Source organism: Agelaius tricolor, unplaced genomic scaffold (genome assembly GCF_023055355.1).
Source record: "Agelaius tricolor isolate 1412-34295 unplaced genomic scaffold, bAgeTri1.0.p SCAF_13, whole genome shotgun sequence".
Classification (NCBI taxonomy): Eukaryota; Metazoa; Chordata; class Aves; order Passeriformes; family Icteridae; genus Agelaius; species Agelaius tricolor.
The window spans coordinates 16,448,086-16,554,620 of record NW_027269273.1 but is presented as its reverse complement, the minus strand read 5'-3'; the positions used below and the strand labels follow the sequence as shown (position 1 = coordinate 16,554,620).

General features: G+C 39.5%; 1 protein-coding gene and 1 long non-coding RNA gene across 2 annotated transcripts; one reads left to right on the top strand and one right to left on the bottom strand.

Moving 5' to 3' along the window:
• Positions 1–13,762: 13,762 nt before the first annotated feature.
• LOC139595308 (uncharacterized) lies at positions 13,763–82,798 on the bottom strand. The gene is made up of 4 exons (XR_011681001.1): positions 82,682–82,798; positions 65,907–66,021; positions 58,388–58,507; positions 13,763–13,917 (listed from the first exon to the last, which is right to left on the bottom strand). It is a non-coding gene; the product is annotated as an uncharacterized lncRNA (long non-coding RNA).
• PLAU (plasminogen activator, urokinase) lies at positions 67,232–75,701 on the top strand. The gene is made up of 11 exons (XM_071438866.1): positions 67,232–67,332; positions 68,873–68,985; positions 69,572–69,623; positions 69,793–69,897; positions 70,443–70,608; positions 70,864–70,949; positions 71,069–71,258; positions 71,886–72,040; positions 72,958–73,098; positions 73,651–73,799; positions 74,608–75,701. The coding sequence occupies exons 2-11, from the start codon at positions 68,926–68,928 to the stop codon at positions 74,800–74,802; spliced, it is 1,299 nt and encodes a 432-aa protein (XP_071294967.1). The 5' UTR covers positions 67,232–67,332; positions 68,873–68,925; the 3' UTR covers positions 74,803–75,701.
• Positions 82,799–106,535: the final 23,737 nt, after the last annotated feature.

Sequence of the window (106,535 nt, the reverse complement as noted above, 5' to 3'; positions counted from 1 at the left end):
GAAAGGGAGCAGAGGAGCAAGTGCGTAAAGAAAAGCTAACCATGTGTTCTGCATAGCAAGTGCTACAGAAACAGATTGCTAACTGAGAAATTTGTGTTATGTGAGAAGTGGGATATAAATTGAGTGACAGACTTGATTAAACCAAGTACTGAGTGGGAGACTAAATTATGGGAGTAGAGTTTTTAAAAGGAATGTAGACAAAATGAAGCAGGAGGAGGGGTGGCAATATGGATAAGAGAGTATTGTGTCAACAGAAAGAAATATTGATGTTCTGGCTGACATTCCAGTCTACTTGTACTGAGAGCAAAACTGCAAACAGAGGTGAATCTGGATGGTGCCTGGTCAGAATAATGTTGCAGGGACCAGAAAATATCTGAACAGTAAGAAATGGTTTTGAGAGCCTGTGCACTAGCAATGGGAAATTGAGCTAATGAACAGTGAGCTCCTTGACCTGAGTTATATGCAGGATTGAAATCAAAGTAAAGCTTTGCTTTAGTACTAGCCAGCTGCAGATTTCACATTAGCAGAGTGGCAGTTTTGGTCTCTATCTTTGAAGTAGCACAGTTTGGCTTATATAGTACTCTAAACTGTCAGGAATCTGTGAGCTAATAATCTGATTTTAATAACTGGAGCTGAGTAAGAGGCACTAAAGAAAGTAAGTAAAATGCAAAGGATTTAATGCAAAGCCCATGGGCGTAAATGGACATTTCCTCTGATGTTAATGGACTTCGGATCAGGCCCCATCTGTCCATGGAGCCTAAGGTCAGCTTTGGTATGTTGAAGAATGTCTGTGGGAAGGCAATTACACAAAAACGTTGGTCTTTAGGGAAGCAGAGTGAAGGACTAAAAAAATATTTCACAGAAACTAACTAGAATTCAGACCACTGTGGAAAATGGGAAGGATGCTGGAGAAGATGCATGATAGCATCTTTCCAGCAAGGTTGAACAAGCCCATGGGCAGCATGTATCCATGTGCTGAGTCCAGCAGTGCTGGCTAGTACCAGATAGGAAGAAAGAGTGTGAGCAAAAGTAAAGGACTTGGGAAGGGTAAGAATGGGTGGAGTTAGAAATCAGTTGAGGAGGTTGAAAGCAAGTACCAAAAAAGAAACATGCAGTAAACAAAATGAGTAGGCATATTTTTAAACAGATATTTTCTGGATTTCTGCTGTTAACTTGGGGTCCCACAAAGAATCAGCCAATTTTTCTTTCTATGTCTCTGCTCTCCAGCGTGTCTCTTTAAAGTGAGTAGGTCCAGGTAGGTCTTATCTCTCACAGAGATATTACAGGGCATAAAATTCAACCTGCCCTGCTATTGTGTGGGACTTCCTGACACTACTTCAGTATAATAACAAATGAAAATGCAAAAGAAAACATCCAAACATCTAAAATTGTGTGAAATATTCCATAATCTTAAAATGAGAGATTTTTTGGCAGGTGAGGAAAAGTTTTGAAGTCCTTAACTATTATCTTGCTTCTGAATCTAAAAAAAAAAAAAAAAAAAAAAGCAGAGTTACCTAAATGAAGCACTGTTTTATCATTACTGTTCATGGACTCACATTCATGCTCACAGAAGAAAGCCCCCTTATTTTCAAAGGTGATCATTCATGTTGGCTATTAAAAAAATCTTTTTTTTTCTTTTATTTACGCCATTGTTGAGTATCTACCAAGAAAATAAATTTTCTTTAATATGTCTGCTTGTTTTCTTCCTTATCCCAAACTGACATTCATTTGCTACCTCTGAGGATTTATAAGTGAGGCTGATAAAAATAAAAAGTAGCATGCATAGAAAGAAGATTGGAAAGAGAGGAACTTTTTAGTGAATGAATATAAAATTTATATTTGAAATAAACGATAGAGTTCTGGAGAGAAGCAAATATTAAATTACCCTATTAGTAGGGACTATTCAGCCATCCATCTAGTTTAGTGTCTTGTCTTCAGTAGTGACCTATTCCAGATGATAAATGTGAGAGAGGGGGAAGAGAAGGGTATGAAAGGAAGACAGAGAAGAAAAAGGGAAAGGAATCAAAGCAGGCCAATAAAGAAATCCATGTAACTATGACCCATGTGCATATTGCATGCTTCTTGATTAGAGGCTGGCTTTCCTCCTGACCCCAAGCTGATGACCAAAATATGCCCTGAAGCACCAGGATTGGTAGTCCCTGTAATTTTGATCCTAGCTTGTGTCAGTGCACATGCTATTCTGTTTCATGTCAACGCCTAATCCTTTTTGATAGTTACTAAGCTATTTAAGTCAATAATATCCCACGGCTCTGAGTGTCGCATGTTAATTATATGGCTCATAAAACATATAACCTGATCTCATTGCAAATTTGTTCTATTTTAATGTCTCTGAGTGCTTTCTACTGTTATGAGACGGGGTCAGTATAGGTAGTGTGACCAAGTGGCCAGCCCTGTTCTGTACATCTCTGCTCTTCAGTGCTGTGGGTCACTGCCCCAGGAACTCAGACCAAGGAGGGGGCAGCTGTGTCTGGCAGGGTCTCAGAGCCTGGGTGCTTCTGGACAGGCTCTGTGTACCTGCTGGCAGCCTGCCTGCTTCCCCAGCCCCCCTAGTGAGCCATGGGGGCACATGCCTTTCCCTGGGATTTTTCCAAGTCACCTAGACACCAGGTATTTTCCTCTCAGCTTGAAGAGCTTGCAGCTTTGGATTTCAGAAGCATGGGCTGGGTCCCCAGCTAGGAAGGGGAAGCATTTAGTCCACATTTTGTGTATTTAACTGGAAAAAGCTCACTCCACACTATCTTTTCTCTAGAGCCCTATCCTACCTTAATAAGGGATCAATATCAGGTTTATTGACTGATTTCACAAGCTGTTCTGGATTCCTGCGCAACTACATCTAATATAGGCAAAGCCTAGTGGAAGACAACACGTGGATAGTCTGGAAGAGCTGAGTACTTCACCCACAAAGCAATACAGAATGGGCTACAACAGCCTGATTTTACGTTTTTCATCTCATGAAAATCCAAGTCCCTTCAATAATAGCATGAGCTCTGGGTTAGAAACTGAGTGAGCTCCAGAAGACTCACCTTTACGGATTCTTCTTAGGAACTTTCTTTGCTAGAGAGACATCACTAAACAATTTTTGAATGCTGAACTACACTGTCTGCTGGCTGCTCTCTTAACTGATGAGTTTTACAACATATTATGCTTTTATCACATCTAAATTATCCTTTGAAATTTATCCATAGGACCCTATAGAAAACAGTAAGGATTATGAAAGCTGGACAAATAATGTGAGCAGTAAAAACTTCCTCTAGTTCTGTATCTGTAAGAATAATAATAATAATGCATTAAAAAACCCCAGGTTTTCACTTCTATCTTCTTGAAACTGGCCAGTGTCAATTGTTAATCGGGTGGAGAGCAGGGTTTCCCACCAGTTATATGGCAACAAGGTCATGTTCCACAAACTCCTTTAATAACTGTCCAGTAACAGTAACTGGAATGCTAAAATCACTATCAGATGAGCTTAGCCTCAAAACATTTAATTTCTGTTGCCTCCTTTGGTGGATGGATGACAGAGAAACAGATTTTCCAGCTTCACCAGAGAAAGTGGACAGATCCATATGATCAGTGCCCAGTTTAGCTTAATAGTGACTCCAGGCAGCTCTGCTGTCACTGAAGGGTTACTCTGTGGGTATACGATAGTGGGGAAACATCTTGAACATTCATTTGAATATGGCCATCGCAGTGGAATGTTCAGGGCTATTTTAAGATTCACACTGTTTGTTTAAACAAGATGGCATGACTCAATGACTGTTACGTAAAGGATGAACACAGTTTTCTCCCTATATCCCAAATATCTCTACCAACTTAAAATATTGTATGGAATTATACATATACCATGCTGAATGGTATTGATTACTGAATGAATACTGAAAACTAATGCCACATTCTGGAATGGAGACTCCCTCTTTTTAAGGTAAGGTCCCTGTCAAAGGAAAGGCTAATATTGCAAAAAAAAAATGATGCAGGGACAGACTACAAGATCTGAATGCTGCCTTTCAGGGGGTTAAGAAGAATATGAACAAGTAACTCCCTCATTACTGGGGTTCACCCATAACCAAAAGGAATGAGAAATGAGCATTTGGTTTCCAGTGATCGGTCAATGCGATCTATTGCTACTGCTGAAAGAAAAGACTTCCATTTAGTGCCAGCTGCAACAAATTTTGTTTCTTTGCTGTTTAAAATGGAGCAGAGATCACTGAGAAAACCTCCAGTTTCACTCTCAACCAAAATCATCAAAACATTTGGCTATTACTAGTTCTATTTGAATTAAATTCAAATTAAGATAAACTAATGTATCTCACACTGTCCATTTTGTCATCTTGTCATCTTAGTTGAATTTATGGCACAGTCCTTGGGGAGATACTAAACTTCCATTGAGTTTTCTGTTAGTTCTTGATTTAAATGGTTGTGGATTATTGCCCCAGAATAAAAGTGCTTAACACCAAAGATACCCAGGAGTGTGTGCAGACTCTTGAGATTACAAAGAGACCAAATCATTCCCTTGGGAAATTTGCTGTCATATAATATATTGATGGATCAATCTCAAACTGCAGGCTGTTCAGAACAAGACATCTGTCTGGTCTTGTTTGGTAAAATACTGTGCATATCTGGTAGCATGTCATTGAGAGATCAGTTTTAAACTCTGAAATCATAGCACCCTACCAATTAAACATCAAACCATGAGTGGAGTTATTTAATGTTAGCACAAAATAATAGAAAGCTATTTAAAAAATACAGGGCTTTATTCTTAATTTTGTTAAGCTTGCATTTGAAAGTTTTTGGTTTTCACTAAGAACACCCTGTGCTCCTTGCCCTCATGGGAGTACTGAATATGTAACATGACAGAATCATCCAGCACTGGGATTCTCAAACATTTTTATCCTAAGAAATTACTCTGAATCTGGGAGACATTACAAGCAACATTTAATCATCAAAGCTCCTGGTCCATTATAAGCCATGAAGTAGTGTACTTCCACAGCACAAACGTCACTGCCAAAATTGGCATGAACTGGCCTCTCCTGGCAGTCTCAGGAAATCAACATTTACAGAGCCTGTGCTTCCCTGTCATCACCAGGCAGAAGTCCTTTCAAATTTAGGACTAAGGCAGGAAGGGTGTATTTTCACTAACAAGGTCCACAGTACAAATACAAAGGAGTAGATGAAGAAGCAATATCTCCAGAGTATTTCACCATCACTTTCACCAGCACAAAACTCTCAAATAACACCTGTTAGCAGAAAACACTGGTTTTCATTTTTTTCATCTTTGAATTGTCTTGGTCCAGTGTTTCACCTCCTCAGTTTAAATAGTAACTGTTTAAAGATGACCTTGATATTTTTAAAAGAGCCTGTAAAACCTCTCCACTGTAAACAAGCCAGTTTAACATTTATGCATAATTTTAAAAAAATAAACATTTTAACCAAAATTGCCTGAATGTTTACACGACGGGAGAGATGGCTCACGGGACTCTTCAAAGAGCATTGGCTGTAATTTTCTACCTTGAGTAAAATAAATTAATTAACACACACATCCTGTTTCACATCAAAAGAAAATCTTGCTCCAAGGAACAATCCAAAGGAGAGGGCCTGTGAATGTTTACAAAAACAGCCTGAGCCAACAAGAGCAGCAAGAGGGTATTTGGGAACCACAGTAAAACCTCCACCCAGCAGCTGGACTCTCTGGCTTCTCCAGGTTTCTGTTCTGCCTGTGTGTAACGAACAGGGAACACACAGTGAGAAAGACAGGCCTGATTTCCCAGCCAGAGCAATAGTAAAATAATGATTTAAACTCTCCATTACAAACGGGGCCACAAAACCTGTGGGAATAAGTGAAGTAAATCATCTTTTACAATGAGAGAAATGAGCCAGACAGTGGGACAGTGACTCTCTCATGACCTCATGGGAGTGCATCTGTCATGGAAGGCAGAATTCAGGTTGCTCCTCCAACATGAACAGATACAGACGCTTTTCTGTGGATCTTGATTTTGGGTGAAGGTAATGCAGTAGTGCCACTCTGAATTAAACGTGCAGCTCTCATCAGCTTTCTCCCCAAAATTATGCATGGAGTGCCACCCGCAATTAAAAACTCACTAAACCTTTCTTATGTTCCTGCATCTTTTTTCTATGGAATAGCTGTGATTGCCACTGCATTCTACGCCTCCTTCTGAATGCACTTTGTTCCTTTTATCTTGTTAATAAAAATAAAATGAAAAGGAAAAAAAGATGATTCTTGACAGGTTAAAAAAATTACACCCAACATCTGTCAGTTTGGGTTGGGATCCCCATTAAGAATCCACCACTGTGAGTCTGCAGTGACACAGACTTCCTGCCTTTGAAGGGCAGTAGGCAAACACACCTGACTGTGCAGAAACACAAATATTTGCACATTCAGAAGCCCTCAAGTATCTAATTTCTATACTGCAGAGAAGGGTGTTATTTCCATGTTTAATGACCTTATGTTACATTTGAGAAGTACCAGTGGAAAAAATATACCCCAGCAAGAAAATAAGATGCTAGCTTGTGGCTCCTTGTTTCTTGAATACTTGCAAATCACAGAAGTGTGTGCAAGTGCATGGAGCAGAACCGTGCTTCTGGTCACATAGATGTGGATAAGGCGACTCATGCTGAGGCGTGCACGTGTACGTGTCACTGGATGGTGCAGAGGCCAGGTAGATGTAGGCACTGCAAATGGGAACAACAGCAGAGACACCATAAACTGCAAGGAAAGATGAAAGGTGTTTTTAAATATATATTCCAAGACACACAATACGTGCAAAGGCCAGGGACCCAGAAATAATAGGGAGGAACTGACTTAGAGTGAGCTCCGTGCAGCAAACAAGAATAGGCTAGGGTGTGTCAGAGAGAGAGTGACAAAGCATTTTATGTTTATATGAGAAAATAAATGCTGTCAATACAATTAAGAGCCAAACTCCATTTAGCTTTTGCTTCTGAGTGAGTATCAAAGAGGATGTGCACTCTGTGATCCCATGCAGCTGAAACATTTGGCTGTCATTCTTACAGGAAAAGCAAGCTCCCTGTGGAAATCACACCTGCTGGCTATAACTAAAATTCACAGAACTAACATCTGCCTCAGCTTTGGCATCTGTCTCTATTCCTAGGTATGCACAGGAGTAGCTGAAAGGACAATCTGGACTGTCCCTGACTCCACTGGATGGTCCTCAAGTCCAGGAGCTGGGGGGTAATTCATTTGAGGAATGAATGATGCCAGTTAAGGATTTGAAAGTCCTATTCCTAGCTCACACTTCCCTTTGGCAAGAGAGCATGGGGGAGTTAAAAACTTAGTTGTACTGTATGTCACTAGAAATACCATTTCAGAGTGAAACTCAAGAGTTTTACAGGCACACACAAAATGTTTGGAACTCTCATGTGATTCCATTTCTCTTGCTTTAGAAGAGCTTAATATCATATTCATATTTTTCTGTCAACAACTTAGATGCTTTCTAAAGCTAAATATTGCCAATTTATTTAAATCTATACCTTCATCCTTTTGTCTCAAGGGTCTAATCCTCTTGTTTCCTTGGGATAGTATGCATTTCTTGGTAACTAAAACTTTCTTTATTATTTTCTAAAGCATTTTTACCAACACTGATATCACGAAGGTGACTGCCTAGATCAGCAGTTCTTTTCTGTATGTGAAACATTGTGATGGACAGTTTTGAGCTATGATTACCACCCAGCTGATTTAGAGATGAGGTCTTCTTATGGACACCATGCACACTTTGAGCATTAAATTTATTATTTATTTGTCTCTGTCCACCTGCTAACAGGCCGAACCTTACAGAAATCAACTCAATGCTGGAGATTAGAATCTAGCCTGCTGTATTTCCAACACCTTTCTCAAACTAGGACTTTGTTAGTTATAAAGTGTATAGCCAGAAGAATAGCAATTGTTGTATTAAGTGAAAAGGATATATATTATGAGTGGTTTTTGGTTGCCTCAAGTCTACCTTCACAGCACATTAGCATAAAGATTCGCTCAAACACACACCATGTGGTTGTTCTGGCCTTAGGCTGGTACAAAGACAAGGCCCAGCAACAGGGACATTCACAATTCAAGTTTGCAACATAACTTCTCCAAATGCCAGCACAGTCAGTAACATGCTGCACATGCTGGGCTTGTGTGCCACCCTGTCAATGTGTGTTGCTTCTGGGACTATTTTTACTTCTGAAATTGTTTTCGGAACAGGAGCACAGGACAAGTGACATTCAGGACTCACCTGCAGCTTTCAGCTCCACCTTGGAAGCAGGCATGCCCTTTGGGAATAGTGCTTTTGGGGACCCATCCTCACCTAAGTCCACCAGCACAACTGAGAGGGAAGGGAAGCACTGCTAAGTACTTACTCCATATGTGTTGTATAGGGATATTTCCTAGCAGTAAATATTTAAGAAGCAGCAGGGGAAAAGATGCAAGCTGCATACAGCCAAAACAGATGTGGGACATCTGAGTGAAGGGTAAGGAAGAAGAAAAGTATCAGTGACTATTGGAACAGTCCTGCTACTACTGAGTCATAAGCAAAAGAGGCCACTGTGGGAAAACCTGCAATCCATTGCCAATGCAATTTAGCATTTATAGAACATGCATAAGCATGGCAAGATCTCAAGACCTACAGACAGTGAAAGTCATCAGGAGATCACAGTACCTAATTCCATGAAGGACAGTCCAAATAGCTTCAAATTTCTTCCTTAACAGTTAAAAAGATTAGCAGAAAAGGAGCGCGTCGGCGGAGCTGCGTGCTGCGCTGGAAGAGTTCTGATCGCTGGGCAGAACTCGGGATGCTCGGGCGCCCTCAGGAAACACCGTCGGGAGGCGCCGCGCGGAGCGGCTGCCGAGCCTGGCCGCGAGTGCGGCAACGGGACCCGGCCTGCGCCCCGGGCGGGCTGCGGCCCCCACGCACGGACCCGCCCAGGGGCAAAGACCCCAGCTGTCCATATCCCTACCCTGCCCAGGATTAAACCCGCGCCTACAACAGCCACTGTAATCCCGAGGTTTAATTAGCTAAGAAAACACTTCCAGTTTAAGGAGCTATGAATTACCCACATGGCAAAACTACATTCCTTTCAATCAGCTACAGCCGTGTGCGTGTCCAGCTTTCGACACCACAACCTCTGCTTTTGCTGTCCTCTGCTCCTGTAAAACTCTTTGTGCTCATTTGCCAGTGTTCCCTTGTTAAAATCAAACCTTACCAATAGGATCTTGAAGCAGATGATCCTGCCTTCTTTTCATAAACAATTTCCTCTACTGAACAGATTTTGTGCCTTCTTGGTAGCAAACAGAGCTCTTTGGAGATGGGCTTCTTATTTGCACAGGTCAGTAAGTATTTACACAGAGATGTACAATAATACAATGAGATAATTAGAGAGTTATATTAATAAGTCATGACTGGACATCATTACAGAGGCAGAACTCCTAATCAAGGCAAAAAAGTGTTTAGAGAAGGGACTCAGAAGAAAATTGTCTCTTCCTTTCCTATGTCATTTACATCAATGGTGAAATCAGAAACCATTATTTAGACTCCATTTACCAGATTAAAAAGATTTTTGGCACTTAGGAAATTATCTTTATCACTTGGTATTTTTAACTATTTAGAGGAGAAATTACAAATATTCACTAATATATTTGAGGAGAATACCTGATTTATACAAGATAGCCAAGCACGCATATTCAAATTTAATTTTCTAAGAAAACCTATTTTAAACAGCCCTTTAACACTACATATAAAAAGGAGTGGAAAAAGCACAAGAACAAATGCAGAAGCATACCCCACGATGCCATCACAATTCACTTAAGTAATTTTCCCTAAAAATTACTGCAAATTTAACATCAGTCTGGGCCTATGAGGTACTCCTTCCTTTTGTATTTATCTCAGACAGCACCTTCTGAAAGACATTTCTAAGTATTGTACTACAACAATCAAACCTATGTCAATTAGCAATTTCTTGTGCTTTTCAGAAATTAATGATGCAATATATTGTATATATACAGTAACAGGAGATATCAAAGACCCCAAAGGCTACATTTCAGCACCCAGTTTAATGTGAATTAAAGTTTTCCAGGCTGAAGATGCCACTTGCTTCTGCCACACAACAGGCAGGAAAACCTCTGATCACTGGATTTGGCAGCTTGCTGAGACAATCTTTACTGAAAGTCTGGCCTCCACACAGGGTATCCGAGCAGAACCCCTTAAATAGCCCTCTACTAGGAGTAAGTAATGGCCCCATCGTGAATGGGTGGGGCCCACCTCTTTACAGGAGGTGTAAAGAGCCGGGCTAGAGCCTATGGGGAGGTAGTTCCAGCATAAGAGGAATTCTTGAAACAACCGCCGTGAGTTTGCTCATGAGAAATCATCACAGTTCCTGTAATTACACAAGCGCACACTGCCCCCAGAAGGCAGCATCCTACACTTTCCCATTCATGTTGCCTTTTTCTGCTCCCTCTCACTTGCCTGCACCAAGGATAGTTAAATACATGGAACACCACTCTTACAGAGAACATTAAGTAAACTAGGACTCTTCAAATTAGAAAGGTAACAAATTAAAGTGATGTGAAACGATTCAGAGAAAAGGAAGGAAGGAAGGAAGGAAGGAAGGAAGGAAGGAAGGAAGGAAGGAAGGAAGGAAGGAAGGAAGGAAGGAAGGAAGGAAGGAAGGAAGGAAGGAAGGAGAGAGAAGCAGATAAGTGTCATAAACATATCCTGTCCATTAAGTAGCTAGTCCTGGTATTGTCCCCTGGAATTCAGCAAGCCTGGTAGCCTTAGGCTTGCAAGGTGAGTATCAGGCTAGCAGGCCTCTGAACAACAGGGTGACATGGTCCTCCAGAGTTCCTCACATTGCTGCTGCCACCCTGGGCTCCCCAAAAGTACATCAGGGCCAGACAGAAAGACCCTCCTACCCCACAGCCTGAGCTTTGAATGGACTGGACAGAACTGAGCTGGTACTTTCTGAAGGAATCGGGTAAGATTCTCAATCCCAAGCAAGGTTCTGAATGCTCCCTCCAGCTGTCATCTGGACCTGCACAAATAGATCACAACCCTGAGCAGAGGTATGCAGACCTTTAGAAAGCCACAGATATTTAAGTGGCTGCCACCTTCAGAGAAATTTTTTGCATGGTCTTCTCACTTTGTTTATATTTATTGAGATACTCTTTTCCTCCAATGCCTGGAAGAGCTTTAAAGCGTTTTCCAAACTTCCCCTTTGCAGAACAACACACACGCACAACTACAGTAATATAATTCCCTCTATCATTTCCTAACAGGTTAAAATATTACATTCTGATCCCACAAGACACTTTGCCGTAAACAAAGTGAAATTTATGCTTTCATAAATCAACCCTTCAGTGACAGCATAAGCAGCACACCTGGAACTGCAGAGGGGAGCGATCCAGAGGGATGCCTGGCACAGGCGAGCCAGGTGAGATGAAGACTAAAGCAATCGGAGGATATTGCAACTTAGGACAGCGAGAGCATTTCACGTACCTGGGAAGAGTGATGGAAACCCTCGCTTGAGAATGCGGAGCCCGCCTGACACCGGGGAGGACAACGCGGCGGGGCCGGCGGGGACGGGCGGCTGCGGACGCCAGGGGGCGCCCCCGGACAGCGCCGCGGCCCCTCTCTGGGCCCGGGCTGTCCCGGGACATCCGGGGTGTCCCAGAGTACCCCGGGCTGTGCCAGAGTATCCCGGGACATCCCGGGATGTCCCACTGTATCCCGAGGCATCCCGGTGTACCCTGGTTCCGGAGGGGCACGGCCGGGCAGCCGCCACCGGGCCTGTGTGGCCGGGTGCGGGCACTGGCCTGCACTGGCTGCAGACACGGACGGACGAGATTTTTTTTTTTTTTTTTTTTTTTTTTTTTTTTTTTTTTTTTTGAGCCGTAGTTTGTGTCCTTAGTAGTCTCTTAAATTTGACTTAAAGATTTCAAATAAATCAATGGGTTTATGCAGGCTGTAGGAAGTGCCTTTGTCTGGATTTTTGGCTATCTGAACAGCAACTCATGATTGCTGTAGATGTACAATTGAAGCTGTGCTCAGCTCAGCCCCAAGCACAGGCTGTAGTGCAGGTGATGAAATTCAGCACTTACCCCACTGTAAGGGCTGCTGTGGCTCTGAGGTGTGTGAGGGAATGGCTGGGTGTAGTGCTCGCCCTCCTTGAACAAATCACCCTCCTGCAGTCTAATTCCTGCAAGGCCCCAACAAGTAATCAGCAAACCCAATCAAAATGGGGACTCTCCTGCAAGACACTTAATTGTAAACACAACAAGAAGAAGGAATTTATCAAAGAGCAAAAGGATAATACACCATGAAACATGACACATTTCTGTGGCAACATCTAGCTTAAAATTAACACAGACTCTGAGAGCTCATTATTCTTGAAAAATTATTTTCAAATATAGACTCTGTTAGTGGCCTAAGGCAGTTCATAGAGTTGAGACCAGTAAGAAAAGGTCAATGCCACCAGACACTTTACATTTGTAAATATAGACCTGGAGCTGTCATATTTTAAGTCACTGGCTCCACAGTAGCCTCAGCAAGCCCTATGCTTTTTCCTTTTATCTCTTTATTTGCAAGATGTGATAGCAGTTATCTCTCCCATAAATCACAAACAGGGCTCTGACTGACAACTGGTATATAAAGAATGAAGGCTTGTTAACAGTCACTGAAGTTATGCCAACTAACAGCCCTGCAAATTCATGCTGTTTGGCTGTGGGTGTATTCATTTAGCCAATGAATATCAGTGTGTGGGATTAACCAGATAAACCTGTAGCCAGTGAGAAATGAATACTATGTAGGGTGTGCATCCCTCTCAGCAATCCATGATTAATAGATTCTACTACAGTCTATGCTTTTCATAAATTCCAGAATAATGAGCCCCAGTTTGCTCAGGGAACTTAATTTTTCTAAATGTAATACTCTGGAGGCTATGGCTCCCCAGGTGACTTAAAAAGGACAAACAAAAATTCAGGAGAGAAACAGTTTTTGCAGTTGAACCTAAATGTGGATCCCCATTGCAAACAGGAGGAGGGGCTGTTGTTTGCAGTTTAGGTTCCCAGGGCTGTTTGCCATGGCCAAGAGAAATGTTTACTACAGCTGTAATCTGTTATGTGCTGTTGATTTTAATTGCTTTTCAAAATGTGAAGACAACTGTGATATTTGGAAGAGACTGGCAAGCTGCAGTAATAAGCTCTGTTGTGCAGCAGATTAGTTCACAATGTGCTCTGCAGGTTTCTCTGCAAAATCTTGACAGTATCCTGGGAAGTGAGGAAGGAAAGGAAGGATCTTAGACATGCCCTACACAGCCAAAGAAGTGAGCCTGATTCACTGCTTCTCTTGGGTCTGTATCCACAGAAGCCTAAACTCTTCCTTAGAAGACCCTACAGAAAGCAGCCAGCTATAGCCACAGAGCTACGGTGATACTAATTAATTGATTCTTATTGTAAAAGCAACACTGACCATCAGATTTACACAAGTTTATTTGGTCCAGCAAGAACTGTCTTGGAAATTAGTAACATAGTACTTGGGTTAGAAATGGGTAGCCAGCAAGGCACCTTGGTTGAGGGCTCAGAGGGGTTCCTCAAATATTTGGGAACACTCCAGTTCCAGGCTAATGACCATCTGGAGGCTGTTCCCAAAAGGTTTCAGGCCCAGGTCTCAGCTGGTGGTGTATAAAGGAAATTCTTTTCTTCACTCCACTAGGCAATTGGTATTCTGTGACATTGACTCACCTAGAAGTGTGTTGGAGGTGCAGTGTGGGTGCTGGTTACAGCTGGGTGCTCTTGTGATGGGAAATGGTGCAGTTTGCTTCATCCAGCCCCTTGGAGTCCAAGAGTGTGGCTTCTTCCTGAGGCTTGTGTGGTCTCAGCCCCAAATGCAGAGTGGGTTTTCACTAGCAAGAGATGAACCAAATGAGAATGACATGTCAGAGGGTTAAGACTTATTTCAGCAAAGCTGTATTGTACAGACTCCACAGACAGCTTTTCTTTTGCAGCTGTGAGCTGGAAAAATCAGAAAATGAGGAAAAAAACATCAGCCAGGCAACTAGTATAAACTGGCAGATTCAAACACAGTAATGGAGCAAAGCTATTGCTCTCATCCTGTCACACCCAGATACCCAGAAACTTCAATATAAACCTGATTGTAAACATGATTTTCAGTCATGGACCCCAGTTTCTAATCCTCCAGAAGAGCTAGGTGTCAATTCTCTGTATGCAGGTTGCTTCGTTCGAACTGCAGCACCAGAGGTTACCATGTCTATTTAGAAGTGGGTAACAAATATGAACTGATTTTCAGAAATGCTTGAGGTCCTGGTAATTTCAAAGCAAGCTGTAGATGTTCAGTATCTCTGGGGAAAAATAAAATTAAGAGACCCTCAGTTGTTTTCATGTGCCAAATATTAATTCTTGGAAGACTGACCACACACATGCTGGCTCACTTGTTTGACCTCACTGAGACCTGTTTTCTTCTTCTGGATTATACACATAATAATGATATCTCTCTTTATAATTTGTCTGAATAATGCTATGCAAATAGTAGATATGATTAATTACTGTCCACCTCACACATAAGGAATAGGCAAATTGGTAATTTAACCTTTTCTAAAGATTTTGGCTTTTGAACTGTTAATTTGACAAGTAAGTGAAAACCCCAAACACTTGCACTTACGTACCTTGTTAAAATCAAAGCCAAAGCCATACCTTACTGATATAAACAATATCTGCAAATAAACAGGCACTTCAGATTTTCTTGCATAAACAACTGGAAACAGGTCTGAGCAAATGGAGGCAAGTCCATACCTTCACCACCCAGTCCCTGGAGCCAGGGCAACACGGGACTGAGCAAGTTCTACCTGCCAGAGCCCTGCCTGCACCTCCCTTGCCTCAGGGTTTCTGTGTCTGTGCTCCAGGTCTGTCCTGATAGCGTTTGACTGTCATGTGGATTCAGATTAGGAAACAGGGACCTGCCCTTTTATTCCAGGCAACAGCTGAGGAGCGGTGCTGAAGCGAAGCCCCTCAGCCCCATCCTTGCCCAGGCTGTGTCCAGGCTGTGGCCATGCCTGCTCTCTCCCTCCCTGCCCGCTGTCCTCCTGGCCCGAGCACCCACCCCTGCTGCTCCCTGGCACCCCTCTCCCCTTCTCACAAAAGGATCAAAGGTGCAAAAAAAAAAAAAGGTCTCTTTATTATATTTCTTTATTCTGGATGGAAAATTATGATTTATTTGATTGCTTTGGGTAAGCAGAGGCCTGTGGGATCTTGCCCTACTGAGGTTTTTACCTCAGATGCTTTTACAGAGGGATTTGGCCATAGAACATGGCAGGCAGGGCACTGAGGGGTGGCAACACCTGACCAGGACACAGTAGGAACCATAGGTTCTTGGGAGCCAGTATGCTAATAGAACCTTACTATATTTGGTCAAGTTTCCAGTCTTCCTTCACTGTTGGTCAAGACCTTTTTCTTATAAGGTCATGTTCTAAGTTCACTTTTCTGATTGGGCCTGTGTCCAATACCTGGCTGTGTTTGCCCTGCCCCCGGGGTCTTTGGAACCGAGTCTCTGGCACTTGTTATTTTTGCTATTAAAGTTTTTTATTTTTTGTCTAGTTCCATTGTTCTCTTTCCTCTTTATTAGCCAGCTCTTCCCAGCAAAGCCAAAGCAGGGAGACCTCACAAGGCTTCAAAGCTCATAGAGGCCCCTTCATACTTCTGTGTCTATGGTGACCTAGCTTTAATCTTCATAGTGAATTGATAAATCTGTTTGGATGGAAAGCTTTCCTGGAAACTCTGCTCTTACAGGACAAGTGCCCAGCTGGGACTCACAAATGAACCAAGTATACCTGGAAAATTCACCCCAAAACTTCCTATAATCTAAAATGGAAACTGCTGAATGCTTTCAGCACATGCACATATCACCAGTCCTCACCATACACACAGGTGGCTGCCATTCTGCAGAGGCCTATGGAGGTGCAGTGTGAACAACCCTGACTCACCCAGAGAGCCCAACTTGGTCTGAAACAAACCTGCCTTGCCTGTGACACTGGCAGGGCTCAGGGTGAATGAACACACCACCTTGGCATCTGAGCCACACTGACCTGCCTTTGCTGAGGGGCATGGTAGCAAACACCAACAAAATTCACTGTGTGTCATAAAACCCCAGTAAACATGCTTGGGGGAGAAAGCAAAAGTGTAGCTCAATGTTGTAGCCAAAGAATTATGTATTATCTAAAGAAAAAAAACACAGGCAGAAAAGCCTCTTCACTGGCTTGCAAAAGAGATACTCATTGTCACCATCCTGTACACAGGTAAGATTCAAAACAAATGTGCTACCAGCTGACCAATTAGACACAGGCACTTAGAATGTTACTCCACTTAGCCTGTGCTTTTTAAGGCAAAGCATTAGGTCCTCTCCTTGTGTTCCTTAGCATAATGGGGCTTTGGTCTGTAACTGATATTCCTACAGCTGTTCAATAGTTGAGGCATTTAAGGGATATCAGAAAACTGACCAGTACAACAGTCTAGCTGGTTGTTACAGGACAAACTAAGGACAGGACAAAGAAAACAACTTTGAAAGAAAAGTAGAAGTAAAATGGTAGGATAGTTTTGCTGTGGCTACACACTAGATAATCTGAATGAAAAAAGAAAGCTTTTGAATAGTTGCTCAATTTTAAAAAGCAGATATTAATTACCACATTAGGGAAAGGGAGAATGATGGAATCTAGAATTACTTTTTCCAAGTAGTTTAACTTTAAAAAAAGCTAGTCTTTCTTTTGGGTAAATGCAGCAGTAAATAATCAAAACTTTATCATATTAATGCTGTAACTCTAAGCAAAAAGCCCCATATTATTTCAAGCCCACTTGTGCCTCTAATATACTTGAAATTATCCCAGCCATTGCATGATGATTGTTTGCTGAGATTTTTCATTTGATTAGTTTCTCTCTGATTTATCAATTTTCTATATTTATTTTTTGTAACACATTTTTAGTTTTTCTAAGGCCAAACGTTTTGTTTCCAGTGTCTTCTCTAACTAGCAATAGTTGAATGATATGACCAATTAAAAGCAGATTACACTGCATGGTATATTTCCATTATGTCTTCAGCCTGTGCCTAATAGCACTGTTTTTCTTTCTACAAAATATTTTGGTTTCCTTGAAGAAGTCCAGTGACAGAGTTGAAAAAACAAAGATTAAATTATCCAAACACAGATGCTCAAAAGCAAACATATAAGAACCCCAGTACAAGGATCCTTGGAAAAGTAATGCTTTAATTTGCTAGAGAACAAATATTAAGAATATCAGATTAGGGGACATGCTGAGCTTTGGTTTTTGAAGGAAGCCACTTCAAAACATCCTGTTTCTTAAAATGACTGATCTTATCTGTGAAACAGTATCATGCCTCATTTCATCATTTGGGAAGATGCCCCAGACCAATAGCAGTGATAGTCAGAGGATTTCAATTTCCAGCCTAAACATACTTAGAACCAGTGGACACAATCTGAACAGTCTGTTCCAGGGATTCCCCTAAGTGACAGGTTTTTCATAAGTAACTTCGGTCATGTAAAGGCCAATGGAGACATACATCCCTTTCATCCAGTCATCTTTGTGCCCACAATAATTCTCCAAATCTCTTCAAACAGATATTATACCCTCCACTCCAGCTTCCTACAGACTCACCTACAGGTACCTATTGCTTACTGCTTTTTCTTTCCTTGGATCCTCTGCTCTTGTGTCTGTATTTTTTTAGCTTTTTGTCTGTGTAACATACAGTGTTAGCAAATCCATCAGCCATGTGCAAGGGAAGGAAAGAATCCTCATCCTCCTTCCAGTCTTCACCAGAGCACTAGGCCTTCATCCTCATCTCCTAGAGGTGAACCTGCAGATGACATGGCACATGAGTAGAGGTCAGCCAGGGGGCAGACCTTCAACTCAACAGACTGACACTTGCCAAGCCTGACAGACAGCTAACTTTTCTGACTATCAACAGAAATTTCAGGCACTTGCAGTTAAAGAACATATTTTAAGGTGTTGGTTCAGGGAATTAATTTGAACGTATTTGAATAGATTTGATTGGAACTGAAAATAAATAACTCTACAAAAGATACCAAGAATCATAAGAAAAGCTTTAAATAAGTGGGCTGGACATTTTAAACAATCCAACAGGAATGAAGATTCTTAGAGCCAATGTGTGAGTCAGTGACAGAGCTGGTACTAAAACTTAGCTTTGCAACTCATGAATCCAGGGTCCTTCTAAGGCACTACAGTACTACAGCTACTACAGTAAAGCAGCTTATGTGTATTTTCAGTGTGAGAGAAGAGACTGGAAACTGTGCTGCTCACCTAACTCTCAGTTAACAGCCAGGTCAAAAGCCAGCAGGCCAAATTAGATAGATCAAATATCTATCTATGCTGATATTGCTAAAAGCATGTGAAATATAGAACTGCATTAACAGATTCTGTAGTGGACTAGACCTCTTGTTATCCAGGCAGCTCGAGTAGGTGTTCATTTATAATTATGTATCGGTGAATTTCCCAGTTGATGAAAAGCAATACTTATTTGAGCTCCTCAGCATTCTCTCAGTCTTGTCTTAGCTTGAAGAGAAAGAAAACCTCTCACTGATACATGAGAAAGCAGGAAAGCAGACCCAACAAAAAGCACAGCATTGCTTAATGAATTGGGAAAGGAATGAGAATATTTGTCTTGTAGCTTTTTGCATACAAGGTCCTTCCCCCAACATCATGTAGGGAGTGTGCACTTGGCTTGCTCTTCCAATTACCGTGTACCAAGTAAGCGAGGAATAGATCAAGCAAGAAGCTTGAAGGGTAATTTTTAATGTCTACTCTGAGGTTTCCAATAGGATCCATGTCCCTGTGTTTTGTCTAACTATAGGCTAAACTGCTACTTGTAAGCTAACTTTGTATAAATCAGATTTAAAGTAGCTTAATCCATTTACACTTGCAGCTGCTGCAGCTTTATTCAATGGGTTCATCCTTAAGGTAAGCTAATTGTACTTCTCTGGTTACCGACCTTCTCCAATACAGATACCCTGCAATAAAGTGAAGCACCATAAATCCAAAGTGATTGAATGCAGTGAACATATTCTTCACATACCTATGTTGTAAGGCACTTCTGCCTTAGGAAAAGAAAATAGAACTGAAAAATCCTTCACAATTCACTACAAATTAAAGAATTTCAATTATTCACTCATTTTAAGAATATGATCCACATGTGGTGGGTCAAATAAGTAGGGATTCCTTCTCAAAGGCTGTTATGGTATGAAAAATTACTTGATCACACCAAAGTGGCTTCTAAATGCAACTTTTTTACAGCAACCCATAGCCTTTCATGAGTTCTATAGGAATGCACTAACCCTCACCACAAACACAAGGCCTGAGAACGAGTGTAAAGATAAATTAATTAAGTAAATAAAGCTTTAAGCAGCTGATCCATTGAGCACAGGGGATTGTGGTTTCTCTGGAATCACTTACCCAAGCCATTGTCAGGAACAAAACTGTAAAGCAATATCACATAGCATGTGAATCAGCACCTTCAAACCTGCTCACCTTCACATTGACAGTGGTGTACAAAGGTGCTAGCCTGCAGCCAGAGCTCCTTAGTCTCTGCAGAAGAAATCATTCATTGCTTTTCTCATCAGAGATATCTGTCCCTTATAACATTCAGGCTCAAATTTCAGTTTCAGACATGCTAAAGCACAGAGTGGTGATGTGCTTGAATTTCTCCATCAACAATTTGCAGGAATAGAATCAATTATATGCCCCACCAACATTCTTTCCAGCAGGTGGGTGGGAGTAGAACCGCTCTTCTGGTTGTTTTCCATCCACAGAACAGAATGAGAACCCCAAGATATTCAGAATATTATAATATACTGCTACTCTATATTCATGATGTCCTGAAAAGGAGCGTACTTCCCAATTTGCAAGAAACCAACTCCTTGAAGGTTAAACATTATTCAAGGGAGGAAGGAGATAAGCCATCCTATAAAGGATGTCTGTAATTATTAATAAATACAATGAAGGAAAGTAAGACCATCCTGTTGGAAAGCAGTGTGAAAGGAAACAAGGAACCATTTCCTCCTAAAACCACACATTCACCATGCTGTTCACTCCCAGTCACTGAGAGTGTCATTATCAGTCACGTTATAAGGTGAGACTACTGAACTCCTACTGTTCCCAAGGGAACTCATGCAAAAACTTGATAGAAAACAAACTGAAGGCAAAGGTATTTGAAAAGTTGGAAGAGTTTCCAAAGATACATCTGCATTTTGGTACTTCTTTTCTTAGCAGTACTCATGACATAGACAACAGAAACCTATGTAAGCAAGGTAAGGCTACTTTACCAATTATTTCTGCAAGCAGTGACACAGAATTGAGCAGGAAATGCACTGAGAACTGGTAGGCAGAAAATCCATCTTCCTATGCAATGAGAGTGCTGCCTGACACAAACACTTCAAGAACCCCATGGATGCAGAGATTAAAATGCCCCAGAGACAGAAGGACACTGAATAACATAGGGTTTGGCAAATTCACCTCCTGAACATTGTTGGTTGCCAAGAAAATTCATTCTGACTCACAAGAAGCCATATGTATTGTTCCACAAAAGGATATGAACAAGTGTAGTACTGATGGCCCATAAAAGCAGTTAAAAAATACAGCAGCTTTAATGGATTTCTATCTGGTCTGAAGAATAATTCTGGTCTGCAGACCAGAAGCTCACTGAATGGCACTTGTCCAAAAAGACCTGGCGGGTGGCCTGCCTGGGAAAAAGAGAGCAAAAGGACGGAAGCGGAGGTGACCTGGTAATGTGTCAGCAAGGAGTGGCAGGCCTGAAAAAGACTTTATGGAGCCAAAATGGGATAGAGGCATATAATCAAAGCCTATTTTCCTACAACAGTTCTGCCCTGCAGAGCCCTTTTTCTTTTTTTTTTTTTTTTTTTAGGCCTGTGTGACAGGAACCCTGAGGAAACCCCACCTGACCTTCCCAGGACTGATGCTTAGTAATTGATAGTGCTGTTTACACAAGTGTCAGGATATTTCATTACAAAATTTGGTCCCTTAATTGTTAGATTTAGTTCTGAATTATTTCACTGAATGGTTGACTGAAGATCTGCACATTTGTCAAAAAGATTTACAAAGATTTACAAAGCAAAAAAATCCAAGCCATAGTACTGTGGATGTTCAGGCTCTCATCTGTTAAAAACACTTTTGGCTTTGCATATCTGTAAGATCTATCTTGGACAACAGCATGCTTCTCACATAGTCATTAGTCAAACTGCACAGCATGTCTGGGCAGTAACTAAGGTTTATAGTCCACTAAATGGATATGTCAGTCAGAAACTGAAAAAATCTGACTCACCTAAAGCAACAAAAAGGTGATAGCAAATAATTCAGATCTACACAATAATATTTTTCTACTTTGTTTGATGTTACTCTTTTAGGTTAACTAGCAGAACTCTTCAACTCTGTTTCCAAAAGTAACTCTCTTCACTCCATACCTGTAAGATCTTCCCATTCTACACTGACCAGGCTGGAAATAAGAGGCTTCCTGGTATTAAAAAACATACATTTCAAAAATTGTTTGCATGTCACAAATTTCCATGTCTCCACTACTTTCAAGCTTTTAAAAAAATTGTAAAATCACATCCAGTGAGGATGTGCCCCTTGCATCTGGTAACTTATCACTCCCTTAGGGTCCACATCCTAGCTGTTTATATATCTGTCTAAAAGGACTCAAGCATGCTAACAGTATTTGAAAGAGAGACACAAATTGACAAGACACACCATAAACAGCCCAGATCCACCAATAAAAAGCAGGGATAAAGGAGGTATCAACATCCCTTCAAAAGCTGAAACTGAGAAAAGGTTTAAGAGCCCTTTTTTCTTACTGTTATAGGCACCAAGGCAGGATTGCCCAGATTTGGAGCCCAGAAATACTGCTGTTCTCTGTAAGTAAAGGAGCTCAGTCTAATTTTTTGCTGAGAATTCACTATTGGTTTTAATGTCCCCACAAACTATTTGGCAGCAGCACAAAGGTTTCTTCAGACAGCTGTGGGATATTACTGAGCATTTCATGCTCCTAGCAATGCAGTAATTCCCTAACCACTGTATAATTAAGGGCTTTGTTGAGGTCTGGTGACATATTTGAGTACTTGCAGTGCTGCACCTTGTTTCATAGGTCAGACTGACATGCACCTAGAAAAAAGCCGAATTTCTAGCCAATATATTTTTCTGCAAAGATGGATTCTTCAGCAGTCTTTCACAGCTAGTAGAAGTGTAGTCCATCCCCAATCTACTCCACTTGTCCTCCCCTTGGAACATAACCATTCTCTGCATTTGCTTTTAGTCACCATTAAAGCCCCAGTGCTCAGAGAACTGACATGGCTTTCTCGAGGTCAGAGCAGCTAAACATTGAGCCTTTTGTTCTCATCACCCAATGAAAGGAGAACAAAATTCCTGAGTAGATGATTCTATCTTATTGGATCATAGTTTATAATTTCTTCCTTTGTTTCCTGTCATGGACTTCCCTGGGAAAGAAAAGAAGAAGCTTTCCCTGCCTGGTGTGTGATTTCCCTGCCCTTCTGCTGACAAGCCAGTTGGCTGGTGCTGACTGGTGATAATATTACACTCTATGCAAGAGGCAAAGGGGAAGTGACCTGTCAGCATTCAAATAATAAAACTTGCAACTGCCACATTTCACTGCTGATGACTTACTCATATTTGTCTTTTTAGAGCCTTTTCCACCCTGCAAAATCCTAAAAAAAAAAGGTGAAAATACATTGCAGAATTAAAGACTGATTCTGACAACCCTTTCTCATGCAGGTGCTTCATGAAAGTCTTCTGTAAAATCATGTGGATGACTCATACAAATGTGTGCAAAAGCAAGCACCGTTCTTCTAAGCTAAGTACATTTACTGAGAACAACATATCATTGACTGCAAGATGAGCAGTTACATCTCTTAAACAGGCATTCAGAGAGCTGATAAAAGCTTTAAACAACTTGAGTGGCAAACATGGACTTCAATTGCCTAACTTGTTTTAAGTTCCATTTCATGCTTCATGTCCCAGCAACATAAAGATATGAGAACTAATTGAGATGCTATCAGACTTCTGCATTTTTCCAGTTCAACACTATCTGTTCCTTTCATGTACAATATTTCAGATTTAAGGAATTCTGGCTCAAGCTGTGATATATGTAGAGAAAAAGAGAAAATGTTATCTCAAAGGATTTTATATGAGTTTCCAAAATCTCACATATAGAAAAAAAGCCACCTGTATTTAGACATTAGTATGTTAAATAAAATTCAGAAGATGGTATAATAGAGAAGTGATATCCCAGGCAAGTATGGGCATTCCAACCTGCTAGTATAGTAGAAACTACAGAATGATTTTTCTACAGTGACTAAAACCCCTTGAGGCTTAATGTAATTTAACCTGCTTTTCTTGAGGAAGTATGTTCAATGTAGGTTTTGGCAACATTTTATTTTTCACACATGATGAAATAACCAGCAAAACATCCTGCCCTTTCTCACACAGATGAAATAAACTCTATGATTTTCCATGAGAAAACTTAAAAACAAAAACAAAACCCACAGAATTAGCTCCGATTTGATCTCTGTTGAAAACATAGTTTTTGGTAGAATATACATTTCTATAGGACCTGAGTGGGGTTTTGCATATCCATTTTATCAGAAATTTTGGATGTTTTCCATAACCATTAGTGCCCCCATTGAATAGGGTGACTTAAATCCTTCAGTCACACACTATTCCATGTCTTTCTGGCATGTAACAGAGGTTGGTGAGGAAAGACACAGGGCTGAAACTCAGGGCATTCCCAGAAAACAGTCCTGATTGTCTCATGGTAAGACATCAAGAAAATCATTGTCAACCTGCTGCAAAATACGAGTCTGGATTTGGTTTATGCCTCACCTTTCTATCTATAGAAAGGGGACTTTTTAGAATAGAAAGTCTTCAGGGCAAGGAGGGTGACTTAGCAAATACTTGTAAATTTTCTGGCAGGCTGGAAGTCTGATTTCAGCACTGGCCTCCAGGCAAAACCTTTAAGGTAAGCAAGAGATAATAAACTTTGCTGCAACTTCCCTGTGAAGCACCTGGATGCTATCAGTGATCATTATCTGACTGCCTTGTCTATTTGATGGCTCTGCATTGCTTGCAGAGGGCTAAGAGTTACATCTCATGGTGTTTCATATATGTACCTGGAAAAAGGTAAGAAATTTCACATATTTGGTAACAAAACAGGTGTCAAAGGCCTCACATATTTTGGGTAGAACATTGCTACAGGACATGCAATTGTGAATAGAATTTCTGAGGATCTGTTCAGAGTACGAGAGGCAAGAGCTGAAATTTTGCTACCCTGTGAGTAGTGACACTTGAGTAAGTGTCTGCTTCAGTGCAAAGGAAGGTGCTGAGCACTGTCTAGGATAATTTGCATGCTGGCCTTTTATTGTTATGTGCTTCCTCTGTCTTCTAGATGTATACATAAGAAGGAAATTTTTCTGGGTCTTTGTATTAACAAAAAATTACAGCTCTCTTCTAAACAAGTTGTTTAGAAATGGTCAGGCAGAATGAAGCTGAAAAAATAACAATGCCTGGAACTTTAGGCTGAAAACACCTTTGAAACCTGTTTGTACCCAGAACAGAAAGACTTGGGACTGTTATTCACATAGCAAGATCTGGAGAGAAAGAAAAGTCCATAGATATGACTAGTCCTGAATAAGTTGTTCTAAAATATTTATTTCTATCATAGAAATATAGGAAAATTATAGAAGAATGTCATTTCATCCTCTATGTCTGTAATATTCTTTTAAATCCCAAAGGGCTAGGGAGAGTGGTTCTGGTGTAAGATGGTATATATGAATTCTGCTGGTGTTCTAGTTCAAAATAAATGGGCAATGTTGCTTTATATTACCTGTATATAAAGTCAGTCTTCACATTCTCTGTCATCCACCTTTAAAACAGATATAGCATTTCCTCTGAAGTACAAGGATTAAGAACTGTTGAGTAGATAATGATCTAAACATGAATGTGCTTGTAGCAGCAAAACCAGTTTCTACAGGGACATGGACATTCTGTGGGTGCTGCCAATGAATATTTTAATTTTCATGGGATTGCTAACTTGGGAGTTTCCCCACCCTCTGGCTGCTTGGTGAAAATATATGTCACATGATCCTTGAGACAGTGAGTTGATTTTTTAATTTCTTTTCAAGATATCTCCCTTAGTCTGGACGAAAAGATAATAAAACCCACATTTTTCAGATTTTGGAAGTTAGTATGCTTTAACATCCACTATGGTAGCTGCTTTCTGTGTGACTTTTTCATATAGATCAGTGATCAGGTGTTACAAATACAAGGCAATTTAATTCTTATTCTCTTTTGGTGACAGTCCCACCTGCAAGCTGTGATGGTCATGTCTTTTCTGGAGTCATTGAAAGAGCAAACCTTGCTTTGTGACCCTTCACTGACCATGGGCTTGTACCCACACACATGCTCCTGTTTCTGTTTCTATCCTTAAGTAGTACTAATGAGAAGCTGAAGTGCTATGCCCTAAGATCATAAACCACAAAGATTTCAGGTTCTAAGAAAGAAAAAGTAAAGAGAGTAGTTGGTGAAGGGAAGTACTGGTAGCCTGATTTGACAGCTGAGAATCAGTTTGAGAAGACATTAAGTTTCAAGAACTACACATGCATGGCAAGACCTTCAGAGTTAGGTAATCTAGTTAAATTCTTGAACTATTCAGTGAGAGAGAGAGAGAGAGAGAGAGTCAAGTTCCAAAACAGTTCTTCCACATCCATAACTGGAAGCCAGATCTGGGCAGGTTAAAATCAGAACAGGTCTCTTATACCTGTGACAAAGAGAAGCTTAATATAGTACCTGGGGTTGGAGACTGCTGTTTGGTGCTGAGACTGGCTTATTCTGTACAGCAAATTCTCTGGCTGGTTAACTCTCTCCAGCTGCATTAAGCAGCACACACCATTCTCTTCCTGAAGGAGACCCAGCCTCTTGCCTCCTTAAGTGTTAGCAAGCTACAGTTTTATTATTAGAAAACTGGGCCCATGTGTATTACAGCATAGTTGCTGTAGGGTAGCAGGTCAAATCAGTATGCAGTCCAAAGAAAAGCAGCAGATGTCTATTTTCTGGCTATTTTGGTACATGTTTAGTTTAGGTGAGAATCTTTCCATGTTCAAAGATGCAAAATCCTAGAATCTGGAATCCCTTGAAACTCTCAGTTTTTAACTATCTGTACTCCTTGTCCTATTAATTCTTGTATCTTTTTATAATTTCTTCTTCCCTCCCTAACGTCCTACAGGTATTGGGTATTATTAGCTCCAGCCACAGCTCTACAAACGTGAGTCTGACTGCCTTGACACCTTGCAAGTGGTCAGTGGGACAGCCTGTCTGCCCCTGCACAGCAGGCTCTGCTATCTCTGTGCCACACACCCATGAGCTCTGTTTCCCAGGGTGGCACCAACAGACTTGCCTTATATTTAGCTACTACCAGTCTCATGATGTTTCAGAATGTCCTCAGGTAAACTTACTAACTCCTCTGTCAAACCCATGAGTCAAGCCAGACAGCTTCTGCTGTCTCACACATTTAATAAGAAGGCCAGCCCTCAACAGGTTAGAAAAGCCTGTGCATTGAATGAAAGAACAACACCCACCTTAACACATCTGCTTGTTTGAGCTTTTCCCAACTGAACAGCCAATAAACCTCCAATAACCAAGGGAAAGAAACAAATATTCTCCAAAGAGCTGCAATACTCTACACTGCAAAGAGAGACCAGATTATAAGGTTTCTCCTTTAGCAAGATTTCAGGACACAAGGCAGACAGCCAAAAAGTCAGAACTGCCTTCTCTTTGCTGGGGGGCCTTCCACAGACAGCCAGAGCTGGAAGAAGAGCTACAATCTCAACAGGTTGTCGAGATGTTTCAAGAAAGAAGGTGGGGATTCTGTCTAGTTTCCATTATGTTGCCATTTTCTTCTCCCCCAAACCCTGTAATCTCAGTTCTCAACACAGAGATACAGCTAAAGATAGTGAGCAATTTATATTAAAAGTGCTGGCTTGGATGTTGCCACTATCAAATATCAGCTTGGTCAGACAGACCGAGCAATGTGGCATCTGGGAGAGATCTGCTAAAAGGCAGCTGCAGCTTGGGAAGAGCTGCATGCAGTAGGAAAAAACCCATTGAAGAGCAGGTGTAAAAGAGTAAGATACAACATAGAAATAGAGGAAGGTGAACTTTCTCTCTCTTGGCTGTGAATTCCAGCTCATTTGTCGTTTCCCCAGCCATGCCTTGTCTGTTTGCATGATCCTTCCATACAACTGAGAAGGATGTGGGTGCTCCTGAAAGGCAGAGTACAAGAGATACAATAAACTGGAGAAACATATTGAAGTGTCTGTAGAGCAAGACAGGATAAGAGCATTTCCCTTTTTGATGGGTAATCTAGCTGTGGGAGAGGCACACTCCTGTCTCTCCACACTCTCTTTAGGGGCTGGCTGGTGTGTTTATATTCAAAATTACGCAAGCAGCTTTCTGCAAACCTCTGTCCTATTTCATGTATGCAACACCAAACTCTGCTTCCATCACAGCCCTCTACATTTTCTCTGTTCATACTCTCAGGATGTTTCAGATTCCCAAACCTCTTCAGCCCCCACATTGAGCCTTTGACTAGTCTTTCCTGGAAGCTCACCCTGGCTTTTTGTTAACTTCTCTCACCTGGGTGCAGGGCATGTTTGCATTAGTATGTTCTCATTATTTTATTGTCTGCTTTCCTGTTTTGTTCATGATTTTCAAAATGGTTTCTGAAAGATCTGGCATCTCTATTCCCTGTGTACCTTAATGTGGACTTTGGTTTGTGATGCTCAGACCCCCTCATAAGACCCAGGCATGCTTTCACATTTCCATTCTACCCACAGGCATGCTTTCACATTTCCATTCTACCCACTGTAGTGGAGACATCTCCTAACACACCCACAGGGAGGGTGTGTTAGGAGATGTCTCCACTACAGTGTACAGTGCTCTGTAGGAGGAACAACTCCTTCATGTGTTAGTAGGGCTACTAAAACTGTAAAAGGGAAAAAGCTCAACAGGAAAGGCAGATGTGAGCAGTTCCTGCCTCAGACAGTCTCATTGATTTCAGCTCTGCCACTCTGAGCCACAAAAGGCAGTGGGGAAGGGAATTCAGGAGAAGTAAAGTGGGGCAATGAGCTGCAGAATACAAGCACAACTTACATGTTGCAGAACAAGACACAGGCCCAGTCAAGTCAGAGCATCACTCAGGCCTATGAACAACAACTGGGTGTTGCCAAAGTCCAAAAGCAGCTGCAGGCAAGTCTGTAGTGGTCACAGAATGGCAATTCAAATTTCTTAATGGCAAAGGAGGTGGGATTGAGTTAATCAGTTTGTGAAACATGTGGAAAAAAATCAAGTATGCAGGACACTCTCAGAAAAAGAATACACAGCTGGTACACAATTGAAAAAGTCTCTATAGTAGTGTAGCAGTCATTAAAAAATTAATACAGTGTCTTGGGTTAAGTGAAAATATGGACCTTAGCCAAAAAAGAAAAACATACTTTAACCATTTGCCAAATACTTGTGGACTGTACTTTAAGACTTAGGTGAAGACACCACTGGACACCTTCAGACAAAACTGATCTCTCAGGTAGTGCTAGTGACATATTTCAGGAGAATGTCTACATCATCTCTACTGATGTTGACATTCCCTAGCAAACTCCTAAAAGGCATATAGAGAGAATTACATTATTTTCCCCAAGAAAAGTATTTGGCTTTTTTTACTCTGGCTGTACAGGAGCTAGCTCACTACCAAGCACTTGCACATGCAGAGTTCTCTTTCTCTGAATTGTCTATTAAAGGATTTCTAAATTATAAACTTTATCTTTTACTATTAGAGGACTCTCCAAAGCCATATTCTTAATTGGCCATTATCTTACAGTTATGGGACAACTGGTGTGTATTCATGAATTACTTGGTACAGCCAAGTGCCCTCTAGCTTGCTAGCATCTTGCCTCAGGAGTCTAGAATCAGAATACCTGATTTCAATCTTGTTTCCTTGTTTTAAAGGGCACAAAAATATGAACAGGACTTCAGTGGTATCAAAAGTGTTTCTTAACCACCTGGTGATCACTACCAGCATTCCTGCTGATAACTCAGAACCAGAGTTCTCCTTTGTTTCAAAGGACCTGAACTTTACTGAATCAAAACTTAGTCCCAAAGACTGTGACTTTGATCTTTTTTTGACATATTCATATATGCAGTGCACCCGTAAAGGAGATAAATTTCCTTCAGAATTGAAAACCCAGGACTAAGCACTCTGCATAGTTATTTGCTTAACTAATCCAGCCAAAGGAAAAATTTGCCTGAAGGAACATGTCAGCAGTTTGCTGAACAAAGGCTGCTTGTGCTGCAGATGAATTTCCAGACTTTTTCTGATTAAATCCATGATAAATAGTCCACAGACCAACTCCAGTTTGTGAAACACATTCTGACTATTATGGTTCATCAGTAATCTAATTGTTAGATTCCTAGTTCTATGTAAGAGCTGAGAATATTCTGTACGCAATTGGACTTTCCTTTTCCCTAAGTTTCATGTTTATTTGACCACAAAACATTTGTTAAAGGTCACTTTCATAACCATCATGAAAAAATCTTTGAATCTCATATAACTCAGGCCAAAATTGTAATGGTGATTTGCTATTTTTACTGCCACGTGACAAATGCCAATCCAGCTGCTCTGTTCTCCCTCCCCTCCTCCACTGCCACCAGGAGATGACACATACAGAGGAGATTGTAGGAAAAAAGTCTACTGTGAGCCAGATACTTTGGTCCCCCAGGCTTGCAGAGCACTATGTGAGAGAGAGGTATCCAGATATTGCCTTTGAAGGAGCAGCACAAAGCTGCAGAACTCTGACTCTCCTGCACAATTCCTTTCTGTATATAAAAAGAAACAGTGAATGAGTCAGAAACAGAGAGAATATGGGAAAAGGGCAGTCATGTTTCTGACCAGGAAGAGAATGGGGATGGAAGCCAGCTCTGTAGATTGGAGCAGTTTGTCCAGCTGTCCCTGCCACACAGCTACACCCACAGCACACACTGAAATGGTTTCCTGCAGCACACTGCTAAAAGCCAGAAAGGCACCCTGGAAGCATCAGGGTGAACAGTAGAATTACCTGAAGTTTCTGTGAAATGGAACAAATACTTAATCTCAGCTCGTCAGTTATTCCAACCTAGCTCACCCCTCTTTAATGTTGTCTCAGGATACTGGTAAGGAGGAAAAAAAATCATATTTTCCTGTACTAACTACAAGTATTCCAGAATATTGAAATTCATGTATATCCCTTTACACTTGATTCTGTATATTATAAAACACATTTATAAATGACCAAATCTATTCTTACTCACTCTATATGAACTTGGAAAAGAAATCTTGAAGTGTTTGGCTTTTTGGTTTTTGGTGGTTTTTTCTGTCATACATTCACACTGGCATATTATTGCAGAAAAGCAGGCAAGTGCTGAGATGAGAACATTGGTTTACCATTATCTGAATGGTCACAAAGTGATGAGTTTTGCACAAAATAATTTTTTACTTCAAAGTTTCTCAGAAGATCTGAGTTGTTTGCACAGGTTTGCTATTCTAGGGTTGCTCACAAGTGCTGAACTGTAGAAATGTTTGTTATTGTGTTAAAGATACTAAGTGCTAGACGGTTGTTTGCATTTTTTTTTGGTTGGTTTTGGCTGGTTCGTTCTTGAGGTTTTTTATAATACCAAGTATCAATTGTACTGAAAAAACCCAAACAGTTAACCAAACTCCTAAGCCTCCATTAAAGCTAATGCCTTAATTATTTATCTGTTTCATTTCTTCACTTCCTTGTAGCAAACAACTGTAAAACCAAGTTCTGAGATTTCCATTTAAAGTACTAGGCAGTATAAAAGAGTGTAATTGCAACAATTATATGTGAATTCTTTAATGAACAATTTCTTAAACTATCAACAATTAATGACATACAAATCTTAGAAGTGATAGTGTTCTTAAATATATATATTTAAAATCTTAGAAGCGATAGCAATATTTTTCTGATGAAATACATAAATCTCAATCATGTCTCAGCTGCAGGTAAATTTTGCTCCCATTTGCACCATGTAAACAAAATAGCTCTGCTTAATTAAGTTCCTGTGGTATCCTGAGACCATAATTTGTTAGTCAATTAAAAGACCTGAACATTATAGATCAGATGCAAATGACTGCCATATTACTTTACAGTCTTTCATCCTAAAAAAGAGAAAGTCCAGCACTCTTCATGCACTGTTATGTATACCAACAAGCACAACCTTTGCCTTCCTCATTTTAAACACCCTTCAAATAAAATGAGAAACAGAACAGGAATATGCAGGCAAGAAGCTTCACTTTGGATCTTTTGAACATTGGAGTTACTAATAGAGGCAACAGTTTTTACAGGAACTGTGTGCTCTGGCCCTAAAGCATTTCAATGCAATTTGGGCATTTAAATCCTCAGCCAAAAATACACATTAAAATATCATGTTTAAATAAGAAAAAAATCAGCCTAAGAATAATTTACTTCAAGGATAATTACACTATGCAGTAAAGTTAGAACTGACACTAAAGAAGCAAAACACTCCTATGGTAAAGTTTTAGGAAATCCTTTATAAAATTCCAAAGAATTTTATGAAATATTATTTGAAATTATTGCTTCTTAATGGACAGATGCATACCTGTGAAGAAGCCCTGCCTTACACACAGACAGCAGCTTTGAAAGGCATATTTTAGAATTATGGCTGCTGAACAAGTCTCCTCTGAGAGATGCAAACACTACTAGCAAAGCCTATCTTAGAACCCAGAATTCTATTCTTTCCTTTTGCATTATTCAAAATTATAAAACCTGAGCCTTTTCCAACTAAAGATGATTTCCTATTAATGTTGTCAACAAGAAATTGCTGTCTCTATGCTGTTTTCAATTAGTGGACAGTTGGAATTAATTATTATGACATCTGGTTGGTCCAATCTGTGAGATTCACTGAGTTCACTGTCTAGCAATTTGGTGGTCAAGCTGAGGGCAGCTGCTCTGTGAATGGGCACCGCACCATAACATTCACCCTTTGACTGGTTTTGCAACTAAGCCCTTTCTTTTCCATGGTCTCTTCTTTTCTGTATGCCCCTTGCTACCGGCCAGCCTCATCTCTTTCATGGTCTCTCCCACACCAGGGTGCTGTGCAGCTTCTGGTACGTGGCCTGTGCAGTGCATACATTCTCACTGCAAGTTTCCACATTGCTCTTTTTCATTGAACATTTTCATGGAAGGATGCCTGGAACTGTGATCTTTCCACAGTGTTTGTGAAATACATTTCACCGAATTCCCAGTGGGAAATGAGCTTAGAGACAAGTAAACAGAATGTAATCAACCCTTTATAACAACCTTCTGGTTTACATCAAACTTCTACCAACACCAAACATATGTCTGCAACTGACAAAATGCTTGTCCATCATTTGAGAAATATTTACAAGGGGAAGTGATGGGTCAGGAAGAAAGTGACCTATACACAAGGGTGAGCCTGCCATTTTGATAGCTGACCTAGGCTGCTCTCTCCCTCAGTATGGTAAGTAGCTCAGTATATTGCTCAGTATAGCTCAGTAGATGGACAACTGGTTGAACCACAACCATACAACCTGCCTGACAGCCCCCTCTGGCTGTGTTCATAACTGTCCTTAACTTGGAAAACACCAGGAGAACACTGTTGGTGGTGATAGAGCACTGGTCAGTGTGCTCAGGACTGTAAAGATTTTGTTGCTGCTGGTGGCAATCTCTAATTTAAAGTTGATATGGCATTTAACTTCAGCCTGTGGAGAGACTTCTTAGGACATGCTCTGTGATCCTACCAGTACCCACCATGCAGGACCACATCCTTACTTTGGCACAGTGCAGATGCCAGTCTGAGTGGCAGAGGGAAGTCTGACCCCATTTTCACAATCCCGTGCACTACAACTAGGTCAGTGACTCATATCAGTGACTCACTACGGTGCCTGCTGATTATAAACATTTCACTGGATGCCTGTTCTTTAAAAACCTTGCTGCAGAGGCCAGGACTTCACACAATATAGTTGCATGAAGTTGGTGGGTTTGAATTTGAGATGGAATACACAAAAATTAACGAAAATCCATAGAAAAGCAGATTTATCCCTGTCATCTCATTTTTTGACTCTACTGATCAGTGGCCAGGAGAGGAAGACAAGCCACCAGCTTGAGCTTGCAATCTTCAGTGGATAAGAGTTTGCATCATTACTTTATCTCAACATGGCTCTATGTTTAGAACCATGGCTCTGGGTTCTATGTTTAGAACCCAGCTGTAATACATGTATCACATACTGCATCAACTGGGAGTCTGATAATGACTGCAAGAAGAAAAATTATCACCTCAAATGCTTTAAGGAAAGATTTTCCTTCAATTAATGACATTTTCAAAATACCATATTTTGTGGGTCCTATAATTTCCTCTATGAAATCCATGCTCCTGTGCTTCAATTCTTTTTTCCAATAATCAGGAAGGTATAAAAAGGTAGCTCACATTCTCCACTGCTTTGATACACCAGGCAACCTTGAAGTATTAAAGCAACCGCAGAAAGTCTTGCCATGAAATTGTGAAATTTGGCAATACTGACAAACAAGAGTGGCTTGCAGCTCCCTTATAATTAGCTCATAGGAGCAACCAGCCAGGCAAGGAAACAGAGTTATTACACAGACTCCTTTGGGTCCACTTTGTGACATGGTGTCTATGTAACACCTCAAATGTTTCCATGAATTTATTAAACATGACCAGCATGAACTCAAAATTCTTGAATTTTTCTGCGTTCTTTATTGAAACTTTCGTAATTTCTGAAATGACTCTAGGTTTTTCCTCCTTGTAGTGTTCCCTGAATCTGTGCTCCTGGGGTGGAGGTGAGGCTGCAACATTGCTGGGCAGCTAACTTTAGGAATTCTTCAAATTCCTTATATTCAGCCTCAGGAGAAAGGTGTGGCTTACATGACTTTATTGTGGCTGATTTAATTTGTTTACTCCTTTACCTAGTGCCTTGTAAGTGGGTTTGGGTTCAGCACCTCTGCCTTTCTTATGCAAGTAAGAATTATGACATGCTCAGAAGGTAAAGAGCAAAAACAAAACAAAACAAACAAACAAACCCCCAACAACAACGAAAAAGGTATTCTCAGCAATGTGGTGAATTAAAAATTGAATTTTACAGAACGGTTCTGAACTGACAGCTGCAGTCCTGATAGCTGTCCTCAAACTCTTCTAGTCAAATCCTTGGACTTTCAAACTTGTGACAGACACGTCACTTCCCCTGCAGACCACTTCCACTTATTAACTTATTAACACCAGGAAATGGTGTCTGAGAGGGACGTGCTTTGGTTGGAGCACCCACTTGGGCAGACTGTGGGATGGACCACTTCCTCTTGACATCAGAGCTCTTCAATATCCTGCTCTGCCATGCTGGCTCTTCTCCGTTTTCACCACTCTATCTGCTTCCCAGGCAAATTATCTGCACTAAAATAGGTCCATCACTGTAACATTCACTTCTGGAAAGAAAAAACCCAAGCCCCACAAACCATTAAAATGCAACATCCTTTGGAGCTACTCTGAGCTTGCCTGCATTGGTTGGTACCAGGCTGTCCCTCAGTTTTGCTCCAGCGCACGGTCACGGAGGGCAGCATTCACACCTCTCCGCACTGGGTGGCGCGAGGCCGGCAGGACACGGATTCCTCTCAGGAACAGTGCTCAGTGACCAACAGTGCCTGCATCATGGTTTGGATGACGAAACTCAGGGCAAGCAAATCTGGCACATTCTCTGAGACTTGTACATGGGAGGACGCATGGTCTCTTAAGGGTCATGTTCTCTCAGCCTTATCCCTAAGCTCTTCACTAACAATGAAATAACGAAACAATTACTTAGAAGCACCACCTACAACACCACTCACAGCTCAATGTTACATCTGACAGCTGCACTGCTATTACAATGGCTTGTTTTTAATGACTGGGTTTTCTTGGCCAAGGTCTGATTCAACCCATAGGGAAAGGAAAAATTCTACAAATTCTGAAATACTGCCAGCTCTTTCTGTAAAAATATGTCCTTGGGGGATGGGGAGGGGGTTCAAATGCGTTGTGATTTGATGTCTTACTCCTCATTTCTGTGAAAAGAAGTGACAGCCTGTGACTAAGGAGATCAAGATATAGACAATGTCCACTGTGAAAAGGTGGTGGAGCAATATTTGGAAATAAGTCATTGATGATACAATGTCTATTCTCAAAGGAAAGGGTGGCAGGAAAGTGAAAAGTGTTTTTTTCTAAACGTGACCTATGAATAAAAAAACTTGAACATGAACTTAAACCAGAAAAATCTTATCCATCCTTCATTAAGCTGTTTTATTGTCTTGCATCCTGTTTTTGTTTAGCTGTCATGACTGTGAGAGGGAAATATGGAAGAAGACAACACCAATTTCCCCAAATGCAAACCCTCTATTCACTGCATTGTAACCACTCTACAATAAATTACTTTCACCCCGAATGTCAGGCTGCCCTCGTGTCAGTGGCAGTTCCAGCACTTTTCCATCTGCTGCAGAATCAACTCCGTGGTATTTATGTTTAGAAGTTTTGACAACTTTATCCTCTAGATTTGCAGGATTGTGTGGGCAAGCTGCTAAAAATAAACATATTATTTCCAGTCTACCACAGTCAGTATGTGATAAACAAGAATATGAGGAGAAATTTAGAAAACTGCCAGGGTTACACACTATCATGATGAAGTATAAACACCACAGATATTTTTCTTCCAATTAAAATACTTCAAATTCATGAACTCTGGTTAAGAAATGCATTTAAGCAGATTTTTCATTTCCACCATATGTGACTTACACACAGATCTCACAAGAAATGATTTCTTGAATCAAGACAATTTACATTTTAATTACAAAATGCTCTCCTACCATACTGACCTGATTATAAAGTAATTACATCAAGATGGATACAAAAAAGGTAAATCTCAACTTATTAAAAATTTACAGTTTCATTGTGGATTAGACAATGGAGGTGAAAATACAGTGCTTCTGAATGCTTGTGAAGAACAATATGTATTACTTTGAAGACAAGCAAAATAAAGATGAAGGCAGAGATCTGGACAAAGACCAGAGAAGGGCAATATGAATGCAGACTCAACTAAACAGCATGGCCTCAAAGAAAAGGTTGAAGAAATTGGGGTGACAGCATCTGGAAAAGATATAACCATGAAGGACCATGAGGAAAACGCCAGGTCTAAGGTTTGTAAGATAAGAAAAGATGTTATTAGAAGAACAGCGATGCACTTTTCTCCAGCTTTGATGGTAGGGAAAACAAGAAGTATAATATGTGGAAGCTGAGGTTTAGTACAAACACTGCATTACTAAAGAAAAAGCTCTTGAAGAAGATAGCTGTGGAGGTTTTAAGTCCCATTCACAGGAGGTTTGAACACAAATATGTCTCAGGAATTTATAACTAATGTAGTTATTTATACCTAGGAATTTATGTAATGTAGGAATTTATAACTAATGTATAACCTCCCTAATAATGTAGGAATTTATAACTAATGTATAACCTCCCTCAGTAGGGAGGTTACATGACCTCTCAAACCTCCCTTTCATTTTCACATTTCTGGATCATTTTAGTCAGAGAGAAAAAAAAAAAACACAGAAGTATTAACTTCCCTAAACTGAGAAAGTCTTGAAAGAGCCAAGACAGAACACAAAATTGGATTTCAATTTCTCTCTATAAGAGAAATCCCTGCTATGCACACAGCACTGAGCAAATTGGTATGCATTCCTAAAACCATCAGGGAAACTCCCAGCTCCCTCCTCCTCCTTTTTGTCCCTCATATATTAAGTGTTAAGACTGGTAACTTAATGGTACTGAACATCAGATCAACTGGAATAACAATGTTAAACAGTCCCACTTTTTAATAGGGATTATGGATAGAGAATGTGCCCTTGTGGGGCCTGTGAAAGAATACGTGACTCGGTGTCAACCTTTGTCACTCAGCCTGCCCACCCTGAAGAGCAGGGCCATGCAGTGGCCATCTAGAGCCACACCTCAATTTCTTTTCGTGCAGGGAGGCTGCTCTTCACATTCCTTTTCTCAGTCATAGATAGCACAGCCCCTGCAGGCTGGCCTGCATGATCAACAAGTACCAGATTTTTATCCTGGCACACTAAATGGTCTTCAGAGCAAACCAGAGAAACCTGCTTTTTTTGGTTTTGTTTTAATTACCATAGGGTAGATATGGGTTGGGGTTTCACTGGATGGGGTTTTAAAAACTAGTTTGCCTTTGACCTAGGACTGTTTAATGTTTTCAAAACAGCAAGAAGGGTAGAATAGAGATTATCATTATTCAACATGTAAGACTCAAATAGTAGGGTATGAGGGTGAAGATCAAATAATAGGGTGAAGATCAGGTTATAATTTTGGAAATTTTGGCAAGCTAGAAAAACAATTTTTAAAAAATGCTAATCTCTTTTGGCAAGTACAAGAAAATGAGCTTCAACAAAAAGATGGCACTGGCTGGGATCCTGCTGTGCCAGCAGCAGGTCTGTGGGAAGAGATCCCAGGGTTATAATCATTCACAGATGAGTCAACAACATCATGGCATTGTGAAAACAGCAGGGACTGTACTGATTGTCTACACTGGAGTATGGCCTGAACAGCACAGGAAATAATCCCACTTCACTATCCCCTTGGGCACTTGTAAAGCCTCAGCTGCAGCACTGAGTGTGGCTCTAAGTGCCAAGAAGGGCACACACCAGCAGGAGACAGAAGGAACCCAAGTAATGCATTCAGGGGCTCAGGAAATGCTGCCTGTGGGCAGAGATCAGACACACTGCACCAGGCAGCAAGAGGTGGGGGCCATACAAGTCTTACTGTACATCAGGAATCTAGAAATAAAATGTTTAAATGCCCACGGTAGGCAGGACAAAAACTAATGGATTCCAGTTGCAGTGCCTGATTTTCATGAGAATAAATTGATGAGGAGCATTTACTGCCTCTGTTAGCATAGGTTTTTTAAAGCAGGTGAAACAATGTCACAGATAGAATGACCCTGCTTTTGGACAGAAGGATGAACCCAAGGTTCCTCTGAATATGATTTTTATAATTTAATAGAATTAATTTTTATCTTTTAATAATTTATTGCAGATGGATCATTCCTGAACTTAAGACTATAAAAGAAAACAAATCTAAAAATTTATGTACAACTCTCTGCCTCTCAGATGACATCCTTCTCAAGACCATGTGGATGTGAATGTCTCCAATTCCTGTTATGATATGTAGAAACAAAAATACTAACATGGCAAAAAAAGAACCTCAATGAAATCATTCTCTTCCTCTTTAACACAAGTTCCTTCTCTGTCCAACAATAAAAAAACCTATTCTCTGGTTTATGCCTATTATGGAAATGGTTAAGCCTTTGACACACTAACCTCAAATCTTTCTAACAAACATTATTCCTTCCATAAATTAATTCCTTGCCCAACATTATAATCCATCACACAACCCAAAGCCTCAGTGAGACACGCTGCCTCCAGAAGCCCAGGAATTAGTTAAACAATTTAATTTGCTATGACTGCAGGTTTATTTAATTTCCCTAAGCCTCAGTTTTTATTTCCTGGGAATATTAAAGCTTAAAAGCATGACTGTCAAAAAAAGTCACTAAGCAGTGACTTTTATACATAAAAGTCTGTTTTATGTACTTTTCTACATAAAAGTATATTTTCACAATATACTCAAAACATTATTTTCCTTGTCAATACATAACAAAATAGAGACTAGGTTAAGTAGTATGTTGCCTAGAAAGCATATAAACTAATCCTAATACACACAGCTTTTAAAATTAACAGTATTTTATTTGGTATTATTTGGAAGATGCCTCCAGTAGCCATAAAATTTCAAAAAGATCCAAAAACCAGGAAAAAACACAATCCTAACTTTCTTTCACTTTCAGAAATGGCTTCTGTAATTGCTAAAAGATCTTCAATGACTCGCAGAAGGTAAGAGGTATCTAGATTCAATAAATACATTTTCTTCATGAGAACATCTGAAATTAAAGATCTGTTTTCCCAGGTGGAAGTATTACTATAATGAAAATCCTTATGAGAGCATTTTTATGATGACTGAGGATTCAAAATAAGAGAGAAATAAAGTATTCATAAATCTCATCCATACTCAGGGGTTAGGATACATGGATCAAGGGATTGAACCTCATGTCCTGATTACAATCCTGCAAAGAGTAGGCTGCAAAAGAGAAAAAAATTGACATCCCCACCATCTGCTAAGGAACTAGATTTACACAGTGCAAGCACTACAAGCAGTAGGAGAACTTGGATTCTGATAGAGAACATGGACACAATCCTGCAGCCAGGGAAATCTTGGGTTCTTGGCTGGATAAGAGAGACAACCAGCACAGAGCTTTTACTGCCTGTAAAAATCTGTCTGAAAAGGCAATTATCCTTCATTCAATTTGATGAAGACACTTGTAAGACACAAAATACTGGTATGGTAACACAATGGCTCTTGCTCCCCTTTCTGCATCTGACATAACCAATCAGAATGAACTTTCCTATCTGCCTCTCGTGATCTGACAGAATTTGTTAACATATAAGAAATTTCAAAGATATGCTAAGATCTTAAAGGCAAGCATATTAATAGAGAAATTGTCAAACAGGAATGGTTTTCTAATCGAGGCCTCCAAAGTAATAAACCACAGAAAACCAGAGGAGGATGGACCCAGCAACCTCAGCTCTGAAAAAAGGGCCAAGAACAATACTGGGGACACTGACTCATAGAGAGGTCTTTAAAACCCTGAGTAAACCACTGCACATCTGCATTATATCCTGCAGAAAAGACAGACTTGGAGACTTTATAGACTCCTTTTAAAAAGCCCCTTGGGGTTATATAAATGATTCTTGGGCAATCTCAGACAAGAAGGAACCAAGTTTAGGAAATATAGAACTGGTTAACGTGGCTGAACTAAGATGAAGACAAGTAACTTATAAGCATGTCAGCTTCATCCCCGTATGCCATTTGTGCCTCTTGAGATTCACTAAACTCAGGTTCATTTGACAAAGGCAAGGAAAAGTTGCTTCACTTGCACAGGAATTCAACTAGTAAAATTCAGATTCGTCTCAGAATTTTAAGAGCATACCTTAGCTTTTGACAGAGTATTCCTGAATTAAATGGAAAAGGTCTGAAACTTCTATTTTTCCAGTATATCACTGGTATCTGGTAACAAAAGATGCTACAGGGGGGTTTATCACAGTAACTGTATCAATGGCTACCCCAAAAATCCTATGCTTTTGCATACAACAAAAAGTCTGTTACAGCCCCATAAAGGACAGACTGAAAATGTAAATGGGTTTGGTTTTAACATTCACACTGAAGGCTTCTTTGATTTGCAAATACCTCATGAGTCACTTCTGATTTCTTCATTTCTAGTAACTGGGTCATGTGAACATAATATTTTCACAAGTATCTGAAAACTATTTGAATGAAATCTCACAAACAATTGTGCTTCTATGTCTTACAGTATTTGCAATGTTGATTTACCAAACTCCATTTGTCCTTTTCAACATATTTTTTCCCTAGCATAGTGTTATCACAATACATTTACATTGCATAGTGCCAGAACTGCACTCAAGGTACTTCAAACTATCACACTGTATCTAATATAAAAAAGAGGAAGTCCTGTCTGATCAATACTATTGAGCTTTTAAAACTAGTCAGGAAAACAATGTGACAGCTTTCTCCATATACTCATAATTTATGGGAGGATTATTTTACTTCCTAGGTTGGGCTAAGTTTCTGAACATGTCCCTGAATTATGCAGCTTTGCCATGAATTCCATAAGCAATTATCAGAAAAACAACAGCTGAAGCCAGATCTGAAAGACTACTTCCATTACGGAACAAACCAGTATAATCATGGTTTAGTTCCACATCAATGCCATCAGAGTAGCCATGCCAATATGCAGGAAAAACAACAGAAGGTCCAAAAAGTTACTTATTTTACTCCATTCCAAATTTTTTTTGGTTCTTACCACAAGATTATTCAAGTTCTTTAGCATATTAAAATCAAAATTCTAAAACATAAAACTAAATAATCTCATTCATATTCATTCCTCATTATACTGACATGGTCAAATAAGAGAAGATTTACCCTTGCAAAACCTGTTTTCTATCTTACTTTGAGAACATCATCTTCCAACATTCTCTCTATTGCAGCTACAGGTTCAAAAAATTGTTGGGAATAAAGGTAAGGTTTTGTGGTATAAAACACTGAGTTAACCTTGGAATATTTTTTTAACACAAGAGCACTATTATGAATTCTAATCCTCAGCAGCAGCAATTTTAATTGAGGAGCAGCATGGTTTTTAACATTCTTGTACTTCAAATTAAAGTCAATTCAGAAACTTGAGATGCTGCTTACCTCCTAACAGCACTACTTCTTTCTGAACTACAGGTTTGATCGAGCACCCCTCTTTTGGATATCTCTTTTTTAATGTACATTACAAGGAGAAAGCATGTCTAAGACAGGTGCAACTCCAAAATTAACAGAGAAGATAGATACAGAAAGTTGGTTTGCAGTCACAGCAATTGTCTACATTTCCTCATGTTTCCTAACATCTCGTGATTATCTCAGCTAACCAAACCACTGCCTTCTCTTTCCCAATAAACTTAAGCTGGCACAGTATTCTTTCGTTTGATTTTACAGCATTAACCCTTTTCTTAATTATTTGTAATATTTTACCTCTTTATCCCTGAAAAAAAATTGTATTTCAATTTGTATTTGTAATTTACTGATTTCATCCATCACAGGCTGCTGTGTGGCTTTAATGGGTTTTCAAACCTCGCCATGTAGCCAAAACAATTCTTTGGAATTGAATGGAGCAAATGTTTTCTTCAAACTTCTGTATTTTGCTCCAGTTCCTTTTAAAGGAATTTAAATTAACTGAAATTGAGCACACATGGATACAGTATCAAACACGATCCATCATACCAATGCAATGACACTCTGAAACAGCACAAGTGTCAAATAATCCATGTCATAGAAGTGGGGCACCAAAAAAGGCAGGCCAGAGGGGAAAAAACCTGAAACAAAATCACAAAATTCGTGAAGGAATGTGGAATGTGGATAGATCAGTCAAGGCCTGAGATGTAAAGTCAAAGGAAAAAAAAAAGCAATTTGGCTGGTGGTTAGGAGTCATTAACACACTGCACGTAACAGACCAAGAGAGTCCTCAATGTACGGAATGCAGTATCTGTGCAGAGGAAATGAACAAAGATGACCCTACAAGGCTGACAGTCTATTCAGTCTAAAAGGCTACTTAAGTCACATCCTACTTTGTCAGGAAAGGCAGCCCACAGTTATGTAAAGCAAGAGAGACTTAGCGTCAAGTCACAATTGCATAAACTTATTTACAATAGCGTAAATAAAGGAAGCAGCTGAAAAAGATGTTGAAAACCTGACTGATGTTAGGCAGTCCTCTTGCTCATGCTATTGCAATCCTTTCACCCCTGTGGGGATCAGCAAAGTTACAAAGGGGCAGGTATATCTAAAAATTGTTCCTTGCCATCAGAAACACTGAGCATGCAAAGAAAGGTTAGTTTTATGTTGGATCTGAGGAATGAGTCATATGGGTTGCAAGCATGTGGCCTATCCTCCTGTGTGGCCTCAAGTTCAGATAAGGTGACACCTGAGAAGAAGTCACATGGTATGGCTTCTAAGGAGGAAAGCAGATAGCATAATTTCAATTTAACTTAATCCTGGCAAAATCATAAAGATTCTGGAAGTCAGTACTTAACCTCCATGGTCCAAAAGGTTTGAAAATTCATCCAGACTTCAGAATGATGCTGTTTTTATTAAAATTAAAGTATTTCCTCCCAGCAGGCCCCAAACATACTTCTCTACTCTTTCTAGCAGACACTAGCATCTCTATTGCACCTCCACTTGTCCCAGCAGGATGATATTTGCCTTTTCCAACATGCCCATCATAATCCCCATTGACTTTGAGAAATCTTTGAGTACGTAGAGCAGAGGAAAACTGCTCACTTTATATCTCCTAATTATCCTTGCATTACCCTTGTTAAGTGCCTGGGGAAGTGTGTTTTCTTCTTAAGGAAAAAGATGTTGAAGTTCATTTAGTATTTCCTATTAGTATCAAATTAGCTAAAGGGCAATCTTCAAACATTCACACTTCAAGGGCAAGCAGACCCTTAGCCTTTTCTCCTTCCCTTCCAAGACATATAAAAATAAGGGACTTATGGCAGAAGAATTGTTGAAATTTATTCATCCCTTTGGATATTTGGCACATGAGAGATCTTCGCTGAATTAACTTCCTCTAGGTTTAAGGGTGTAATGATATAAATTTATATGCAGGATAAAGTTCTTTAACCATCTTTCCAGTCTTGAGACAGGAATTCTACAGAAGTTCAGGGTTTTTTTGGTACTGACTCATGACATCTATCATCATAAACCAGCACATGAAGATTCTTGTCATTTTCTTTTTAAAAAATGGGCCTTGGTTACTCTAACATCTGTGTTCTGTGGCAGTCCTTATTCCAAACAGTTCCAGTTTTAGATTTGTTCATCATTTCACAGTAATCAGATTAAGATACTGTTACCATTACCAGCTGCTGGACTCTGTCTTTCACACAGAAAACTGTTTTTCCTTACGGTGCTCTCTTTTTTTTTGACACTTCAACTTAAATTAACAACATTTTGCTTGAAAAATGCAGGATTTGTAAAATATCATACTTAAAAAAGTGCAACATTATCAGTACTGACTGATGGTAGTTCAAAGAACAATAAGCCAGATTTTCTTCTGGTGGAGAAATTAATTCCAGGAATTAACAGACAATGGCTGATAATAGTGCTAAAGCTGGGAAGAAGCAGATGGGACTGCTGCTGTTAAGTATGCATATATTGTTTTTAAAAGTCTGAAGTTTCACTTCTCAAGTGCTCTGTTCTGTAAAGAACTAGCATATAAACACATTTTTGGCTGCCAGTAAACATTCCAGCTGGAATGCCAATACCATGTATCATTGGAAAAGTAAACAATTCTTGATTTACTATGTCTCAAATGGAGGAACGCAATCAAACACAAACCCCTAATCTCCACAAAAATTACCTCCAATCATACCATAGCAAAGACTGCTTGTGATAGACATATCATCTTTAAGACTGAAGATTGCAGTTTGTCAATATTTGTGGTATCTATTAGATGGGTATATGTCTATGATTTAAGAGGACAGAGATACACAGGAATTGACTTTGCAGTTGATGGAAATTATTTGGGAAATCTTTATTTTAGTGTCATTGATGCCTTTTTCTGTACTTCAATTTTATTATTTTGCTCTGCCAGCTGAACTTCCCATAACTTAGTTTCTCATTTCCTTTTCTACCAAATAATGGTATATAAGTTGAGTTGCAAATTTATTTTAGAACACGACTTTCTATGCATCTATAAAATGCTTAAAACCACAAAATCTTATTCTACTGTAGGCTTTTGAAGGACTAATAAAGAAAATATGTATAGATTGCGAGAGCTTTCAAAAAATACCTGAAAACAAAGTTTTGGGGTGGTCAGCTTAAGATACTTAAGTCAACATCGAAGTTAAGTGCAAACTCCAAAAATCATTAAAAAGGTGAACTGAAGGAGCCACATTTTTAAAAAACCCCTCAGCACTTCAACGTACTCAAGGTAATTGCATACACGTTATGGACGTGAACCCCTTGCTAGCATGGCACGTGACTTTGGCTAGGTTCTTATTTCTAAATATAGAACACACAAATTGAGGTCCTTTACGTAATCTTAAAAACTACTCCACACCCAAACTAAACAAATGTACCATGAATGACCCAGAGCTCCTTTGACTCCATCAGAGGCATCAGATGTGGGAGCAAATGCAATGTCCCAAGTGCTGGGGGAAGAAGAGGATACTTTGGCTGACAGGCCGCTTTAATTCAAACTCAATGAATAAACAAAGCTCTTCCAATTAGTAAGTACTAAGGATTCCTGGAATAGCTTGTATTTATAAACTGGAACACACTAAATGCTAAGAAAGAATGTGGACTATGCAACAACATAAAAACACAAATATTTATCATTTATTTTAAATCATAAGGTTGTAATTTTCAAGGGACGTCTGGTATAGGAGTCAGAGAAACATGGGCATCAGAAAAGGTCTTAATTTCAAAAGGGTTTGTTTTTATTAATGATTTTTTTCATAACTACCTTGTGTTTTCTAGAACAGGAGGCTACTTTTCTAAATATTATCTGACAGAAATAATGGTTGAGGGGATTTATCACTGTGGAGCCATTAAAAATGGAAATAGTGAAACCAAAAACATCATGCACAGTCACACACAAGACCCTCAGGGCACTTCAATGTCCACATGATTTCACTTGAAGATATCTAAATAGAGACCTGGAATGGAACTCAAGACTTAAATCTGCACCCTGTTTTTCCACTGACCTATAAACCATGTAATTTAAACTTTTGGTGCCTCCTGCTGCAGCTAAACCATTTATTTATGCATTCATGTATGCAGAATATCAGATGCAATTTGCAGCAGGTGTTCCCCAGAAAGGTAAAATATTTATCAGGGTTTTTAATCTGGATCATGTGTTATGGAAAATTAACTCTGAGACTATTCAGGGGAAATTTAAAACTCTGCAAGGAGACTTTGTCTTACATTTCTGTGTGGGATTGGTTTCGGTGCAGGCGAAGTGCCGGCAGTTGCACAGAGCAGGTGATTTCCAGGGCACAACTGGAAATGAGTAATGACCAGAGCTGCAAGAAATCAAACGTGCTCCTGTGATTGTCTTCACAGGAAGGATCAGGGTGTGGGAGATGACAGCTCCAGCTGGCAATCAGTGGAACATGTACCCTTAGCTATAGCTTCTGCCACAGCTTTTCTTCTACCTCTCACCTACTCTGGAGAGCAGGAAAAAACACAAGTTGATCTCTCTTCCATTTTTAAACTGGATTTGCCATTTTTACAGACATGGGTTTAATTTTGTCTTTTGTTCTTAAAAAGGGCTGATCTGCTAGCTAGGAAGCATTTAAATACTTTAAATTTTGTTTAATGAGAAAGGCAAATAAAATTCTACTTTTACTTCTATCTTTAGTAAGAATAGTAAATATTTTAGTAAGAATTTAAGGACTGAGGGAAAGCTGGCTTGAAAATTGGATGCCCTTCTCCCCAGTTCATATCAAGTGACTAAAAATAGTTGGCCCTCTTCCTTATTGAAAAAAAAAAGAAGAAAGAAAAATGGAACACCTGTTGACCAAAAGCAACACAGAGAAGTATTTGCTTGCTGTGACTACTTGTGCTACTTCCTCCTACTAATTGTACCAGAGCTCTCACTATTACAACTAAAGATTCTGTAAAAGTAGCATACAATACCACCATCATTACATTTCCTAAATGCATCATTGAAAACACTGAATACAACTGTTTGAAGGTCACAAACTGTGACGTCAGTGGCATTTTAAGGGTGTGGCTTGGGACATATTTTGACTCACTGTTTGTAAATGATCAGTATAGTGACCAGTCCGAAACTGAGCTACTTCATCACAGTGTAAGATGTTTACCGTTTTTCAGAAATTTTTCTAATTATTTAAGTAGTATTCATACATTAGTAACAAAAATGCAAGGCTGCTTTCTTCCTATATGCACTGAATACTTTTCTTTTAAAACACAGTGTGACAAGCACAATATCTGGTAGTACCACAGTATCTTTGCAAAATTGCTGTCAGGTGTCAAGAGTGCACAGCTCTAGGCTGTATGTTTGCCCATGGGAAACAATAAACAGGGACTTGCAGATAGAACAGCCTGAGTTTTTTTGAAACACTTGAAAGTTAAAATGGGAAGCTGTTTATGTACTTCTAATCACAAGTATTAGTCAAGTCTGTGAAAGAATTTGAGAGTGAAGACATTGTGACAGTTTCTTCAGTCCATCTGTGAATACTGATTTTTCACTGAAATCCTATCTGGGGACTCAGTACTTTGGTGTTCCTGAGTTTTCAGCCCAGATGTTAATGTGAGCAATTTCTGAATTTCACTTCTACCTCAGCAGTTAAAAAACAGCAGCAAGAGTTCTTATGATACATATTTGAGAGAACTACACTGGTTATTGACTGTGTACTTATCATCAGATAGAAATGCTCAGACATAGATGGAAACCAAGATGAATAGGAAGCTTTAAATTTCAAATTCTTTTGTAATTTAGGAGAAAACAGCAACCTGACTTACAAAACCAGGCTACTTGCAATTTGTGAACCCCTCACTCTTGTAGTCTCTCTCTTCTGTGAATAAATTGGTGGGACACATAGTGAAATCAGCAGCATTTAACATACAGGTAAAAAATAAGTAAAGGACTCCACACAGCACTCAGACCAGAAAAACAACCTGTTTCAATAACCACATGACTGCCTCAAACAGCAAACAATCTGATGAGAGGAGGTAAGCAAAACCCCAAGAGGTGTGAGGAGCTGACAGAATAATGGTTCCCACTGGACATGCCTCTGATGGTACAAGGGTAGCTTTGTGGGAGGATACTCTGGCCTGCTCAGGGAAAGATTGCCCCTCATGAGATACTTGGGGAAAATAGTTGAACGTGGTAAGATAGAGCACAGGATGGAGGTAGGAGGAAAATGGACAAGTCACTGATACCTTTCACACAAATTTCTCAGAGTACCCTCATCTATCTTAGGAACACATCCTACTGTAAATATGACATACTACAGTAAATATGACTAATTCATGGTCCTCCATCAGTCAGCTACTTTGGTCATATTACCTTGCTTTTCCTCTTCTGGGTTAGTGATTCAATGAAGAGCTTCCTGCACTCAAGTGCAAAGTCAACAAACAATTTTATGACAAACGTCCTCAGTACAGTATGTTTCATGCACCGCAGCAAACTGAATGGCAGAAGCACATACAGCTTCAGAACTAAGATACAAAAATTACATAGGACAAGGAAACACATACTTTAGGTGAGAACATAATTTGTCTTACTGCCTTTATGCCTGGAGGCTGGATCATCACTGAGTTGGCACTTGAGTGGGCAGCAGGATAGTGCTGCTCAGAGATCTGTCTGTGAGCCTTGGCAAAAAGAGTTGCAAGAGAACTGGAGATCAATGAGATTTGCTCTGTGGATTTGAGACAGTGGTGGATGTCACAGAAAAGCAGCCTGGAAATGGTTGTAACTTGGCTGGATGTGCAGAAGAGATTTGAGTGGGCTTCACACTTTTGATCTGTCTAGAGGGCAATCCAGTGGCAATACAACTTGTATAAACATATCCCAAAAGCTTTTAGCACAAGTTCTTCACTGCTGCCAGCATAGCTGGGGCAGCCTGAGCTCTACATGGCCAGAAGGGACTCCAGGCCTAACACTGGAACCTCCCTGTCCCTGCAGCTCTTCTAGATGGAGATAAGCTAGCAAGTGTAAAGCTGCCTCAGGAATACCAATAGCAACTCTACTTCACACCTGGATTTCAGGAAGTTCCAGATACAGTTTGCAGGGAGTTATATAGTTCTTTTTAGGTTGTGTCCTAAAATAGCTATGTTCCTTAATGTGTTTTTAGTTCAAATCTAGCAAGAACTGGACATAACGTGTGGCAGCTAAAATCTTATTTCCAAAGCCTGCTTGTTTTATTACTTTTCACAATAATAAAGAATTTACTTGCCTCAATTTTCCTATATTTAAATGGTCACTTTGGTTATTCAGGTAATAATTAAATAATTTTAAGAACTCTTTTGTTCACTACTATTTTATTTCAAAAATAAAAAGCCTGTTCTTTCTTTTTTTACCCAAGAAGAGATCTTAATCAATTTCAGCTGTGTTTACATACTTCTTGTCAGGATTAATTCTAGATTACAAGATAAATGAGCAATGACTTTGAACTCCACAAGGCATTTATTTCAACACACTGGACTATTCTTATCATACTTTAAAAATCTTGAAAATCTAAACAAAACTGTACAGCCCCCTCTTGTTTATCCCAAATCAGTTCAAATGTAACGTAACCAAATGCCCATGCAATGTCATGCAGCAGGATGCACTGGTGAGTTCTGAGATGTTGCAGATCAGCAGTAAGAACACAAAAGGCACTGCATTGAGAAACTCATACTGCTAGCATCTCCTGAAACATATATATTTGCAAATTTTGGCTTATTTGGAATAGTGGAAATAAACAGTTTCTGTAACAGGACAGAAGATAATATGCAGTACACCTTGCTTTTTAACACAATGTCAGGAATTAAGCCCCTTGCTTTAGAGTTTGACAATTTCTTTCATTATGTTATCACAGATTACTTTTAAACATACTACAGAAACCTTACTTTCTGCATATCTTTGGAGTAGCACAGAATTTCTTCCCTGTGAGGACATGATGTCATTTCAACCCACCACTCTATCATGTCAGATAAATTTTAGAATTAATATGGGAAAGATAAACTTCTTTCATTTATTGCTGCTTGAGTGGTTATATCCAGCTACACCTTACTTTCAGGTGCAACTGGTTTATTGATTTGCCTGGAACTCTGAGAAAAGATGCTTCCTCCCAAAAAGATCCTACTGGCAATAGGTTTAGTTCCTATCCTACCAGTCCAGTGCAGTGGAAAGATGATCTCTAGCCTTCCTCCATGAAACTGTTTCTCTTTACATCTTTTCCAGGTGGGTACTTTTGATCTTCATAAAATAATACTTTATGAAACATTCTGCTACTTTTGAGGCAAGCAGCTGCATTAAAAATATTTGTTTTTCTTAGAAGACCTTCATGAAATTATTTCCATGAAAGGATTGATGTTTTAATTAAAGAAATGGAAATTATTAATTGTGCAGCCAAAAAAATTAATCTTACTAGTTGAATTGAAGCAAACTAATTTCACAATGTGAAATTAATTCCTGTCTCATTACCTCAAAAATGAAATGGGCTTCAGGATGTCTGCTACATCCTAGCTCTTGTAAGGTCAAAACTATCAACTTTTGTTCTCCTGTTTTAAAGCTGATAGTTCATAAGCATTTAAAAACACAACTTGGAAACAGAACTCAATTCTGACAAGTCAGAGAAAAAGAGTTAAGCCTGGACGTTCATTTCTAACATTTTTATTTTGAAACAAGAACAGGGAAAAGGAACTAAATTTGTATGAAGTTCCATTAGAGACAATGAACTTGCCTTAAGTTTTAATATCATTTATTCTAAGGTATTTGACTTTTTGTCCATGAAACACAGGCAAAAACTCTTCAGAAATATCCTGATCAAGTGCATCACACCTCAACAGGGAGCTTGCCCTACATTACTCCCTTTCATAGCTGCAAACATATGCCCACCTCTCATTTACATTCATGATCTCCCTAGTAAGCCATGGAAACTCAAAAAAGTAGTAGAGAAGTGCAGTCATTGGTATGAATAAATGGCTGTAATGTTAAAGATATGGTTGTTTCCAGCACCAGTTTTTGCTGTCTGTGTTACTCCTGAAAATTGTTGATGAGTACATTCACCCTGAAAATTACTTCTCCCTGGAAGGCTTGGAGGGGAGATGGTTGAGCTTATCTTTTTCTCACATTGCTAGGTGTCAAAGAGTCTGGGTTTTTTTCAGATCACTGGAAATAGCAGAATGGGGACTTTTAGTAAATAATAACCTAGATCTCTTCAGGTAATAGTTGGGGAAACCTCAGGCTTAAAATTCAAGCACTATAATAATGGCCAGGTCTCTGTCCTACTCTTCAGTCTGAATTCTTACGACCTTGAAAAATTTGCTTTGCTTCCCCCTGCACTTATAGGTAAGAAGTTGAGGCAAATGAATATGTGAGGCAGAGACAGGCAAGATATGAGCATCTTCAGCTGACAAGTAACAGGCAGGTGTACTGAGGCCTGCATCTGACAGAGGTCTTCATCTGGAGGCTACTCCTACTGCCACACACTTAAGAATGAAATCTCACAGCTAGAAAGGGACTTGTGAAAATATATCATCTTCCTGCACCTGGAAACAACTCCATTAGCTGCTTTCAAGGAATGAACTGTCAATCATTTGTCAGCAGGCTGAACCTGGAGAAGAATCTGCTAGCAGAGCTTTTTTCACTACAGGGAAAAAAAAAAAGTCAAGAAAAGTACTTTCCCAGAAGTGAAAGAAACAGAAATTTCCTGTGCCACTAAACATTGTGTTCTTGTTTATGTGTCTGAAGGAAATGGGGAAGTTGCCCCAATGTACCTAAAAAAATTTGTGGGTGACAGACATATTTCTTTTCAGTATTTGACTTTTAGTCTCTTAATCTTCATTCCAGAGAGCTGTGTGTACCCTGGCTAATAAGCTTACAGTTAGGGGATACAGCACCTAATTTCTCCTTGCTGATCAGGGCTGGATAAAGCGAAGAGGTCCACTGTAAGCCAGGGAGTTTTATAAGCACAATGATAACAGCCATCAAGGAGTGGTGCCAGCTGTTCATCTTGTATACTCTAACCATTTTACCTTCAACCTGCATTTCAAAGCAGAGGGTGAAATAATTCTGCCCTTTCAACTCTTAAGCAGATAACATTTTCCTGTTCACAATACCACGAGGCTCAGAAATAGCAGAGTGCAGGAAGGGACAAAAATCCTATTCATAAACCTGGCTTAGTACAGGAAAGGACAATGCACTTTGTTCACTCAATGACTTTATACTGATACACTGTAAAAAACCTTCCTAAGGTGATTGAGCTGCCTTAGCTACTTGGCAATGCAAGATCTTTCCAATATGTCTTCAACTACTAACCCTTCCTTGCATCTTGAACTAACTACTTCAGCATGTATTGATATCTTCAGAGTTCCCCAAAGGCTAGGAACCATTCTATAATGGTTTGGGTTGGAAAGGACCTTAAAATCATCTTGTTTCAACCCCATCTCTCATGGGCTGAGACACAGATCACTAGATCAGGGCTCAGAGCCCCATCCAACCCGGCCTTGAACACTATCAGAGATGGGGCCTCCATAGCTTCTCCGGGTAACCTGTTCCAGTGCCTCACCAGCCTCACAGCAAAGAATTTCTTCCAGCTATCTAATCTAAATCTGCTCTCTTTCAGCTTGAGGTCATTCCCCCTTGTTCTGTCACTACATACTCTTGAAAAAGTCTCTCTCTATGTTTCTTATTTACCCCCTTCAGGTACTGGAAGGGCACAACTAGGTCATCCCAAAGTCTTCTCTTTTGGAGCGAAACAATCCCAGTTCTCTCTGCCTGGTCTTGTAGGCACTTCATCCCTCTAATGAGCTTGGTGTCCCTCCTCTGGACTTGCTCCAACAGATCCATGTCCTCTCTGGGGACCCCAGAGCTGGACACAGCACTCCAGGTGGGTCTCACCAGAGTGGACGAGAAGGGGGCAATCACATCCTCAGCTTCCTGCCCATTCTGCTTTTGATGCAGCCCAGGATGTGAAAGGATATCCAAAAGGAAGTTCAGGATAGGAAAGAGGTAGTCAAGTCATAAAATCTAAAACTGTTACTATTTTTTCACTTCTTTTCTGCCAGCCCTTAAGAGCAGAATTTTTCAGGAAGCCTGTGTGCTTACAAAGGCACTCCACTGTCTGTGATCACACAGCTCTTGTCAGCTGTGAGCTTCCATGCTATGGCAATACAGGTGTAGGATACCAGCATTTCTGACTGAAGAACTTTTAAAAGTTTCATTTTCTGCACTATGCAAGTCTTTTCAGCATTATAAAATGAGAGCAATACACTTAAAAAACCCCAGCATGCTCACAAGCAGCTTGGCTGGCTCCTATAGATGTTCAGAGAACTATGAGAGAAGTGCTAGTTGAAGAAATACCTTAAAAACAACACTTAAGCCAAGAAAGAGCTGAAAAAGAGGGAAAAACCTTAGGACTGGCCAACACAAAATACATTAATATATGGTAGCACAGTATAAATACCAACAATTCCTTGGTTTTCTAACTAAACAGATACTAATAGACACAAGCAAAGTACACTAATATGGTAACTGGATTATGATATTATCAGTTTTTTGTGTTGCTGTGGTTTTTTTAAGTGTTAGAATGCATACAGCTTAAATCATCATATCTGAGAGAGAGAAGCCACAAAGAAAGGTGCTGCAAGGATATGACAGATGAAGGCATCAGCAAGGATTCCACTCAAAATGGAGTTATGGTCAACCAGACTCATAGGACAAAGTGGTCCCAGGAGTTCCATAAAAATAGGCATTTCTGGTACAATACATAGTGAGAATCAACACTCTAATTCATTGTTGGCAGTTGGTCTCACACAAGACCCCAGGCTTTGGAATCTCCATTTCCTAGCTGCATATGATGAAACTGTTTTGCATACATTATTCCCACTTCTCACTTCTAAAGAAATGTTTCCACATATTTCTCGTCCAAATTAATCCTGTATTTAGAACTTTATTTTTCAATGATCATTTCCTTCTCCTCCCCTTTGCTTGACTAAGTCACCCAGCCCTTCCTCTAGCTTTCTCCCTTGGGGTGGCATCCAGGCTCCCTCATTTCCTTCATGACCAAGCGGAAACTTTTGTGTTGAAGGGTGGAGGAAAGATAAAGGAAGGAGAAGGGAAGACACCAGATTGGTGTGCTGTGCATAAACCTTGTGCTCTTCATATGACACCATGAGAACTTGATGTGTTTCAGAGTGAAATCTTGTCACTGTTTCTCACACTGAATAACCCTCTATTCCTCACTCCAATGGAATGAAGAACAAAGAGGCTTGGACCTGCAAGTCCAGATCTAGCAGGTAGTACTGCTGTGTACTACTCTAGAGGTAGTACTGCTGTGTCCAGGGAAGTGAATTTTGTGTCCTTATGTCCCTTAGTCTGCTTGGAAGCTACGGCATCACTGGCTGATGACCCCCTTCTAGCCTAGATGATATGTGTAACATTTAAACACATTGCCAACATTAATGGGGAAACTCACGTGTTGACAAACTTATACCCCTGCTAAATGAGCTACCTAGTATTTAATATGTTCCATAACCCTAGAAATCATTTAGCCATTGCATACAGATTACAGAGTCTAACTAAATGGTTGAAACCACATCTGCCTGCTACAAAATTTGATTCATTTATATGTACCTAGCAATGATTCTGATCAAAATGTTAGCAGGTCCAAAACAAGTGTTACCAAAAAATTTTCTCTAAATTTCAGTCAAAAGCAGGTAGATATTATTTCATAATTACAAAAAAATTAAAATTGAGGCAAGTATAAAAATATGTTTGTGAACAATTGACATGAAAAATATTTACAATTCTAAGCACTATATCATCAATTATATGCAGGTTCACAGCACTTAGACTGCCTGTTGGAAAACTTTGGATTTGTAGCTGTGATTTTTCACAGCAACTTTTGGCATTATTTTGGAAATCTGGATGCCAAAATTTACTGCCACAAACCTTCACATAAATTAGTATGTGGATGAATGACATTAAACATCTGTTTGAAGACTTATTTTTGTTACATTTTAAAGTATATGTAACAACTGGACTAAAAAAAAAAAAAAGAAAACACCAGAAAACCTAATGAGTAGAGAACAATTCTTGGCATGTGAAAACCAGTAGGAGAGATCAAATATGTGGAGCATCTTTGCTTAAAACTTAGCTGAGGTTTGTTCAATTCCTACCCATGAATTAAGGCTTTGCTTAGAAAAGGCTGTTCTGAGTCACTGTGCCCATCTAGTGGGTCATGAATTGGAGAAGAAATGTACTGCAAATGCCTCAGCACATCCCTTCAGCTGCAAAACTGAACTAGCTGGAAAAGCTCAGGTAGGTTATGATGATGGTGTCCATTGACATCTCCAAGTGGGATAAGTAATGGAATTGCAAAACTGCAGGTGCCACACCTGGTATTTCCAGCATAGCCCATAGAAAGACAGACTGCACATCTGAGTTGCGGCACTCATCCTTCCAACATGCCTAGAGGATGGTGATCTGTTAAGTACAGAAAAAAAGTACAAGCCTTAGAGAAAATTAGAAGAATTATTCTGCCAGTGAAGTAAGTGGGGGAAAGTTGTCATTATCCCTGTCTGGAATCTGGGATGTTGCGGTTAATATCCCTGTTCTCGTCAATAGTTCAGTGAATTTCCCAGTGGCGGCAGCAGTCATGACTTCAGTTTTATATTCCACACTCTAGAAACGCATTTGGACTTTGGCTCAACACTGACTCAGTGGGCAAGGTGCCGCTGACTGAATCACAAATACCACTTCCTGCGGGACTCCTGCTGCCTGTAGTATTTCCAAGGACTGCTTGGCTGGTTGGCTGAAAATCAGCCTCACAACTTAAGACAATAACATCTCAAACACAAAGAGTTTGTGTAACATTTGTTCAAAATGCACTATTCCATCCCATAGTCTTTGAATAAGGTTATTCAAATGCAGTAACATTTTGTAAGTGTTATACAATATTTTTTCTTAGGAAGATAAAATAAGGAGTTTATTTCAAAAGAAATCATGTCTATCTTTATGTTTCTTTTGCTTTATGTCCTTCTTCAATGGCATGGTGAAGCATTTTCTTACGGATAGAATGAATAACAATTCATAAGAATGGACATCTTATTGATTAGGATAATTTTTTCTTATCAAGGAAGTAATGATAGCTCAAACTTTCTGAGAGTCAGAGTTCCATATCTTTGGCTGAACAACACTTTTAGAAAGAGAAAAAACCAAAATAAGCAACTCCTAGGTCACTGTAATATTACAAATCTTTAAAACAAATAAATTACTAGTGGGAAAATTTTACATGGTACTATAATCAGAAATTGCAGAAATCAGCTCATAAATTCATTGCGAAGTCTCTGGTCAACACGGCTGATAAATATACTTGCCCTTATGATATCCAAACGGAAGACAGCAGTCTCTTCCTCTTGGTGATAAACTGCTGGCTGCAAGTAGCCAAATGATTAATTCCTAGTGAGGATCAGTGAGTTTATCATGAGGTCATGCCTGTGTGCCAGTCCAAACCACCTCAGCTGTGCATGGGACAGCAGAGCTGTTTCTGCAACCCTGCCAAGCCTAGGCACTCTTCTACAGTTTTGTGACACTCCTGCTATGATTTCCATTAGCAAAAGTTTTGGCAAGTTGTGCTTAGATATTTGTCAAGTCCTAGGAATATGCATGAAATCAGGCTGATTAAGTAAGTAATAGATCCTTCTGTTTAGATTTCTCATTGTTAGCCCAGCTCTAAGCTCTCCCTTGAGAGCTTATTTAAAATATATCTGACTTGTTGCATGTCTGCCAAAGTAGCCAGTATTTCACATCATCTTTAATGGGCAGTAAGTCACTTTTCCTTCTGAAAGATATTACTACTCTCAAGCCTCAATTAACTACTAGATTTCTGAAGAAGCTTGTCTGAAAGGAGAGTAGTGGAATGAGAAGGCAACTGTATAATAACATTCATAACCATGAATGCTAAAACATTCCAATTTCTCTGAGATTTAGTGCTCAAGGAATCAGGACATTACTTTTGCCAGTAGAGTAACAGCACTGACACCCTGTTCTGTACCTGAATGACAAAAGAACCACTGGCAAACTCAAAAATTCAAATCAGAAATTCTAAGGTGTCATATGTGCCAGGCACTTTTGAATTTAATAATAATTTCAGCTTATACAGGCAGCTCAAATAGATCACAGCATGCCTAATATACCTATACATCTGAAACTGCAGCTTCTGAGTATTTACTGTGGAATTTCCCATAGCCATAATCTAACACTGTGCTGCAAATAATTGCCCTGCTGTGAAATACAGGTTTCAGTAGAGATGAAATGACAATCATACTTTACAAGAACTCAGGAGTTCATTGTTTCCTTCAGTCATTCATAGGATCTGCCATTCCAGGGCTTTGAAATAAGAGTAACAGATAAAGACACACTCCTATTGTTAATCACCTGTTTAAAAGCAGTGCTTATAAATATTTTTTATCAATAGCTAAAAAGAAAACACGATGTTGACTTCCAGCTGCTCAGATTTTTGCTCCCTTCTTTTTCTAGAAAGACTTTAAAAGAAGTGTTTCCATTGTTTCAGAAGGTAATTTTCATGCCAGGATTCAGAAAACTACCTGTCAAATCAAAGGTTTCTCAGCACTCCTGATGAGTCACAGCTCCTGGGCTCTGCTGGCTCTAATAGCACTGGTCCAATGAACATCTGAAAAAATTGTCTCCTAAATGAGTCGCACCAGATGTTTAGGTATCTACTCTTATTTTCACTCAATGAAATTGCTGTAAATGTCCATGTCATTTGTTAACAACCAAAGCATAGCTTATACTATTCCTCTTGCCTTTTGAATTGTCAATACTATATACATATGTAGTAGAGCTTATACTTTTATTCTAAGAGTTTAATAGGGTTTTTTTTGAAGATGCTAAATGTAAAGTTTGCCATTGCCTAGCCTGAAGTTACTTACACAAACTGTTTCAGTTTTTAGTACTTGATATATGCTTGCACAGGCTTGAATGTCACATGCTCAGACTGTGGTTTTCTTACGTTCCTTAAATGATTGTGTCTTTCCTCTTTAGTGTTTTGGCTTTGGTTTTTTTGGTTTTATTTTTTTTTTAGGAATCAGTCTCGCAGCTAGAGAGAAAATGTCATACATGCCTATAGAAGTCAATGCACAGAAACACAGAGGTCCAAGTGTGCCAAATTATCTTGCTCCAGAACTGACAGCTGTGAAACTGTAACTGGGCAGCACTGGAAGTTTAATGAACCTCACTTTGAGGAATGATCTCATGTTAATGTGTTAACATGCTTTGGGGTCAAAGGAAACACCTCTGCCTGGCACTGAATACTATTGTGGAATCATCTACTAATATATCACCATACTGTGAAAGACAAGATAAATCCCTTTTTCATTATGAATCACATAGGGGGAAGAATGAAAGGCAGAGGAATAGCAATTAATCACCTAAAACTATTTGAAGCAAGTGACCTAGTAGCCTACATTACCTTTATTGGAATTTAGTGAAAATCATCACTAATACCAGCTTAATTTCCGTATGTATCAAACTTAGGAATTGAAGCATTTAAAAAAAAGTTGTGTAACCTGGTTCAGAATGCCTAGAGTAGGTATTTGATGTCCTTATGTCCCATGAGAGCATCCCCTAAAAACATTAAACAGGTCCTCTGGTATATTTGTAGAATCATTGCATTCAGTGCCTGCACCTTCTCAAGGCATATGAAATTATCTTCTTAGAGCAGGAGTTTGACAAAAGAGCAGGCAGTAGCAGTACTCACTTTTTGCACTTACCCTGAAAGGAAAGATTTGGATTCCAGGCTCTTGTCAGTCTAAGGCATGGATTTCTAGCTTTTGTGAAAAGGGTTGTCTAGGGCAAGAGTCAATCTCCACCTTTTTCTGATGAGACCGACCCTGCAGAGAGAGAAACATATCTGAGGCCCAAGAGACACTTGAATAACCACGTAGCCTTCAGGAGAAGCTGCTCCATTGGAACATATGTTCTACAGTGGGCTTTTTCCATAATTTGGTGGATACAAGAAAACAGTAAAGAGTTATTACAGGCCAAATGCTGACCCCTGTTAGAGTAGTATAAAGATGCTATGGAGCAATTGAGCTTATAAACATGTGTTTCAGAAGAGAGTTCACATCTCTGGTTTAGTAGGTATTTTGGACATATTCCATTGAAATGAACAGAAAATGAGCATTTACCTAAGCTATTTTTATTTTAAATAATATTCAGTGCAGCTCAAGGTGAATTTAAGTAATATTCAGTACAGCATCATACAGTAGCCTAGGATTTGTCCTGACATTCCTTACACCCACTGAGTAATGCTTATTCATAGAAGTAGTTCCATATAATGAATTGTATTACACAGACTGTGTTAGAAATTTCCATTTATCTCAGGGGGTTTCACATGGGCTACAAAAGCTTTCCTATTGGATGGCAACATGAATGTTCATCACCAGGTGCCATGAGGGAAAATCCAGTTCTTTCCTACACTAAGTCTTACCTTAACAATATCCCACTGCATACTTGCAACTCCTTCACATGGTGATCTCCTTAGAGCTTACCCAATACAAACTTAACAGTGGAGTTTCTCCTCCAACTCCAGTTTAGGCTTCCTCCAATCTTGTTCTGTCCTTTACATGGAATTCAAACTATTCTCACAGAACTGCTCAGAGGCAGAGTTCTGTCCTTGTTTTTCTGAGCTTGGGAAGCTTCCTTTACACATCACTGGTCACATTCCTCAATTCTCTTCTTCACTGAATCTCTCCATACTCTTCTAACACAACATTTTTTACTTTGAAATGGCTCTCTTCTGGTTTTCTTTTTTCACTTGGAAACACAAACTAATTTGCCATCTCCATGTGGGTGATGTTACATATCTACTGTGAACTTTCTGTAAACTCTGTCAAAGACTAAATTCAAACATCTCTCTGGTATTACCTTTTCATAAGACCTTTCATAAGATCTAACTCAGTTATGACAGAGCTCCATCTTTCTTAGTCCTTTTGGGTCCAAAACAACCATCTTCTATTTTCTTTGGCTGTCATTTGAAAGGAATGTAACTTTTCTGCTTGACAGAAACCTTGGAAATTGCAATTATGTTTCTCTTGTCTGCACACAGACAAGCTCCTGAAAAGGCATCTCTTTGATCAAGTCATCCTGTATCTTATGCCTATTTTTCACGGAGTCAACCATACATAATTTGTTTTCACTCTCAGAGCACTTCACGACCCATGCCCTCTAGGCCTATCCTCTCACACTCATTCTTTGGATGCTAAGTCCTCCTGAATAATTCATGTGGCCAACCTACATTGTCCACATAGTAATTTTTCTGATATTATGTCCATGGATAAGCATCTTTCCACTTTTTGCAGCAGTGCCCTTGTCCTTGCAAGTGACATTTAACACTGCCTCTTCCCCCATCTCCCCACTTCCCTTCCTGTCTTTCTGATCATGACTACAGCAGTACCAGCTTGCAGCCCAAGATGCTGAGGCTCACAGCAGATTTATTAGCATGGAGTGTGCTCTCCACCTTGCCTTAATCTCCCCTCTAAATGATGGTCTTCCTCACTGCTTGGTCCATAGAAAGAAGCGAGCATACTCCTGACACCTCTTGGGGAACAATGGGAAGACAAACTCCAAAAACTCCACGTGATGGAGACTTTGTTGTATCTCAATACAATTTTTATCAAAACCACATATGTTTCAGAAGAAAGAAAACATTGTCATTTCCAACCGTTCTAACCAAAATCACAGAATGGCATAAGTAGTAGCAAGTAAGGCCAAGAAAAAGCCTTGGAGACAGAAGGGAGAAGCAGAAAGTAAGTTTTCTGTTTTCTGGCAGGAATACTCCTGCTGGTACTGATGATAGGTCACTCTATGCCAGAACCTCCCTCTGGAAGACTTTGCACAAAGAAGAAAAAAGGCCTATTTTGCAAACAAAACATATTTTTTAAAGTTTTGTTTTTCTGTCGGGCTTATGATATATGAGAAGGCTCTGCAGTCTCTCTTTTACTTCATTTTTTGGGGTTTTTTTTTGGTCCACCTCATTTGCCCATAAAATCTGCAACTGCTATAGACAGGATAAGAGGAATAAGCACAACTTTCTTTACAGATGTATTTACTTAAAGCTTATAAACTTGAAACAACAATCAGCAAACAAAGATTAGGAAAAATAGTACATTGTCCATAGTAGAAATAAGTTACAGGAAGGGAACTAAAAAAAAGGAAGAATGCAGCCAAAACATCCACAGGAGTGGTGGTGGGGGGAAGATAAGCGCTATTATTAGAGCACACGATATACACACTATTATTACCAAGAGTACCCAAGTTAAATCTGTTTCTCCTTTCTTTTCAGCACAGTTTCTTTATGAGCTTATGCAGGAAGAATGCAGTTATTCAACAGCACCCAGGAAGCAGCTTCTTTTTTCTCCTTAAAACTCTTTATCCCCTGATCCCCTGAATTGTTCAATAGCTGTTCACGTGCAAATCTATAGAGACATCCTGACACACTGGGCAGAACTGCTTTATGGGCTCTCTACCAATTTTTTGCACTTAGTGACCTTTTCCTTCAACTAAAAATTCACAGAGCTGCCATCATTTTCCCTCCAGAGCTTCTTCAGAACAGTCCACTACTAATGTCATTAATGTCAAGACATAAGAAATATTCTTCCTCTATCTTGTATTTATTTAGATAATTAATGCTTTAGAGGGAGTGGAATCCTAAATGATCCTCCCAGGCAGCCTTTCACAGAGATGAACAGTGCAGTTTTCTCTCTGGGGCTGTACTGCATAGGGGGTTTAGGGTATGCTGCTTCCTTGGATACGCCATCACTGGGACACAGCTTGCAGAAGTCAATCCCCAGAATCTGCTTTCTTCCAAGATTTTAGCAAATCTTTTTTCTCCAGAAATATGCTAACTGGCATGCTTTCAGTTTGTTGGGTTACCTGTGGAATGTGCAATCTGATTGACTGATGCACTGCAGAAAAAATAGTCCAAAATCAGTTCTTTCTGTAAATTTCCAATGTTGGATTTCAATGTGCTATTCCAGACCAGTAAATGGTTGGGTAGAAAAAGGATTCCTTTGAAAATATAAGATCACCAAAGGAAGCACAACTGAATCCCTAAAAACCCCTGTTAATTGTTTTCTGCCTTCTACTTTCAGACTCAGAAATCTTTTTTATGTTTTCCCCAGTGCTATCAGCACTTTGATTTCAACTAAAAACAGGCCTAGACCTATACACAAACGTGATTTTCAAGTATTTATGATCTGGATGCAAGATCTGTAGCTCAACTAATATTTAAATTTTAGATATTAGCTGCCCCAAATGAGCAATTTGATCAAATATCAGAGAGATTGCTGATTTTCATAATCAATGAATTTTCATAACTGCTAAATGAGATACAAAGCATAGTTTAAAAGCAGGTGCATATCAAGCTGATGAAGAAATCCTCAGATGTGATCATCACTCTTCTGAAAAACACCCGTATCCGGACAGCTCACTGAAACAACAAATCATTGTATACAGCAAGAAGAGCACTCGTGGGGCAGCTGCTCCCTGGCCTGAATGCGAGGCTGGTGGCCGGGACTGCACAGGCGCTCAAGGTGACACTGCCTCAGGCCAGAGATAAAGCCTGGCTGCTCCCTCTGCCTGCAAAGCCACAGGCAGCGCTCACAGGCATCCCAGAGAGCCCAGTGGCCCCCAAGTGAGAATGCTCTGCTACTTCTGCACACACGGATAACAGAGATAAGAGGAAAAGCAGTAGGCAGCAAGGAAAAGGAAAGAAAAATTAAATAAAGAAACCCGAGTAGCTGAATTGTACCTAAAGGAAATGATATCACCACTTGCTTCAGATTCCAACCACAAACAACTGACAAGTAATCAAGAGTCATTAAAGTACAAGAATTTTTATGAATCACATTCAACTTAAAATCAGCTACTCTGGAAATTCCTGGGACTCATACAAACAGTAATTTGAGAAAATAAGATTAAAGAGTGAGCTGTATATTTTTAACTTTATGAATAGCGATAACATAACATTTGAAATCTAGTTGTTTACATTTCAAAATCTAATGGTTTATTCAGTAATTCCAGTTATTATCTCAAGAGCTAGAAATAAACTGATTAAAAAATTTAACTTGGATAACATCAGAGAGAGAATACAAAGTGTTTTAGTGTAAAAGTACCCATGTTTTTCAAGATGAAGACAAAATAATCTAAATCAACTTTATCCTGGAAAATTTCCCTTAAACTCGTGACACACTTTCTGACTGATGTAAAATCCTTTCTACCCTAATCCCAAATTAACTGTAACCAAACAGTTCGAGTTTGAAGCTACACTCCAATACACAAAGAAATGGTAAATATAGCTGTGTTCTGTAAATTCTATACCCATAGCTAGGGCTACTTAATTCAACGACAAACTAATTTCTTTAACAAAACTGACAACAACAAGCCATCATTGTTACAGAGATGACAAGTCACGTCAATCTTTTGTCATGACTTCTAGGTGTTTTCTTAACTTTTGTATTCTTAATCACTAAGCAAATACTCACTGTGTGGTTTAACCCTGGTCTTTCATTTGAGATGACAGAGGTTTAAGCACATATAACTGCTTTTATGCAAATTTAAACTTCTCCATTCATAATGTACCACGAGCAGAGAGGATTTGAAATTCCCGTTGGCAAAGCACATATTTTACTAGTCAAAGGACTAATTTTGATGTTACTTATGCTGGATATAAACCAGAACATGCACCACATGACCATCAGACTTCAGGCAATACAAAGCCTCAGGCCTAAATTTTCCTTGTAGAACAGCACTTCTGTAGCAGTTCTTGCTACTAATATTTACAGAGTTATTTAACTCCCTGAAAAGTTCTAGCCTTTTGGGGTTTACTGATGGACCAGCAGAGTCAATATATGGTGGATGGTATTTCTCTTGAGTTTTAATATTTTATCATCAGCTGTGAAAATGAACACTGTTACCAATAATACCTCCACCACAGCAACTTCTGCAGAACAATGCAAACCTCACAATCTCTTTCAGTACACCACCATGAGATAAAACCCCTGTATTTCTCTGAGGGTCAGTGTTCTCATCTAGCTGGAATGGAATGTTATCTTTCCTAAATTTGCTAAGTCAGGCTGGCCAACTAGTCTGAAACATTCAAGTTGCTTCAACAATAAATTAAAAGAATCAGCAAGATTTTTATTTGGAACTGAAAACTGAAACATAAAATCACAGTAACCCAAGAACTGTCTGACTGTGGCTCTGATACTACTTGTTCTTCAGGGATAGATCCACTGCATCTGACTTCTATTTTAGAGAAGTGCTATATGACTGCAGACTCAAATCACATTAGGAGCTCATAAGAGGTGTATACATTTTCTTTACTCTGTGATATAATCCAGGTGCACACAAGAGAAATATATAAAGCCCTATTATTAACAGCCCTAACTAAAAAAATAAGCAAATGACTTGAGATTTTGTGAGTAGTTTTTTCTCATGTAGATGCTGTACTCCTACTAAGCAGGTAAAGTACCTTTTACAAGGTCACTCTAGCACTTCCTTTATTACCTCTTTCTTTAGAAGTCTTTCCTCCTTCCATCCTGCCTACACCTCAGCCAAATTTCGGTAAGAGATCAAAGTGATGAAACCACGCACAGGTAAAAGGAAAAGGAAATAAACTGTGGAAAGCACAATGTGGCTCTCAAAATACAAAACTTGTTCACGAGTCTGTACAAGTGTTTCTCTCTTAAGCCTCATGACTTCTCATAATCAGTATCAACTGAGCAAGTAAGTTCCACTTCCACTGAGAGTCTTGCAGTAGGCATTTAACTTTATTCACTGTTTTTCCCAAACAACTTTGCTTTTGAGTTATAAAGACCTGCTTTCCCTCTGTCCTATCACAGTCTTGTCCTGGACAGAAGACATGGCCTGTAACCAGGCCCTTCTAAACTCTTGAGACATGCAGTGGAGAACAAATGCTGACCCTGAAGCTACCAAAAATCCCTTGGTAGCAGAACCGGTCCTGCTTCATCCCTCCCACTCCCTGAGCATGTGCATTTCCCATCTGTGCTGGCAGGTCCAGCTCTGAGGTCAGATGGAGGACACGGCAGAAGTGCCATGCTACAGATTTTCCAAGGTCTCTGCCTTAAGGCAGGGCACGTGACAAGGTTCCAAGGATTTATTTTACCTGAAACTTCACTTCAGCTCTTGTTGTGCCAGCCATCAGCCAGCTCAGTGAATCCAGGCACTGGAAATTATCTTCTGCATCTCTGCTTCCCTAAGAGTCATTTAATGCTCATAGAGATAGTGCAGCTGTGAGGTTACTTGGAACACCAAAACAAACTTATTTTCAGTTGGCTTGGATATCTGTCTACTAAACCATATTGTCAGTTCAGTGGAGTCCAGTGCCAACTATAACTCATTTACCTATCTAGGTAGTACAAATATTTAGACCAAAGGAATTGGATAGCTTTAAAGCAGCACTGCAAACACATCAGAATTTCTGATCATAGCTGTCACAAGTCTGATTGAAAGACAGTGACACCTTAGCCCAAGTCACTTCTCCTGGGGGCCTTCTAGATGTACTTAAGAAGTACAGGATTTCAGTAAAACCTGAGTATATCACAACTGGCAGAAAAAGGGAGATTTGAATCTTGCTGTATCTTGTGTCAGAGTGAAGACAACAAAAGTTTTTGGTTCTTGGATCTGGAAAACAAGTATGAACCTGCAGGTTTTCGAGAGAAAATTAGGAACAGGGGCATCTGCAAAGCTTGGTCAAAGGTTCAGGGAGAGGATAACTGATCACACTTCTCAGGAAACAAAAATATCAAAGAGGAAACAGTTGCTCTAGGGGTTTTTCCCAGAAGGATAGTTTGAGGAAGGCCTAGAGACTCTTCCTTGGGAGCATGGAGGAGGAAGGAGAGGTGCTGCCTAGGCCTGAAGAGCCCTCCTCTTCCTGCATCCAGGCTTCTCTCTGCTCTTCCTGTTGAATCAAACTATGACCTATTTCTTAATTTATTATGTGTAAGGTTGGTGTATTAAAATTAATTGGGTAAATGTTCCAGACTGCTGTTAAAATCTGGATTATTTCCCCCTCTGCAGAATTGATTCCCTAAGATAAGTTTAGTTGACAGCCACTCCTCTGAAATAAAGAGTGCCATGGGGATTTTACCCTCATACTTGCTGCCCTGTTTCTTAGAGGGTCTAATTACTTGTGATGTTGATATATCAAGTCACCACAAAATGTGAGCCACATTTCTCTCCTGAAATTCAGAAAGGCTTATTGCTTACCTATGCTGACTTATGGACTTCCAGCTTGAGCTGTTTCTCTTGACTCCGTTCCTGCCATTCAGTGAAGTGAACTCCATGTGCTTTCTGCAAACGTGAGATCTGTTCTGATCTGAGCCTGAAGATGCGAACAGAAAGAAGTAGAGCATGTAAGCAGACAGTAGCTAAATAAAGGTATGGTTATACCACAGACTTGACACAGATAGAAAATGGGGAGGGAAGAAGAAAGCTGAGCCATAGTCACACCAGTTGTTACATGGCAAACATAGAAAGGTGGTCTCCTTAAGCTCTGAATTGTCAAGTTATGAAAACATTTCTCTTGAGGGAATTTCAGGTCAGCTACTTCTCTGACCTGACCTCTAAAGAAACTGCTCTTCATCAGCTACACAGCCTGTGGACACCTACCTCACCTTAGTCACCAGCACTACCTGAAGCTAGACCCTACGAATACACACACAAATATTATGTATTGGTTTGCTGTTATTCACCACATTGCTATAACATCACAGCATAATGTGAACAAAATCACATTTAACTGGGCCAGGAAAGACTATCTGTCGTGCTGGGTCTGCATTCTTAGACATCTGGCACTTCAAATTTCCATCCTCATTCTCATGAAATGAGCTGCTTTGAATACTTCTTTGGGAGGCAGAAATTATAAGAAAACCATGACCACTTTCTCACGATTGCTCAGGCCCAAGGGAGCATAAGTAATTTGGAGGAGATGAGTTTAGCACCTGCTGTAAGCCCTGAGTCCTAACACATTCCAGCTGGCATGAGAACTGCACCCTGCTCACCCCGATGTTGTGTGTTTCAGCTGAAGACAGCTCTCTGAAAACACACCCAGTGCTTCAAGTGCATTCTGACCCAATACTCCCTCCCAGCGGGCTGTTTTATCCACACCTGAAAGAGTTTAATCCTCTATTAGTTAAAAAATCACTTGTGCTTCTCTCATTATGGGTAGTACCATATGAATAACACACCACATTTGCATGTATCTCCAGGAGTGTTTCATAGTCATTTTATGTTTATTGATAATGCATACATACATACATGTTATCATTGTTATCATTCTGTCAAGTCTCCAGGCATGTTTCTAGTCATTCCTTTCATAGCTCGCACTCACATTTCTCTTTTGATTTTATAACTGTCCCTAAGGAATTGCTGACTGCCGCAGGGAGGCCAAGGAGCCCCTTCCAGAAATCCTACCCCATACAAAGCTGTTTACTCGCCCTGACCGTACTCCCTTCCTCGAAACTAAAAAGCAGCATAGAAAATTCCCCCCTTGAGTCACGCCGCAGCTCGCTGGAGCGCCCGGGGCGGAGCGGCGGCGGCGGCCCCGCCCCGGGCCGGCCTTTATAGAGCCCGCAGCGGGCAGCGCCCCGGCAGCCGCCGCAGCTCCGCCAGCCAGGCACCGCCAGCGCCGCCGGTAAGTGCCGTGCCTTTGGAACCCAGGTGGCAGCTAAAGGCGCCAGCGCCGCGTCTAAATCGATCGCGATGAAACGATTACTCTTAAAATTGCATGGGAATTAAAAAAGAAAAATGCTGCTGTGGTGCAGTATCGCAGGTGCGGGGAAGGTCAGTTCTAGTTGCCACGGTATAGCAGAATTTTTAAGGGAATCAGCAGTACTGCCGTTTATGGTGTGGAGGCTGCGCCTGAGAATCTAATTATAGTCGCAAAGAATAAATTACTTTCATTTCTGCCGAAAATGCTAAAAATAATTGTCATAGTAATGTTTAAGGGAAGTATATCTGCTAACATTTCATCTGAATCTGAAAAGCATGCACAGCAAAGTATCTGAGGTGTGATTTGCTTTCTTGCATTATGACACCTGCTTACCAGCAAAGGTTGCATCTGCATTTAGCATTTTCATTTGCATTGTGTCTATTTTCCAATCTTCTCTTTACCGTGTGTTTTGGTCCACACCACTGAGTGTGTGAACATGTGTTAGGAGTGCTCAATAATGACCTATAAAGTACTTGCACTCCATTTCTTCCAAATGAAGTAAAACTAGAAGGTGCAATCCACATATCAGCAGGCATTCAATCTGCAGGGCCAAACTGGAATTAGTCCACTATAGAAACCTGAAGCAGGTACAGTGTACAGCTCAGTTGTGCATCCTCTTCTACTGCATTGCTTTTTTTTTGCTAATATAAATATAGCTATGATTCCCATGGAATCTCTTAAAAATCAAGTTTTATAGTTTTCTAGAAGTGAGAGAGCACTAAAAGAGTCAGAGCTTAAAAAAAAAAACTCCCATGACTTCTTTTGCAATTTAAAAAGAGGGAGAAGACATATGGGACTTTATTGTGCCCCCATTGTTATTACATGATAATTATTTGCTTTTGGAAAGATTGCTATACCTGCTTGGCTACAAGATCCAGCTGTATATAAGAAGTTGAGACAGACTATGTTGTAAACCTCTAACACTGAAAATAAGTGAGGCAACATCACCAGCAGACTTTCAAGAGGTAGCAGTGGTCAGAGGCTCTTGGTCAGGTGGCCAGGTTTACTTAAGTGCTGAGCAGCAACAAAATGCAGCTGATAACTACAGAGGGACTGAAAAACGGAGCTTTCCCTTTCATACCCTGAAGGTGCATGCTCAGTGCTTTCGTTGAAGGTAGCAGTGCTCAGTTCAATAGGTAAAAACAGTTGGGCAGCAGCTAAATACATCTGCCAATTTCCAACTTAGTCTGTACTGCAAAAATAGAGTATGGATTTTTCCAATTTCTCTTTCCCTGCTTCAATTACACTCTCAAAAAAACCCCTCATTTTATTGCTGCCTGTACAAAAAAAGCTTCAAAGTATAACCTCTAATTTAATATATGGAAATAATAAGCAGATATCCTGCTGCAAGTAAAAGCTTCATCCTTCATCAGTTGTGTTGTGTTGTAACTGAAGACAACAGAAGCAAGAAAACTGGCACTGCAGGCTACAGCATGACACTAAATTCCTCTTTTATTTTCAGAATTAAATAATAGAGATAGAAGAAGAAGAAAAAGGGAGAAGTTAACTAACAACATGAAGTTACTCATCTTCCTCACAGTAACGTTGGGTGCCCTTGTCACGGGACTAGAGTCTGTAAGTTTTAAGTATATCAAAACCTAATCTTATTTCATGGAGAAAGGCAGACCCAGCCTGCAAAGCAGGAAAAACCCTGAAGGACAGAACAAGAATCCTTTGTTGAATAAATTTTCTGGCTTTCATTTTCTGGCACAAATGTGAAGCACCAAGGTCAGCAAAATGATAGGGGCAATTGATGAATGTTGCATCTTTGCTGCACTGCTTGGTGGAGAGGGTGAAGTTTCCTTTCCCTTTTTAGGGACAATGACCATTAAGAGCTGCTTATGTTCCTACAGCATAAATAATTGCAATGTTGACCTGATGCAGTGGCACAGCTCAGTGGGGCTTTTCTGATCCTGGCATTTTTGGGGATTTTTTCGGTGGTTTTTGTTTGCATGACATGGGATTAGTTTTTATTCCCCATTCTGCTTAGCTTAATTAGAGCTGCACTTCTCATTCATGTCCAGATTCCACAGAGTAGGTTCAGCAGGTAGCTACATGCAAAAAACTAAACAGTTGAAGGTATGCAGTAGGGAAAAGATGATCAAACCACATAAAAGGAACTGCCTTCTTAAAAATCTTTTTTTTTTTTCTTTTCCTGTAGATTTATAGCTGGAAATACTACAAGCAATATAAACGCAGATCAGAACACAAGGGTAAGCATCTGCCTGTTCTATTTGAACCTAAAAATAACTTATTATCCTGTACTTGTACAAGAAGAAAGACCCTTAATGAGACTGAAACACCTAAAACTTAATTTTCAATTACATTTCATCTCCGCATTCAAATGTTTTGCCTATAATCAGTGATGTCTTTGACTTACAGAATGCCCTTGTTTGAATGGAGGAACATGCATTACCTATTACCTCTTCAGTGGAATTGGTCGTTGCATATGTCCAGATGGATACACTGGGCTTCACTGTGAACTAGGTAGAGTATCTGTCTTCCTCAATGCTAACTAAATTGATTGGAAAGGTCTAAAAGATAGTCAAAGAATTCATATGAAATGCCAAGTGATGAAAGCATTATCCAGAGATATGACTGGATAGCCTTTAGCAGTTTGTACTAACAGACTAAATGAGGAGAAGTAAGAAAATGCTGGTGTAAGAAAATCAGGATCTCTAATTTCTTTGTCCCTGCCTCCTCATTAAGGTTGCTTACCTCAACCTTACTTTTAGATTGGGGTGGAAAAAATGAACTAGTTTGTTGGTGGTCAGAAGCAGAAGAACTTATTAGACTTAATAAATTCACTTAAACTGTTAACGAATTAATATGCATGCTTTAAAGTGTAAGATACTTGATGCTCAAAGTCCATACAGAGCAAATTTAATAACAGTATCTAGTCAGTCTGGATTTTGCATCTGATTTTGAGTGTAATGCAAGAACTTTTTTCCTCATTTGAAGGATTTGTCCATGTCTGTCACAGAACAATTGTAAGCAAGAGCATGCTGCTAATAAAATATTTATTTTCTCAGACACTGACAGCACATGCTATACTGAAAATGGGGAGAGCTACAGAGGGATGGCAACAGAAGACAAATGTCTGCCATGGAACTTGCCCTCACTAATCAGGAGGGGTCGTTACCACGCTTACTCAGAGAATGCTTTGCAGCTTGGGCTGGGCAAACACAGCTACTGCAGGTAAGAAAAGTAGCACTCATCTTGTGAAACCTTTTATTATCACAGCCCCAGAAATACTTTACTGAGAAACATGTTTTTAAAAAATAACATTACAGAGCTAAATTATTGACTAGAAATATTTGGAATGTGAGTTTCTGAAGCATTATTTCCCTTGGCATATATTACAACAAAATATTTTTGTTTTTTCCAAAACACTTGGAAATTTTAAAATACTATGACTGTCTTTATGAAAAGGACACTCTTTTTATCTTTCAGAAACCCAAATGGAAGGAGCGGACCCTGGTGTTACACCAAAAAGGGATCTGCCATTCGAGAAACACTTTGCAACATAGAGAAGTGTGGTAAGTAATATTAGTTTCAACACAATTGGGGTTTTGTTTGTTTTTTTAATTTTATTTTTGATAGCAAAAGTTTGGAGTTTATTTGTAAGAACATCTGAATGAATTTTTTCTTTTCACAGGGCCTACATGTGGTCAAAGGAGCATCAGTAAGATGTTCAAGATTGTTGGTGGAAAGCAGGCAGAGATTGAGTCTCAGCCTTGGATAGCAGGAATCTTCCAAACCATAAGGGGGATGGAGCACTTCCTGTGTGGTGGCAGCCTCATCGACCCTTGCTGGGTGCTCACAGCAGCACACTGCTTCCACACTCCGTAAGTTTCCAGTTCCATGGCCTTCTTAGTTGACACTTTCTTCAACTGATTTCTCGGTGTGATGCTCCCTGACCAACCCTTTGGAATGCACCACAGTAAGAATGTTCCTTTGATTGAACAAAGCAAGAGCAGCAAAAGAAACATTAAGCCTCTGGGAGCCCACATCTAGCAGAATGAACTAGCAAGATGTGGACGGCTGGGTGGGATGCAATTTTAACAATTCAGTGTATATTGGTGCCAGGATTTAATTTTTACCTCAGCCCTTCCCTAAATGTAATAGTTATACTGATGATGAGCTGTGTAATACATCTATGGCTGCTTTTTGTTGACTTTTCTATGGAAAGCTGATCCTTTTGGCATCCTGCAGGGGATTCTTAAGGCCAACGCCTTTCATTAGTAGCAACTAGTTAGGCATGTTTCAGAATGTCTGAGTACCTATTTAATCCCCTCAAATGGAAAATTAGGATGCTTTTCTTCAGAATATTGGATCAACTTTCAAAGCAAACTAAAGTTTACTTTTTCTTATCAGCATTAAAATAAATGTGAAAGAGACCTGGACTGGATCTCAGCTGTTGACCTTACTTCCAGAAATCAGTAGTCCTCATCAGTCTCTCTACTCTCACTCAGGTCAAGAAGACCAATAAACAAATCTGTTTACAAAGTTTTCCTTGGAAAGTCCATACTGAATGTTACTGATGATAAAGAACAAGTATTCATGGTTGATGAGATCATCTCTCACCCTGACTTTACAGATGAAACAGGTGGCAATGAGAATGATATTGGTAAGTGTTGTCTTGATATAAGTCTTTAAAACACTGAGATAGGTGAAGGCTGCATAATTGTGGCATACATTCAAAAGAAGTAGAACCAGAGATGGGAAGAAGGGGAGCAGGAACAGTCTGAAAATTAAGCCTGTGCTGACAGGTTTTGCACTTGTTAAGTTTTGGTTGTGTTGCATATCCGGTGCATTACCTGAAAAGCAGTTTCTGGAACTGTGGAAGACATGGCTTTTCCATAAGCACTGGTGGCAGCATTGCATTTCTGCCATTTTATTGTGTGTCTAAAGATCAGACTGTATGTATAGTAAAAGATGAAAAAATGCATGCACAGTAGGTTTCATCATATAGCATGGGAATGCCATATCAGCCACCTTATTAGCTGAAGATTATCCTGAATTAATTCAGACTTTCATAAAAGTCTGGGTTTCACAAGCCTGTTCCTAAAGCAACTATGTCAGAGATGGGTTTTTGCAACTTGAAGAGACCAGACTTCTCACTCTTGCTCTTGACATTTAGAACTCTACCACCCCTTCCAGATTCCTGCTGCTGCTGAAGTAAAGAAAATCCAAGAATATCTTTGTAAGCCATTCAGGATAGTGGGTACTGCCCTCTACAGCCAGTCAGGAAGTTGATCTTTTAAAACATCTAAAGATAGCTCAGGCAAAAGAGTCTTCTGCAAGAGTATCAGCCCCTATCCTTTGAGGAAGCAAGTTGGAACACTTGTCAATTTTAGTGTTGGGAAACTAATGTTGTTGTTATTAAGTAATGACTCATTCCAAAAGCAATGAGGGGAGCCGTGTGGAACCAGAACTAAATATAATTGCAGCTATTCCCATTAACTGTACCAAGTACTGCTATTGTCAGAACTTGATGGGAAAACTTTACAAATCTAACTGTATCTTTTCTGACTTGGTTCATAGCTTTGATAAGGATAAGAACAACTTCTGGACAGTGTGCAGTAGAATCCAAGTATGTCAGAACAGTCTGCTTGCCAGAGAGGGACCTCTCCTTAAAAGAAAATACACACTGTGAAATAGCTGGCTATGGAAAACAAGATTTTTGTAAGTAAATGACTTCTCTTTCTGAAGTTGGTCTTCCACAATGGTGGGAATGAGGTGATTTTTACTCCATGATGTGTGAAGTGTTAAAAAAGGATTCCTTTCCATTGTATGTATTCCATGTGCATCTCTTGAAGATGACCTTTGCTAGTTGTCTATGGCATTTCCTATCTGATGCTTCTCCCTCATATCAACCATACAAAGTAAGGCAAAATATAAGCCACAATTTTTATTGTTCCTGATGTGATGAGGAGGAGAAGAAAAATTAAGTTGTGTAGGAGGATTAGCAAGGGATTGTGTTTGTGCAGAATTTCCATCAAAAATTATTAAACTCTTTCCTTCTAAAAGCTAAACTTTGTATTTTGTGTTTGGACCATTTGTTTTTCTCTTTGAAACCTTTTTATGAACAGTAAAAGCAAAGGTGGAAGTAAAAACCTCAATGGAGAATTGGAATGGTTATGCTAATTTAAGTGCAGTAATTGTGTTATGGGGGGTTTCTTGCTGCTTTTTGTTTCTTGGAGAGTGAGAACAACGAAATACTTTTTGTTTTTGCAGATGACATCTTCTATGCTCAAAGACTGATGTCAGCCACTGTGAACTTAATATCACAGAGAAAATGCAAATATGAATACTATGACAATATTAGAGTTACTGACAACATGGTCTGTGCTGGGGATCCCACATGGCAGATTGATGCCTGCAAGGTAAAATTGGTTTGGTTTATTTTCTAAATAACTTGAAATACATGTACACTACTATATGGATCAGTTGGCAGCATCTTGTAACTCTACTAGTCACTAGAGTCTCTAATGTAACTAGAAATTACTATGTCAAGTGGAGTTGACCTGTCGTGTGACCAAATATCTGGAATAAAGTTGGAATCCAGAGTTAGGTTTTACCCCCTCCAGGTCTTCCTTTGGAGGTGCAAGTGCAGTATCTTAGCTACTGTTTTTCCTCAAGACCTTATTTTCAATCTATTCAAACAATAGCTGATAGATATCCATCAGAGCTATATAGCAACTGTTCTAATCTCAGTTTGCACATTAACTATAGCTTTGCAAGGGTAGATTAAGGGAACACTGAGCGCCTCCAGATTCCTCAAAACTAGATTTATTTCGCTGCACCTTAATGGGCAGAGTGACTATAGGAGCCACTGAAAAGAACAAGCATCCTCAAGTGTAAGAGTGTCTTTGGACAGGGAGACAGTTGATTCTGTGATGAAGAATAGGGCATGTTGGCCTTGACCTTGTATCACTAGTCTAATATCTATGTTTATAAACTTGGGATGGGGATGAAAGGTAACTATTCTCCTGGTATCCTGACAAGGGGATAGAGATCTCAGCTTTAGAGACTGTTCAAGTCACAGCAGCTGCCAAACCTTCTGTTCCATCTAAGCAATGTTTTCAAAGATCAAAGCTTTAGCTCATAGGTCCTCACTAGCTTGCTTAACTCTAGAAAAACAATCACAGCTTCCATCTGCAATGACCTAATATGTTCTCTTTCTGTTGTCAGGGAGATTCCGGTGGCCCCATGGTCTGTGAGCACAATGGCAGGATGATGGTTTATGGCATTGTCAGCTGGGGAGATGGCTGTGCAAAGGAAAACAAGCCTGGTGTTTACACCAGAGTTACTCAATACCTTAACTGGATTGACTCCAGCATGAATGGGTTAGCTGCCAAGAGTCGTTTTCTTCCTGAACCAAAGTGATCTGGTTTAGACAGCTGGACTGAAATGAACAAAATTTTGCCTATACTGACACCAGGACAGTGAAGACCTGAATGTCATAAGAGGCTTTCATTTTGAATGCTTGTGTGGTCAGTCACTCAGATGAGTGTTCCTGAGGCACGAGGCAGAGAGAGGGTTGATATTTTATCTTACTACTCTGAGTTACTTGGAAACCACTCAGTGGGAAGCTAAAATATTTAACATTTAAATGACTATTCCCATGCATGATACTATGCATAGCAAGTTAGCTGTCTACTCAATTTATGAACCAGCATTTGCTCTGGAAATATTGATACAGTTTCAACTAACTTAACTCAAGTATTCATTTTATACATGACCTGAGTCTAAAATCTCCCCTTATTGTACTGAATAATACTAAGTCTCAAGTCCCACAAACCTAGCCTGTTAAGACCCCTACTGAGAGAGTGATCCGACTTGGCATCAAAAAGTTGGGGGGAAAAAAAAGTAGTGGCATTACAAACTGGTAATGTATTTAAGTTAAGAATTGTGCTGCAAGGTGTCGAGTTGGAAACTTGCTTCCAGGTCATGTGTGAAGGTGTCCCCTGGGAAGTCTGATTATGCAACTTCTACATCTATCTATACACCCTGGAGAAGATTTAAGGACTTGGCATTTGTCAAATGCTGCAGGCATCGAAAGTCAGAAATTGATTTCCATTCATTTAACTGATATTATATGGAAGTGATTTTTTTTTTTCTCAGAGACTTATTCTGGGTTTATTTTTAAACTTGTCTTTGTTTTGTAGATTTGGATTATTTGCATGAGGGCTGGAACCTCAAACTTTATTTAAATTATTTTTACTGTGTTTAACTTATTGTTTGTATTATGGATGTTAACTATCAATAAAAAAACTTTCTTCTTATGTGTGTTTCTCCTCTCTGGAAAATAGAAGGGTGACTCAAAAGAGAATTGTCATTATTAAGTTCTAATCTCACTGTAATCTTCCTTAGTAAAACATAAATATTAGTGAAGAATTTGATATGCATAAGCTAAATTCTCTTTTTCCAAAATGCACATGGGTGTCTGTGAAAAGGCTACTCCAGCTGTAGCTTCATATAGTCTGGGTACATGAACCTTGCACATTGGGGATGGAATGATAGGAAGAAGAACCTTGATGAAGTCTGGTCCTTAAGACTCAAGACTGAACTCAGCAACATCTCCACTCTTTGCAGTGCTGTTCTTGTCGTCATGTGTCCTTAGACTTCAGTCCTCTCTCTATAAAAGGGGTGGGACAATACTTCCCCTTTCCCACAGCTGTGCCTGGCTCTGAGCTGTCAGGAGTGAGAGTTGACAACTGTGTGACTGTACTGAGACTAATGCCCTGACAGCCCAGTGGTGGACAGGGACACCAAGCACTGCTGAAACATGAAACGATTACTGGCACTGCTGGATTGCAATCTGTTAGGCAATACAATTTGTGGTTGGGATCTGCAACTAACTTTATTAGTGGAGTTTACCACTGCTTGTGCTAAAGCTATTTGGGGCAAGCTTGTGGACTCCTGATTCAAGTTTGTGCAGGGAGCTGGTTACGATTGCATTGTTTCTGGAGTTAGAGATCTCATGTGAGAGACAGGAGACTGTGAGAAGAAAAGTTCCTCTTCACTGCTTCTTTTGACAGCAGCTACCAGGGCCGCTTGATCAGTGCTGGCAGAGAATGCTTCATGCCCAAAGTACGCAATGGTAATACAGTTTTAGACAAAAATATTCTAGGTTTTAAGCATGTCTTTTGGCATGCTACACATTTTTTACTTTACTATTCCACTTTAATACTTAGCAAAATGCTTAAATCAGTGAATCTTCAACAGGTGGAGAAATATAAATACCTTCATGGCCATTGCATATGATTTTCATTGCAATGAACAGCACATTTATCATCAGTTTCTCTAGGCTTTTTCTATGCAGAGATATGATTTAAATTTCAACTTCTTTCCATCATTATGTATATAAGTAAGAATGAAAAAGGAGTGAAAAATCAAACTTGCGTTTAGGTGTCCTTCAGTCTGGAGACTAGGGAACTCTAGGTGAAGTATAAATAAAGACAGGATCTTGAAAGCAGAGAGCATTTAGATGCTGTTTGGGTGTGCATCTTATTTGTTTAGTTTATATTGGATAAGTTATTCCAACAAAATTTAAATTTTTAGTCAAACATATACTATGCATACACATCTGCTCTGGCTGCTATACCATTTTATGTAGTCTCCTTCAATGTTCTTTGGCCTCACAGCTACACTATCAGCTGCCTGGCTAGTTATCAGAGCCTGGAAAAATGAAGGGCAAAGATGAGAGCACAGTTTGGCAAAACATCCTCTTCCTGCAACAGAATCCACAGGAAATACTCTCTTTCCGTGTTACAGAGAGTGAGCAGGTGTTGATCCAGGTTGAGGTGCTGGTGAAGATGGAAACAGCCCAGAGAACTCTGCATAGAGGCTGGCAAAAACCCCTGCAGAATGAGAGGAGCATGACCGGAGAAAGGATGGTTTTGGAAGATATTAGATATCTGCTGGGTACAAACATATATGCAAGGCAAAATTTGGTATCATAAAGCTACTCGTAGTTAATATGGTTCATTGACTTCAGGTACTTGCTGTCACTAGAGAGGAACAGAATAGGAGTCCAACAAGTATTTAGAAGCAGCTCAGAGGTGCTTAGCATGACTAACATGATCTCAAGTTCCTACTTATCTTCAATCCTCCCACAGAAGAAAGACATCAAATAAAGAGGAAAAAGCAGTATCCGATGTGTCCAGAGCACAGAGGAAGCTTGTTTAACCTGTCAGCTCTTAGGAGGAAGTGATGCATCCTGAACAAACAGACCACTTGACCTTATATAGCTGAAGCTTTCTTCATGGAAGTGAAACTAAAATGTGACTCAAAGCACTTAAAAATAAAATCTGTTATAAAAAAAACTAAGGGATGAGGAAATGTAACACATCATCATCCATTTGTTATACCACTTCCACGTGGAATTGTATGCATGAGAGTATTTTGGTTGTGCATATTGAAACCTGAACTAAAAACCCAACATGATTATTTGGTCACTAAGCCTTTGGCTCACTTCTGACACCTAACCACAGCTCTTGTTTTAGGCCTAACAAGCACAGAATTCATCCATAAAAAGAGAATCAAATCCATAAAAAGAGAATCAACAAGCATCCATCAGTCTTGTAATTTCAGGTTTCAGATATCTCCATCTTAAGCTGAAGTTAAAAAAGTGACATATTTGAAACACTACATATTCATTGAAGAAAAAATCTGGGTTCAAACTTGGTCTGGAATAACCCTTCCAAATCCATCACATCTCATAGAAGTGGGAAATCTGAACAGAATGTGGGCTGTGCTGTATAACCTTTTGGCAAGTGAATGAAATGGAACTATGAGAAACGGAAACTTGTGCATTTGAAGGCACAAGGGCTATGTACTGAATGAACAGCAAAATGAGATGCAGACCCACATGAGCAGTATGCTCAGCTCCTGTGTGCAGCTCCATAGCTACAGCCAACAAGTTGATTCATTGAGATTTAGGCAGCATCTGCCTGGTAGGATACACTAATGATCTTTGAAGCTGGATAGGGCTGTGAGAATACCAGCATCCAAACAGAATCCAGAGTGAATGCAGCAATCCAGAGTCATTGAAAATGAACAAGATAATGAAGACAAAGAGGAATAACCAAATGCACAGAAGGAGATGAGTGATGACTGGTATTAAAACAGATCCAGAAAGCATTGCAGACCACAGGCTGGATTTAAGTCAACGGTATTGAGTAAGAAACTGTAAACATACTGACACGTACTTAAGGGCACAGTTTGTAAACATCAGGACAAGGCAAACACTCCGCTGTGTTTCGTTTTGAGTGTCATTCTTCTTGATGAGAAGACAACAGTAATAAGTGGTCAAGAACATGACAAGGAGAAAAGACTGAAAACATTCCAGAGAAGCAAAATCTACGAGGGACACTTTCTTCAAAAGAGAAAAGGCTGAAGCAGAGAAGGGAATAAACTGTTCTCTGCATCTTCTGGAGTTGGGGTGAAAAACAATAATCTTGTTTGCAGGGAGGGAAACTGAACTGAATTATTATGAAATTACTCTACTAGTAAGAGTAGTGAAGCATGAAATAAATGGAATTGAGTGGTGCTGAGCCTCAGTCACTGGAATTTTTAAGAAAAATTTAAACAGAAATAAAATAGTTGGTTTGGATTCTTGCAATGCAACTGAAAGGTATTTTGAGAAATCATCTAACCTCCGGTTCCCTGCTTTATTATGAAATCAAAGAACATGCTCAGTGACTGAGATGACTACATGAAAATAAAGACATTGCAGGCAGATTTAGAAATCATATTACACAATTTACCCATCTCTTAAAAAAGCGGCTTTAAGAAATGGGTCTATGAAAGAAAAAAGTCTGGATTTCTGAATTACCAATTAAAGGCAAACCTCTTAATGCTAGACTAATAACTATAATGAGTTTTGAGCAAACCTTTCAGTGACTCTTAACAAAATAATATTCTAGAAAGGACTAGAATCAAATTGTTTCCATGTCCCACTGGACAAAATAATGCCAATGAATAACATGTGCAACTGGCAAGAGAGTAAAATTATTATCCCCCATTGGATAGTAGAAATGTTATTTTTTCTACTGAGTAACTGAAAAGTGGTTTGTATGTAATGCTGTGACTTGGCATCATACACATGAATTACCTCAGTATGCTTTGAGCTAGAGGCCTCTGGGTGTATGATAAAATCTCCCAAAGCTCCATATTATTGTAAGAGGCAATCATGGAAGAAGATGAAAATTACAGGCTACCATGAGACTTTGCTAGTCACAGACTTGTGCATTTTGGGACTTGGTACCTGTTTGGTGACAGTATAATTCCAGAAAACCAGATGGACACATTTACACATCCACAAGCAGCTTCACATTTATTAGAAATGAACCAATGAACTCTGCTAGTCACTGCTGGGATGTTCCAAGTGCAGTAAATTCATAACATCAGCAGTAGTAAAGAATTACTTACCACAAATTCTTCCCTAAATGTTCTTGCCTTGTGGCACAAAACTTTAGCCTAAGTTAAAAGAAAGCATGCCCAAGTGAGATAAACCAGAACATCACTACAGCTGTTGAAATTGCAGCTGTTCCATGAAGATCACAGCATGTACTTGGCATTACTACAGCATGTTAGCACCCATGATAAAAAAATCTTCACTAACGTTCCAACTCCTTCATCTTCAAATGCACCTGCAAAGTCTGACACATTGCAAATTTGTGTGGTTGGATAATATTTTTATTTTTAAACATGCTTACATGCTGTGTTAAGAGCAGCCCCAGCCACATGAAGGATTGCCTTAAACAGTTGCCTGTGACCATCTCAGTCAAATTTTGCTCTAGAACTTGCTAGACCATACGTGAGCCAACACTACAGGACAGCAAAGGAGTTTAAGTAGCTGCCATTCAAAACTGAATTGATTTATCTCAGAAATTATTTTCCTTACACATCTTGTATTTGGGAGCAGTGTATTTGACTAAAGACATCACATTCCTCTTAAAGAACAAGTAATTGCTAATTTAATTTCAAATTAGACATGCACAGATAAATTAGAAATATTTTCCAGAACAACTGAGTTCCATCTAAAATAACTGCAATTAGGTTTTATCTTACATATTAAATCTTTTGCCCTCTAAGATCACTCTGTCTTACAATAACTGTATCCTCTATTTACAATGTTTTAATACACACAACATCAAGAGATCTTGTGTTTATTACCTGGAGAGACAAATCAGAATTTTTTAACATTCTGTAGCTGAAACCAGGTTACAGAAATGTTTTCTGATGGTCAACTTGACTCAGCCTTAAAACTAAATTAAAGGGATTTTAAAACATTCACAGGGAAAATTATACCAGCCACAAGCTTTACTCTTAAAAAATTGGAACAGTTGTTATTTTTACAATCCTATTCTAGACATAAAATACACATATGTCCTCCTTAAGCACAGAAAAAATTATATGGCCAGGAAAAATGTTCAGAGGCAACAGAGCTGTCAAACATATGAGATGATAAGGGGTGGAAGAAGATAAGGAACCAAGGGATTTCAGCCTCCCAAGTTTATGAGTGCTTTGAACTGCAAAGCTTAAAAACAAAGTTTGTCACCTGACTGTGATCTATGTCAGCAGTCTTTTATATCAACAAACCTGCAATAATAATAAAAAGATGCATTATTAATATATTGAAAATGCCAGGAGAAAGCAATGTTTAAAGAACTCTCTTATGTCAAGGGCTGAAGTTTATATATATATATGTAATGTATTTTATTGACTTAATCCCAAAGAATCCCATAAATCTCCAGCATCTGAGCTCCTGCATTAAACCTGAATGAGAAAAGAGCTATATCTGCTGGTATATTCTAGTTTCTATAGGGACAATCAAGATTAGATGCTATTTAATTATTTGGTTTGCTTTGTCTGGTATCTGTTAAACTTGCCTGAGCACTACCATTAACATTACAGTCTCCAATGGCAAAGAGCATTTCTGTAGGAGCTTTCTCTCATAAAAGGTTACCAGTAACCCAACCATGTTATTGGTATCACTGCACAGGAGCCAATGGCTAATTTTTATTGATTACAAACCCACTGCCAAACAGAGCTTTTAGTGTTGTATTTTTATTAACAGAATCTTGGAACGGAAACAAAGATACATCAAGACAGAGTTTATACATTAAGCTTTACAGAAAAGAAATGTAAAAGTCTTCAGCTCAAAGATACAGGTAATCATATCCATTTGGAGACTTGTGAGCTATTAGAAAAAGATATTTTAAAGGGAGAATGTAAATATAGCACTGACAAGCACACCTTTAATACCGAATGATCTACAAGAGTGACTGAATTCTTATCCCCAGATTTAGTACTAAGTGTTTGGCCAGCCTCATCTCTCATTTTACATGAAATAATCTCACACCTACAAAGCTCACAGCAGACAAGGTGGTTTCCCTGATTTAAATCCCATTTTTCTCTATTACAAGTTTTATGAACATCTGCAGAAAAATTAAGTACGTCTTTTATTGATTGGTCTAGATAGACTCCAACTTTGATGGTTGCCGCACTTGCTGCTGATCAAATGAATATCCATGAATAAGCTGGGTGCCTACGGCGAGCAGCATCTCCATCCCTGTACCGGCAGCCAAGGCACTGACCTGCCGCTAGATGGGGGAGCAGCCTCGGAAAAGGAGACGCTGTCGCTCTCAGCCAATGCACAGGCCATTCCTTGAGCACGTAAATCACAGGGAAGTGGTTTTATTTATAGAATAACCTTTGTCCCCCTTCCACCCCAGTACTTATAAAAAGGTAAGCATAGGACAAAGAGTAGTTACTCAGCCATTTAAGTATACAACTTGTCACTTCTAATTATGATCTGCCAGACAAGTCTGTGACTCCTCACTGACATTTATAATCCTGCATTTTCCTGATCTATCTAGACTTCAGGTAATGCTAGCAACCTCTACAGCAGCAGAATGGCCAGAACGCTCTCCTTATGAGAACCCCTTGCAACAACAAAGACAGTTACTTCGCGAACAAAACATAAACAAACAAACAAAAAACAAAACCCAAAACACCCCAACAACCAAAACCAAAACTAATCAAAACCAAATAAAAGCAATTATTTCATGTCACGTCCACAGGAAGTCGTGGAAGGCATGGAAACAGCGGGAAAAGTGTTTAAGAAGAACCTGCAAAAGCGTACGACACCCCATAACCATTTTCCTCCAACAAAGCACAAGCTCGACTGAAATAGCACAGCCAGAGATAATCTGGCAAACAAAGCACAAGCAAACGTGGCAATACTAAGTCTTACCTAAGAAGAGTAACAGTTATAATTGTGTTGAGTGGGAGCGCTGACAGTGATCCTCCCTGAGCCGCTCCAAAGCTCTGGATCATTAAAACGTGCCCGCCAACCGCAGCCGCCTGAGAGCATCTGCTGAGAGCATCTCCCGCCGCCGCCACGCTGCTGCCTCCGCTGGGGGCGCCCGTGCCCCGCGGCGGCGGGGCCGGCACGGCGGGATGGGCACGGCGGGATGGGCACGGCGGGATGGGCACGGCGGGATGGGGACAGCAGGATGGGCACGGGGGATGGACACGGCGGGATGGGGACAGCGGGATGGGCACGGGGGATGGACACGGCGGGATGGGGACAGCGGGAAGGGGGACAGCGGGATGGGCACGGCGGGGCCGGGACGGCGAGATGGGCACGGCGGGATGGACACGGAGGGATGGGGACCGCGGGGCCGGGACGGCGGCTGCAGGAAGCCCCCGGCCAGCGGGGCGTGTGAAGACAGAGCCGGGCGGCGCAGACTGCGGCAGCTGTGCGTGCTCTCATACAAACGCCGTGGAGAGCGGATGGTGCCCTCCCCAAGGGACATCCCGGGCACCCGCAGTGCTGCGAGGCCGTAACCCCGCTTATGAAGGTAGTAATTCCCATATTTTTATAAGAATACTAACTTCAGGCCCTATGGCCACGTCTAAGTAGGAGCCAACTCGCTGCTCTGGCTTGAGAGATGCTGACTCTTCTCCAGATCGCTTCTGTCACTTGCTACACACAGAGACAAGTACTTTGCTGTCCCCCAGTTAGAACAACACTATTTGCTTTGAATTGGTTTAATCTCCTGGATTTTGGACGTTTGAAATTTTAACTTCAAGACAACACCCACAAAATTTCTACTCAGCCCTTAACTGCTTTCTTAAGGTAGTGCAAACACACTCAGATAATAGGCAAAAAGTTTGTTTACAATTTACTTTTCATGAGTCTTCACATCTGACACGTTCAGACAGGGAAGCAAAGTATGGTCAAGTGATTTCTGAAAATATGCTGCCACTGGAAGCTGCATCAACATTATCAGAATCCAACTGATCATACATTGACTAATTATTGTGATCTATTCAGGCATCAGTGCACAGCTAAAATGACAAATCTTAACAATTTCTTCAAGAAGTTGTCCTGTTCTGAAATCACGAATAGCATTACAATATCAAAATAGGTGTAACACAAAGATTAACAGAGCATCCAGCCAGAGAGCACTTGAATGTGTTTAATAAATAAGTCTGCACATCCCTTTGCTACAGTTGTCTGATTTGTGTTATCACTTGTTACCAAATTTTAGGAAGCCCATGACCCAAACACTATCATTCTGAACCTTGGAAACAAGAAACTGTTAAAGCTTCCATGACTGGAACATTTTAAGATTAAGAAACTTTTTCAGGCTCTGAATTATCAAATTAACATATTTTTAAGAAATACATAAGGCAAATATTAAGAATCCTAATTCATCATTACATTAAAGATTAAAAGATTACTTCAAATATTATTTTCTTCTTTACACATGAACAGAACTCAGTATTGCTTAAAGAAGCAAATTAAAAAAACCAAACAATTATTTCATCTCATTCTGCAGATGGCAAACAAACATGACATCAGTCAGAATGCTGAGATATTCTGCATTTCTCACAAATTACTCACCCTCATTAGAAACAGGTTTTGTAACATTTAAATAGGTTTGTTACTTACTCTGTTAGACTATTACAAGAGCACAGCACATAAGAATTACCCAGTTTTTAGGTTACTATTGATCTTCTTTATGCATCACTTAAGTTCTAAAATGATGCCAAACCCTCCATTCCTTTTAGAGCTATTTCTGCTACAGATATATGATGTACTGTGTTTTGACAGCAAATGTGACCAAGCTGCGGCAACCGGTATTGATTCAGAAGTTAAAGGAAGAGGCAAATAATTGTCATAATCTTCAGTGATTAAAAAAATATTTCTAGAATTTATATCTTTTGCAAAAATTGGTGATTTAAATGCCAAGGGTAAGTAAATAGCTTTGCCTTTTTTTTTTTAAGGGCTAAATTCTACCTGAGAATGTGAAAATAATTCAGCATAGAAGTCTTTCTAGAGCATTCAGTTATGAATTAAATGAACACTATCCATCAAGTAATAAATTTCCTCAACAAGATTCGTGTGACCTATTAACATATGCTATATAAATTCAAAATTGCATTACACAGGAAAGATGTCTCTCATGCAAAAATGGAAATTAAGTCACCATCATTCCCAGGCTCTGCTGAAGAAGGGAGTCTAATGAAGCAGCTCCTGCTGTTACTGCCTGGGCTGCACTCTGTGTGGCAGCCCCCCAGCATCTGCAGGAAGGTTATTAAAGCCACAGCAATGGCAGATACTTAACCTGTGTCACTGGGATAACCACGGTCCAGAGAACTGATATCTTCTAGCATATGTATGAACACAGAATTGTGCACCCTCGTGCAAACACCCTTATTGGCTTGCATAACTTATTTCTTCTACCAGTGTCATGCATCATGGGCAGTTCCTGATTTTTTAGTTCTCTGACACCAAAGCTTATTGGGCCTTTCAAAGCATGAACACAGCTGATAACTTCAGATCTTTTGGAACACGGTGCAGATACATCACTCCTCAGCTATCAAACATTCAGTTCTCAAATCTCAACATCAGATGTTCAGTCTAAGAGTAGTTACAGACACTTCAAGAGCCTGGAGTGCATTTCCTGCACTCTTTGGAGTGTACTCCTGGTCTCTTCACCACAAAACCTACTCTAACTTGTGTGTTCCCTTTCCGTTTCTGTGCTTGTCCATCTCCAAAAATAGATTTTAATAGTTGCAACATTTCTCTATTCACTGGGTATGTCCACCTTACATAAGGAGGCATATCATGCAAATATTATATAGAACAGATTTTCTTACTATAATCATAGAATCACAGAATAGTCTGAGTTGGAAGGGACCTACAAGGATCATCAAAGTCCAACTCCTGGCCCTGCACAGGACAGCACCAACAATCACACCATGTGCCCAAGAGTGTTGTCTAAGCACTTCTTGAACTTTGGCAGGTTTGGTGCTCTGACCACAGCCCTGGGGAGTTGTTCCAGTGCCCAACCACCCCCTGGGTGAAAAACCTTTCCCTAGTACCCAATCCAAATCTTCCTTGACACAATTTCATGCCACTGCCTTGGGTCTCATCACTGGCAGCCAGAGAGAAGAGATCAGCACCTGTCCTTCTGCTTCCCCTTGCAAGAAAGCTACAAAATTCCAAAGAAAGTGCAGAATTCTACTAGAAGAAAAGGTGCTACACAGCATGAATAGAGGATCTTAAAAAATCTAGTCATTTATTGTCTTTTCCTTTTATCACAGCCCAGCCCAGCCCTCCTCTCCCCCCACCCCCTCAATAGCTCATTATAATTCTTTCTCAAGTAATCATAAAATTGTAACAATTACTTTATTTCTTCTGTTGAAAATGTACATTGATAAAACCCATCATTCTTGCTGGAAAAGAAACAACTCAAGTCAGGGGGTTTTGTTTGTATAAATGAAGACTCAAAACATTAACAAATCTAAATTAATAAAAATAAAGCCAGCCTTAAAACCATTATTCACTTTGTCCCAGGTCTTAAATCTGAATTTCCAGTTCTTTATTGTCTCTTTAAAATTATCTCTGTGGTCAGTAAGGAATTTTGTGATGTCTTGTAATCACACATAAAGAATGTTACTGCAACCAGTTAGAGGACACATAAGTGAAGTTAAACTGCAGGTAAGCAAACAACTCTCAAGGAGTTAGACAAGTGTCTATTGTTTATTTAGCAACCAGTTCAAATGCCAGTGTTTAGTCTGGCACACAGTTCAAGAAGTAAAGAAATTAAATGGGAACACTGTCACCTCCCAGACCTGACGTATGGATGTCCCTTGTGAAATAACTGGACAGACAATGTAAGAAAAAGGAGGGGGATTCAGATGCAGCAATTAGGATAGAGCTACACTTTGCCAAAAACCTTTCAAGAATGGGTGGAAATTTTGCTCTGCCAAGGAGTTATAAAACAATGGTAAGCTCTAAACATCTTATTTTTTGAGATGTGATGGGCAAGCTGGAATTCTGACCCAAATTTACAGAGAAACTCTTTAATTTATTGCTATTGTAGATAATTTTTAAGTATAGGAAGAATCCATAACCTCTCTGCAGAGTATAGGGCAAGGATGACTTTCCAAAAGTTTCATTAGGACTTCTAAATAGCTGAAGAACATTGTGACTCTACTTCTAAAAGAGGTATAGACCAGCACAAATTTGTAGAAACCAACCACTTCTATACTGTATTTCAGTATTGATTAGTCAGATTGTCTGGGTTAGCTATGGAAGAAAACTATTTTAGGGAAAGAAATTAATGTCCTGAGCTTGTGCCATGAAGCACACCAACACAGGAAATGGCAGAATATTCACAATGCATGGGCTCAGTTCACCCAAGATCCACGCTGAAGGAAAAGCTTTTCCTTTCACAACAAAAAAAAAAAAAAAAGGAAAATTAGTGCATTCACAGCTTAATAAAATAAAAGGAAAGGTAGTAATTCTTTGCTTGTATTTTACTTTTTCATGCAAATTATTCCCACTGTTCCAACAAAGTATAGATGTGTGTCTAAACAAAGTATTTCCTACTTATAGGACATTTTCTGATTTGGTCCATAAATATTACAACTATATCAGTTGAAAAAGTATTTGAATTTTGTAATGAAACATGTCACAGCTTTATTTTAGCTGTTGTAAAGGAGTTAAAGTCTGCTAAATAGGAAAGCAGTGCTTCAGCAAATGAATCCAATTTTCTTCCCTATGTTGCATATATTTTCCCCTCTAGCAATCTCATTTTCATTGTTTCACACAACCATCCAGAATAGCAATTTAGCTTTGAATAATTCCTCTCATCATAATGCATATGTCAACATCAAATGATAGAGGCACATGCTACAGCATATGCAGCAGCTCTGGATTAAAATGCAGACTCTTGTATGCAGAGCCAGTGGAGCATGTGGTTTTTATTTTTCAGCTGTTTCCATCAGATTGAAAATTCCACAGACTAGAGAGTTTTGAATAATTTAGAATGCTGCTTGGAATACTTTTTAGCTAGAAAAATATATAAAGAGAGGGAGAAAATTGCTTAATTTTAGTTTGCTGGATAGATTTGATTCCTAAATAATAGTGTCTTCCTGGGGAAGAGAGACTAAGTACATAAAACATGCCAGTTCAGGAGAACATATTGATTCACTTTATTAATGAGACTCCAGAGCAATTTCATCTTTGAACAAGCCCAGCAGCAGGGCTATTTCTCTGCCTCTGTGACAGGAAATGAATAAAAACTAAGCTGTCAACTTGCTTGACTTCTCAGAACTGACAAGACTCAGGTAGGTGTAGAATAAATTAGCCCACAATTGCTTTAACAGCAATGTTGGGGAACCAAATACTATGGCAGCTGTAAGTTGCAAAGAAATGGCTAAACATGTTTATTCAAATGCATTGATTATCTAAGTTTTTAAAAAATGTTAGTTTTAAAAATTCTATTACTTATGGTTATCTCTTGAGTTAAAAAGCATGAACCCAGCAAGGGAGTAGGTTAAGATCAGATTTCCCATTATGCTTTTTTTTCCCCATCTCCTCTGCATGTGTCTTCTTCAGCTGGAGTCAAATTCAGAAATAGTATTTATGTTGCATCATTTTTCAAACAACTATTTTACCAAATATAAAATACATCCTAAAGAATCTCACATGAAATAAAAAATAAAATCCTCTGCAAATCCTGTTTGTCTAGATTATGTCCCAATGAATAAAACAGCAGGACTTGAAATTGTTCTTCAGGGTCAATCCCAAATATTCAGCCCTCACCTCAATGCCAGCAGCTCCCACAGAATCTGCCAGGAACCATGCACTCATTCCAGAAGCAGAATCTGGCAACTTGCTTTTACCCTAAAGTCCAGTTTGCCGTGAAATAGAAATATACTGCAGCAAAATTGAACTGCAAAGACAAGAGATTCAGAACTACAAAATGCCCAAGTATGAATTTCTTATGCAGTTTATTTTTGCAAACATTTGCAAGTCATAGTTCCAAGGCTAGGCTGCAGCTCTAGCAAGAGGCTGACAAGGAACTGAACTGTGGTAGCAATAGTGTTCTCTCTCTGAAGAGCCCCTCCGGGCCTTTCCTCACTGAGACCTGACAGGGCTCATTGCTCCCAGTGATGACTCTCTCCGTCAGACCTCAGCTGAGGCACTTTCACACCTCTGCCTCAGTCTGCACTCCGCGCATTTGCAGGGCTGGGATTCTCCTCTTTGCTGTGCCTTGTCCGTGCTGTTTCAGAAGGAGCAGACGAGGCAGCAGTGCACATTTTCTGGGCAGCTGCCTGCAGCTATGTGCTTTCCCACAAACACATGAACCCGTGACACGACCTTGAGCACACCAGATGCACAAAGCTCACAATCCCTCATCAGCTGGAGTCCCATGAGTCAGTGGCAGTATCTGCTGAGAGATTCCTGCTCGGAGCAGTGACCAAGTGAGCAAAGGGAATAGAATTAAACAAATCTCTTCATGGCTAATTAGACTGTGCTTGCACTCAAGTGGAATCTACGAGAAGCAAACAGCCAACATTGCCAGATTCATGGGGACTGGTAACAAGTCAACAACTAGACTGTAACTTTCCTCTGCTCCAAGCAACAAATGGAGCTCAAACACTGAGGGAGGAATGTCTGTGGCTCCAGCTTTACTTCTGAGACTGAATGAGATTGGAAGCCCTGCACATCATGAAAAGCCAGATAACTCATCTTCTCTGTTTCTCAAAGCCATTACTGAATCAAAAGGCTGCACCTTGTGTAGGTTCTCATCTGTATTCCTATTTGAACTAGACTCCCATTTCAAGGCATAGTGGAAGACTATTCAGTAAGAACTAATTATACTTATAAATCACATCCTTTACTGACTGTAATTACACAACTTAAGCATTAACTTTCTGCACTGGGCTTTCATGCTGTAGGTTACTTCATTTTGTGACACATTCCTAGCACAAATGGAAATACAAAATAAAAAAAGCTGAAAACCATAAACTCAGGGAAGCCACATTAATTTATGCATCCATCTGGTAAGTCCTGCTATTGTTTCTCACATGGTACTTAGCAGACAACAATTATTTTCTATGGTTCAAACCACTTCATTATTTCATTAGCACTTACACTGATTAATTAAAATGTCTTGTCAAAAAGCATGAAAGCATAAATTCTGTTAAATAGGGAATTTATTATCATCATCACAGTCTAAAATTGATGCCTTGATTGAATTTCCTGCAAAAATTGCACTAGTAATCAATTCTGTACCTGGTTGGTTGCTTGTATGTTTAGAAGGAAATGAAGCTTAGTGCTGTATGAAGACAGAAAACTCACTAAAACAGGTAATTCCAACAATAAGGAAATGTGCAGGAGATGAGTCTTCATTTGGAATCTGGGCAGTTTTTTTTTAAGGGCAGTTAAAGCTTTAAAAATGGCATATTGGTTTTGAAGATAGGTATTAATATAAAGACATTCTGACACTCATGGTTAGCCATAAGTAACTTTTTTTTAATTTAAAAAAAAACAGATAAAACATATATAAACCAAAAGGAATGAGGTACTTAGATTTCATGAGTGCTTGGTTATTCTTGTGTTGGGACTACAAGACTTTATACCAACAATCAAAGCAAGCTCTGAGTGTGAAAGCTGTCCTCACTTTCCTTCAGCAGACATTGGTCTCAGTGGACTTAGGGTAACAACAGCTTTTGGAAACAGTTATGATGCAAACCTACATGATGACAGGAAGGCAAACGATGCCAGAAGATGATGTGCAGCAGACGTGGTATTTTTTTTATTGTCTGTATACAAAGAAGTGAAAGGGTGTTTCTGCATCTCTGACCCTGACAAAGGATACCTTAGAGTCCTTCCTAACATAACTTTGTGAGGGTGTCACCAAGCTGCTAAATGTTTATTATCATACTAGGAAAGATCATGGCACAGCAATTAAATCAACTGAATTGTGTTTGTCACCTGGTGACACCTGGTGTGTCAAGTATAGGAAATAAAATTAGGTTCTCATTTTGAACCTGCAATGTTCTGTCCTCCTTCACCTCAGCATCTTTCATGGCCAGAGATAAGACTTGATTGAAAACAAGCAGCCCAGTCAACAAGAATCCTGTACTGCAGAACAAGCTAAATAGGCTTTCTGTGAATTACCACTGGTATTTAACGGGGTCTTTAATTAGAAATGATACCACTCATCCAAAGTGGAATAAGAAAAGCTATGAGAACTTCTAATGAAAATTGTTAACTCAGATCCCAGAGTCAAAGGATTAAAGCTTTCACTCACAAGAAAAATTGCATTCCTCATGGCTAGAGAGAAAAAGGAAAATCATGACTCAGATGTTTCCTTAAACAACAGAAAGAAATAAGTGAAAAAGACCCATGGATCACACAAAAGAAGCCCATGATTTTACAGGATGGTGGGGAACAGGAGAGGAGAGATTTGCACACAAAATTACCATCCTTGAATCCTGTATAACTGTATTTGTGATGCAGTGTATTTTAAAGATCATCCACAGGGAAGCCTAAGCAAACAGAAGACAAATCTGAACGGCTCTAAGACTGCTAACATTTGCATTTCACTTTCACAAGCTGACCAAAATGAAAAAAAACACAGAACAAGACCAGCATATTTAATTCTGCCTTGCAGAATCTTTCAAGTTCCCAAAATTATTTTCCCTCTGCAATGGTAGCAGGAAAATAATTTCCATACTTTTGCAACAACACAAGGGTTCAGGACAATCTAAACTCCTGCTCTAATATTTGAATATAGATTATGAATATTTACTGTGAATTATCATCCTACACGATTCTAAATATGGTAGAGTGTGGTTTAAATGGGCTTTTTCACACACCATGTCTGTAGCCCTACTTTTCAAGCTGTAGCCAACAGCAGGCTTTAATTCAGTCTTTAAATATCTCCTGCCTATTTCTAAGAATGTTCACATTAACCAGTAATTGTACTGAAGAACTAATTTCCACACACTAGGTCTACATATTACTCAGCAATAGTACCGCTGCCTTTTAAGAATCTTTTTTCTTCATGTGGAAGCAAGTTTTAAGTCCTAGAAGAAAAGCTTCTCTTCTAGGCTTGTATGTAGCAAGGAGGATGCAGTGGACTTCCACATCAGTGATTTCTTCTTCATTGAAATGCCAGCTTGGAAAGACCCAATACCTAATCACCAGAATCTACCAGGATAACACATGAAAATATGAAAGAATAATGTATTTTCTTTCCTCTTTTTGGCTAGGCAGCATTTCACTTGACTGACACTGTATTCAGAATGACCAGGCTGAACAGAAAGTCGAGAATTTTAGCCAGAGTGAAGACATACACATTCATATAACTGCACTGCTTCCAGCAGCCAAGCTACATTGCCCAGGTCTAGCAGGGCACCTCCATGCAGCAAGGCACAGGATCTGGTGTGCATTGAGTAAGTACCAGTTATGAGAGAAAAAAACCACTTAGACAAATCTTCCTCTTACAACAACCTCACTTGCTCATGAGAGTGGCTGAAATAGCCTTTTCAGTTAGATGGGGCAGGATGAACATCTTTGGTGGTTTTGGGCACATAGTCAAAGTATTCTAAAAATGTAACAAACATGAAGGGTTACCTTGAAAGCAAACAGCAGCAGCCAGTCTGCTACTAAGCCACAAAAGTACATCCATTAAGGATCTTGTAATGTCTTATTTGGAAAGCTGGTAAGTGCCAAATCAATGAAGATATAACTTTAGATCACTGAGTAAGAATGCAGCAAAAATATTCTTGTCATTTTTTTAAAAACAGACAAATTCTTAAAAATAGCAAAAAGTACTGTTTGCTGTTTTATACCAAGATGCCAATTTTTGAGTAATTTATATACAGCATCAGATCACAAAGAATTTCACAATTCCACAATGAAGATGAAGTAGAAGCTGAAAACATAGAAATTAAATGCAACTGCATCTCACAGCATGAAAATAATGTACATGAGGGGTCTTTCCTTGTTCATGGCCCTGCAGAAGAAAGCAAGAACACTCTGCACCATCAGCCTCCAAAAACTTCTCCAAGAGATGAGGACTCAGATGGATTCCACAGAACCATCATCTGTCCGTGCTCTATTCTTCCAGCCACAAAACTGTTCCTTGCCAAGGTAAAACAGATCAAGTCCTCTGACACAACTGCAACAAGTAAGGAATAGATTCTTTGTGATTTCCTGACCTCAGCCATGATTTTCCCCTCATCAGATGGCACAGTTTTAGGGTTACTCTGACCAGCATTATGAGAAAGCCCCAGATGGTTTTTACAGCTTTCAGAAAAGCACTTTGCCTTATCCTGGCACAGCCATTGTGCCGGTATCTGAGAAAGCTGTGATGTAAAGCTGACTGTTGTTTTGGCAGCAATAACATTTGCCAATATTTACTCAAGGAAGAGGAGTGGCAGATGGTTACAAATGAGTCATTGGTAAATAATGCAAGAATATTTTTTAGCTCACCCTGAAGTAATCCCTTGGGATCGCTGAAGATCCCTAGGAGAGGGACAATATCAATTTCATGGACATAGATTTAAGGAGAGTCTTAGCAAATTCAGAGGTAGAATCTTGATTTGGAGTAAATTTTATACTGCTTCTTTGTCTCATCGCCATCTATGTTTCCAAATAATTTTTAGTAACTACATTTGCAAATGTTTGTAGTCCTTGAAGTCAGTGTTCCTGAAAGCTCAAATCAGGCTCCATAGTATCATTACCTCATAAATAATTTTCTACATATAAGTGAGTGTAATGCTTTTATTCCTCCCTAAATTAGATATTGCAACACATGCACACTCAAAATCAGACATAATAGCAGCTGAACCACTGAGAGGAGCAAGTAATTTTGTCAATGTGATGTGACTCGAACCTAAATAAGAAAATTCTTATAGGGCCAGTATTCTTTTCTATTGAAGTGCATTCATTTTCTGTCCTCCACTGCCATGGTGTAGCTATTGCTTGTGGATTCAGGTTTAAGGCAGCATAAGCAAAAAGTTAGAAAATCTAAAAAAAATCTACATGAGTTGAGGATTAGGGAGTGGATTTTACTGGGAGTCTCCATTCATTGTGACAGAAAGATTTCAAGAGGAAGGCAAGGCTAGACAAATAAAATGTCAATTATGATTCCTTTTTAGAAGCACAGTATATCTCATGAACATGCCTTCATTCCACTTCCTTCAGCAGACTGACACACATTACCCTTGACTTTAAGTCCCATCCACGAGGGGCTCAGCTGTGTGCTGCACTTCCCATATACCCAGCACCATCTCTAACCACAGCAATCACCCAGCCACCATATGGCTTAGTCACTTCCTTCCAAGCTTGTGTCTTACCAACAGGATAGATCCACATAACAGAAGATTTTGCAGCAATTTTCAGAACCAATAGAAAAACAAGTTTATCTAATTGGTCATTGAAGGAAGTAGTAAAGTTTCTCAAAAGCTGAAACATTCCTTCTTTTAGACTTCTACTCCTCACTTGTGCTTCAGTCTGAAGAGCTTTAGACCTGAAATTTGGTGCAGCTGCTGCCTAGCAGCATGTACACAAGGCAGCAACAAAAAGGAGTTCTGCTGGTGCCTAGAAAGCCCCAGCTAAGCATAAAGTCATTGTAAACTTAGCCAGATGAGCTAGCATTGCTCATCAGTCATCCAGAATTAGCATTGCACTGCTGAGTGGCTGAAAAACACAATGGCTCATTACCAGACAATATATAAAATCAGAGCTGACAAATAGAATCTGAATTTTTCCTGCAATCAGAATTGAAATATTATATTCTACAAGTCATGAGGTGCATCATACTATAAGAGCACCCAACAACTAAAGAGCTATATCAACTCTATTCTTTTTTGCCAGGACTAACACCTCTCACAGGAAATCTTTAGCCATTGGTGAGCAACAAAAATCATGAAGAAAAACAACAAACTGCAGCTCTGCTTCACGGCTAGTTTTTTTTTTTTTTTTAAGTTTCCTTTACTGATCCTATCTATCTCCTTTAATCTGACATTTATGTACAGGCACATCTCTCATGTACAAGTGCTACACACACACACACACACCCTTTTTTGCTGTTTCATGCTTGCCTTTCTGTATGAAATGGAAGTAGAGCACCTTCTACATGCACCAAGCCTCTAATCAGACTAACAAGCACATCACAACTTGATTCTGAGGATCTGGAGGACAATGTCACTTAGAATTATGGTGCTGATTCATCAATGTGAAAAACAGTATCACATAGTCAAGAAAAAATGTATTTCCCAAACTATGAATATTATTTTGAAATTTTTCAGCTTACAATGTCCAAGCACACTCAGATTTCTCCCCTCAGAACCACTCTCCCTATTGGTAATTGTATCTTTCTCTAGATAACTAGGAAATTACAGCTTACTGGGTGCTAAGCAAATTACTGTACAGATAGGTCTCTGGTTGGAGAGAGAAATAGTGATATATTTGCTTTAGAGTTGCCTAGCCATTGACCACCATGACATGCTGATTAGTGTATAACCTAATTTATCAGCCAGATGTTCCAGGCTGGAATTCTGTGCCTTGTAATGTGTGCTCTAAAAATGCTGTATTTAACTGCTGTTGTTACCTGCTAGACAATAGTTTGAAATTTTAAAGTGCAGAAAGTACCTAAATCACCAAGAGCAAGGAAAGACGTTATCATTAATTTAAAAATATGTCCATTTAAACATACATTCCTACAGAGCAAAATGTAGTCAGGTGGGTTGTTAAAAACTGCTAGATAGTGATCACAAGGCCACATGTGTTACATCCTGTTGAGACTCCAGCAGATGTTATTTGCAAAGTGCCCCTGACAGCCCAGCACCATTACCAGTACAATTTCCAAAGGTGTTGTGTTATAAAAAGCTACAATTTATGGCAACCACGTGCAACAGAACGATGCCAGTTCCCCATCACCACAGTAAACTCACCTAATTTCAGCAGTGCTTGTCACAATAAGGATTCCAAATACAACTTTGAATGGAAACCTAAGAAATTTTGGCTAGTTTGTGTCCTGCCTATTCCCCTTTTATTTCTGTTCATTTGGTTGTGAGATGGAAACAAAAAGCAGTGCTGTGGCCTGCATTAGTAACTAATACAAGTATTGCACTTCTGATGCAAATAATTTTGTAGTAAAATGAAACACTATGCAAAGAGAAATTACACTAATGAAAAAGGTTAGGAAAAGGATACAGTCAGAGTTCTATAAAGAACATTATAGCTCAAGAAAAAACAAAATAATAATAAAAAAAGAATGTTATGTTCTGTTACATTGTGGTCACTAGGAACAACATATGAGAGGCAGAAGTGAGAAAGACCAATAAATCAAACCTTTTGCTTTGCTACAATTGATTTCTAAAGCTTTTTTCTTTCTCTGGTACAACAGACAGGCTCTTAATTTAAAGTTTATAAGCTAAATATGTATTTCAAAGCTGTCCATCACTATGGCATTTGAATGGCTTTTGAGAAATACACCATTAAAGCAAAATCACTGCTCTGGCCACTGCCCTCCTGGTGTGTTCAAAACTGTCTCAGTCATCAGCAGAGAACATCCAAGGGCTAAAGCAGCAGAAAGACTCTTTTTATCAGTGAAAAAGAGACACCTGAACAGACTGTACATAATGTCACACAGCCAACACCTTGCAATCTGAGGCCTGTTGTCTTCAGGGCAGAGGAAAGTTAACGGAAAACATTTCCAGTAACAATTAATAAATCAGAACCAGTAATAATGAAATGGCTGACACTTTGATAGATTTGCAGTTGAGACACTACAAATATACTTTGATAGTGTAGCTAAAACATGGAAGAGTTTTAGTTCTAAGATGTTAGCAGTGGGAAAATGCAAGACTCACATTCCTGGGTGGGCCAGATGACTGCTGAAAATTAACATATGTGGAAAAAACATTTCAGTGTAGCACTGACCAAATGAACCACCACTTCCCTGCCATCCTTCCCCAGGCTGCATTCTGTTTTCTAAGAATTACAAAGTTTTAAAAAAAGAAAGAGGAACCTGAACAACTAAAACCAAGTTTGTGTTTGTACTTAAAATGCCAGCATGTCTAGAACCATTCATTTGGAATGGCCTCAAACTTAATGTAGTGGTTTCTGTAATTCATGTTTACAAAACATCAACATTTCCCAGTTGTATTACAACTTTTTCAAGGCAGGGTGACACCAAAAATCCTTTGATTCTTGACTCTGAAACTGCATCATAATAAAGCATCTCACTGGTTGTCCACAAAACTGTGTTTTCAGAGTTTTGCACTAACTAGAGTTTAGAATAAAGTAAACAAGATATGAAAAATATTTCTGTGCATTTTTGGGCTTGGGTCAGGAGAGTAAAGAACTGAACTCTTAGATCCTGGCAATGTGAGCTGGGGACTGCTGTGCTGGGCACCAGGAGTGAGGGTGCCCTCTCTAATGCTGATGGAGAGGGTTTGCTTGCTGCCCCAATGTAGGCATTCAGAGCATTTTAGAGACTTCCCCACAGTTCAGTCTTTGATTTGAGACACTGAAAAAATTACCCTCTCCTTTCCTTGGAGTAAGAGACCTACACAGTGTACCTCATTTTTCCACTTCTCTCCATGCCTTGTACTAAGAAATATCCTGTTTTTCTACACAGGATAAGCATTGTGCCTGCTCTGCCATAATGCCTGTCTGAAGGCAAGAAGAACTGGCATGGGCAGGGCATCCCTAATCAGCTCAAACCTTCTGCCTCTCGTCTCCAAGCCACCAGCTCTTCTATTTCTGTACAAGTGTCATGCCCTCTGATGGCACAATGTAGCTGTGCTGCCTTCCTTGGGTCTCCAGATGCTTCATATTTGTGGTCTGTCTGTTACACTGGCTAACAGTCCATTTCCTCATGGAGCTTAGCCTGATGAAAATGCAAATATTTGGGGATATATGCAGTTGCATTATACGCCCACATTAGCATGTGCACTCCTGTGATATCTCAAATTTTAAAAAACATTGTATTTTGCTTGAATAATATATTTCATAAGCTTGCCAGTATAAATAGTGATGTTTGATAGGTACTTCTCATTTGCAAAATAAAATATGTAGTACTGCATTTAGAATTAAATACATAATAATAACTAAAAGCAATAAAAAGCTCAAACTCTGTCCTGAGTATGATTGACACTCAGCAACAGTATGGAAGTTTAAAAAGCAGTATTATTCACATAACATCATTGCAGAGGCATTAAACACACTAGAAATGGAAGAAGAGGTGGGTGCTGCATTTTCCCTCAAGAACAAGAAGTGGATTAAAACACTTACAAACATCGTTGTTTAGAACTTAGAGCAACCTTCAAAGCATCCTACCACAGAAGTCTCTACTAGCCCATGTGTGCCACAGAAAATTATTCTTTAGCACCAAAAACTAGACTTATTTTCCTCTGCTGTTACAGTGGGCATCCAAACCCACCCACCCCCAGAGCACCTTGCATACAATGTTCTCTCTTTTACAGAAAATGGATTTTTCTGTCTGCTTTAGTCATGTCATATAGAAAAGGACAAACAAATTTCTGCTTGGGAGTTCCTGATAAAAACTGCCTGCATTCATATGACACTGTACTTGACAGTAGTCACCTGCTTTTAGGACATGCCAGAATTACTGTGCATGCATAGCTGTTTCACTCAACATTTTCCAGAATGCCTGTGACAGCAGGCCCAGGGTTTCTGGAAGTGCAAACCTGAATCAGAGCTATTGGGCAGTTACAGCATTGTTCACCTCAGGAATTTCATATATATTTGCATTTTGCTTACTTGGAAAAAGCAAAACAGGACAGAGTTGTTATATGTTTAATTGTGTGTTACTTTCAGGTAAAAATAGAATTACCATTTTTATCTGTATATTTCATCCACACACCAAAAAGTTCAGTACACAGTCAGATGCATTGCATAGAGATGATGCTATTCTCAGTGCTGAAATATTTACTTACATGTGGACCTGCTTGCTTATATTAGTTTAAAATCAGCTGGGAAAAAGTGCAAATTAACAGAATATAGAGAAAAGTATAAGGAAAGGAAAACAAAGAGAGACATTCAAGAAACTTCTCCAGGGCACGCAGCAAGACAGTGTCAATGCTGGAGTCCTAAGACTCAGCATTTCTTTTATTTGGAGCTCCCAACTCAAGAAGAATATGCTTTTATCTCTCAGCTCAAAAAATTGTAGACTCAATTCAAAATAATTCATACAATCCTCTACCCATTATCAGGTTTTCCACTCTACAAGTTATTCAAAGCTTTGGAATAACCTAGCTGTCTTAGCAGTGATTCATAAAAGCAACAAGAAAAATCATAAATAGTAACAATTATGGTTGATATCATTTGGCACTGATGCCAGGAGGAGGCTGCCTGCCAAGGGGAACATTCCTTGCAAGTTAGTCCTACAATGTGCTGGCAGGCAGCAGTGCCTGGAACCAATCCGATGTTCTGCTTAGTCGGGCTGCCCCCAGGGCACGAGCGAGACAGGGCAACACAGGGGTGTTTCAGGAAGCCCTCAGGGTGCATGGAAACGAGGGCATTCCCTCTTTCTGGACAAGGGAGGCTTTGTGATAAGTGGAAGCTTTTTCTCAAAGTTTGGGAGTAAGATACAGGAAGAAAAAAAATCACACTAGAGAGGTCAGGCTCTGCTTCTCAGGAATTTGTTTGCATCTGTTAGCAAACCTTAAACTGAACTATTCTCTTTAATTCAAAATACTGTGTTTCACAGAGAGGAAAGTGCCAAGTTTTTAGCATCCATCTCCATGATAGAGCCAACAGCAAGCACAGAGGATTGTTTCAGGATTTAAAGGCTATTGTAGCTTTTGGACCTGTATGCATCATTGTGTACTGCAGGAGGAGAGGCAGTTGTCAAGGGATTTAAAACTAAAGCAAGTCCATGTTCAGTGCAGTTCTTTCTGGAACCCAAAAGGTTAAGGGTAATTCCTTTGAACCCTTGTATTCCACCACAGAACAATGCACCTACTGTGTTGAAGGCTGAACCACCTCTCTATTTTTGATATTTCCTGATACGTTTTTAATATCTGGTAAGGATAGGATGTGTTTACCTAGGAATTTAGAAGCAGATTAAGAAGTAGATGCTACCAACAGACCACCTTACTAGAGTACAGCAACTATATGAGTGCTTTAAAACACTTCATGAAGTTTAGAAAAAAATTAAATATCTTGCATCTCATACTGTTCATGGTAGCTGTGAATATTTTTATTTCTCACTAAGCAAGCACAGAGTCTCTTATCCTGACAAGTTCAGGTAATTTCAGATTCTCTCAGATACCATTTCCAGCATAATTGATTACTTTTAGCTCTCCATGACCTTAAAAGAGTATTCTAGGAGCAATTTCCATGAGTAGCTGAAAGTTGTAATTTGTTCAGTAAAAGATGGCAACTTCTGCTGTTGAGAACTTCATGAAAACATATATTATGTTCTGTGATGCTCTGGATTTTCACTAAACTCAAGAAAAAAAAAGGAAGAAAATAATCCCTTTCATGTCACTATCTATCTTTAAATTCAGCTGAATTAATGATCACCATCTTGATTCAGTAAGCTTTAAGATAAAGATGTGGACACTTGCTAGAACATCTTTAGTATCACTGAAACTCTGTAGAACTCCCCAGCTTTAATAACAATACTTACACTTTCTTTATTTATACTTTTTTTTTGCTGTTGAAATCATCAAAGGTCTTGGTTTCAAGCTGAAACAAAATAAGAACTGAAAATAGAAAAAAAGCTAATCATAAAGGAGAAGTAATTTTTGAGAAGTTTAGATAGACACTTAGAGCTTGAAGTAGCTTGGTGCTGGCAACTCTCACTTTTCTGCAGTGTGATAGTACAGAAACAGTGGCCACTTTGATTGCCCAGGTCTGGAAGGAAGACTGCAGCGCCAAAGTCTGCTGAACATCTGAGAGCCCATGGCACAAAACTTTCTTCCACCATCTCAAAGCCTGTTTATATGAAGCCCTGACTATTCTGAAGACAGACACCTTATTCCATTTCATTGCTATTGTCCAGTATCCCAGTCTCTAGTTATGTAACCTTGAAAACCATTAAATCATTTCTCCTTTGTTGAAAGGACATTCTGCAAGCCAATGTTCAGCCCATGTTTTATAAGTGCAGAATTCTTTTAAGCAACACATCAGATAACCTGACTCCATGCTTTATGTCTTTTCCTAGAAAAGATGATTTAAATCTATGCAAGCAATAATATTCTTTAGTTATTAAGCACATCTATACCTGAAAAAATACTAATGTATGCTGGATGATGTTGCAAAAATCTTTGCTTTAAAAAATTTCTTTGCAGTTATCAGTATAATCTTAAATACAGGAAGAGCCTTGAAATGCTTTTTTAAGTCCTAAAACCAGAATATTTTAAGCGTTTGGATAGGGATGTAACCCTCTTAAGCCTAAAAAGACAAGGATTTAAAAAGACTGAATAGCTCAAAGGATTAGCAATGAGAGACAGACACTTTCACATATAAACTTGTCTGGGTTCATCTAAATACAACAGTTACTGAAGTCATTAAATTAAAAGAATGTTTGGTGGTTCACTGGAAGCAAGTCTGTGGCTCTCAGCCCAGTTTCTAAAGAAAAGATACTCATCAAAAACATGCCTCTATTTGGCATTCTGGCAAACTGGGTGCTTCAGAAAAGACAAAGAAATGAAAATACACAGAGCAGTTCTCTTACAATAAGATATATTAGTGGCCTAGCTAGAAGCATGGTGGGGGGCACAACCTCCTTTTTTTCAATTGAGGATATGCAATGCAATCCATAGTCCAATAAAAGCAGATTTTTATAGTATTACTAATGCAGATTTTTCTAAAAACTTGTAATGTATTCAGCAAGTGGGAAGGAGAGTTCATGTGATTCACCACTGAATTTTTAATTTCTAAACCTAAACTCTGTTTACACCACAATGGGGCTTACCATTTTACATTGCTGCCGAGGGCTTTCTTTTCTACAGCCCTTCCCCACAGAGCTGGACCTGAGCAAAGCTGGACTCCTTTCTCTCAGGAGCACACTGGGAATGCATTATGCTTTTATAAGACACTGCTGTCCCACATTCACAGGGGACACTGATGGGCCTCAAGTACTTCAGCAGACACCGCTGACAAAGTCTGGACCAGAGCTGCCAAGCCAGGGGGAGAATGCAGGTCACTGCCCATCCACGTGGGCTGAGGCAGGGGAATTCCACAAGTGATCAAATCTCTTCTTCCTCAGCTAAGCAGCCATCAGACAAGACTTTTGCACTCAGTACCAGCTCAAATTTCTTCATAAAGTTCCTCAGTTTTGTAGGCATGCATTTCTTCAAGTGTTAAAAAACAAAGCTAGACACTGGGGAAAAAAGCAAAATTTTCAGAGAAGCTACAAATTAATAGTCATTCCTCAAGCAAAAAATGAATGGAGGGAGAAAATTACCTTTTTTCTCAGATGACTTCTTATATATAAGCATATGAAATTCTAGAAATGTTTACATGGCTGTAAACTTACTGTGATCAGTAACCTCAAAAAGATAAGCTGCATTTTAATGAAAAATATTTTTGTACACTGTTTTTTATCAAAGCATCTATGGACTCGATAGCGGGTACTCTCTATTCATTAGCCAGTTCTCAAAGTGATCAAATTAATTCCGTGCCTAGAAATCAAATCATGTCCTCATGTAGGTGTTATGAATACACAAATGCATAGACATTATCAGACTGTTTGCCTCTTCTGCTTTAAAAATGGGGAGGGACATGGCACTCCAGAGCATTCCAGCTATAAATGCTTTCTGTATATCATTGCATGGTACACTTGCACTCCCCAAACTCAGGCTGGTGGTAAAAATAACCCTCTCTTGAAGAGCAGACATTAAGTTATCTACTAGGGCTTCCACCTGTTAACATTTTTCAGAGAGGGGCCCTGTCTGGAAATAACTTTGTATTTCATTATGAACTCTATGTACTTTACTGAACAGAACCAAGATGTGACTCATTGCTCTGAGCTGTGTAAATACTAAACCTGTTTCAGCCATGGAGGCTCAGATTTGCCTGAAAATAGACAGACATCACAGGTGGAGCAGAAAAGAGACAATAAAACCCATGTGTGTGTGGGTGTGGGTGGGTGTTTTGGAGAGGGTGTGAGGGGTGTGGGGGTTTGGTTGTTTGGTTTGCTTTGTTTTTTAAGGACTATTCCTAACCAGACCTATGAACACTAGTGAAAAAAGTTGGAATCTTTTATTCCTATGGTACCTGCACATCATATGCCACTCAGAGAATGTGCTCTTTATTCTGGCTCCTGATTGAATACCAGGACGGCAAACACAGTCTTTACAAGGGTTCTCACATTGGGTCTTTCCTAATCTGGGTTCCTAACTTGAGTTCTTTACTGCAAGGAATTAATGAACAAGAAGAAAACTTTTCTTGGCTTTCACTCTCCAATCAAAATATGTAGGAGTAGCTGTCAAAAATAGCATTTTATTTATAAGCAGATAAGATTTGAGGTAGGTACCAATGTGGAAATGGAGAGCATTCCAAAGCCACTTCATAATTCCTTCTGAGACTTGAACTGCACTATAAAACAGTCATTTTAAAAGTATGGACTCTCTTCAACCATCAAATGGCCTGACACTTCAAAGAAGTATTTCCAAAAGCCATCATAAAGATGACTGATATATTCTATACAAGTTTAGCTATTTAGCCACCACACAGCTTTAAGCTGGAGAAGCTAATACAGCTTCCCTGACAGTATTTGTTACAGAAGCACTGGAGGACCTTGAAGGCCCCAACAAAAACCAGGAACTTCTGCAGAAGTAGAATTCATATTTATGAACTCCAGCATTCTGCACTGAAAAGCTCATTTCCCAAGCTGTAATAAGGTGTGTTTTAGGAGTCACCATCTGTGAGATCATTAAGTCTCAGAAGGCACCAGATTACCAGTAACTTTCTTTGCAATAGATTTATAGACATAATCCACAGTACAAAAATATTTGACATTAAATAGAAGAAAATTCTAAATCTCTTGCTGGGCTGGTGCTGGCCACTAATAAAGATAAGCCCAATGCAAAGTAAATACAGTAATGAACTACCACATTTAATGGGGACAACAGAAAGTAAGTTGGATCCTGAAAAGTCATGTAGTATTGTAATTAAGAGTAGTCTTTTAATTAAGGGCTATGACTGGAACTACTCTCTGGGGTTTTAGAATTAGAGTGCCCCATTCCTGAGCTTTTCTCCCCAGATGAGACACAGAAATTAGGCATATTAATTTTAGAAATATTAAATAATTAGAAAACTCAAAAACTAGTGTTCAATTAGTAGTAATACAAATGCTAAGACAAAAACTGAAATTGTAGCCAGAAAATCTTAATGTTAAATTAGCTGAGATGAGAAAATTACCTAAATTGATGTAACGAAAGCAGATTTTTCATCAGATAATAATCAATCAGACAAAATTGTGCCTCTCAAAACAAAATCCTGACAACAACACTCCAGCCATTAAACAAAAGGCACTACTGAGTATCTGAAGACAGTGCAGACACAGGGGAATTCATTTTAAGCTTACCTAGCTGACCACGGACTTTGTGGGTGTGAAGAGTTCTCTGCATTAGTATTCAGTTTCAATGCCTCTTTTGCATCACCAGTGTCAGGTCCAGGACAAAGCTACAGCCTAAGCAATACAGATGTGGGTGATGAATTTGTTTCAGACTGTGAGCTATTAACAAGAAGATTAGTCAATGGGTTAGATGGGTGTGATGATACACAGGGTGTGAAGAAAGCCTGTCACTGAAAGAGTTATGAACTGCATTTCTGAACAGATTAAGGGCGATCTGTTTTTAAAGGGGATTTTAAACTAGCTTTTATGCACATGAATTATTTTTACTTCTTTTTAAAAGTCTTTGCTTCATATAAATACTTTGAAGTGAGACCTCTTGTCTCATTCACAATGAATTGCACACCCTGGGGTGCTGCTCTTCAAAAACTTGACCTTGTCACAGCTCACATTGTTGCAACACTGCAGATCATTTGAAATCTAGGGTGCTGTTTGGTCTGTAAACCACAGTTACAGTTTCTGGCGTCCCTGCACAGGGTAAACTCACAAGAAACAAGGACAAAAAATAAGGTGAACAGAGATGACTCCAGGATGGAGAAAAGCACCTGTTTGCTTTCTCTGTTACAGAACTGGAAGTTGTACTGTTTCCTCTACCTCAGTGTCGGCAGGCCAAATTCCAAACAAAGGCAAGGCATTTGTGTCTTTACAGATGACAACACATAAGTAAAATACATGTTTACACCACCTTACTGACTGTTTTCATAGTAACTCGATACAATTTCCACTGCAAGAATATCTGTGTTTCTGCTGGTCTTCTGTGTGCTACTTGGTATGTCCAGTTCTTCAGCAAAGAAAAAATTCATATTGTCCCACATGAAGTGGGCAGACTATTCCTAGAATTACTAGGGGAGATGGTATAAACGGTCTGCCAGGAAAAGTTTACAGTTCTACTCTGCATGTTGGGATAATCGTTAGCAAATGAGCTGCATTGCCCTCAACTGCTGCTCCTGTCAGGGATAAGTAAGGGGATATGTTCACTTTTCAGAAAAATGATAATAGCAGTTTTGTAACAGTAATAGACAATTGTTACCAAAAAGCATGTTGGAATGTCACAGACTATAAAAATTCTGTCTGAGAGTCCTATGTGAGCTGCTTGTCATCTCCCAGAGTGTCTGAAAGCTTTGCAGATGCTTGGAGATATTCTGGAAGATGTTAAAACTCATCAGCAACACTCATGACTGAATGGATATTCCCCAACTTCTATCCACAGCTATAAAGCCTCCTATACATTACTTATTTCTTCCTGACCTTATCTATTGCTGAACTACTACCTGCAACTTCGACAGAAGAAGAAGAAATTTATTTGGTTCAAGATGCTGGATTTAGTTTTAACCAGACTAAGTAACATTCAAAGTGTTTATGTACACAGTCCAAGGGCAGCTCCTGCTCTGCTTCACAGCTCCCTCTGCAATACCCAGGAGCATCTCTGGACTGTCAAGAGTGTTTAAATCTAGACTGAATATGTTTGGGAATAATGTGCACATACCTAAAAATATTATTCTGTTCCATTAGTTCTGGTAATGTTAAAACAGGGAAATAGTCTCTGGATTTTTTTTCCTGGTCACAGAAGTCCTTTGAAATTCAGGGGTAAATTCCTTGCTCTATAACAGTATGTGTGCATTCTATTACTTAATTCAGTGACATGAGGATTTCAGTAAAGATATTTCCTTGGGTGCTTAGGACTTGGATAAAATTTTGCAAAGTTGGGCTAAGTACTAAGGAAATCTGGGTCAAATAATGGCTTATGCAGAAATTACAGAAGACCAAGGTATAAGCTGCACTTTTTTTGTCTTGTCTGAATATATATAAAGTTGGTAGCTTATATTAAGTACTCTTCCACATGTTCAAATGTTCATATAAAAAATTGAGAGATATGCAGAAGTCTTACAAGAGTATAATTTACACAGAGTAAATACCCCCCCCCCCCTCCCCCTGCCATGTAAGAAAGCTTTAACTATGCCAAACATTTCAAGAATGGGAGCTCAGAGAAAAAGACATCGCCAAGGCATAAGTAGTATCACATCATCTCTAACTGAAATCTAACACCTATAGTTAAGAATTTAAGAGAATGGATTCTCAGCATGTATATTACTGGAGCCAGAGAGGTCAAAAGAATTAGCTTAAAATACCCAGAACTGGAGACTACAACTAACAGTGTTGAACACC

Excerpts from the sequence above, each read along its gene's own strand:
- PLAU (XM_071438866.1), top strand. The coding sequence starts at position 68,926 with ATGAAGTTACTCATCTTCCTCACAGTAACGTTGGGTGCCCTTGTCACG. Across the intron at positions 72,041-72,957 it reads TGGCAATGAGAATGATATTG|CTTTGATAAGGATAAGAACA; the intron begins GTAAGTGTTGTC and ends CTTGGTTCATAG. Across the intron at positions 73,800-74,607 it reads GGCAGATTGATGCCTGCAAG|GGAGATTCCGGTGGCCCCAT; the intron begins GTAAAATTGGTT and ends TTCTGTTGTCAG.